This window comes from Uloborus diversus, chromosome 6 (assembly GCF_026930045.1).
Source record: "Uloborus diversus isolate 005 chromosome 6, Udiv.v.3.1, whole genome shotgun sequence".
In the NCBI taxonomy this organism is placed as follows: Eukaryota; Metazoa; Arthropoda; class Arachnida; order Araneae; family Uloboridae; genus Uloborus; species Uloborus diversus.
Window position 1 is genome coordinate 66,105,631 of NC_072736.1, and position 144,179 is coordinate 66,249,809.

General features: G+C 35.1%; 3 protein-coding genes across 4 annotated transcripts; 1 reads left to right on the plus strand and 2 right to left on the minus strand.

Moving 5' to 3' along the window:
• Window positions 1-8,993: 8,993 nt before the first annotated feature.
• Window positions 8,994-37,257, minus strand: LOC129224633 (clavesin-2-like). Its single transcript, XM_054859117.1, has 6 exons — window positions 37,132-37,257; window positions 30,796-31,016; window positions 25,549-25,785; window positions 24,303-24,499; window positions 22,111-22,221; window positions 8,994-9,304 (listed from the first exon to the last, which is right to left on the minus strand). The coding sequence occupies exons 2-6, from the start codon at window positions 30,953-30,955 to the stop codon at window positions 9,158-9,160; spliced, it is 852 nt and encodes a 283-aa protein (XP_054715092.1). The 5' UTR covers window positions 30,956-31,016; window positions 37,132-37,257; the 3' UTR covers window positions 8,994-9,157.
• Window positions 37,258-48,617: 11,360 nt separating this feature from the next.
• Window positions 48,618-65,144, plus strand: LOC129224792 (serpin B6-like). The gene is made up of 4 exons (XM_054859341.1): window positions 48,618-48,659; window positions 53,847-54,102; window positions 62,747-63,180; window positions 64,595-65,144. Exons 1-4 carry the CDS (start codon window positions 48,643-48,645, stop codon window positions 65,142-65,144), a joined length of 1,257 nt encoding a protein of 418 aa, XP_054715316.1. The 5' UTR covers window positions 48,618-48,642.
• A 3,254-nt stretch (window positions 65,145-68,398) lies between these two features.
• LOC129223941 (alpha-tocopherol transfer protein-like) lies at window positions 68,399-112,594 on the minus strand. 2 transcript variants are annotated; one of them, XM_054858324.1, is made up of 6 exons: window positions 112,456-112,594; window positions 86,572-86,714; window positions 84,874-85,116; window positions 82,688-82,884; window positions 74,787-74,897; window positions 68,399-70,598 (listed from the first exon to the last, which is right to left on the minus strand). In XM_054858324.1, exons 2-6 carry the CDS (start codon window positions 86,696-86,698, stop codon window positions 70,371-70,373), a joined length of 906 nt encoding a protein of 301 aa, XP_054714299.1. In that variant the 5' UTR covers window positions 86,699-86,714; window positions 112,456-112,594; the 3' UTR covers window positions 68,399-70,370. The 2 variants fall into 2 exon arrangements, with proteins under 2 accessions (XP_054714299.1, XP_054714300.1); XM_054858325.1 differs by lacking the exon at window positions 112,456-112,594 and adding an exon at window positions 100,286-100,332.
• Between the last annotated feature and the right edge of the window lie 31,585 nt (window positions 112,595-144,179).

Below are 144,179 nucleotides of genomic sequence, written 5' to 3' on the forward strand. Positions count from 1 at the left end.
TATACAGTCCAACCACGGATTGTATGGAATTGGCAAACGTTCAGTTAGGACGAGTCTATCTGAATGAGGGAGAAAAGTAAAAATTTGATTCCCGTGTTCTGCTCATTTGCATGAGGCTCTGCTTAATTTAGACGCTAACATACATCTACAAAAGCTGAGATCCCTGAAAGCTAATAGTAGATGCATCCATTTCCGTCTGCAAGCCGGATGTTTGCCTTTCCATATCATTCGTGGTCAGACAGTGTATATGTTAGAATCTTGGATTTTAATAACTTTGATTAATGCATTTAAGAAAATAAAATTAATGTGGACGCCTCAATGAAAAATTAAATTTAATTTTTGTTATCCATTATTTACAATTTCTATTTAAAATTTAATTTCATTTTGTCATGCGTTGCGTGCAAGCAGCCATTACATGTCGGAACTACACTCTCATGTCAACTAAAAATTTTTTGCACATTTAAGCAATGGGGTCGTTTCCAAAATTTTCGAAGAATTTTTTTCTGAAAGAACATGTTTAAAAATATAGGATCTAAGCATTTTTAAAATAATTTGTTTGAGTTTAATATTTAAAAAAAAAAATTATTTAAATCGGTGCGCTTCCATTGTTTACGCTTATGTCCGATGACGTCACAAATGATGAAATGTCATTCAGTGTTGCCATTCCCAGAGCAAAATATTTAATTCGCATCTTTACTCACGTGTATTGGCTACGATAGAGTTGATAGCAAGCGTAGAGCGCAATTTTAGTTCGCTTCTTGATTATCATAACGTGGAAACACTGTAGAAAGATGCACCAAAATGCATCATTTGTGACGTCATCAAGACCACGCCTTGTTTGAAAAATCAGACATTTTAAAAACATTAATTAAAAAGTAATTGTTGGGAAAATGAAAGTATTTTCTGAGTCCTTCTTATTTTTATTTTTATTTATTTATTTATTTTTTTGCTAATTCTATCAATTTCAATAACAAAAAGTACTACTTTTGACTGAAGGAAACAACCCCATTAAGATGTCAATTCTACCATGCGTACATGAGCACATGCATTCGCCATTTTTGAACTTTTAAAATTAAACCTAAAGGCGATAGTAATCTATTTTTTGAAATATTAGCATTTCACTAAACTTTCAAATAAAGATAATTAAAAAAAAAATACTAACATTTTTTCGAATGTCATTTCATATTTGAACGAGAACAGAAAAGTATCAACAAAATAATTGTGAACCGGTTTTGAATACCTTCTCTTATTTTGTCTTTCTGTGTAGAAACGACATTTAAAATATGGAATTTTTATTTCTAAATTTAATTCTACTATTTTATGTCTTTAAAAATACCTTTTCCGTTTTTTTTTTTTTTTTTAATTATTTTTTTTTTGTTTAGGAATTACCAAAAGTTGCCCGAGATGTTCCTTTATCTAAAACAGAAAGAGAGCTTCTGAAATTTTATCAATATTACATAAGACATCGATCTGATAGCTTATCTAAATGAGGAACTTTTTGAACAAACATGTTTTGAATAGTTAATAATATTTATACATAAAATGATCCAAAACAGAAGAGTTATTTTCCGTCCGAGAAGATTTTAACGACACACCTTGCGCTTCATATAGCAACCATTGCAGCTACACTCAGGAACATCGAAAATAGCGCCCCAAGAAGGAAACATTGAATTGAAGTGAAATTTAATATACAGAATAATACATGTGAAATATACACTTGATCCCAAAATCTAGACAATTAAACAAATGCAGGCTAAGAAATGAGATAAATACAGTGTTAATTCAATCGCGCGTTGAACGTCCTTTTGCTGCAATATAAGTCGCAATATGGTCCGGCATTGAACTAATTAATTAACTGATGTTGTCCCGAGGCAGATGGACCGACAAATTTTGAATAGCCACTTCAAAATATTGCACAGAGTAGCACGGTGGCATCTGGCGTTTCAGCTGATCCCATACATGCATAATAGTTGACAAGTCGGGGGAGCGCGCTGGCCATGGAAGAATATCAAAAGGACATAAGAAGTCTTGAGCAGCACTAGCTGTGTGTGGCCGAGCATTATCTTGCTGGAAAATTGCCCCTGAGAAACCATTTAGGAACAGTCCTACATGTGTTGCAGAACCTGGTAAGGTTCCTCGTACCACAACTAGAGTGGACCGGCTATCATAGGTTATGGCCCCCCATACCATTATACCCGCGATGCGGGCAGCGTGTCGTGTGATAGGATAGGTGGGAAGGTACCTTTCTCCTGGGCGCCTCCACAGCCGTGCGCGGTTATCATCTGACTCCAAAATGAACTGGGGTTCATCACTGTACACCACCTTTTGCCAGTCAATGACATCCCACATCTCTCTGGCTTCGCACTATAGCAGACGGAGTTGTTTACGTTTTGATGTTAAAGGGAGTACACGAAAAGGACGCTTGAACTTCAGATTAACTTTTTGTGATTTTCTTATTTTTAAAGTGTTTTAAGAGAAATAAAATATTTAAATTTGGCTAAATATCTATTTCACTTACTATTTCGTATCATTTTTAATGTGCGTGAACGTGCCCCACTCGATGTGTAAACTTGCCCCGCGTTCGGGGCTGGTTTACGCAACCGACTTGGACTCAAAAAAAAAATTTTTTTTTTTACGGTCAAAAGCACAAGCTGAGCAACAACTGAATATACAAATTTTGACTTCATTAACTGCTTAATAAAAATACGATGTCTAAAATTTCCTAGTTTTAAACAAAAATTAGAAAATTATCGAAAAAAATCCTCGTAAATGTGCCCCGGTCTACCCTATAGATGCACTTGTGATATAAAGTCACTTTTTTTTTTTTAAATTACATTCATCTTTAAATTTTTAACTCACAATCAATCTCTAATTTCTTTTTTCTCAGTGCAGTACAATATTTTCATTAGAACCTTATTATTTTCTGCTTTGTTTATCATTTTTCTCTAATCGTTGTAGTTCATTTGCAATTTTTCAATGTATGTATTAGTAATATTTTGTGTAACTTGTTTGGGATACTAAAAAATTGTTTAGATATTCCACTTCCTATCCCATGCACCTGCTGAAATCCTTCTCACTCTTTCTGACTCCATTCCCCCCCCCCCCCTAAAAATACCGTTCATCACTTTTCAGCCAATCCTTTTGTTTTCTATAACATTCCTATCAACTACCGTCTTCATTGATTTGGCTTTATTTTGAAATTGCCTGGCGACTTTCAAGTCGCTTATTTTATATTTTATATCCATAGATTTTTAATAAGGATTATTATTGTGTATTTTTTTCCCCATTTAAAAAAGTGTTGCTTTTCTCTCTCTCTCTCTCTCCCTTTCCCTCCCCCCCCCCCCCTCTCTCTCTCATCGGTAAAGTGGAATAATTTTGAAGCTCTCAAATACGTTTTGGTGAGTCTTATTTTAAATTAAGTTATACTATGCTCCGGATGAACTACCGTTATACTTGCCATTTGTTTCGTTGTATTTTGGTAGTACTGGTAGTACAGTGCTGTAGTTAGAAAAATTTAATAACTTAATTTTTTGACATGCTGAAATGAAACCTGCAATTTTTGGAATGGAAAACATATCTTACCATTCGGCAACTGAGAAACATCTTTCTTTATACATCTTAACCTGAATAAAGTTTTTTTGAGCAATCACGATTGCTTATTGTTCTCATTTGACTGTTTTGATGTCCTATCTTTTTATTTTCCCACCGCCACCCTCCACACCCTGTCACCGTCGACCGGCTCCTCATGATGCTGCTCCTATAGCGAAAGCCGTCTCCAGATTGCGTCCATATCCTACACACAGGCACATACATACGCAGCTACACACACACACACGCACGCACACACACATACACACAACTACCTACACATTCATGCCTGCACACTGACGCAAACACATATGCCTACACACACATACACATACCCCCACACACACATACACACATTCATATACACAACTACCCACACACTTATGCCAGCACACAGACAAACACACATGCCTACACACACATACACATACCCCTACACACAAACACACATACCCCCACACACAAACACACATACCCCCACACACAAACACACACGCCTACATACACACACTTGTGATTGCGAAAAACATAATTTGAATTCAAGATGTCAAAATTCATATTAATTTTTTTTTTTTCCATTTTTCATAGGCATATTTTCTTACTTTTAAGTCATCTTAATATATAAAAATCTTCTGTGCGGACATTTGTCGCCATGAGGCTTTTATACAGCTGAACTGATTTTGATCATTTTTTTTGTGTCTATTTAAGTTGTATTTCAGAAGCGCGATGGACCGAATCGGAAATTTTTTTGTTAATTAATTAATGTAAACATTGGATTGGATGGTTATGTCTCCCAAATGATTAACATTTATTTTAACCTATTGTTGAGCGAGAATTTAACTAAATATTTAACCCGTTGCCAAAGGACTATAAGAAAGCCAACTCTGCTTTTTGTGATGAAAATTTCCTATTGTGATACATGGCCCCACATGTCTGGTACTTCAATTATTGAGAATACATAAAACGTAACGTAGAGAGAGAGTGAAGCCTTCATTTCTTGAAAGCAACTTAGGACCCTGTGATATTTTTTAGATCTTTTTTGTACGGCGAAGAAAAGGAAGAAAAGTAGTTACTGTCCAACCATGGATTGTATGCAATTGCAAGCGTCCAGTTAAGACCAGTCTATCTGAATGCCACGGAAATATAAGTTCGTTGCTTGAGGCACCTGGGGCCCTGCCCCTTATCCTCTGGTGTGGTATATTGATAGTTCCCCGGTTGGGGGCATGGCTTTATTTTGGCGCAGAAGATGGTTGCGTGGATGTACGAGAAATGTGGCTTCCTCTAACGGGAGTACCATAATGGTTAGCCGAAGGCTCTTCAAAGTAAATTTCAACTAAAGTTCTTCTTTATTTAAATAAGTTTAAGTATTTTTTTTTTTCGCTTCCTACATATTTTTTTAAAGCTTTATACTTTTTTTTTCCCCGTGGAGGATTTCTAGGCTATTTGAATGAATAAAAATAAAATAAAATTAAGACAATGATAAAATGTTGATAAGAAATTTAAAAAGAAAATAGTGAAATGAAAATAGATAGGAGCATGCTCCCAGCCAGAGTTTAGCACAATAACTAGAGTCGAAACGAGGTATGAACCCGATAAGGGATTCACTCACCCCGTTTCGAAATTGAAACTAAGCTAGCAGAGCGCGAGGCCTGCGAGAATTTGCCGGATCCAATGGATCGTAATTTGGAAGGATGTTAAGTAGTGGATTGCCAACACGGGGGATGTTGTAGTGAAATCTCTTGGCGAGCTTTTTGCAAAAGTTGTGGAGCGTCGGGATGCCAACCTCTTCCACCAGCTTGTCCGTACGGACGTACCAGGGAGGTTTCGCACGCCGCTCGAACCATCACTCTCTGCAAGTTCTCAACTCTGTTAAAGTTAGAGATTGCAGAAGTCGCCCATATGGGCGCTCCATAGGTAATAATGGGTCTTAGGCAGGACTTATAAATGAGCAGTTTATTATCCGTTGATAAAACGCTTTTTTTGTGCAGGAGACAATTTAGTGGTTTTTTGGAAGTGAGGTACTTCTTGCGTACCTCTTCAGTGTGAGGTCGCCAGGTTAAATTACGGTCGAACGTTATGCCTAAATATTTCGCCCGCTGAGACCAATCAATCGGGTTGGTATAAAGATGCAGTTTAATAGGAGGGAGCTCAGTTGCTCTTGTAAAAAAGCAGGTAGCTATACTTTGTTTTCCAAGCATTTTTGTTGGCATTAACTTTGATTTTCCAAGTCCTTAGCCAGATATCTAGATGTGTTAAGTGGTTTTGAATTGCTGAAAAGGCTTGATAAAGTCCCTGAGCGGAGGCTAGTATGCAGGTGTCATCTGCATAAATGGCAAGATGCGTGTTGTCCATGTGTGGGATATCGTTTGAGAAAATTGAGTAAAGAGTTGGGCCTGAGAGGCTGCCTTGGGGGGGGGGAGGCACCCCGGCCCGTATGTGTCTAGGTGTTGAGAGAGTTTCTCTCACTCGAACGATAAAGTGCCTACTCATAAGATAGGAGCTGATAATGTTTATGAGTGCATGAGGTAACTCAAGGCGTGTAAGTTTGTAAATTAGCGCATCAATTCAAACCCTATCGAATGCCTTCGCTATGTCAAGGAAAAGCCCGATGGTTTTCTGATGATTTTTTTTAGCCTCTATGATTAGTTCTGTGACTCTAAGTAGTTGGTGGTTTGTAGAGTACTTCCTGCGGAAGCCGAACTGTTCAGCTTGTATGATGTTGTGATCCGCAAGAAAGTCAAGAAGTTTATTGAGAATGCAGAATTCAGTAATTTTGGAGAGAGCAGAGAGCAAGCTGATTGGTCGGTATTCCGACGGCTCCGTTGTTGCTCTTTCCTTTTTTGGAATAGTGATTATTATAGCAGTTTTCCACTCCTGCGGAAAGTGACCCAACTCGAGTATTTTGTTGATGAGTTGGGTAATATAGAAAATGGTACGAATTGGCAGGTTTTTAATTAGAGAGTTGGTGATTCTATCAAGGCCTGGACTTTTCTTTTTCTTACACTTTTTGACATAGCTTAGAACATCTGAGGGCTGAATCTGAAGGGTGTTGCTAACGTGTGGAGTTGTGAAGTAATTGTGTAGTGTGATGTTAACAAGTGATTCAGTTTCGTCATGTCTGGTGTTGTTAGGAGTGAACTGCTGTTCGAAATGATCGGCAAAAAGTTCTGCCTTTTCAATATCAGTCACAGCAGTTACAGTTTGGCCTCCTGGAAGGGTTTTTCCTTTAATGGGCGGAATGTGTCTATACGTCCCCCGATGCCGCTTGACGGCTTTCCAAATGGAAGTGTCGTCCGCAGTAAGGGAGGAAATATATTGAGTCCATGAGTCATTTTTGTGCCTTTTAATTGCTTGTTTAACTAGCTCCTGTGCCTTATTGAGGTCGGACTTGGAAGCAGGATCCCTGCGGAGTTGATAAGTTTTTCGTAGCTGATTTTTTGACCTAATTAAGTTTCTGATGTGGAGGGGGAGCTCCTTAGCATAGCTTTGCTTTAAAATGGGGATGGAGGTTTTGGAATGGATATTAATAATGGTATTAGTTAAATTGTGAACAGAAGAATCGAGCTCAATCCCAGTATTGATGTCCTGAAAATCAAAGTGAATGGAGTTCAGGAGTTTACGAAACCTGGGCCAATCAGGTTTCGAGGCATGTGGAAGTGCAGTATTCACTGTAACCGTGTCAAAGACAAATTTGACTGGGTTGTGATCCGAGGAGAGCTTTGCAAGCGAAGTCACCTCGCAACTGTAGGGAAACAATTTGATCATCCCAAAGTCAATAGTAGATGCGCTGGTCACAGTGATACGTGTAGGTGTGGGAGGAGCTACGATGGTAATTCCTGCCTTTTGGGCAAAGTCAAAAATAGTTCTACCAGTGGCGGTAGTTCCATTGCAGCCCCAGAAGGTATGGTGTGCGTTAAAATCTCCGCAAACTATTGTGCTGTGAGGGTATTGAAAGACTGCTTCTAGATCCCGAAGGAGCTTCGAGGCTTTTTCTTTCGCCCTCATGTGTCTGAATGTTAGGCCCTATCTGAATGAGGGGGAAAAGTATAAATTTGATGCACGTGTTTCGCTCATTTGAATAAGACTCTGCTTAATTTAGAGGCTTACACACATCTTCAAAAGCTGACATCCCCAAAAACAAATAAATGCGTCCATTTCCGCCTATAAACCGAATATTAGCATTTCCATACAATCCGTGGTTGGACAGTAATGAAACAACTGCTCAGTGGGCATTACATAAATCAAGTTGTAAGAAATGTACGTATTGTGGCACCAAGTATCTTAAAAACGTTTTCTTTTTACATATTTTTTTCAACAAAACGGTTCAAACCTTTGATAGTACGTATGTGGCAATAATAAATGCGTAATAAATGTACGTATTGTGGCACCAAGTATCTTAAAAACATTTTCTTTTTACATATTTCTTTCAACAAAACGGTTCAAACACTTGATAGTTTTTCGAAATGTTTTAACTTTTTAATTTACAAAGTTTGAATAAGACAATATCTGTCGGGTCCTCTAGTTTTAGATATTTTTCTTTCTAAGAACATTACTGATGTAATAAAACATTTTGAATGTACGTGAGCATGTTGTGCAGAGAGATTACCTGCAACTTTTTAAAATGAACAAAGTCGTTCAAATGAACGAGTTGAATGAACGGATTAAGAGAATGAACGATTTCTCTGATGAACGGATCATTAAAAAGAACGACATTGCTCACCTCTAGTATGTACGAATGTATCGTCGCCTCAGAGCAACAGTAAGATCTAATCCGAGAAATAACACTAAGATACTGTTGCTCTGAGGTGAGGACAATTATGGTGTCCTATATTTTCCATGGTTCACATTATCCACTCTGTACAGCCATTAAACAATAATAATAAACAACTACATTGAATTATGTAATACTTAAAATCCCGATTATTCGTGGACGGCTTATCCGAGATTGCTGCGCCTCAATGTGCTGATATAGGTCCATGACTGTACTAATAGACAAATCAATGCGCAGTCCGAGAATGGAAAAGAGAAGGCGCATTAATTTGTTTGCCGGTAGAGTCGTTTCACTATTCCAGTACACAGCTCCTGGTAAAGGATTGTTTTGAACTAAATTTCAATTTTCACTTTTTTTTTCTTCAACTCAAAGTTTCTGGCTTGAGTAGTGGATAAAATCTTAGTCTGTAAGGAAAACAGGCTGGTGAGAGGAAAAAACAACTTTTGACGAAAAGTACACGTATAAAAGACATTTTAGAATGTTTTCCTTAAAGATTCGATACAACAATGAATGTTATCCAATAAGAAATGTTTTTGATTATTGTAGATGTTTTAGTATCTCTTTCAGATATCTTTTGAAGGGGGTTGTGCTCCCCCCCCCCCCTTCTGTCTCTTGTATCGTTGAATGTGGCCTCCTTGTACTTTCGGAAAAATTCACCCCTTTCCTCAGAAGGCAAATTCAGATTGAGCAGAGCTAGTATCCAATAAATATTCTTTATTGCTCAAATTATTATGTGAGAAAATTTTTCTTTTGGTAATTTTCCATCTGGTTTTTTTTTTCAGTTTTTTTTTTTTTTTTCTATTGAATGCGGCGTTCTTTGTCTAGTAATTTGTCCACGAGGTCGTTGCAATCGAGGTTTGGTTGAACTCCTCCCCATTCAACTGGCAAAATGGCTGGATCGACGATTGCATGTAGCTCAGTTAGATCACTGCTTAGAAATTTGATCTAAAAATAAAACGAAGTGTTAGAGAAATATTAGTCACATCACAAGAAGCAAGGTGCAAGTTTTGAAATTGGCACCGCCACACTCACACTTGCCACAATCCACTTGAACAAATGAGGCATATTTACGCATATCGCTCACTCCTTTCAAAAACGTCATTTCTCAAAAATTGTCGATTTTGGGTTATGCCTTTTTTTTGAACTGCCATGAATGAGTAACATATACTCTGCTAAACCTGCATTTCTATAACTTAATATTTCGTTGTTAAAGAGTAAAAGCGCCGTATTTGCATTTTCAAGTATTTTTGGAATGCTGTTTTCAAGATTGTCACTTCTTGGGAATCATGAATCATCTGTGTCGTTTCGTGAAAGATGATATTATTTATTCCGAAAAATGTATTGCGCACAAAAAAAGAGCATTTTTCATTCTTATTTTTTAATTAAGAACGCACTATTTGCATTTGTGTCGGTATTGTCGGTTTCGTAACGAGAACAATGGGGTGGTTTCCTTCAGTCAAAAGTACTACTTTTAGACATTAAAATGGATAGAATGAGCAAAAACAAAAAAAAAAAAAAAAAAAACATGAATTGAAAAACCCAGAAAATACTTTCATTTTACCAAAAGTTTTTTTTAATTAATTTTTTAAAATGCCCGATTTTTCAAACAAGGTGTGATCTTTATGACGTCACAAATGATGCACTTTGCCGCATCTTCCTACCACGTTTCCACGTTATGATAATCAAGCAGCGAATTAAAATTGCGCTCTACGCTTGCTATCAACCATATCGTTGCCAATACACGTGAGTAAAGATGCGAATTAAATATTTTGCACTGTGAGTTGCAACACTGAATGACATTTCATCATTTGTGATGTCATCGGCAAGAAATGTAAACAATGAAATATCACCGATTTAAGTAATTTTTTTTAAATATTAAATTTAAACAAATGATTTTTAAAAAATGGACAGCTCCTATGTTTTTAAGTATGCTCTTTCAGAAAAAAAATGCTTTTAAAATTTTGGAAACGACCCCATTACTAACAATAATGACATATTTTGAGATGCTTTAAATAGTATCTTTGAAATTTAGTGCAAGAACGTCACAAATAAAATGCAACTTTTAAAACTTACACTCGTTTATACTTCTTCATGAAACAGAGAAGAAACACCAGATTTTGTTGAAAAAGACCTCATGCGTAAGAAAATGTTCCATCAGTGGCTTGAAATATAGTTTTACTACATGATATCTTACTTTTAATGTTTGAAATCGCTCTCTTGAAAAATCACGTCTTTTGAGATAAACGTTGTTGAAAAGACTTGACGTTGTTGAAAGGAGTGAGCAGTATAAGGTGGGTGCGCCAAATAAGATAATGTAGATTAATAAGAACAGTTTTCTATGTGGGATGGAAAAAAATTTGCTAAATCATGATTTTATCGTCATCACAAAGCTTAACTGGTGACAAAGTGTTATCAACAGGCAGGACTTGTCAAAATTGCCTGATCGTATTTTACAGTCAACTTTGCTTCTACATAATTCACTGTACTTTACTAGTATAGAAAAGTTGTTAGTTGTTCTGAAAGCCTTGTTTATGTAGTTGGCGAATTCAAAATGAAAAATGTCACTCTGTTCCATCATTTGTTCCTCTGATGTGATAATCCTCGAAAAACAGACTGTAGCCTAGTAAAACCATAATAGGCATGATTAGATCTCCGGTGTCCTTATTAAGACACTGAAGAATCGGGTGGAGGATATGATTCTGCGCTGCATATGCTACACATATTTACACGAACTGTGCGCAGAACGCGAGACCTAAAAACAGAAAATAACGACTTATAAGGGCCCCGAATGTGACGATTGATTTTTCTCCTTTCCATAGAAGTAAACATGGAATTTTCAAGAATTTTTTCAAGTTTATCAAAAACTTTTTTTATACTGACAAAGAAGAATTTTTCTTTTTTGCCTTATTTGATAGTATTTTTAGCGCTTTTTCAGAGTTGGCCTTTTTGGGGATTCGTGTTCTTAAAGAGGTCAATTCTCTAATATTTTGTTTCGCTGACAAACATACGTTAAACTTAAACTAGTGTTCGCCCAGTGGTCGAAATTCGACCATATTCATAAATGAATATTTGAGAAAACTTTTATGAATTTAACTATTTCCAACATTTTTATTTCGACTCTTACTCATGTGTTTCGTGCATTCTGGAAACATACAATTTTTATATGTACACACAATACCAAGCAGTAACAATTTATTCCAATTTTGCTTTTTGTTGATCTCAAAATAAATGTATGAAAGGGGATATTTCGGTGATGGGGTCGTTTTCGAAACTTTAAAAGTTTTTTTTCTGAAAGAGAATGCTTAAAAACATAGGTTTTTAACATTTTTTAAATAATTTTTAAAAAATAATATATTTTTTAATTCATATTTTAGTTGGTGCGCAGATTGAAACTCATTTTTTACGCTTCTGCACATGGCATCAAAAGTGGTGAAATGCCATTCACTGATGCCATTAACGCGGCCATTAGCTGATGCCGGAAATGCGGTTGACAGCAAAGTGTAAACATTTAGCACAGCAATGGAGCATCGCGCCAAAGTACATAACTTGTAACGTCATAAAGACCACGCCTTATTTCCAAATCGGAAGTTTAAAAAAAGTTAATAGGAAAAAAACTGTCGCGAAAATAAAAGTTTTTCTCGCTTCACGTTATTTCTTTGGCTTATTCGATCAATTTCAGTGGCTGAAAGTAGTACTTTTAACAGAAGAAACAACCCCATTGAGTTATTGGTGTGGTCGTCGAATTCTTGGCTTGAATAATTTTATTTTGGGTAGCATGTTGCTTTGTGCTAATTCTACGCAAATTGATATTTCCCTATTCTTTGTTTATGCAAAGGAAAAACATTTTTCGCGCTGGCATTGAAAAAAAAAATGTTACTCCTATGGATAAAAATCGCCAATAGTCAAATTTTCGAAATCTTCCCGTATGAAATGAAGCATCAAAACTTAGTTTATACGTAAAACTTCTGTGTGAACAATATTACTTATAAAACATTTACTATTATTGAATAAATTGCTTCTTCGTCATTAGAAATATGAATTTCCAAGTAACAAATGAACGAACTCTACTCGTGGCAACATATAACTGTCCATTCGAAAACACTGGACGTCGCAATAATAGTACAATTTTAAAAAAAAGGTCGTCTTTGAGATTTTTTTATGGTTAAGGATGGTGCATAACTCATGTCACACTTTTCAATATTTTCGACCCTGTCCCCCTTTGTCACAAAGTTTCACGCTTCACCATACCCCTTTTCCTTTTGTCACATGTAACGCTGTTTTTCATAAACGTTCCTATTAAAAAAAGGTTTGTTGTCACATTCTGCCCATTGTATGTCCCTCTTATCTTTTCTTTACTCTCCCTTGTCACAAACTGCTACTATTACGTGAACCCCTCCTTGAAGCGGGACTTCATTCGTGGACAGCCCTTGTTTTGAGGTAACCGTATGCAAATACATATTTCCCTACCCTTTGTTTACGTATGCAAAGAAAAGACATTTCTCGCCCTACAATTTGTGACAAAAATTTGACGCCAATAGATTAAGAGTCCTCTCCCTTGTCCCAAACTTACTATTACGTGAACCCCACCTTAAAGCGGGACTTCATTCGTGGACAGCCCCTGTTTTGTGGCAACCGTATGCAACTATATATTTCTCTACTATTTGTTTACGTATGCAAACAAAAAAAAAACTCCCTCTGCAATTGGTGCTGAAAATTTGACGCCAATAGATGAAGAGCGCCATTTCCAAATTATCGAAATCTTCCCGAATGAAATGATGCTGTAAAATTTAGATTATACGTAAAACTACTGCATGAACAATATTTCTTCTAAAAAGTTTAATATTATCGAATAAGATTGCCTTGACCTCTTCCATTAGAAATATAACATTTCAAACAGCGAGCCCTGCTTGCAACATTAAAAATTGTCCATTCAAAAACAGTGGGCATCGTAAAAAAGTGCTATTTTATTTTTTTAAAAAATCATCTTTGTGATTAGGGGTGGGTTTACGGTCTAGGGTATTACTGACTAATGCACTTTTCAAAATTTTTGATCCCTCTCCCCTTTGTCACAAAGTTTCACACTTCATCATACCCCCGTTCCCTTTGCCACATGTCATACTGTTTTTACTAAACGTTCTTATAAAAAAAAAGGGTTTGATGTCACATTTTCCCCATTGTATGTCTCTCTTGTCATTCATTTCCTCCCCTTGTCACGAACGGTTAATTCAATGAACCCAGCCTTAAAGAGTTACTTCATTCGTAGTTAGCTCCTTGCAAATAGACATTTCGGTACTCTTTTTTTTTTACGAATGAAAAAGAAAAATATTTCTTGCGCTGATTGGTGCCAAAAATTTGACACCAATGGATAAAGTTCGCCAATTTCACAATTATGGAAGTCTTCCTGTATGAAATGATACCGCAAAACTCGTTTAATACGTAAAACTTCTGCATAGACAGTATTCTTTGTAAAAGTAGGCCTGACTTTTGCCGTTAAATATAAAATTTCCAACAGTCAAATGAACGAACTCTACTCGCGGTAACATATAATTGTCCGTGCGAAAGCACTGGACGAGTGGACGTCGTAATAACGCGCCAATTTTATCAACGGTTTCACCTTGAGATCTGTTTATGGTGATAGCAAATGCAGGTATTATTGGGAGCTGTGTGTGTGTGTGTATTTTTTTTTTTTTTTTTTTTAAGAAAGTGATTTTACCGAAATTGAAAGTCCTCCCTCACTCTGTAAAATGATTTATTTAAATGTTGAAATCGAGAAAACATATTTAAAATAGAAATATTTTAAATGCCCGTAGTTACCCAAAAGGCCTCAACAATAAAATCAAATGCAAGAATTTCATTTCTTTACGCTCAAGCGAGAAATGGCAACACATAATATGTATTATCCAGAAATTACTTCACGCTAACTAGTATTCGCGTGAAAAAGTAAATAAAAATGAATTTTTGCTAACTTATAATTGCTTCGAGCGCTTTTTCTAGTCAGCTTAGTGGATTTGCGTTGTCGCACGGTAAAACCGAGTAAACCGTGTTTCAAAGTATTTTTTGCGAGCTTTCCAACCATACCAAGCTCGAAGCACTAAAATGCATTTTTCGTGTAGAAAGATGGGTGTTCAAAAATTGAAGCCAATTGAATCATAAGTGAACGAGATACAACTCCCTGAACCTTAATGTGGCCTCATTTGGCCCACCTACCTGATTTGAAGAAAATTGTTTTCTTAAAAACTGTCTTGAAAAATATTGTAACGGATTCGGTGCGGCTTCCAACTTTCTCGAAAGGATGACACAGTTCTTGATAAAAACACAGGAAATTTATTTACACTATGTACAGGAAAGATTGTCAACAACAGCTAAATTATTCATCAGCAATTAAGCAATTATCACACAACACCGTAAACTCAACGTTTACACGCGTATTTACTTCCAAATACGAAACCAACACAGCGAAATGCTTCGCTATAAACAGAGCAAATCCGCTCTCAGTTCGAAATCTGAATCGAAACTCCACTGTTTATCCATCGCTAACGGCTTATATAAACATCGAAGAATTTTCCACAACATTCTTTCTGCTTCGAGAAATGCGTAGACCGTTATCAAATTTTATCAATGAAAAGAAAAGGAAATAGGTGTCGTATAATTTAGCCATATGAAAAAAGGGTTGTATATTCATTACGGGAAACTATTTACAGGTTACGTTACTACAATAATTACTATTTACAGGATTTGTAACATTGCCCCCTTCCTAAGGACTGCACGTCCCGGGCAGTACAATCCCCAGAAAGGGTGCCAAACTTCTATCACAAGTTTACAAATATACACATTAATTAATAACTAACAGATACAGAAAACGCAATAATAACAAGAAATATTACTAAACATTAAAAGCAAAAATTATCTACAACTTTTATGTTATCAACCATGGTTGTTTACGTAATACTCATGAACTATGGCCATAGTATGGGGCTAACCGATCATAATGTACAACCCTAGGTTTTGCATTAGGTGATTTTTGGATCCTCACTACGACGTCATTTAGTCGGTTAAGGACTTTGTAGGGTCCATCCCAATGCGACTGCAATTTGGGTGACAGACCTTTCCGTCGGATGGGATTCCATAACCAAACCTTGTCGTCTTCGTTGAATTCATGTCCAGTAGACCTTGTGTCGTATCGGGTCTTCATCTTCTCCGACGCGATGTTGATTCGCTCTCGTGCGAAGTTATGATCGTCTTCCAACCGGGCCTGGAGATCCAGGATGTACTCCTCAGGCGATGAAGGCGCATCCGGAGGACGACCGAAGACGAGATCACAAGGTAGGCGAAGCTCTCGTCCGAAGAGCATCTGAGATGGGGCATATCCGGTAGTCTCGTGGACAGCACTGCGGTAGGCCAGCAGGAACAAAGGTAGCTTCTTGTCCCAATCCTGTTGATTTCTGGATACCATAAGCGAGAGATTATTCAGGATTGTACGGTTAAATCTCTCCACCATGCCGTCCGATTGTGGGTGTAGTGGTGTTGTCCTAGTTTACTCAATTCCGAAAATTTGACATAGGCCCTTAAACACAGCAGAGATGAAATTCCTCCCTTTATCGGAATGAATCTGCAAAGGTGCTCCGTATCTCGAGATCCAATGTTGGACTAGAGTCTCTGCTACGGTGGTAGCCTCTTGATCTGGAATGGGATATGCTTCCGGCCATTTGGTGAAGTAGTCGATGGAAACAAGAATGTATTTGTTCCCATCAGCAGTTCTTGGTAGAGGACCCAGGATGTCGATCCCAATTCGTTCGAAAGGAGCTCCAACGTTGTACAGATGTAGCTTCCCTCTGCTTCTTTTCTTCGGTTCTTTACGAGCAGAACAGGCGTCACAAGAATGGCACCACTTCTCCACGTCATCCTTCGCCTTGCTCCAGAAGAAGCGCTCCCGAACTTTATTGAGGGTTTTCATTACACCAAAATGTCCTCCAGTCGCACTACTATGTATTTCTTTCAGAACATCTGAAATCCTTGATCGGGGAAGTAGTAACTGCCACCTAGACGTTTTGCCGTCATCGGATTCCCATTTTCGGTGTAGCACGCCGTTCCGTAAATGGAGCGAGTTCCATAGAGCCCAGTATCTTTTCGTTGCAGGACTGAAGATGGAAACGTCCTGCCAGCTAGGTCGCCGACTGTCACTCTCCATGAACTCCAAAATTGGTTTTATGTCGGGGTCTTCAAGTTGATCTTTTCGAACTTGGTCGTCACTCCATGGATCAGATTCTGATGATATTGGAGTCACTGTCACCTGATAGGCGGTAGGGCAAGTCGTTCCATACTGTTTCTCGATTCGGGAACAATAGTGGCAGTTCTCAGGACAGGGTCTCCTTGATAAAGCGTCAGCATTCCCGTGAGATAACCCTTTTCGATGCTTGATCTCCATGTCATATTCCTGGAGCCGCTGTATCCATCTGGCTATCTGGCCTTCCGGATTTTTGAAGTTCAAAAGCCAAGTTAATGAGGCATGATCTGTCCGAAGCAGAAATTTTCGGCCGTAGAGGTAACGATGGAAGTGTTCTACAGCTTTCACTATGGCCAGTAACTCCTTTCTGGTGACGCAGTAATTTCGCTCCGACTTTGATAAGCATTTGCTCCAGTAAGCAATGACATGTTCATTGCCGTCAATTTCTTGGGATAAAATAGCTCCAATGCCCTCGTTGCTCGCATCAGTGTCCAGGATGAAGGGTTTTTCAGGCTGAGGATAGGCGGGGATAGGCGTTGATGTTAAAGCCTCCTTCAGTCGTAGAAATGCATCTTCGCATTCTTTGGACCATTCAAACTTTTGCTTGCTCTCCGTCAACTTATGCAAAGGTCGTGCAATGTTGGAAAAACCCTTCACAAACTTCCTATAGTACGTGCAGAGCCCCAGGAAACTTCGCAGCTGATGGATGTTTTCGGGACGACTCCAACTCTTGACCGCAGATACCTTCTCTGGATCGGTTTGCACACCCTCAGAAGAGATGATGTGACCAAGATAGTTCACTTCCCGGCAGAACAAATTACATTTGGACGGACTTAACTTCAGATTGGCTTCCTTAAGCTTTTGCAGCACCTTCCTAAGATTTGCCAGTTGTTCTTCGAAGCTGCGTCCCACGATGATGATATCGTCTAAGTAGACCAGACAGGATTCGTAAGAGAGTCCTCTTAACACTGTCTCCATAAGACGCTCGAACGTAGCTGGTGCATTGCAGAGGCCGAAGGGCATCACTTTAAACTGCCATAAGCCTTGTCCAGTTGTAAACGTTGTTTTTTCTCGGTCATCAGGGTGTATCTCAACCTGCCAGTAGCCGCTCTTCAAGTCCAGGGTCGAAAACCACTTGTGTCCGGAAAGAGTGTCCAAGGTGTCGTCTATCCGTGGAAGAGGGTAACTGTCTTTCTTGGTGATTTCATTCAGCCGTCGGTAATCGACACAAAATCTGGTGGAGCCATCTTTCTTTCGGACCAAGACGATGGGAGAGGCCCAAGGACTGGATAAAGGTTCGATTACATCATTCTCCTTCATCTCTTTCAGGAGGGTTTCAACCTCTTCCTTCTTAGCGAACGGCAGTCGTCTTGGATGCTGTTTAATAGGGGGGTGTTCTCCAGTGTAAATCCTATGCTCGGTAAATTCGTACGGCCAACATCCTCCGATGTAGATGAAAACAGATGCTTGAAGTCGTCCACCAATTGTTCCGCAGCAGTTCTTTGATCTTTCGATAATGGCGCACTCCCAATTAACTTCGACGTCAAGGACTCAGAAGACACAGTCTCAGGGGAATTGATTCTTCTAATGATGCAGTTTACTGGAGTACAAGTTGCCAACACTTCACCTTTTCGGATATTCCTTGGCCTTTCACTCACGTTGGCGACTCTCACAGGAATTACATCATTAGAAAGGTCCACAAGCGTAGATGCTACCAGTACTCCTTTTAGGCTATTGCTTAGGTTAGGGTATTCAATGAGTCCAAATCGAAAATTATTGCTTTCTTCAAGGGAGCCAGGTATTAATGATTCTGACCTTGAGGGAATCGATAAATCTGTTTGAGCTATTATTTGATGAGCGGATTTTACAGCACTTTCTGCAGGGAAAACAGCTATGTCTTCTCTCGTCGAGTGCAGCTCATTAGTCTTGAAGTCGAGAGTGAAGTCATATTTCTTCAAAAAGTCCAATCCGAGAATGAAGGGGTGCGTGATATTAGCGACGAATGCCTTATGATGGTAGGTGGCATTCCCAAACACTGTTTCCAAGTCCACTTTACCGTCAATCTCAATTTTGTCACCTGTCACAGTCTGGAGACTTACGTGTGGCGATGTCCACAGCAGTTTCAATCCAAATTCACGAGCCACATCTGTCCTAATGATTGTCACATTGGCTCCAGTGTCAACAATCAGTCTGCAGGGGTTCCCATTTACATGTGCGTAAATGAAAAGTCCATCACTGCCACTACTAGAAGAGGAAATCTGCAGAGCTTTAGTGGTGGTGATTTCCTTCCCTCGCGTAGCTTGGCGAGCCGGACAACTCCTTCGCAGGTGTCCTTCACTACCGCATTTCCAGCACTTCTGCTCTTGTTTCTTTTGGGCTGTTATGCTGCTCAAATGTCTTGTCAAGTCACCGAGTTGTCTCTCAAGTTCAGCGAGGTGGGACGACCTGGAATCAGACTCATCAGCTTCCTGAGTCCGGATTAGATGGCGATCCACACGGGTTGCTTCTTGGGCGGCCTCGTATCTCATCGCATACACAACGGCAGAATTCAGGTCTTTGACATCCGCCATCCGTAGAGCTTTCTGGATTTCCGGATCTCGAACCCCGTCGATGTAGTAGTTGAGTGCCAGGTTGTCTCGAACATCCGCAGGGCAGTCGTAAAAAGCAAGATGAGACAGTCTCTCGATGTCCGCCGCAAGCTCTTGCAGGGTTTCCCCAGTTTTCTGGAAACGGGACTTCAACTGGAGTCGGCTGAAATCTTTCTGGCACTTCTCACCGAAGCGAAGCTCCAACGCAGCTGTGAGGGCGGCGAAATCCAGGCGCTGGCTGTCCGGAAGGGTCTGGAGAATGTCCGCTGCGTCACCTCTCAGGGATGCTGCAAGATGACAGGCCTTGGTAGCAGAGTCCCATCCGTTCGCTTCCGCCACTTTCATGAATTGAGTTTTGTAAACCTGCCACGAAGTTTTCCCATCAAATGTGGCAAGTTTAATGGACGGTCGAGCAACCGATGTGGGAGCGCCAAACTGTACAGAGCTGCTTTCCGCGGTCGCCAATCTCCTTTCCACGTCCTTAAAGATCTCCTCTTTAAGTAGATGAAATCTTCTATCTTCTTCTTCAAATTTATTTTCTACAGCATTGAATCGGCTTTCAACGGTATCAAATTTTTCTTCAATAGCATCAACTCGATGCTCTATGTCATTAAATTTATTTTCCATCACAGTCTTTACCGAAATAAGGTCGTTTTTAATTTCTTCTTGGTTAGACGTTAAGTCCTTTTTCAGCACCGTTAAATCGCTTTTTAACTGGTCTTGATTTGCCAACATACTTGCAGTCAGATCACTTTTTAATTGTTCTTGATTAGCCGCCATATCATTTTTTATTTGTTCTTGATTAGCCGCCATATCATTTTTTAATTGTTCTTGATTTGCAGTAAAACTTGCAGTCAAATCACTTTTTAATTGGTCTTGATTAGCCGCCAATTCATTTTTAACAGAGTTGATTGCATCAAGAAGTTGTTTTAATTGTTCATCCATTGCGCGAGTAATCACCATAAAATTAAAGTCCAAATTCAAAAAAAGTCTTTATGAAAAAAATGTCCAAAGTCACACTTACTCCAAGAAAGTCCAGAAGAAGCCCCACGTTGGGCGCCAAATTGTAACGGATTCGGTGCGGCTTCCAACTTTCTCGAAAGGATGACACAGTTCTTGATAAAAACACAGGAAATTTATTTACACTATGTACAGGAAAGATTGTCAACAACTGCTAAATTATTCATCAGCAATTAAGCAATTATCACACAACACCGTAAACTCAACGTTTACACGCGTATTTACTTCCAAATACGAAACGAACACAGCGAAATGCTTCGCTATAAACAGAGCAAATCCGCTCTCAGTTCGAAATCTGAATCGAAACTCCACTGTTTATCCATCGCTAACGGCTTATATAAACATCGAAGAATTTTCCACAACATTCTTTCTGCTTCGAGAAATGCGTAGACCGTTATCAAATTTTATCAATGAAAAGAAAAGGAAATAGGGGTCGTATACTTTAGCTATATGAAAAAGGGGTTGTATATTCATTACGGGAAACTATTTACAGGTTACGTTACTACAATAATTACTATTTACAGGATTTGTAACATTATATTGCTGATGTGCAAATGATGAAATCAAACGGGGGTACAGTAAAATACGTTGGTGACATACATTATATGACCAAAAGTATTAGGACATTTTCAAAAACTCACATTTTTACGGATTTCTCGAGAAATAAGAGGCCAATTGCTCTGTAAGTTTTTTTCACATAAAAGGCATACTCCAGCTGTCATTTTCCAATAAAATTAAATCTACTATTCATTTAAAGAAACAGCAACAGATTGAGAACACAAAAATAGGCTTCTAATCATCCTACATTATAAATTGCTGGGAATCTTTATTAATAATAAAGCTGAAAGTCTCTCTGTCTGGATCTCTCTCTGCCTGGATCTCTCTCTGTCTGAATCTCTCTCTGTCTGGATCTCTCTCTGTCTGGATCTCTCTCCGTCAGGATCTCTCTCTGTCAGGTTCTCTGTCTGTCTGTCAGGATCTCTATGACGAGCATAGCTCCTAGACCGTTCAGCCGATTTTCATGAAATTTGGCACAGAATTAGTTTATAGCATATGGGTGTGCATCTCGAAGCGATTTTTTAAAAATTCGATTTTGTTCTTTTTCTATTCCAATTTTAAGGAAATTTTACCGAGCAAATTATCACAACGTGATCGAGTAAATTACCAAATTATCATAACGTGAAACCGTAACATGAGTAAATTACACAAGTAAATGAACATAGCAAATTGGCGAGAAATTCTTCATCCATTATTTGTAAATATGCAGGCGAACCAAATGACCTTTTAATTTTCAACTACGGGCAAAGCCGTGCAAGTAACATTAGTAAGCTATAAATTTCAGAAATATGTTAACAAACTATGTAGAATTTATTTATATATTTTCGCGATAGTATCTCTTATACCCACGGAGATATAAGCTTTTTTTTTTTCAAAAATACAAATTTTATATGAAGGTTTTTGGATCATAATTTGCAGAGTTTTCCGTCAAACATTACTAAACTTTCAGAATATTTGACACCATACAAGAGAAACATGATAGTAAAATTTGAAATTTAAAGTATGAAAATTTAATGAAATATAAACGTTCAAAGCAATTCATTTTTCACTGCGCATGCGCGAAAAATAAAAATTTATAACCTTCGTAATCCAAAGCGCAAGTAGATCCTGCAACTCATAATAAAATTCCAGATCAACATCTTTAAAATTTAAAAAAGTTATCAGCGATCTAATGAGCCGAATTTCAATAGATCTTGGATATGCGACGAATCGTTAGGGATCGTTCGCAACTAATCCGTTTTTATCTTGAGTCCCTCTGCCCGATAACAGGAAAATGTTGACGGTTTGCGAACGACCCCTTACGATTCATTGCTAAGAAAATACAAGTATAATGTTAAAAAATCACACAATGAAGCACGTACCCTATGGCGAAATTTCTCCTTCAGAAAATAGGAAAATATGTTGTATAAGGCGATACATGACTTATGGCAGTTGATGATGTAGACACCTTTGAAGCGTCCAGGTAGACGATCCTGTCAACAAACAAGCTAAAGAAATACATACTTGCATATTATGCAACTATTTTAATAAATTCAATGGTCTGAGTGTAAATAACGACTAACAAATTACAGTAAACGACCAACTACGCGATAGTTCGAGAATTGCCGTATTTGCGAATTTTCCCGATTTTTGCGAATTAATGTTCATTTTTTTAATAGTGAAATATGGCAACAGTGTCAAATTTTATTTATATTAATTCGAAACAAAAGCAACAAGTAACAAAAATCGTAACTGCGAAATTGAACCCTTTACAAAAACCGCGATTGTGGACCCTTTATGCGCTAAAGAGTAAAAATCGGAAGTTTTTTAATATAAAAAGTTTTATTACATTTCATTTGCCTCCTTTTTATTACGTTTATATTCAAAAATTGTGGCAAAGTGTTCCCAAAAGTAAAGATTTGACTTATACGCGGGTTTTCGATTTTCTCCCGATTTTCGTCCTAAAAGTAGAGGGGTCGACTTACACTCTAGTATGTACAGTATTTACTTTAAGAAATAAGCAATGAACTGAAAATATTTCTGAAATTGTTTACATTTTACTGGCGGGCGACAATCGCGTCACATGTCGTAGTATTCCGGTTTGCCCTCTTCCTCCGAGCTGTCGTTTTCCTCGATGAGTGGAGAGTCCCGCGAGTAGTTGAGGTGAAGATGTTGCACATGAACAATATTTTGCAGATTGATGTTTTTGATCTCGTAGCATACGGCCCCGACTGGACGAACAATTTGAAACGGTCCCTTAAAAATTGGAGAGAGTTTATGATCTCCTTGTTTCGGTCAGTCGTGTAAAACCAGATCTCCCGGCTTAAAGGAATCCGGACGACGACGGAGATCAAATTTGTGTGTATTTGCCAAATGCGTTTCGTACACATTACTTGTAGATTCGGCCCCGGCTAGGGTCAGAAGATCAAATTTATCTTCGCGTGTTGTGTCGTCAAAAAAGTTTGTGATGTGAAGTTCGCGTGGAAGACGAAGTTCATATCCACGAAGAGAGTGAAACACAGACATTTTCGTAAAACTTTGCTTTGTGGTGTTAACAGCTAGTAATGCGTTGGACAGAAATTCTTTCCATTTTTCTGGATGTTTGTCAGTCATTTTTTTCAAGATTGATAAAAGTAAAGCTCGTTCAACAATGCAATTTGCTTAAGAAGAATATGGCGGTGTCAAAGATTTTGTGGTTCCATATTTTTGCAAAATCCGTTCAGTGTGACGAACGGTCAAAAGCAGCTCTTCTGCAAAAAGTATGAACATCCATTCTGGAGTTGTAGCGCTTGACTGTGGTGCGTTTACTCACATCTGCCGTCTCTTCTTCTTCCTCCTCCTCTTCTTCTGGTACAGCCTCCTATTGTTCTTCCTCTTCCTCTCCTTCACTAGATTCTTCATCAAGATAAAAAAATGTTTGAAAATTGTCCATTTACAGCGTCAAGTAGAGATTGTTGTGTTATAGACAGTCCTGCAGATTCAGGAATAAATTTAATTTGAGGAGGAAGGATATTTGGTTTTGTAATGGGAAAAACATCTTCTGATGGCGGTTGTAATAGTTCACTGGAATTGATGAAATTAATGCTAGGTTTACATTTGTGGAAACACTCGTATACATGAAGTGCAGTTGGCGTAGAGATGCATAATTGATTCAAAATTTTTATAATGATTACTATTAACATTGATGTTGCAAGGCAACAAAACTTGTAACAATGGGTTTTATTCACATTCAATGGAGAAATTACATGAAACTTGCTGTTTTCTATCTTAACCGAAATAATTATTTTATTTTAGAATTTCAATTTTTCAGCGTTAAGTTGTACCTTAAGATTAAGCAAATCATTTAGTAAAATCCCGAAGTCTCTAAGTCATGTTGAGATATAAGCAAAAGCAGGCCTCAGATTTTTCCGTGACAATCAGACCAACTATAATAAAAGTGCTTAAAAAGAAACTGCCTTCCTTTTCGTGGGCTTATGGGCAATAGGAAATGGTAGTATCCTCGCAAAAATATATTTGCTTTACGTGATTACACCCCAGTTACGCAGTTATAGCTAAAAAAAAACAGAATACTAACTTGGACCATCTTAGTAAATGCCCGTGCGAGTTTCGGTGAACTTAGTTGTAAGAATTGTTTAAAAGATAATCCGCTTGCGTCCCAAATGCCAATCACACCATTGATCTGCGTCACAGAATTGCGAAGAACATATTCAGTCAAAGTATCTGAAACGCCTACCAGGTCGTAAACAGACAGCTCGTCGGGATTCCACAAACCTGTAAAAAAATAAAAATATCTTAACTACTCAGTCTAGGCAATACCACCGATAATACTAGCTCAAACGGAGCTGAGTCCTGAGCTGCACATAGCCGGTGCTAGCGTTATCACGGGAACTGTTTATTTACGTAACCATAATTTATATTAAGTAGACCCTCAGCTACGAAGCCTGTGATTCTCAATTTAAAAAAAGATGAGAGAAAAGTTTTTTTTTTTTTCCCCAGTAATATCAGCATTTTAATACAAAGTTCATCTGGATGAATTTTTAACCCCCCGATGTTATTAGCAGAACTTCAAACCGAAACTGAACCGACAACCGGATAAAACAGTTATTTTAGTTGGAACGAAAACCAGAACTGAACCGAAAAAAAAAAACCTTTTTTTTTCGGTTTGATATGTATTCAGTCATTTTGTTACTGCAACCACCTTTTTATGATTTTCTAATTTAACCACAACTACATAATTATCATTATTACATGTACATTGCTCCGTTTATGATGAAATTATATATTTAGTACAAAGAAGAATGTACAAAATAAAGTTATTCATTCGAAACTCAACCAAAAACCGTTATTTTTGGCGGAACGAAAACCGGAACTGAGTCGATATATCTTTAGCTGAACTGGAACCAAAAAAAAATACGGTTCGAAGCCCTGAATAATTGGTTCTTCTGTTCCATGCTGAGTAAAGATTTTTTTAAATTGTCATCGTAACTGCAGCTACATTTTGCAATACAGCAAAATCTTGGGAAAACTTTAGTTGACAGTAAACAAGTAGTTGGTGTGCTTTGAAGCACTGGAGCCAAGTCAGAACCTGCGACTTTGGGCGTAAGAGACCAGTGTCTAATCACTACACTACTCTGTCGGCTAAAAACATTATCATTGACTAATCTCTAAGGATAAATAATAAGGATTAAATCGCTCTCGTTTTCAATGATGAGTTTAAGTTTATGTAAATAATAAATATTAATCATGTATTGGAAGATTAAGTTTAATACAATATTGCATCAAAATTTGGACACTATACATAAAACAGAATCAATATATACCTATTTTGGCAGCATGGATAGCTCTCCCTTGATGATCACGGTGTGGGAGAAAGCTTATTATGTTGGTTCGCAATTCCTCCTCAAACATACTTGGTTTTGGAAAGAAACTTGGTATTTCTTCTCTGAATTTCGCATAGTTCTTAATCATCTTAACAGTTTTCTCACAATTGAATTTTCTTGTGCGAAGGAAAGCGATAATGAAATCATCATCAGTTCTATACTCATAACTGACATCACCTGTGAAAAAAAAAAGCGAATTTTTAAATTTCTCAAATGTTTTTTTAGCTTTTGAAGTTTAAATATAATATAAATTATTCCGGTTTTATAAGTTACACATTATGTTCAAATTCTAGGTTGCACATAAAAAAAAAGTTCGAGATATGGGAAATTCCCACAGCCACCTCAAGAGTTTGGGGCCCAAATAAAACTTGGTGATAAAAGAATATTTCAGTTATAGTTCCTTTTGGTGGAACGGGACATTTTTCAGTATATTTTGTTTTATAAATGCAAATAAAACAAGGTAGAATTTATTTTTGAAAGCAACAGTAAGGATTTGTCATAAGAATTCCGTAGAACATTCCGTAGAACTTACCATTTTTAAATAAAATAATTGATGAATACGCAATAAAATGCCCGTGATGGAATGGGACTTGTATGAGTCCCGTTCCATCTCGAGCATTTTATTGCATGTCGTTCAGTTCTTTTTTTCAAACTGACTAACTTTTGATGTACATAGTTCTTGTGAGAAATCCTTACTGTTGCTATCACAAATAAAATTTATAACTTGCGTTATTTGTATTTATGAAACAAAATTTTCTGACAAAACAACTCAAAATGTCCCGTTTCTTCACATAAAATGGTCCTTATAAGACTTCGAGTTATGGAGAGATGACTGCAATTTAACGGGAGCAAAATATTTTACAACTGTATTTAACTTCATTATCTTTATTTCAGTTGAAATGGGATCAACGCCCAGACATGCGAATTATCGTGCGTGCAAGTTGTTTCTACTTTACTTATTCATTGAATGAATACAAAAAATATATATATATATATATATATATATATATATATATATATATATAAACTAGTGGTTTGCGCCCCCTGTTCGCTGCCGCTCACCGACCTACGAAGATTCGCAATTTTACGTGATTCGCAAAGATTTAAATCGTCTATTAGAAAGAACCAAATTTAAAAAACGCGTTACGAGTACCGTTTTGAACATAATAAAAATCTCCCTCTCCCTCCAGTAGAAAATAGAATTCTAATAAAGAGAATTCTAGTAATTAGAACACAATTCCGCCCCCCCCCCAAAAAAAAAGAAAAAAGAACTAGATAGAAAAATGCATAACCGTGATATGTATTAACAAATAAAAAGCGCTTTGAAGAGCACCTCTTTCCCGGGCTCCAAACCAACGTGTACCAACTTGTACAACTAATAGGAATAAAATAGTTAGAAATAATATAAATTAAATAATTAGAAATAATAGAAATGCTGAAACAACTAACTTCAATATAAAAAAAAGTGGAGTGTGTCTCCATTTAGATTTTTGCGAAACTTTTCTGCATCATTGAAAAACGATAATGTCTTTTTACATAACAACTTGCCCTGTGCAGTACACACTCTTCTGTATATTAATATTATTTTTATTTGTCTTTATTTCAGATGCCCTCTATCAAGCAGTTGTCTCAGTAGGCGCAGGTACCTCAGCACGCGATGGTAGGTGGTTTCCCCTTTTCCATTTCCCGTTTCGACTTCTAAAAGAACCGAAGGAGCCTTCCAACATGTTTACAATGTGGCTGTAGGTGTCAGGTATAATTCCCGCATGGCTTTCGAGGGGCCAGAAACAGCAGGAAAACTCAGAATGGAATGCCAATCTAGTTTCACAAACTTTTACTATTTCAATAGCGCACCACCATTTTATTTTCCGCATTGCATCAATCTTCAAAAAAAAAAAAAAAAGCATAGGATTTCTTCGCCTTTTCAATTTCGCTTAAAAACTTGCACGAAGTTTCTTTTTTGGTTGACCAAAAAGTCAAAGGCTTCTTCAACTTCAAATTATTTTTATTGTCACAGTTGCAGAAAAAGAATAAAACTTATGGGACGCGAAACAACTACATTGCAAACCAAGATCATGCTTACAAGAAACGAAATTCTTCAGCCATAAACGTTTTTCATAATCATGAGTCTGACGTGAAGAAAGCAGAAAAAGAAGGCTTTTTGTAAAAGCTAAAAGAGGAATTAAGAACAAATGCAACTGTACCAATAACAAAGCTATTCAAACAGGTCAGGTTTCAAAAAATAAAATCTTTTTTTAACCTGTGTAAACCAGGTTTCTTCCGTTTAAACCGGGATTATTTGGTTTAAAATATTGCTTCTCATAATTATTAAAGACCCAGGCAACGCCGGGTATTTTTGCTAATAAGGTATAAAACTGTTTAGAATTAAATCACGCATAACATGTATTTTTTCCAGAAATTTTGAAAAAAAACGAAAATTTCGAAGGTGAAAGGTCTTTCGGCCCCTAAAAAATTATTCGAAAATTAAAACTCGTTATTTCTTTCTCTCCTATTTTTTGTTTTTCTTTTGACCTTTCTTGTGTTTTCTCTGATCCAGTGATCGACTTCACTTCCATAACAAATGTTTTCAAGTGCTTTTATTTTTGACAAAGCATCTTATTTACAAAATAACATAATTAAGTTCAGGAAATTTCAATAAGATTCTATGAATCACATATATTAGAAACTTGAAAACCATTTAATGGAAAAACATTTGGAGATTATTTCGTAATTGCTCCTCGTTTCCTAGTATGTTTGCATCACTGTACAACTGCATTGAAAAACAAAATACACTGGTGTGCAAAAATTAAGGAAGAGACGGTTTTTTCAATATAACTTTGTACAAAAGCTTTCCAAATCAACACATTTAATACCGCAAGATCCCCAATATGTAAGGACATGTGTAATGTAAGCAACACTTACTGAAAGTGAAATCAGAGGGATAAAAAGAAGCTTTATTGAAAAAGTAGCATGGAGCGCAATGCGACTGAAGGCCGAAACATCTCTGTGATGGATGTCCAGCAAGAAACATCCGGTCTTTAGTAGGGGATATGATCTCCCCCGACTGCTAGGCAGGTTTCACAGCGTCTGCCCATGCTGAGAATGAGGGTGTCCATGAATTGTTGAGGCATTGCTGCCCATTCGTCTTGCTGCGCCAATCGAAGATCCCGAATCGTTACTGGTGTTAAGGTACGAGCTGCCAAGCGTCTGCCTAGAAAATTCCATACATGCTCGATGGGATTGAGATCCGGAGATCGTTCCGGCCAATCCATAGGTTCAATATCCTCACTCTCTAAGAGCTGTTCGGCAGCTACTGTGCGATGACATGGTGCATTGTCGTCCATGAAAAGGAACTGCGTACCCATAGCGCCTCTAAAAAACGCACATATGGAAGAATCTCGTTACAATAACGGGTCCCGTTGACTGAACCTGCGTCGAAGATGTGAAGGTCTGTACGACTACCAAGCATGATGCCTCCCCAAACGAGAACATCGCGACCTCCATACCTGTCCCTTTCAATGATGTTCTAGGGATGATTGCGGCTTCCCCGCTCTCTCCAGAGGAGTATGCGATGAGAATCGCTACTCAGACTGAATCTGCTCTCATCTGTAAAGAGTACTCGTCCCCATTCATTGTCTCCCCGATTCCGGTGTTCCCGGCACCACAGAGAACGCCTTCTCCGATGAGCAGGCGTTAGAGGTACACACCGTATAGGGCGTCATGCAAACAGACCACCACCGTGCAGTCTTCTAGCCACGGTAAAACGCGATATCGGTCGTCCAATCGCCTGTGTCGTGTGTCTAGCGATTTCTCCCGCTGTCTGCCGCCTGTTTCTTCTGTCCTGTAAGACAATATACCGGTCATCTGCGGGTGTGGTTCCTCGTGGACGACCACTACTGAACCCCCGGATAGCTGTTCCTGTAGTTTGAAATTGCCTCCAAAGTCGTGAAACGATGCTGTGAGCAATTCCGAACTCTGCAGCCACACTTGTCACACTGCGGCCTTCCTCTAACTTCCCAATGATTCGACCTCGGGTAAAAGCATCTTGATGTCGTCTAACAGATTGATTATTTGCCATTTCTCGCTGAGGCAGCAACTCGGTGTGATTTTAACTGCTACACGGCGTGCAATCTCTTTGTCAGAAATACTGATCTTACACCGACAATATGCATTATACTACTCAGACACTCCCCCATTAAGTCTGTCAGCATATCTGCGCATGTGCTACCGTACATCACCTTACTTAATCTCCTGATTGGTCTTTCTGTCCGCTCTGCCTCTTCGTTCACCTGATATGCTAATTTTTCGACTTCGTCCTTAATTTTTGCACACCAGTGTATAACTGCAGTAATACAAGAAAATCTCTAGGAGACTGGGATACCATGAAATTTTTTAGTAACCGATACAGCTTCTGCTCAACTAACGTTGAAATATTACTTCGATTCGATTCGATTCGATTCAGAGTCACAACTGACTTCAACTGTATTTATGTCGAGGACTGCATACTAAGTGCCTTGCCTCCATTATTTTATATACCGATAGATGGCAGCACCATCACCGGATCGAACAGTTAGTGAGAATTTTGAACTAGTCCAGGAGCTAATAGCTACCTAGTACTAGCACCCCCAGAGGTATCGTTTCACTTGGAGGACATTGAGACCACGAGCATATTTAACGTCGCCCAGTCCCCATTAATGACGACGGTGGGTCTTCGACCAGCGCGGATCGAACCCGAGGCCCTCCGGTCCCGAGTCCAATGCCTTACCGATCAGGCTACCACGGCCCCAAAATATTACTTGAGAACTTAGAGCAGGAATTATTAAATGGAGGGAGCAAGTTCAGTCATTGACTGAGCAAGATCTTGGGCAATGTCCCCAAATCACGTGACGCATCAACGACGAATGGTCGAGACATTTTGCGTGAAATAGCGAAAGAAATCTGATTTCTTCCAATGCTTTGCTTTAATATCTATAGCGTGACTTGGTATTTTTGCTTCGTGCGAATTAAAATCTTTACTCCCTCCATTTTATCTCTTCTCAATGCTCGAGTAGCTGTATCAATAACTATAAAATTCTACAAAACACCAGTTTCCTAAAGATTTTTTTTTTTTTTTTACAGTGCGACAGAGATATTACGCGAATCAGAACATGTATTAGAATTAGAAATATTTACATTAGAAATATTTACCCTTAAGTTTTTCTTTCACTTCTTTCAGTGCTTTTTCTCTTCTAGAATCCGTTTCATTTAATTCTACTTGAGCTTTCTTGATATCTTCCGGTGTCAAGTTCTCATCGTGCAGAGGGCGATAAGATTTGCTGCCTACAGTGATAATTTTCGATGTATTCATGGTTTGTTTCAAGATCTGTTACTTATATTTTTCATGAATAGATGCAATAAATATCAATCATCTAAAAGAGAAAAAAAACATGTAAGGAAAAATCGTGCATCGGTGCAAATTTTTAATGTTGTGTACTCCTCCTTATCCCTACAGAAGCGACATAACTAAAAAAATACAATAAAATAAAAAACAGCATTGGATAAAATCAAAGTTTTACATAATATACTACTTTTACACATTTATAATGTTGTGTTTAATGGTTGGTTTTTGCAGTCTACATTAACAGTCTATATGCAGTCTACATTATGTAAACTTAAAATGCGAAACATTTTCTTTTTAATTATGAAACTTTACCGTTGCGTCACTATTAATTATTCTATTGTTTATTGGGGGAGGGGGGAGAGGAGACACCTGTTGGCTCGGGCCCAAGCCTGAAGGAGGCCCGAAATTTTTGAAATGAGGGGTGTATATGTAATGGCGTTGGGGTAAAAAATATGGAGGGAACCCGTAGAAGTTAATTGTAACGGGCTCCAAAATTTCTGAGCACGCCCCTGTTGTTTATACGGTACTATGCACCAGTTATGTAAAGCAACTTTGGAAGAGTTTTGTGCGAGAAGGGGCATTAAATTTAGATGTCAAATCAACGGTTTTTACGTTTTAATTAGTTATGTTGCTAACTTGCTGTTTTCAAAATGAACAAATTCAAAATTTGTTCTGAAAATTACGGTACATAAAGTAAGACTAGGGCATGCACGGGGGGGGGGGGAGAGAAGGGACACCTGTTGACCCAAGCCTGAAAAGGGCCCAATATTTTAAAAATTAGAGGTGAAATATAGGGGCAAACAGTATGGAGGGGGGCCCAGAAAAGTCATTTGTGACGGGCCCCAAAATTTCTGTGCACGCCCCTGAGTAAGCCCTATGTTTTATGCATGGGTGCAAGTTTGGTGATGTGTTCAAGACGGAAATATTTTGACCCCCCCCCCCCCCTCCTCACATGCGTGCTTAAGGAAAAAGTTGTGAGTATAAGTGTTGTTGTTGTAGATTTTAACAATGGCAGTTTTGGAATCTGTGTTTAATCTCAATTTTAAGACTGTCTTTTCTAACAACATGGACCCAGTTTAAATTGTAATATTTAAGCATTTGATACTGTAGTTCCAAAAATCTAAAACCCGCCAATGACGGGGGGTCTGGGGCTCTCCCCCAGAAATTTTTCTCCGAAATTGAAGCTTTAAAAATGAACGCCATCTTTCATAACGTTTATACACTTTTTGAATGCGTTTGAAGGGATTAAGTTCAAGAAATCTCCTTCGGCAATATTTCGAAATTGAAGTTCCAAAAACGCAATTTTAGACGATGCTGGATGATGTTAGGGGTAAAAACGTTCAGGGCTCCCCGCTATTTGTTTTTTGCCGATCGTAAACATTTTTATTGCAGCAATAAAATCGCTTGGGAATAAGATTTTCAATTTTGCAACATAAATCAGTTATTCAGCAACATAATAACAGTTCTCATCGGAAAGTCTACCCAAGATAGCGTGAACAAACTAAAAAAGAAGGAACGGTGGGGGAAGGGTAAGGGCGATTATGGTAACTGGCACCATTCCCTCAGTCTTCATTTATAAAAGAATTCTTTTATAATATAGCAGTTGGTAAAATAAGCAATATGAAAAAGCTTCAGGGAAGTAGATGTATTTTTTAAACGAGGAACACTATTCAATATTCATTAATTAAAAAAAAAAACAATAGCGGAACTGATTCTTTACCCCATGGAGAGCTCCCGAATCATATCCCTCAAAAGGCACTCAAATACAGCCTACAGAAGCGTTTTATATAGTTCAGCATCAAAAAATAATTGGAAGGGATCTCTCGATCCCCTTTCTCTAAGTTCACCACAAACGTCCTTAATTTGAGCTTTTAAGGCTTCAGTTTCTAAATTTTTTTTCAAGGTACAGTACCCCTTTTACCTATATACATGACTTATGAACGCCTAAAAGTTTTAATACTTTAATTTCGAAAACTTTTTGACAGAAGCTTTTGACTCCCTTCCCACTTAAGTCATCCAATGATAGCCCAAAACAAGAGTTCTTAAAACTTCAAAAACGAAAATATTTCGGGCTGGGCGGCGGAATACTCCTCTCTCCTTGTGTGAAGTAGGTGCACTAAAGGCAGTTTTAAGTTTGTTTAAGATTTATTTTTCTATTGAAAGAGCAACTCCCATTCCCACATCGCCAAAGACAACCCGAAGTTTTAAGGCTTCAATTTCGAAAATGTTTTGAGAAAGACCCCTGAGTTCCCTAACTCTTATCTCACTCAAAAATAGCCAAAATAGTATTTCAATACTTCAGCTTGGAGAAATTTTTGAGAGAGAGAGGACCCCCACCCCCGAACTCTTTCCCCTAAGTTCAGTAAATTTGATTTAAATTTGCGGTTTTCCTTTTTCATAGCCAAAGTTTTAAGAATTCAATCTCTAAAATTTATTGAGAAAGCCTTCGAATTCCCTATTTTTAAGGCCCCCAAAGATTACCTAAAGCAGAGGTCTGAATACTTCAGCTTTGAAGGGGGATGGGGACCCCGAACCCCACCCTCTGCCTCTATAACGCCTTTTACGACCCGGTAAATCCCCGCTCTGGCTCCACAAAAAACCGATTGAAAAATTCTCCATTTCCATGTAAAAAGAGGTTCTCTCATTATACCAGAGAAAGTTGTTTTTACCCAGCATCCTTAGCGGCTAGTAGACGAACTTGTTTCGCGTAATGCATTCTGGGTAAAAACACCGCTTTCACTCCAGAAGCTAGCAGGAGTAGAAAGATTCCACATAAACCCCGCAAATAACCGGAATGCGGTGAAAAGCAGGTTTTTTCCGGGGTCGAAAGTGTCCATGGAAACGGCCCTTATGTTCATTAAAGATGGTCTAAAGTTGCGCTTTTAAGACTCCAGTATCGGAATTTCGCCTAAAGAGAGGCACTCCCCCCCCCCCCCTTCTTGACATTGCCAAAGACAGCCTATAAAAGTTCAATTACAAACATTTGTCGGGAGAGGATCTCAAATACCCTTTGTCTTAAATCATTTAAGTATAGCCTCAAATAGTTATCAACACATCAGCTACAAAACATTTTCAAGTTAGAACACCGAAACCATCTCTCATAAATTCACCAAAGATTACCTAAATTAGTTTTTTTAGACTCCAGTTTCCATTTTTTTTTAAACCTCACCCTCCCCACATTACATCAATAAAGACACCCTAAACATTTTTGACCTTTTTTTTTTTTTTAGAGTTTGCAGAGGAGAAATCTGGAACCACTCCTAGCTTCAAAAATAGCTTACAATTAAGTTTTTCGACTTTTTATTCTGGGGCCCTTGAGTAGCCCCCCCCCCTCCCCTTTTAGATTCTCCAAAATATAAATGTTTTTAGACTTCAGTATCGTGGGAATTTGCGGACTTACCCTCTTTGCAAGAGCAGCGTTTTTTCGCAAACTCGTGCTGCTGTTATTTTTTTTTCGTGTCCTTTCTCCCCCCCCCCCCCCACCCATATTTCCATTCTAGCGAGTGTTAGATTGATAGTCATTGGAACGTAGTAATTCCTCAAGTCTTGGAACATTTTACCAGAAACATGTCAAAAATACAGGAACAGTTGCCAATCGGTGTTTCAAACCAGCTTGAAATTTGCCTCCGATTCTTTCCAGAATTCCCATTTTTATTGAAATTTCCAAAATACCCGACAGTTCCCGTTTTACCTGATGGTATGTGGACGCCCTTTGATCTGGCGTAAACATTTTATCCCGTCATCAATCACTCTCAACCGGTGATCCAGATTCAACTCCAAGACAATTTAAGAGCGCACATAATTTTCATTTATGCGTGTAAAATTTGCAAAAAAAAAAATAACCGCAAATGAGAAAAAAAACGAAACAATAATCTAAAATAGCAAGTGAAAAATAGAGACAAAAGGTGGTCAATTCGAAAAATTAGCGAGCAACTCCTCGGTCGGCAATGCAGTGAGTTGGAAATAACCAAGGCCTGATTACTGAATAGGCCAACTAGACCGTGGTCTAGGGCCCCCACTCCTTAGGGGCCCCCAAATGGCTATTTTTTTTAAACTAATAGCTAAAACTGTTTTCGCAAACGGGTAAAATTGTAAGGGTTGACTACACAGGGGCCCTGAAAAAGCATATAGCCTAGGACCCCCTGATATCTTAATCGGGCTCTAGAAATAACAGAGCTACTTAAAAAAAAAAGTCAAACGGCGCGAGTTTAAAAGCCACTCTTCCAAAAGCACGTTGCAAACAAAACAAGCCCATGGCGGAAAATCGAGAGAATGTTGATGTAAATTCGTAGTTATGCAAAGGTCCAGTTATTGAAGCATATTTTTGAAACACTTTTTCTTTTTTAAAGTCAAAACTGAAGGACTCATCGAATTTTTTTCCGTCACGATCTCCGTCTCGGAAATTTTGTCCAAGACGGAAATCCGTCCTGGAACGGAAGGTCTTGCACCCATGGTTTTATGATAAAACTTGCATTGAAGCATAGTTTTTTTATTTTTGGCAGTTAATTTGTACCCTCAAACAAAGGTGTAAATTTTTCACTTCTTTTTTTCATGGGACAAAATGAAAAATAAAATTTTCTTCTAATAAAAATATTTTCTATTCGATTGATGAAAATATTTTTGGTTAAATAAATGAGTAAATAAAAGAATGAATGAAAAAAAAATTAAAGGAAATGAAACAATAAATGAATACATGAATAAATAAATAAGTTAATGTATGAAAAAAAGTTAAATGAATGGATGAAATAGTGAATTCATTCGAAAATAAGTGAATGAATGAATAAATAAGGCAATTATTAAATGAATTAATGTAAATGAAATAATTAACAGATGAATATGTAGGTAATTTTATAAAATATTGAATGAGTAGATGAAACGAAGTATTTCACTTTGCCCCATCCGCAAGAACTACATGCCAACTCCAAAAACGTTTTTGTATTGTGTTTTTAAGAAAAATCTTCATTAATTACAGCTCTATAAAGACAGCACAGGGATAAATGAGCATTTGAAAAACTGACATTTCTTGTACGAAATTTAACTATCTAATCAATGATCATTAGCAATTAGTAAAAAGTAATTGTTAGTGAATTAGAAAATATTTGGTTAGAAACTTAGAGTACGACTTATGATGTACACTGGCCGAAATTGCTCCTAATTGTAAGCACTAAGCAATATCAACTGTCCCAATGACAACTTCTTGATTTAATTAGAGTTTGCTAAAAGACTAGTCTTTTCTTTAAAAGTTTAAAAATAGTTAAAAATGCAATTTTCTCCTTAATTTAAGGAGTGTATGTTCCCATTTAGCGTGTCTCATAGCTGTAGGACTTAAACTGTCGGAAATCTCAATTAAAAAGGCAACTAGAATATTTACGCAAATTTTGTAGTAAAGAAATTGAGATACTATTTAAAAATTTGATTCCAATAGAAAGAGCGGATTACCCACTTAAGTTGCAGGGCTATGGAATAGTAATCAAAATTATTGAGCTGGAGTCTGGCTCATTTTTGGGATAAAGGAGTCGAAGCAAAATAAAAAAAAAAAAGATAGTAAAAAAATAATAAATTAATTTTAAAAACATGCCGACTCCCAAAACGTTTTTATATTGACTTTTTAATTAATATCTCCATTAATTACAGCTGTATAGAGATAGCACAGGGATACATGAGTGTTTTGAAAAAATTTACATTTTTTGATGCCTACAATGACCAGAAACTCCTAACCGTTCGGAGAAAATAGCGTACAAACCTACATAAATTGCAGATGCACGTTTTCTTTTTTATGTAACTTTATCGATCAATCTAAAAAATGAATAGATCTAATATCAAGACCACGGCAAATTAAAAGCAATAAACAATTTAGATTGCGCAAAAAAAAATTTCGTTGGTTTGTAACTTACAGAAAAATGACTAGATAAATTCGCTTTAACATAATGTGCAGTAACATATTTAGTGGACAAAATATTTATCTCTAATTAGCTTCCCGAAACTGTATGTACTGAAATAAAAATATGCAAAAATAAAAAACAATAGAATAAAATTAAAATTTTAATTTGGTTACTATTTCAATAAGAACACAATATCATATAACTTAACAGTTTTTAAAAATCAAATGTAAATTTTTAAATCGAAAAAGAAATATTTCTTACCTTTAGTTTAAGTTTCATTTTTGGTAAACCGATATCTTTTTTGGGGGGGGGGGGGGGAGGGGTATGGAAACTTAGCCCAAAAAGTAAGTACTATGTAGTACTTACTTCGATGGAAGTGTTCTGAGTAATCAACCCAACTTCATGCAGCACAAATATATTTCTTTGAAGAAGCTCAAGGTAACCAACGTAGTTAAAAAAGAAAAAAAAACATTAGTAAATAACATCACAAGTGTTTGCATGCCTCAACTTTCCGTCTAATTGACTACTTAAAATAATTTTCTTTGCAATTTGATATTAGTAAGGAAAAATGAAATAATAAATTGCTTTTAAGCTCTTTTCTGCGTGTAAATTCTTCAACTAATGATTCCGATCCGTACGGTGATATTCACTACAGTTCACGACATTATTAACTCATCTTTATTATTAATCTCATTGTTTCGTACTCCGGGAAAAAACAAAGCTTCGAAAAGGTTTTAAACGCGTCTAATAACAAAAGTAACCAACGACGTTAGATAAAAAGGTTTAACGAACATTAGTAAAGTGAAATAAGACACTTTTCTGCTTTTATTTTTTGAAAAACTTTGGTGGCCTAGTGCATGGCTCTCAATCTTTTCTAGCCTATGTACTCCTTTTTGCAAATTATTAACTAGAGCTTCCCGAACATAAATTTTTGGGAGGGCAGAAATTCTGAATTTACCGAATGGAACCCCAAATTTCGTCAAATGATGATAATTTTGCCGAATAAGGAATTTTTTGGGAGGTCATAGTGGCCTACCGTGACCTCCCATCGGGGCGCCCCTGTCTGCCTTTCACAAGACTTTCATGCAATATACCGACAGTTCGGTTACCCATCCTGAGACAGCAATTTCGTCCTTGTTTTGGAGTCATCAGTCTGGAAGAGGGAATAACCCAGGAGACAGATGTCACTTCATTGAAGCCAGGGGTGCCCACCTTGGGGGGAGAGGGGTCATTGAAATTTTTATGAGGAGTTGTTTTGAGGGGTATTTTTCTCTACTTTTAAGGGGGTCCTGCTTTGGGGGGGGGATCTTTATGATATTAAGGGGGTGCATCCCTGACCTTAGGGCTCCCCTGTTGAAGCCGAGAGTGCTAATAAACTAGTATGTAAATTAAGGTAAGCGCACCAGTAGTGGCCACTTTAAGGTTTATGTTTGAAAAATAAGGATTCCAGGTCTCTCAATGGATTCAAACGTGTAGGAGGTAGAGCTCGGGTTATGTTGCAGTTAGTAGTTCAAGGAAGAGTAGGTAGAACACCATGGAAAATTGCTTTTAACTATTCAGTATGGTCGTTTGGAATGTCCATGTTTGTTTAGCTGTCTTCTAACGCTTCTCCATAACGAGGTATATAAACATTGTGCTGTATTATGAATAGAACAGTGCTCAAAAAAATATTTTTAGAGCTGTAAGATGTTTTGAAATGTGAAAGATCATGTTTGAAACATTTTCAACTCCAAATAGTTACTTTCTTGGCTGACAGTTTATCTGGCCACTACTAGTACCAAAAAAGTTGGGTAATTCAATAGTGGCCACCGAGTGGCCACAACGTAATCAGGAAATTTTTTCATAAATCAACTCGATTTTCCTTTCAATAGGTTGTAATCTCTTTACATAATAACCTGCCTCATTTCTGATATAATATTATTGTGTGACCTAGTAGTGGCCACTCGGTGGCCACTTCTAAAAAACAATATGGCCACTACTGACTCATCTACAATGGTCACTGATGGATCAAATTTGAGGTTTGGGTAAAAAAATTGATCAAATTGACGTTCTGGCATTTAAAAAAAATGGGACGATTAAGGAAGAGTAGGGCTATAATACGCTCATTGAATTTCAAATGTGATAATTAATATTATAGGCCCACAGTTTGAAAAAGCCACAAAATATGCTTCACTGTGGCGAGTGCTAGTGCGTTTACCTCTTCTATGGACAGGCCCGGACTACCCATCAGGCCATCTTAGGTCGTGGCCTAGGGGCACATATCACGGAGGAAAAAAAATTTATATAAATATAGTAATATAATTATAAAATTATAAAATTATTAAATAGCTTGTTTGCACAAAAAAAAAGAAGAAGAAGAAGAAGAAGAAAACGGACTTTGGCGCGCTAGTATATGTGGCTCCCAAAAGTGTTCGTACACTTTGAAATTTTTTAGTAAAACCAAAATAACTCAAAACTGAATTCGAATATGAAATCCAATATTTTTTCACATCATTCCTATGTCATTCTAAGTACAACCCATTGGTTTTTTTCAAAATATTGACGGATCTTCTTTTTGAAATGGGTCAGAAAACGAAGAGACAGAGAAATAACACGCCGCAAAAGTCATCGTACACTCAAATATTTTCGAATAAATTCATGATTAAAATTATCATATGCCGTTTTATTTATATTTTTGTATTGTGTTGACCCTTATAAGTCATTTGGCTTTAATTTTTTGTTTATTTATTCCTTAATATTGTGCTTATTACTGTAAAATGGCTGGTATTCGTAAAAAACCGCAAACACCATTCAAAATTTGAATTTTTTCCCCACAGTAGTGGTAAATTGGTTTGAAATGTCTCTAAATTAGTTAATTTATTTGTTTGTATAGTAAAGTGCTTGATAAAATACTTTAAAGAAAGAAATCAGACCGAAAACAAGGTAAGAAAAGGTCAACCAGCAAAGTTTACAAAACGTGACCGGAGATTTAAAGTTAAAAAAATTATGAAAATACACATTTGAGTGTTGTAAAAGTTTCTGCAGAGTTAAATGAAACATTTTACATTTAATTTTCACCTAAAATTGTTCGTCAAGTTCTCTGATTAGCTGGATTAAATGGGACCTCTTCCCGCAGAAATTTTCTTGGTCATGCGAAAAACAGAAAGCTTACGCTTTTCGTCCCAAAAATCAATGATAAATAAGCTAAAAACGTTTTAGAATCACGTCTTACTTACAGATAAAAAGTAATTTAACATTTTTGGTTAAATTGTTGTATAACTGTAAGTAGAAGAAAAAATTAGGAATTCAATCTTAAGAACTTGTTTGGATCAGTTAATCAGGACGGTGGAGGTGTTCTAGTGTGAGGGTGCATATCAGCATCAGGACTTGGTAGTTTGTAATTTTTTGATGAAATAATGAATTATGCTGTTCCTTTAAATATTTTAAAAACCAATTTTGAACTCTTAGCCAAAAATTTGGTTATTGGAAACAACTTTGTTTTTCTATCAAGATAACGCTAAGAAGCACACGGTTTTCAACGTTTGCGTCTAGTGTCTCGAAAATTGTCCTAAAGTTTAGAAAATACCCTCGCAATCTCCAGATTTTAACTTAATGTAACGTATTTAGAGATATCTGGAGACTAGATTACGAAAATTGGGCTTTAAAACGAAAATAAAGCTAGAAACAGTAAGACTCGAAGTGAGGTTGAACACTTACTCAGAAATTACGCAAAAAAAAGAAAGAAAAAGAATGAAATATATTCCCAGACGTTTAAAAGGTGTTATGAATACTGTATGATATTCTACTAATTAATAACTTAATCAAAAGTTAGATTATTCAATAATATATAGACATTTTATAAAGTGTACGAAGACTTTTGTGAGATAAAATTTCCGGCACTTTTTGGTTTTTGATTTTTAAAAAATTAAGTTTTAATGTTTTTTTAAAAAATTTCGTGTAGTTTTGTCAAAAATTGATCATAGAGCTTATAGTTAAATACCTATTCCGAAATACCGATTCTAACCAATGGATTGGGGCCTATTTCGTTGAAAGTCGTAGGTGTACGAAGACTTTTGGGAGCCACTGTAGAGAGGAGAAAAATTGAACTAGAACCGATTGCAAACTGCCTGCTGAGCAGGTAAAAAATGGAGGGGAGAGGCATAATGCTTGATCGAGGTAATCCATTTTCTGATCAAAGCAGATAATTTTCAATAACTTGGATTTAAGCAATCCTTTCTTGAAAATACAGATTTTCTAAAGGTAAAAACTTATTAGAAGTAAGTCACACACAGAGTAAAACTAGTAAAAGCCATGTTATATAAAATTTTCCGTTATAAAACTTGTTTATGAAACAATTTTTCTCTTGAAGTCTTTAATTAATGTCAGTAAGTATGTGTTTTGCAATTAATAATCTATTGATTCATATTTATTTATAACTGCCAATCGTCAGGAGCGCCCAAATTTTTGGGATGGGGAAAATTATCAGTTTACCAAATAAAACTTTAAATTTTACCGAACAAAAAATACGAGCATTGTACTACTAGTAGTTTTCTAAAATACCTGTGACTAACAATAATTTAGTAGTATTTACTAAAATTGTTTACAATAAATAATATAAATAATCAGAAAAAAATATTAAAGTAATTAATAATTACTTTACCAGACATTACCAGATATACCAGATATTTACCGCCAAAGTTTTAGGATAGGTAACAAATATTGTAACATTTCCGAATTTGTGTAATATGTAACATTTTCGGACTTTTTGCAAATTTTACCCTTGAAAATTCCCTGATTTCTGAATTGTATCGATGTCCAAAAGTCCGTAATTAATTCTTCCGACCAATTTTATTTTCTAAAATCTTCATTAACTTAAGACACAGCTGAGAATTAATGATTGTTTTTATGAGTCTCTTGAATCAACACGACTGACTTGAAATTTTCGCGTTAAATGAGATCGGCAAAATTAGACGTTTAAACCTAAATGTCCTCAACTACACAATTAGACATAGAAGGACGGTTAAAAATAATGCTAAATTCATAATTATAAATGTCCAAATGGGAAAATCACATAGAAAAGAAAAACGAACGGGTATTAAAGAATCGGATTTTGAAATGTGTGAAAAATCGGGATTGACGCGTAATAGCGTAAAAATGGCCAAGATGCGTGTTTTGATTCTTATCTGTAGAATTCGATAAATATGCATGTTCTTGGAAAACTTAGGTTCCCATTGATGTGCCTTGTTAAATTGTAGGAAACAAAATGTCCTAGAAGTACATTAAATGGTGTGCTTACCTTACTCTTTTATTATGAATGATTTTGAAATGATAGTGATTATTTAGTTTATACTTACCAAAGTATATATGTATAATACTTATATAAGTACACATACATCTTCTTTAACTTTATTTCTTTACATTAGTATCCAAAAAATAAATACAAATTTCCTACTAAAAACCTTTTTATTTTAACCTAAGTACTTATGTACTTTGAAGAAAGAAATGTACAATAAAAATGTGATTAATATTTTGGTACTTATTATAACTATCATATTGAATCAATTTTATTCATCAGTTATTTGAATTTCAAGTAAGTAATGTAACTTCTAGGGAAAGGATGTCCAATGGCCATTGGCCACTACTGACTCATGCACAGGAAATTTTAGATTTTGGAGTGGCCACTAATGGATAAAAATTTGAAGTTTGAGAAAAAAAAATGGATAAAAATTGAAAAATTGAAATTATGACATTATTAGAAAATGAGACGATTAAGGAAAAGTTGGGCGAAAATACTCTCGTTGAGTTTTAAAATTGGAATTTATATTGTAGACCAACAGTTTAAAAAAGGCACAAAATATGCTTAACTGTGACCATATGCTGACATTTTGCTGGGGCAGAAAAAAAATATTATGGACAGGTTAACATTATAGAAAGTATATGCACAATTTTCACTAACAGATGTAAAAAGGTGATTCTGTAGAAAAAGATTTGCATTTTTTTTTCAAAAAAAAATATTTATTTAAAAAGTCTAGAAAAAATTAATCAAATATTTTAAAAGATTTTTAATCAAAATATGACATTAGCAGTGCTTGTATCTCATTGTATTTTTGCAATGGGTTGTTTACTTCAGTCAAAAGTACTACTTTTAGTCACTGAAATTCGTAGAATGAGCAAAAAAAAAAAAAAAAACATGGACCAAGAAAATACTTTTATTTTCTCAACAGTTTTTTTTTAATTAATTAATTTTTTTAAATGTCCAATTTTTCAATGCGTAAGCATTCATTGCACCAGTTTTTGCATTAAACTGGCGCAATGAATGCTTACGCTAGCTATCTACCGCGTTTTCACGACATGATAATTCAGAAGCAAATTAAGTATTGCGCTAAATAAGTATTGAGGTATAAAATTGAAGAAGCAGAAAGCAACTTAACAAAGCATTGTCAAGAAGAAGTATATAACTGTTAAGTCAAGTTTGGCTGCATGGATAACTTGCATAACTATTTTATGTAACTTACTCATTGCACATCACATTGAATTAATTTTTCATTTTTCTAATGTTGTATTAGCATGATTATTACACATTTAGGCACACTTATTTGACTTTCAATTGATGGCAATTGATTTTTGGCCCTCGGAGTAACATTAAAGTTTAAATTATGCATGATCCCAGGGTTGTTCCAACATTGAACTTGGCACAAATAAAGAAAATAACACTTTATACAAAATATACTTTTTCCAGATTTTTAAAATTATAACTTTCGGCAGTACTCAAGGTCAAAGATCAATTGAAATGAACTTCAAAATGAAAATTTGTTAATTTATGCATGATTTCAGTGTTGTCCCAACATGAAACTTGGCACAAATAAAAAAATAATAGTGTATACAAAATATGTTTTTTTTTTTTTTTCGGATTTTTAAAATTATAACTTTTGGAAATAAACAAGGTCAAAAGTCAATTCAAATGACCTTCAAAAGTGAAAAATTGTTAATTTATGCATGATCCCATTGTTGTCCCAACATGAAACTTGGCACAAATAAAGAAAATAATAGTGTATATAAATTTTTTTTTTTTTCAGATTTTTAAAATTATAACTTTTGACAGTACTCAAGGTCAAAGATCAATTCAAATGACCTTCAGAATGAAAACTTGTTAAATTATGCATGATCCCAGTGTTGTCCCGACATGAAACTTGGCACAAATAAAAAAATAATAGTATATACAATTTTTTTTTTCGGATTTTTAAAATTATAACTTTTGGAAATACTCAAGGTCAAAGGTTCATTCCTGACCTTCAAAAGCTCTTAATGTAAACTTTTAAAATCTAAAGTTCAAGTTTCTAACTTTATTTGTTCCAGAGTTATGGTCAGGCAAGTATGAGCCGGTGGAGCAAAACATTAAAATTTTGACTCCTTATATCTAAAAAAACTACAACGGCTAGAGGGTCATTTTTTTTTTTTAATACCACTTAGTAAATGGGAATGAACTTGCAAAATATTGCTATAATCTGCGAGCACTCACTTTTTAAGTGTGTGAGTTGACATGGAATGACCCACCCTACTTTCCAATTTTTAATTTTTTGATACCAATTTAATTATTATTATTTTATTTTATTTTTAAACTTTTTTTAGTTTTTTGCAATATTTTCAAGACTCATTAAGCCTTCTTTCATATTTTTTTCTTCTTTGTCTGACTTTTACTGGGAAAGTAGGCTAAAAAGGGCTACCTACTGGTTATAACTACTTCAAACGATAGTTTTACACATAAAGTTATTTATAAAAATTAAAACATTGAAAATAACTGAACGTGTTAGGTGAGGAACGAAATAATTTTGGCTCTCCAAGTGCCAATTTTTACATTCGTTGGTTTAGCATGGTGTCCACAATGTTTTACGAGAAAGGGCATACCAAGGAGAAAAATTGTTAAAATTTGTCTCAGAAAGTTATTTTAGAAACGTTTCAGGTTTAACTTCAAGAACTCAGAGAACGTCAAGAACTCAGAATTGCGAAGTTTCTCATTGCGCAATCTATAATCAAACTTTACACTAGAATTATGACGGTCTTCGTATACCTTGATATACGGGGAGTCATTTTGACCCTCTGAGAAGAAATCTCCATAGTGCTCTATATAATGTTATATATTTGTAAAAAAATATTTAAAGATAAACATGTTTCCAATAAATACAGTTTATTTAAAGGAGAGATTTTAAGCACTTGTAATGAAATATTAGAACAAGTTTCAAACGCCCTTAAAAACCCAGCGCTGTTTCAGTTGCATTTCAGAAACTAGTAGATAATGCTCCCTTTTATGTAAAAAAACCATTATGAATGCTTCAAGTTCTTGCTGTGATATGTTCCAAGAGACATTTTTTAGTCTCTGCTCTGTTTCAGCATCAGTATATGTATTTGCATTTATTTGTATCTCAAAGGTGTCAAAATGACATCTGTGCACACTCCTAGGTGTTACGCAGCACGATGATTTAAGAAAACTCAAGAAAAGGTTAAGCTTTTTATGAAAAGACAGCGAAGGAGTTAGCAAAAAAAGGTTTGCTTGGGGTCAAAATTACCCCTTCCGTAATTCTAGTGTTAATTATGCTTACATTTTACTACCTCTCTAAGGGCCGTACCAATAACAAGGAATAAAACACTCACAAACTACTTTCCTAGAAAACGAAATAAAAGTTGTCCCCAATAAACAAAATGCAATTTAGGTTAGATTAAATGCTTCATTTCCAGTGGTCGTCGCGACTTTTGTAAACATATCGGCTTAGAGAAAATAACTGTTTAATTTTTACCCATTTGGATGACTGACAGTCCTTGGGACAATGTTTACACTCATGTTTTGAGATGCTGTTTTCGCATTGATTAGAAGACAAAAATAAGAGAAGAGTTCTTAATCCAAAAACTCTCTTTTTTTGCATTGAAAAAGGGGTCCCCTGTAACCCCGAAACACGTGTATGCAGTAATCTGATAATTTTGTGCGTCAAAACGTTGTTGACTGCCATTTACTTCTCCGCACAGAAGATATTTATTTATTTCTTAGATTAAAGATAGTTTGTTTTTTTTAATTAAAACTTGCAAAATTTTGCTTTTTTTGAAAATCAGATGAATTTTGTAACATTGAAAATTCTTATATAACATTAATTCAGTATAATATTAAAATAAATGAAAATTGTTAAATATGGAAATTTATACTACTGAGGAAATAATTTTGGTTAAATTAAACATTTTAAAACGAAAAAAAAATAGAGATTCTTATAAACTTGATAAACTTTCAAAAAACAAAAACAGAATATGGTTATGAGGAAAAGAAACATCTGTCAGTTGCAAAGATGTAATCAAACAATATAATAATATAGAAACTATAGTAAAATATGTAATCAAATAATCATCCAATGCAGGAGACAATAAGAAGCAGGAAAGTGCTTCTAAACATCACTGAACTTTGATTACGTTATTAACGTGTTGCATAATACAATGTGGAAAATGTTTCTCCCAATTTGCCATTGAACTATACAACTCAATTGTTCTAAACGCCGATTTCAAATCATTGTACTTTTCCTTATGAAGAACCACTTTTAAGTGATTTTTTGTGTCTCCCTTTTTGTGAGATTTTATTCTGGTACAAAAGTAAAAGGGAATATTAAAGATAATGATTATTCAACAAGGGCGCTGACACCGGGGGTGCTATGGTGTTCGAGCAGCCTAAAAAATGTTTGTGGTGGTGGTGCTTGATACTCCCACCACGAGTAAAAGAGGGAAAGAAATAAAGCGAAAATTTCTAACTTTTCTTTCAAACTTAAAATTATAAACACAGTAGAAGCAACTATTCTCGGCGTACTTAATACGGTCGGAAAAAAAGTAGTGCTAATCGATGTTATTATGCATACAAACTCTCTTAGATGAGATATCTTTGCAACGCTATGTGTAGAAGCCCCTGAAGTTTAAGTGTCTTCAATTTCTATCATGAAGTTTATTTGTGTGTTTTTTATTTTTTAAATCTATTTCATGTTTATAAGCTAGCTTTGAAAAAGGTCAAGTAATACTATTCTTTTGAAACGATTGACACCAAAATCTAATCAGCATTAGTACTTACTTGTGGTCAACATGCTAACTAATTCTGTGTGTGAAACCTTATATGTCTTCTGAAGATATAGTAGTCACGCTTCTGGAGAAAAACGTTCGAGTGCACCACCTTCTTGGCGGGGCGTGAAGAGGGATTGACACCTGATGACCCAGTCCCAAGCCTGAAGGGGCCCCAGATTTTTTAAATGAGGGGTGAAATACATGTAGGGATATAGGAGGAAACAATATGAAGCAGGGCCCATAAAAGTCATTTGTTACGGGCCCCAAAATTTCGGTGCACGCCCCTGCCTCTTGGAATGACTGGTGCCAAAAACTGATGAGCAATAGTTCACAATAGAGTTTTCATTCCTACAAATATAGACACACGGAAAATGGTCAAAATGTCTTCAGCACCCTATACATTGCACCACAGCATAGCAGCTTCCGTTCAGGTTTGACTAAATCTACGAACTAAACGTCTTGGTATGGCAGAATCAACTTATTGATACTGTTAGGCAGGCACTGAACTAACCTTACAGTGACCATCGTACCTATCACTGCTTGTGGTTTAAACTGTTGGTAGAGGACCTGAAGAATGTTCCGCTTTTTTGATCCAGAGCAGGAGTCGAACAATCCCAGATCCTGCACCCCCCAGAGGTAGTGATTTAAAATGGGAACTTGAAGGACGTCGTGACGATAGATTTAACGTGCATCGTCACTATCTGCTTACAGGGAGAATCATGGATCGAAAAGCATCAAACCCGTGACTCTCTAATTATGAGTACAACGCCTTACCGATCAGTGTACCACAGCCCAAATAGTACATTTGATTTCAGCTTGTATAAGACTTTAGAGATTTGTGTCAGACCATCGAAGAGTGACTTATACCTCAGTAGTAATAATTACGTCATATTTTTTCAAAATTTATCAACACTCAAAGCCACATAGGAAAGATTTACAGAACTAAGAAAGTGGAAATCACACACAAAGCACCAGTGGGAACCAAACTCACCATCGCTTGAAGGCTAACAGGACCACTTGATCGATGAGGCCCCACAAAGTACGTTAGATCCCAAAGTAGAATTTGCATTTATAGCAGAAAGAGAGAGAAATTACATTTGAGGGGAGATCAGGTGTTGGACCCGCCAAACTGCACCGAGTAACTCACACTCTTAAACCACCTAGGCTCCCATCCCCCCTCCTTAAAAAGTGTAAATATTCTAAAATGTTCATAAATACAATACTTTCTCTTTTTACACAGAAGAAAGTGAGAAGTAATAGTAAAATTAAGGCATCCGTGTCCGAGCGGCTAAAAGCGCTTGTTCCGACAGGAGACAACGTGTAGTAAAGGAGGTCATGGGTTCGATTCCCGCTGGTGTCCTAGGTATTATTTCCTTCTCTTAGTGATGTATGTAATTATTTCTTGTGCATTTGTCCGGAACAAAGACGCTTTGTTCGTTGTCCGCTGTTGTATGTAAAACTGGTTAGCTTCTTCACAGTTATAATAATTGCAATAAAATAAATCGATTTTTCTATTTGCTAGAAATTAAATGAAATAAAGCTTTCTGATATGAGTTGAAAAGCTCTCTGAACTTTTAAGGCAACAAACTATTACGAAGTTGCACTACGTTATTCATTAACCGTTAACTGAAAATTTAGTTTAGCTGTAACCGTATTCTTTCTTACCACATCGTTACATGCAAACATTTGTCTGGCGTTCCTCCTTTGAAAATGCTTCAAGTAATGAGGTACGTTAGTTTTTTTTTCTTACACTTTGAAATTAATTTATAGAATTTTAGAGATAATTTTTGCTCTTTATGTTAATTTGTAGTACGTTTCAGATGTAACAAAAGTCATTGTATTGCCAGCGTTCAAGAAAGAGTCACTTTGCTCACTGAACACATTTGGCGGACTATTGTAGTCAATTGAAATCAGTCATTTCTTGATATAAACGAATTAAAGTCTACTGTAGAAGTTGGGTATCATAAGTTGCAGATCACTACTATATTTTATGCGGATACTAGAATTTTGGGTTTATGCTTGAAAATTGACGATGTGATTTGTAGTTTAATTATCTTATATTACTAAAACCAGAATCGTAGGTAAGATTACTGTCTGTTTACAGAATGAAATTCATTTTGTATTAAAAAAGAACAGATTTTTTCTCGTTCAAATTTGTATTTGCGTTTTAATCGTTAGCATCAATTTTTAAATTTTCCTGAAATAGCTAACGAGTTCCCAGATCGATGCACTTACGAACTTAAGAAATGAATGCTTTTATTCTGAATAACTCATTATGTGGTATATGTTAATAAATAATAATTAACTTGAAAATCTTTCTTTTGTTACTTTATAAACCGTGGGGTGAACTCTATAACAGGAAAATTTGCAACTCATCTGTTTCAAGGAAAACTAATATTTTTTCGGGATTTTTGCAGATTGTGAAGATTTGTAGCGCTAAAACTAAACACATTGACTTGGCTAGTTGTTGCTAAATCCTTGAAATGCTGATATCGCATTCTGGCAAGAAAAGTGACCGAACTCGAATAAACAGCTCTGGAGAAAATCAAGGGTTTACGCAATAGTAGTTTTAAATGATTTAATCACAAACATTATAATACGCGCTGAAATAAGTATGATGTGATGTTTACTGGTTTGCTTGGGTTGTCTAAGCTCTAAAATACTCATTCATACTTCAAATTCGAAAATGTTTCTCCTAATTTATGAAATTTTTATGCTATGTTTACATTTCACAATGCATTGATTACATTGATCTACGCCAGCACGCACCAGTAACATATGTTAACTTTGTGCGAGCTTTGTGTGCAAGAAAAAACATTAAATTAATGATTAAATGTATTAAAATAATGGTATATTCAAAAAATTGTACGTTTTTCCAAAGGGGGGGGGAAGGGGGGGACAGGAGCCGTTTCTAGAAACAATAACTCCAATGAGTAGGGTCCTGTCGTGATTGCGAAACACATAATTTGAATTCAAAATTTCGGAATTCAAAATAATTTTCTTTTATATTTTTTTTCCTAACCTCGATTTTTTCCGGCTTGCCGAAAAGGATCAGTCAGGTGTTATTGAAAATCTGATGACCCCCGAGTTTTGCGGCATGCCAGATAATGCGGGATAATACGGTATTACTAATGTAAACATTTAACGACGAAAACACATTTATTAGATATCATTCTCTGATATGATGCCCACGATGTGAAATCTAGACGCTAATCGAACAATATGGAATTGTGAATGTTATGTTTGCTGTCCGAAATGTGCTCAGATTGTGTAAGCTTTTTAGAGCAGCATTATTTAATAATTAATTTATTACTAATGCAAAAATTTAGCGCCGAACACTCATTTTTATGAGATCTCATTCTCTGATAGCCGGGACTTTGTAAATGATCGCCAACGAATTGCTCAACTACCATGAAAGGAATAAGCGGAAGCGAGCCGCACTTAAATCTTTTAGGAGTCAAGAAATTCTCAAGTTACCGAATAAAAGTCAATTTTAACTGAATAATCAAATAAAAGCACTCAAACATGTTTACATCCAAAGAGAAGAGTCATTAGGCATCATTAAAGGGGAAAAAACTAACAGTATTGCGATACTATCTCTAACTTTTTTTCAATCGTCAGACATCATTAAAGGAATAAACAACAATATTGCGACACTATCTCTAAATATTTTGAATTGTCAGACGTCATTAAAGGGGAGAAAAACAATAACAATATTCCGATACTATCTCTCAATTTTTGAATCTTCAGACGTCATATAAGGAAAGAACTATAGTATTGCAATACTATCGCTAAATTTTTCGAATTGTTTGACAGAACGTGCTAAATGAAAGACAAATTAGATTATAGTGACTTCCCGTGGCATCCTATAATTTTTCAATCATTAGTTCTGTGTGACAAATTCAATACAGCCACAGAGCTGGGATATATGCTCTTTAAACTAGAATCGTGTGGAGAACTTGAGGATTGGAAACCCATCCTCGACAAAGTTTTTATCTCCTCTCCAAAAAGGGTTTGTACTAACGAGATGAAAAATAGCTGAACAACGTTCAAGTTTTTTTTTTAATAAACGTTTCTAGCTATGTATCGCCAATTGTAAATGTTTTACCTTTACTAATAAAAAAGCTGAAAGTCTCTCTGTCCGTCGGGATGTCTGGATGTCAGGAGGGTGTCTGGATCTCTGTGACGTGCATAGCGCCTAGATCGTTTGGCCGATTTTCATAAAATTTGGCACAAAGTTAGTTTGTAGCTTGGGGGTGTGCATCTCGAAACGATTTTTCGAAAATTCGATTTTGTTCTTTTTCTATTCCAGTTTTAAGAATATTTTCCCCGAGCAAAAGATGGACGAGTAAATTAATAAGTTATCATAACGTGGAACCGCAACATGGTGTAAGTCAATTGGCGAGAAATTCACCATACATTATTTGTGAATATACACGCGAACTAAAAGACCTTTTAATTTTCTACTACGGGCAAAGCCGTGCGGGTACCACTAGTATTTGAATAAATTAAAAAAAAAAAACTGTCGTGAATTTTGCAAGCATCGCTTTTAAAATCTAGTTTGGTCGCAAACAAAAAGGGAAGCCGTCGCGTCGCAAGACCTATCAACCGAAATTTATCTGTTTATGTCAATGTTTTTCTGTGTTATTGTATTTTTGTAAGAATAGATTAACTTTATTGCCAAAAGGAGAAATTTGTGCAATAGAACTAAAATTCATATGTAAAAGAATTTTACTTTTAAAGTCATACACCATTTGACAACAGTTTTATCTAACAGTGGGCACATATACCGTTTTATCTAACAGTAAAGGCACATATTTTTGCGAGGCTTTAATTTTCGCGATTTTCGCAAGCTCGTCGTAATCGCAAAAAATTAAGCCTCGCGAAATATTTTTTTCGCGCTAAATTTTCAACTTTCTGTTCTACTCATATAAAATAGTGAAATTTTCAGCTCTCAAAATCACCGATATTTTCATTTTCGCAAAAATTACGGCTCACAAAAATAAATGATCTTACAGTACTTTACATTCAAAGTAATTGTACTGAGACAAGCATTCGTGTCTGAAAACGCTCTTTTCAACTTCCATGTATTGATGGATAGCTTATACACAATGATCAAGAATCTACTTTTTTAATTTTTGTAACTTCATTGATCACAAAACACAATGTTATGCCACTGCTTCGTGCCATTACCTCGAAAAGTTGGACTTTTTTATTAACAGATAAGACAACAAAAGAAAGGTTTACAGCTCACAGAGAGGAAATAACACCCAGAGAACCGGCGGGAATCGAACCCGCAACCTCCGGCATATGAAGCGAAGCTTCTACCATAGAGCCAGGGAGGCGCCATTGCGCTTATTAATAACGACTTATGACAAGAAAAAAAAAATTCCAATCTCACCGTATTTAATTTTTGATGATTATCATAGATATTTTTAATTTTGTCATTTAGTGCATGGTGAAAACATTTTCATTCATTACAGTTCCACTTTTTTCTGTCAGTGGTCCTCCACAAACTATGTCACGCTTTGAGAGGAAGGGGGTTTGGGAAGTTGTGACGGTTAGCGATAAGAGGTGTAACAAGAAGTTACACCTGAGGGAGAGGAGATGGGGGGGGGGAGAAATAAGACATCACACATTTTAGTTCAAATAAAAAATATTTTTATAGCAATCAGGGGTACCACGAAATTAAATTTTTGGGAGGGTGGAAAGTCCCAATTTACCGAATGATGATAATTTTGTCGAATCGAACTCCAAATTTTGTCGAATCAAACTCCAAATTTTGTCGAATCAAACTCCAAATTTTGTCGAATCAAACTCCAAATTTTGTCGAATCAAACTCCAAATTTTGTCGAATCAAACTCCAAATTTTGATGAATGGAACTCCAGATGTCGCCGAATGATAATAACTTTTCCGAATAGAACTCCAAATTCTGCGGAATATTGATAATTTTTCCGAAACGTCGAACAAAATTTGCCGAATTAGGAAACTCTTGGGAGGTCACAAGGACCTCCCGTGATCTCCCATCGGGGCGCCCCCGATAGCAATATGTTTGTGTAATATATCGTGACCTGTGACGTGGGGAGCAAAGTGGATAAGCTGAAGTGTGATACTTAGTGACAAAAGGGGATGAGTGGGTCAAATAGGTTGTAAACGGTATCTGTAGACAATCTCAAAGCAGTCCAATGTGTAGTCAAGCAATGCAAAGCTATCCCACATAATTCAAAACTAATCTAAATGACTAACCTAACTCGGTGAAAATGCAACACTTCCTCTTACTGTTGCTGTCCAAGAGAAGCAGTGGCGCACACAAAGGGAAGGTCCAGGGGGTTCGGACCTCCCATCGCCCTTGAGTTTCTTGGACTGACTATAATCCTATTTGTGTAGTATGTCAAATAATTTCAACCAAAGATAACAATAATTTCAGATTTAATAAATGAAAAAAAAAATTATTTTATCTTTCATCCTCTGTGCAAAATCGAACTGAGTGTGAACATGTTAATGATGTTTTTGCTTCGCTGTTTTCATTTTTAACTGTGAGAAAAGTAAATACATTCATTGTCATGATTTCTGATATTTTAATTAAGTATTTGCTATTGATAAATTTATTTTATAAACTAAAGCTAAGTAATTCATCAATAAATGTTTTCTTTAATGTTTTTGTTCCGATCGATAAAATCAGAATATAAAAAACAATAAAATCAAAAGAATATCTTTGTATTCCTGTTAGAGTATGACATGAGAATAGTGGACCTTCAATCTCGGACTTTCCCTCCCTTTGGAAAATTCCTGTGTGCGCCACTGCCGAGAAGAGATGAACTCCCTCAAGATCAGGGTTCGCTCCTCTTATCAGAGCCGGACATGTACTGCAGGAGAGGAATTGTTTTGTACAAAATGTTCGCTTTTTACTTAGGGCCATGGATATGCTCGCTTCTGTTCTCGTTCTGTGTACTTTTGCTTTCGCTGAGGCAGCAGACACTTGTGGTCGCCGGCGGATCTCTCTTCCCCATGAAGATGTCAAGCAACTGGCGACAGCCAATAACTACTTGGCCTTCAACTTGTACAGAGAGTTGACTTTTGATTCCCAAGATAACGTTTTCTTCTCCCCTTTCACTATATCATCTGCATTTGGAGCGTTATACTTTGGTGCAAGAGGTAAAACTTCTCAAGTAAGTATATCAGTAAGACATGACACTTGTTATCAAAAGTTCGAACCGGGATTTTTTTTTTTCGTTCCTCTTTAACTAACAAAATATATATTGATTCAGTTTTGGTTTTCGTTCCACCAAAAAGGACGGTTTTCATTTTAGTTTCGAATGAATAGTTTTATTTTATGTACATTCCTATTTGTGATAAAAGTATAATTCCATCACAAATGTAGCAATGTACATGCAATGATGACAAGGGCTTTCATGGGGGGAGGGGCGAGAAGGGACACCTGTTGGCCCGAGCCTGAAGGGGGCCCAATTTTTTTTTAATTAGCGATGAACTATACAGGTAACAATATGAAGAGGGTCCGGAAAAGTCATTTGTGACGGGCCCCTAAATTTCTGTGCGCCCCCCTGAATGATGATAATTATATGGTTGAAGGTAAATTAGAAAATTTTGATACGTTGGTTACAGCAACGAAATGACTGAATATATGTCAGACCGAAAAAAAAACCTTTTTTTTTTTTTTGTTTAATTCAGTTCCGATTTTTCATCCGATCAAAATAACAATTTTTCCTGCTTTCGGTTCAGTTCCGGTTCGAATCCCTGTTGTTGATGCACTTTAGTTCCTTTCAATTCGATTTAATTTTTCTTTGATGTGTTCAAAGTTCCAACTATACATACGAAGAGTATTGAATTTATTTATTTTAAAATATATTACAGTAGAATTTCTCTAGCCCGAACTAATTGGGGCGGATTTCGGATTATCAAGTTGTTCGAGTTATAGAACACATTATGTTTTTAACATGTCCTGCGCACAGCAATAGCTTAAACGTGATTAAAATAGATCATAAGTAGTGTACAACTGTAAAGGGTTTCTCAGGGAAAAGTATTGTTTATTTAATTAATAATCAGCATTGATTCTAAATATTACAGTAGAAAAAAATTAGTCTTAAAATTTGGAAAGTCACTCATGTTCTTTTGAACCAGCGATGGAAGGCGTGTTTTGACTGCTAAGGCCTGAGGCGGTTAGTTGAATCAAATTTTTGAAAAAGTTGCCTGCCAACTTGTTGACTGCCGTTTTTCGTTGCGTTCACAAGAGGCAACTTAGTTGAATCAACTTTCTTTCTACTAAGACGAATTTACTAGAGCAGCTGCTCTAGAACGCTGTTAAAATAGAACCGAGATGACTCAACTAATTTACTCGTGTGTAAAGCGAACGATTAGCAATGTCCCGATAAGTTGAATCAACTAAAAAATTGAAGAAGCTGATCCCGTCGTGAAGCAGTTGCAATTTTTAGACTCTTCACTCAACATCACTGAGCATTAAAAGGCAAAATTAGCGGACACCACAACTGCACGGGGTGAAAACATGAACAAAATAGCAAATAAAAGATCATTTCAACTACCGTGTGGGGTGAAAACCAAAACAAATCCTCTAAGCTGGTAGAGTTACCATTTATTAAGACAAAAAAACTTATTTTGCAACGAAATTGCGTAGAATTGTTTTCAAGACATTAAAAAATTTATAAAGATTTTTTCGCATCCTTTCTTAACAAAGCATTGGTCCATTGTCTTTTGCAATGTTCATCTCCGGGGTTCAAACATGTGTGACGTTGGAATGAAGCACGATCAGACAAGAGCCGACGCATCCACCATTTTGGAGCAAACTTGATCCAGTGCTTCGTAGCGATAGCATTGCTGCTGATGTTTACATTTCTTTAGCATGTGTTAAATTGAGTCAAATGGGTGGTTCTTCGGCTGTTAATTGTGCAAACAGCTCCAAAAAAGGATTTTAGCTCTTCAGATTTCCAGCAGATGCAGAAAGAAAAAAGAATTGGATAAATAATAGCCCGCGAAGTGACTGGCAGCCTGGAAACGACGCCAACTGTTTCCAAAATTTCGCCAATGTTTACCTTCGCTCTCCGACTCTCTCGTTCCCTATTTGGCGAATACAGTCAACCCTCGTTTATCACGATTAATTCGTTCCAGACTTTACCGCGATAACTGAATTTCCGCGATGTAGGATTCTGTACATATTTTTCTACTTAGAGTGTATAAAACTTACTTACGGCAATTTAAATTGGTTAATATCATAGTTAGAGCCACCTAGACATAAACAGCACCCTTAGCCACTATTACATTTGTATTACTTAATATATTGCACAAAACATGAGAAAATTAGATATGTTAGACGTAATAGATATCACATTGTTAATTATTGAGAAATAAACTACACACACACGCAGTTCATGCACACTACTACTCGTCTATGAAAAAACCTCAACATGTTCGATGATGAATCAATTGCCCATTAGTGACCGTAGGAGCCCCCGTTCTTCCTCTACATTTACGTATATAATTTAAAAAGCTAGTGCATTGTTGAACACCATTTACAGATGTATTTATCCCCTAATGATTTATGCTTTCCAGTTAGTGCTTAACGGTTAAAATGAGATAGCGATTCCCTACACTTTCTTCTGCGATTTTATACCTCCACGTACAACTAACACCTCAGACCTTACTTAAAAGCTTACCTTACTTAAAAGACATATACTCCTTGTTATTCTTTTGTAGAAAAAAGCTGAAACGAGAGCATAAAAAAAGGCTAATTACTATATTTGAAAAAAAAAAAACAAGAAAAAACCGCGATGTAATGAAGCCGCGAAAATCGAAGCGCGAAGTAACGAGGGACGACTGTAATTGCGAATAAAGGTAGCTTTCCTTGTTGCACGCTTGCTCCAAAATGGCGGATGCGTCGGCAGCTCCAGTTGTAGTGGTTCTAGGTCAGATAAACGTTTTACTTTAATACAGCGAAATAAAAAGAGAATGTTTAGTGGACTTGTAGTTACGTTCCTGCTATCTTTAGTTAAGATTATGTGAAGTTGTGCTTGAGATAATGTTGATAATATCGTTAAATTTTATAACCATGCGCAAAATTACATAATTCTATTGTTTATCTTTATAGCTTTGAGGAAAAACTCCTGGATATGATCTTAATCTGCAAAAAAAATTACTCTTACTTTTTAAGGACTCTATTTAAATCATTTAAAAAGCTTATTTCTCCCCCCCCCCCCGCCTCTTTCTCTCTCTCCCTCTCTCTGTGGTATGTTTTATTTATCTCTTTTTTTCCAAATCGATACTGATTCGAGAAAATGGTCATGAAAAATGAATGAATCAATCAATAAAATGGTAATGATTTAAAGGACAGTGAACGTACTCGTAACTTTCTATCTTTGGTGTGCCACTATCGCAACCTGAATTTACCTTCTTGGAGGGGTTATAACTGTACTTTCATGTTTCATAAAATACCGTATTAGGATTGACAACGTGTTTCAACCACCAAAGGATCTGTGAGGATGACTCGAAAACTCTCCTCACTGCAGGGCCAGATTATTGAATAGAGCAGCTAGAGGTAGGACCCTGCTTTTTAGAGGCCTCTAAATGGCTAAAATGCTGTTAGCTAATTTCAAAAATTGTAAGATTTGACTGCAAGGGCCACTCAAAAAAGTGCTTGATCTAGGGCCTCTGTGTGTTTTAATCGGTCCCTGCCTCGCTGCGCCACTAGTGTGTATGTACACTGGTGTGGTTAGTATAAATTTAATGAATACCCCCCCCCCCCCTCCCATAAGAATTTTTTTTCAACCAGCAGTTTAAGATGATTGACTTTTTTTTTTTTTTTTCAAGAAATATTAAAATCTTACTCATGTTTAAAATGTTTGCAGTATGTCTCATTTTTTTTTTATATACCACTTAACTAGTGATTATCAAAAAATAATGGTTTAAATTAATGCTTTCCTTGAAAACAATTAGACTAAACCTTTTTTTTTCTTTTTTTTTTACGTATTTTGCACGCAGACATTTATTCCTCAGGCTGCGTGCTTGCACCTCATAGTTAAAATCTAATTTGACTTCTAATTCAGTTTTATGAAGCTATGATTTCGAATTCAAAAATTTTAAACGAAGTTTTCTTATTAAGTCAAATTAATAAGAAGCTAAATGATGAGACTAAGGTATTTAAAGCAATAGGGGAAGCTGCTGTACCCACGGACGGTTGTACGGGCGTTGGTCAGGAAATTCCGGGTATCGTCGAGAGAGATCCTAATTGGGGTTCAACGTGTGTGTCACAGCCCTCTCCAGTACCCCAGGAAGTTTCAACGCCATCAAACGAACATTTAAGATTCCATCACATTTTTTTCGATTTTAGTAGGATCTAAGTAAAAGAAAAACATGAGCAATTTCTTTTCTTTCGTCCGCCGTGGATTGTATTAATCATTTTTGTTTTAGGTATCATGATTTCCTATATTTTGAAGGTATTGTTTCTGATTTTTAATGTTGTAAAACTATGGTCCTGTCGATGTGACTGGCTTGCAAAACCAAAATGGCGTACCTTTGTACCCAAGGACATATAACCATATGTACCCACGGACGGCAATTTTTAGTCTCCTTGGGTCACACGTGAGCAGTGGCGTATATGTATGTTTTTATTTCGGAGGGGGCCCATATAACCAAGATTAGCTCCTCTCCCCCACTATTTTTTGTAATTTCAATTTTTTTTGGGGAGGAAGGAGGATTAACAGCGCCCTGAGCTTCTCTTTTTTTCAAGGTGGGGCAAGGAATTCATATTGTCACACAATGCACAACCAAAAAAACAAAACTTTCAGGAGGGTACTCTTTAAAAAAAATTATCGCTTCTGATGGGGGAGAGAGGGGGGTCCAGGGGCGTTCCCCCGGAAAGTTTTTTAAATTGTAGTCCAAAAAAACGCCATTATAGGCTATATTTGTTGATGTTTGGGTAATGAAAGGAATGGGGCTGCCCCAAACGATTTTTTTTTAAATAGAGCTAAATCGATTACCCCTCCACTCATTTTTCGAAATTGAATTTCTAAAAGCGCAGTTTCAGACTAACTTCGATGATGTTACGAGCAGAGCGGTCCAGGGGCTCTCCCCAAGAACTATTTCGAAATTGAATTCCTAAGAAAACGAAGTTTTAAAGAGATATTCATTGATACTAGGTGGAGGGATTTAAACGCTCTCCACGAAATCGTAGTTTTTTCATTTTCAGATTTCATACGGGAGCAGTCGGGCGTTCGTTCGTAATTGTTTCGCAATTGACGTCTTAAAAACGCGATTGTGAACCATAGTTGGTAACGTTAGGGATTCTGCCATTTTTCAAAATTGAAGCCCCATAAAAGCAATCTTAAACGATTTTCCACGCTTTTAAAAGGCAAGTCCCATGAAAGTTTTTCAGCATTGAATCCCTGAAAACAAGGTTTGAGAAGATCTTTCATGGTTTTGCTGTTGGATGGGGGGGCTTGAGAAGTGTTGCATTATGAAGACTTTCTTATTTTTAGACCGACTAGGAAGAAAAAAATGGAGCGGAAGGGAAGATGAAAGAAATATGAGATATTGGGCGTAATTACCTGATCAATAGTTAGCAACCTTTGAAAATTTTTATTTTAAGATTCTTTTCAAAAGGAATTCAGATTTTTTTCCCAACATTAGGTAATCTTTGGAAAAGAAAAGTTCAAGAATCCTCCCCTAAAAGGTAAAATGCAATTTCGGGTTATCTTTGGAGATGTTTAGAGGAAATAAGGAGCGGTTATAGATCTTCCTCCGAAATTTTTCAAAATTGAAATCTTAAAGACCCACCTTCAGACTTTCTTTGGTATTAACCTCAGTGAAAGGATGTTGGTTCAGGGACCCTCCTCCAGAAACGTTTTGAAATTAATGTCCGAAACACGCATAAAGAAATGCGTTTTTAGGACATCAATTTCCATTATTACTCCAACCGAACAACTAAAACTTATTTTAAATTTCTTGAAGGAGATGAGAGTTACGGAGCGAAGACACTTTTTAGATTGACGATGATTGATCGATGAAAAAAAAGGGGGGGGGGGAGTGAAAGAAAGAGAGGGGAACTTAACTTACTAAGCAATACTCTGCATCTGTTAAAATTTGTAACTTAAAGATTTCTGTTTGGAAGAACTGAACTTTGCTTTTTGCTAAAATAACTGCCCTTTCTTAAGACACAATTTTTGGGTAAGAGATACTGATCCCCTGATCCCTTCTGAACACCATTGTCTGATGCTCTCTAACGCGGAGTTTCCAAACGTAAACGATTCGCGGCACTTTTTGAAGAATTAGAATTTTCCCCCGGCATCCTGGTCTAGTTTTATGTATTCTTACCATAAAGATTCGCGGCACCCCTTACCTCTTCCTGCGGCACCCAGTTCGGAAATCCCTGATCTAACGTATTATAATTATTGTTATCACTATCATTATTTAATTTTATTTATTTATTTATTTTTTGTAGCTAGAAGTTTGGAAATTTTGTTAGCAAACTAAAACCAAATAGTAACTACCTTCATTTAATTTTTTTTTTCCAGATTTTGGAAGGGTCCCGAGTCCCCTCAGCCCCTCCCTTATATACGCCCTTGCACGTGAATCTTCTTACAATGTGAAGTACCTCAAAATGGTGCCTTTTCATCAACGTCCGAAATTTGCTTTCGACAATGATAAGGAATTTGAAGTAGGGCTTGAAGATATAGTGTTAATCCCTACCTGTTGTATGATCTTCGGACCATCAATCCCCCCTGTTTCAATTTGAAGTCGACTTTTCTAGATTTTAGTTGGTTTAATCTAAATTGAGTTTTTTTGTAATGGGTTAATTTTGGTCAAAGGTTTCAATTTGCATAAAAATTTAGGTTATTACGTAGGTACATAGAGAGCCATAATATCATGAATCTAGTTTTTTTTAAACATATTAATTATTCATAACATCATTAACTCTCTTAAGAGTAATAACTTTTTTAAAGACGTCACTGATGCTAAAAAATAAAGAAATTTTTTTTTTAAAAAAAAGGGAAAAAACCTTCGATTAATTTTCAAAGTTTAATTTCTGCGAAATATTTTATGTAATGTTATTTTCAATGGATGTTTGAAGTATTTCAATATAAAATGGCTTATGAAAATGTATTGCGTATGATTGAGTTCCTCAAACCTATTTATATCCACATTTTTTTTTTTTTGTATGTCCACGGGTACAAAGGCACCTGTCTGCGGGGTGAACGGGGTGTTGTTCCCACGGGCAAAAAAGATGATTTTTAAGAAAAATTTTTTTGAAGTTGAAAGCTTTGAGATTTTCACCTGACGAAAATTGCCAAATTAGATAAGTTGTAGATTATGCCAGAAAATTTTTGCGATCGATTATCCATTCCCAGAGACCAGCAAAAATATAAAAGTAAATTTTGTCCATGGGTACAGCAGTTTCCCCTAATAATTGATTCGTAGAGCCTTTCGAATGACTAAAAATCTTGAAAATGGTTCTGCTCCAACAAAAAAAAAATTTTTTTACTTGAATTTAAGCTTGCAGATTTTTATCTGTGCTTCTCCATAGTTAAAAATATTACGAATTTCCTAGGAGAAAATAGAAGGTTATTGGTCACTATCTTTTGCATTTTTCTGTCGCTCAAATTAACCTCCACTCTTCCTCTTTAAGTCAAAAAATTAATTTGATTTTCAACTGCCTTGTTAGTGTCCTCGGGAAGCATTCTTCTCGCAATCAACACTTTATCAACTTGGGGGCTATCTATAAATGATGTCCCCTTTTTTTTATCCTATTTGACCCCCCCCCCTTTTGTCCCAAAGTGTCGCACTACACCCTCCCCTCCTATTGTCATTATGTCACGCATTACATAAGCATATTGGAAGAAAAATGCGTGGTGTCATATTTCTTGTTAAACCCTCTCTCTCGTTGTCAAGCTGTCACAACTTCATGACCCCCCTCCCCTCCTCCTCAATACGTGACATCATTTGTAGATGACCCCTTATTCAGAGGATGAAATTGCCTACTTTGGACAGTTTAAAATAAATTTCGGCAGTACACTTCCCACCCAGTTTTAAAAAGGTTTGCTTACTCTATCATAACTCGGAGATAGTTTGTAATTTATAAATGCATTGCTTTTTATCTTCAATTATTTATTAATGTTCTTCATTCTTTAACGTACCCTAAACTTTAGAAAAAGATTGATACATTAATCATTGCACAGAAATAGTTTGTAATTCATTAATACATTATTTTTACTTCCATTATCTACCAATGATGTTCATTCTTTAACGTACAATTTTAGAATAGATTGATAAACTAATCATAACACGGAGATAGTTCCTAGTTCAATACTGTATGCTTGTATCTTCAACTTTTTTTATGTTCTTCAATCTGTAACGTACCCACAATTTTAGAAAAAATTAAACATAACATCACGAAAATTTAATTTATTAATGTATTGTTTTTTCTTTAACTATGTATTTCTTAATGTTTTTCTTTCTTTAACGTACCCAAAGTTTTAGAAAGAATTGATAAACTAATCATAACAGACACGGATATTCTAGTTTATTAATGTGTTATTTTATCCTCGAATTTCTTAATGTCTTTAACTACCTTAAGTTTTAGAAAGGATTGGTAAATTAATCATAACATGGAGATAGTTTAATTTATCAATGCATTGCTTTATCTTTATTATTTGTGTACTAAATTATTTAATGTACCCACAATTTTAGAAAAGATCGGTAAATTAATCATAACACGGAGATAGTCTGTAGTTCATTAATGTATTGTTTTACCTTCAATTATTTATTAATGCTCTTCATTCTTTAACCTAGGAGCTCAAAGAGATTTTGGGTTATCAAGAAGCTAACTTCATGGACGAATCGGTTCACATTTCCTTTTTCTATTACTTGTCTGAAATTTTACCGAAATTTAATTCTCCCGAAAATATCCTAAGTACTGCGTGTGCTCTTTTGGTGAACAAAAATATTGTTCTCATTCCAGAATATAAATTTGATGTTCAAAAGCTGTATGAAGCTTTGGTTCAAGCCGTTGATTTTAAGCAACCTTCAACCATGCAAGAAATCAACACGTGGGTAAAACAGAGAACTCACGGCAAAATAGACTGTCTTATGGATTCTGCTGATGAGACAACTGCTTTTGTACTGCTGACTGCTGCCTATTTCAAAGGGGCATGGCGGATGAAGTTTGATTCCAAAAATACCATATTGAAGCCATTTTACAACGGTGGTATGGAATGTAGAAAGAAGTAAGTATACGAATTTTAAAATATTTTGAAGTTTGAGAAGGAATTGTAGTGGTAAAGGATTGAAAATTTCCATTGTTCCTCATATAATTAAGGGCAGGAGGACATGCGCCCTATGGATTATAAGAAAGCATTTTGCAAAATTAAAAGAATATTTTGAAAGTGGATACCGCTTGAAAAGAATCTGACAAACTATATACAGGGTTGAAACAAGTTGGGCACTTTAGAAAGCTCTAGAAGTTGCCTTATTGGGTCAAATGCGATCAAATTTGAACTAAATATATATGATGGGCTTCTCATTTATTGAACAAAACATTTTAGTCCCCCCTCCCCCAAAAAAAAAACAACTATAGGTGGTGCTTTAGACAGAAAAACATTTATTGCGCCTTAACTGTTAAATAATCATTTTAAAAAATCAACATTAACGATGTTCAGTATGGCTGCAAATCCCGTTCAACAACGTTCTCCAATCGGAGAATCAAATTCTCTACCTCTAACCAGAGACCTCCTGAAATTGTTTAGAGCCACGTTAAGTCGAAATCTGGCTCTGGATGCTGTAATACTTGTTTTCATTTTTTTACTTTTTTTTTTGACATTTCTTTTGTAAATTGCAAATGTAAATGCAACTTAGATAAGATCAAATTCTTAGACTGCCTTACACACTTACAGCGTAAACCCTTTTTCTTGCTCCTAACGAATGCATGACATGTAAACAATAATTTAGATGCAGAGGCAGGAAGTGAGAAGATTAAGCTACACGTAATTCCTCTGCAATGAATATGTTTACAATGCTTATTTGAACTTGAGACCACCTAAATGCACTTCGAATTTGGAAAACTATTCAAACTGCAGTCAGTGGTTGCTCCCATAGAGTATACTCTCAAACATTTTTTAGAATTATAGTGTATATCCTCAAGCTTCAAAAATTTTCATTTATAATTCAGATTCTATCATCGCATTTTAAAATTTTCCTAAAGCGAAAAAAAAAAAAAAAATGTTGACCACATTTTCCTGCAAGTAACCTCTTTTCTTTATATTTCTTAACACTTAATAAATCACCTTTTGAACGCCTTATAATCGCGTGCACATATTGGTGCATGATGGATTACTAGGAGTAAAATTGATCAGAAAAATTGATGGGAACATCACTGACAGCAATATTTGTAACAATAAAAAAAAAAAGTAGTAGTCAACTCTCAATAGCTCGATGTCCCAAATCTTAGAATATGTAGGAACTTCGAGTTATGGGAAGATTCTACAGTTTTCTCAAGAATTTGGGACTCAATGAAAACTTTGAGGTAAGATAATATTTGAGTTAAAACATATAGCTTCGAGTTATCGGGAGTTGACTGTAATTTGCTTGAAGATACGAGTACTTGATCGTTATGGCTGAAAGATTTTTTTTCTCCCTCGATAGAGATGTCCCGACGATGCACCTTTCTACCACTGTTCGCTATGTAGACTCCTTCGAAAAAGATTTCCAAGCGATCGAACTCCCCTACAAAGGCAAGCACGTCAGCATGCTGATCCTTCTTCCAGGCAGCCTTTCTGCCATGGGTGAGATGGAGGACAACCTTTCACCACAGAACTTCACCACCATCCGCCGTACCATGTACTTCACCAAGGTCAACATATCCCTGCCCAAGTTCAAGGTGTCCTACTCTCAGGAGCTGTCCGAAAACATGAAGGCTCTTGGTGCCAAAGACATTTTCAAGCCTTCAGCAGATTTTTCGGGCATGGTTCTGACGAATAGTTCAGCGTACTTGAGTGAGGTCTTGCACAAAGCTTTCATAGACGTCAATGAAGAAGGGACAGAAGCTGCGTCTTTGACCTCAATCATTACCACGAGGATGATGCCCGGGGCAGAAGATGTGCCTGAATTTATCGTCGATCGGCCGTTTATGTTTGCCATTATTGATCACAAAAGTAGCATGGTTTTATTTCTGGGCAGAGTGAACAGTTTGTGAAAATAAATTTATTTTAAATCACTGTCTTCTGCTGCTTTTGCTACAATTACTAAATGCCAATTTGAATTTAAGGTTGTACAGTTTTAAAAACACACAATTAATTTCAATTAGTTCATATCCCTTTTTCCTCAAGTTCCTTAAAATAAAAATAATAACTATTTCATGGAAGCATGCGCTAAGTTGAAATATTTCATCACTTTCCACTTGTCTAATTAGAGTTATGAAGTCACAGCCGTGGTCGATAAGCGGAATCAGACTGATTTTGAGGTACAGCAGTCAGTCGAAGACGTTAAAATTCTAGAAGTCTGAGTCTCTCATGTTTCCTACGCCTCCGAAGCTTGAACTTGTTGTGACAATGGATGATGAGCAAAAATGATGCTGCTTAAATATCAAAATGTCATTTAAAATGAAGAATCAAAATGGTTGAAATAGTAATAAAACTAATTAACACTGCACATAAAGGAAAAATATCAAGAAAATACTATAAATAGCTGTATTAATGCAACAGTGGAGCCAGGGGCGGCATTTCAGTATTTCGTTTGGGGGGTCGAGCTTCTTGAACATGAATTTCCTCAGTACGGTATAAAATACATATTGGTTAACAGGAAGTGATAATAAAATGGTAATGTTAAGAATAACTAGGTTTGTTAAGAACTATTAAAAATTTTGCAACCGAAGCTTTAAATTTATTTTGTAATAACTTATTTCAGAAAATATGTCGGTACTAGTTTTAGTACAGTTATTTTTAGTAGTTTTAATCTGATATTTTTGGAATAGAATGTTTTATTATAACAGGAAGAGCAGAAAATTTTGTAATTATACTTAATATCCAGTATTTTGCTTTATTGCCAGTACGCTAAAGATAGAGGTGTTGCTTGCCTCATTGCGCTTCAAAAGTAATTCTCTATCCTCCTGAGACACAAAAGTCATCTTTCTAATGACTGACCTGATTGAAATAGTCAAAAAAACAATGGAAGCAAGAAAGTTATGTTAAAAAAACATATTTCCTTCAGATTCCGTTCTTTAAAATAGCCAAGAAAGCTTTTTTAATTGAGCAAAGTGCTTTTTTTTTGCGCGTCATTAAAAAGTATAGTCGCAATTCACAAAACAATTCCTTTTCCCTCATTCTATAAATTTTACTTATAAGTGCAATATTTTCTTTTTCACTTTCCATAACCGACAAACTGAATTGATCATTTTTATTCAAAATATTGATTTAATATTTTGACTACAACTTCATGTGGGTTTTGTCACCTTTTCTATATTGGCATATAGTAAAAACTGTAATGGAAAGTTTTGTCAAAGCAAAACTTTCCAAACTTTTGTTCAAGTATGCATTAGTGCAAAAATTACTAATAATTTCAATTGTCAATCATTAAGATTATCGAATTGAAATTTTTATGATAGTAGATCGTAGCATTGTTCAAAAAACCCTCCGTAGTATAAATAAAGTAAACAAAAATTCAAACAGAGTCATACTTATTGAAGTGACACCAAATTTTCTATCATAGAAAAGGTCGCTTTCCAGTAATTCTTCCAGGGGGCTTTTATAGATTTACTCTTGAATACCATCGTGTGTCACTCCGAGATTGTCGAGTAAAGAGCCTCAAGATATATTTGTTGATATGAAAGTATTTTTGGTTGGGGGAAGTTTTTCAAAAAAACATACCTTTTCAAAATGTTCCTATAAAAGCATATATTACATCGAGTTGCTAAAATGTGTTTCTAGTACAAGAAATCAATGAACACTTAATAGCCAAACATAAAGCTATAATATGAGCATAAGAATTTATGCAAAACGACATGGAGTTTACGCGTAAAAATTGCGCAGTCTCAACACTGTGTGGGCATCTCATACAAGATGCACCATCATAACATAAGAGTATACAATTTTGAAATATTTAACCTACATGTGAAGGGATTACTTCTTTAGTTGAGGCAAACAATTATCTTCCATCAGTTTTTTCTGTACTGAAAATGCAGGCAAATGATTTTCTAAGTTATCTAAATTGAACTGTCATTTTTCTTATTCTTTGTGAAAAATTTGAGGGTGCAACCGCCCTCTCTTGCCCCTCCTTATTTGCTGCCCCTGAGTGGAGTCCTTTTATTAGTGCTGAAAATGCTAATCAGACACAAGAAAATTGTTAGTAACTTGTTGCGTGTAAAGCATTTTTTGCACTGGTGAAGAAGCTCCACTGTGGCCTCGAAACAACTAGTAATCTCTTGACAATTTTTGCTTTTATGTTCCTTAACATCATGTCGATTACTTATGAATGTGAGAGAATCTGACACCTTGAATCGAAAACTCAATAAATAGGTTACCTTACCGAATCACTAAATTGTTCTGAATGCACACGGATTTGGCAATGTCACCGATGTTGATAACGGCGTGCGATTGGCCGTAATGGGATTCCTGTACTTCATGGTTTACTTTGTTGCCTTTACCCTTGGTTTTAAATCTTATTGCTAGTTCCAATTCGGTCAATATATTGTAAATTGTGTTTTTTTTTAGAGGTATAGAACTTTAAGTTCGCAACACTGTTTGATATGTGTGCCATTTTGACAGCTGTCACTTGTTTTGTGTTTAGTTTGGTTTACCATTTCATCATGAATAGACAACAAGGCGGTGCAACATGCCACACAGCGCGTGTCACAATTGATTTATTGAAATTAACGTTCGGAGAACGATTAATTTCGCGTAATGCACCCGTGAACTGGCCTGCAAGATCATGCGATTTAACACCGCTGGACTACCTTTTGTGGGGCTATGTGAAGTCTCTGGTCTACACCGATACGCCACAGACGATTGACGCCTTGGAAGAGAACGTTGGCCACCTTATCACTGACATACGGCCTCCATTGCTGCAAAAAGTGAGAAAATTGGACTTTCCGATTGGACTTTCTCCGAGCCAGCCGAGGTGGCCATATGCCAGAAATCATATTTAGATAAAAATGGCAAAGAATCATCTTTCGAATAAAGCAACATTCATGGCAATTAACAACATGTATCTCTTTTATTTGAACTTACAGTTCTCTACTTCTTAAAAAAACATCCTTTACTAGTCAGGGCTGCAATGATCCCCTCCCTTACTAATCGAAAAAATAATTCTCAGTAGAAAAACATTTTATTTTTCATTTTGTCCCATGGAAAAAAGTGAAAGTTTCCTGCCTATTTTGGAGGTTCAAACTTACTGCCAAAAGTAAAAAATTCTTCAATGCGAGTTTTATTATAAAACGTATTGTGCTTTCTTTATGTACTGTAATTTTCAGAATCAATTTGTTTATTTTGAAAAAAAAAAGTAAGCTATCTTAACTATTTCACTTTGTTCCACATTCCCCTACTGACAATTGCTGTTTACTGCTACAAAAAATCCTTATATTTACTAAAAATTTTAAGCAAGAATTTTACAAAACTATTTCTATTAAAGACGATATTTCCAAAAATCTTGGTCTTTGAAATTTTTATTAAGCATCACATTAAGAATATAAAATTTTCTGAAGTAACTAAAAAATTTTCGTAAAAAAAAGGTTTGAATTATGCACAATGAAATGAATAAATAGTAGACAGTAGTCATTGACGATGAAGCTAATACAACCAACATCTTGCTATTACATTTGGCTATCGTCGTACAGCTAATATTCAATAGCAGTATATGAAATATCAGTTTTGTGGTAACTCAATATAGCAATAATTTCAACGAAATTCGTCTTTTTTTTAACAGGAGACATATGGTACATTTTAATTCTGCTACAGAATATGGCTGCCACTTCAGAAATAGGTCCAACACGCAGCTATTAACCTTCCCAATACAAATAAAGAATTAGCAATGATAACAGTAATGAAAAAAATGATCCCTTTACTTTTGGCATAGTATCAAGTTAAGGGATTTGGTGGAAAATTATTATGAAGACATACAAAAACGTTTTTATGAAGCTATTCGCAACTCCAGAGCTCGAATACGCTACCTTGCGGTTATTAACAATACTGCCGATAAAGGTAAAACATTTCATTCCACGTGTTTTCTTTGGGGTAAATTAAGGCTTCAGACAGTTTATGGTGTAATGTAATTTTAGAAGAATAGAAAAGATAGCTTCCCATAAATACGATGAAAAATTACTGTCATTCGTTAAGCGTCAAAGCAAGTTATAAGTTACGGTATGCGTTTGTTTTACCTTTTTCATCCGCCATTAGACAGTGGCTGCAGCGCCCTCTATAAATTTTGGGGTTGTGAACACAAAAACGTTTTATATTTATCATCAGCGTCTGATTCTGCAGCTACTACGCGCATTGCAGAATCAAATTTTGATTGGGTTATTCGTAAAATTCATGAAAATTTACCAGGTAATCAAAATGGTTACAAAAATCATCCTGGAGTTATTTCCTTGATATTAAGTTACCAGGGCACGTGATACACGCTACAAACCTCTTAAGACTTCACATATTAAGTGCTGTAATCTGTGGATATGTTCGAATACATCAACTGGCTAACCGGTTGGTTGATTTTATCACGTCAGCGGTTGGTGTCCCTGGAAAGTTTTCATATACAATCAGCTTACCGATAGCTCTACTTAGCTAGCGTTCGACGAACCTCACCGGTCGACCGGTGAGCAACCGATTGCTAACCGCAGCGTTCTTGCGAGCTACGGGTTAACAGGTTGCTTCCGATGTCGTTCTATGAGCCTCACCGGTTGATCTACCTGTCAACCGCAATTTAAGCTGGTTGATTGGTTGAGGGAACCACGTGACATTTTTGACCAATTAAGTAATTTTCACCAGCGTGTTATTCGTCTGCGCCATGTCTGCGCAAGTAACCGGTGATCAACCGAAAGCGTTCGATGAAGCATTGGTTCGTGAACAATCGGATCGTAACCGCTGACGTCATTGCTGTCACGTTATTAACCAACCGGTTAATCACGTGACAGCAATGACGTGCTCATCAAACGTAAGATAGAACGCGCCTGGTTAGTCACCGGTTAACCGGTTGCTCTATTCGAGCATACCATGTGTGTTCCGTACTAAACAGCAATATGTTAAGTATTCTTTCTCTTCACTTTGTTCTGCAAGACAATGTTCTTCGCTTATTCGTTACTCTAAGCACTTGGTTCTTTTTGTTTCTTCTTCACTCTTTTACAGTTAGCACTTTTCTCCGATCAACGGATTTGCTTTAAAAAGTTTGAACGTTCAGACCTTGATCGTTCGATTTCAAAGTTCAATCAAAAAGTTGATCAAAAAAATAAACCAAGTGCCCTTGAACTTTTTTTCCGTATAAACTGCGCTTTTTTCTCCTGAAATCCGTATTTGTTGATCTTTTCGAAATGCGATTCCCGGTTCAGAAGTTGACAGCGGAATTCTTTGTTGTCCATTGAGCCCAGTGTTCCTCCTAATTCTTGTGGTAAGACATCAGGCGGAACGAGCTTGTGCAATGACTTCAGATCACTTCCATGAAAATGTATCTGCAAATTCAGTAAGTAAGTTTAACATGACAAACTTTTTACACGTAAAAGATATACAAAAATCTAAATTCAAATAGGTGGCCTAACTGTAATGGTATCTTAGTGTAAACGGAAGTTAATCAGATGGGTGACAAAATAATATGAACATCTATGAAAAAGGTATGGTCTATTTCAAAGAAACTGAACGCGCGTGTCACTTTGTATTCACGTCTGCCTCTTAATGGTTAAAAATGATAAGGTATAGGCTGTCTAGCATCAGTCATAGGTGTCACATGCGCTTATCATACACTATATGACCAAAAGTATTAGGACAATTCCAAAAATTCACATTGTTTTTTACTTATTTCGTAAATTTACAGCTTATTTCCAGCTATTGACAATGAAGTATGATCAAAAACCTTTTTTTTTTTTTGGTTTTTTTGTTTTCTCAATTTGTTGCGGGTCCCCTAGATGAATAGTAGACTTAATTTTTATTGGAAAATGACAGCTGGAGTATACCTTGTATGAGAAAACAATTACAGAGCAATTGCTCTTACTTCTCGAGAAATCCGTAAAAATGTAAATTTTTGAAAAAATCCCAATACTTTTGGTCATTGTATAATGTTCGTTTAGAAAAACTCAATAATGACTGACCTGTCAGAGTTTGAAAAAATCATGATGTTTGGAATGCATTGAGATGACTGCGTGGTGTCGGAAGCAGCGAATTATTTGTGGCATGCAAATGGTATCGAGTCAGTGCATACAAGAGAATGTACGAAATATGGTAATGAAAATGTTTCGTCTGCAAAGTACAACAGTGGAGAGAAAACGAAATTTTCTCAGAGGGATAAAAGCGAGTTGACTCTCATAGTGGTCCGGAAACGCGAGAAGTCTTTTCCTCAGATAAGGTCAGTAATAAATAATCATCTGCAGAATCCCATTTCAGCAAGAATTATCCATGTGACAAAGGGGAGGGGGGCAAGGTAAACTATGATACTTTGTGACAAAAGCGGGGAGGGGGACAAAATGTTGAAACTTGACATTATTTGTGGAGAGCCCTCAAATATATTTATTTGAGATTCGTCAAGTAATATGTCCAATACATTAATGGAATGTGAGGTAAAGGCAAATAGCAGGGTAGAGTGTAAACGGTAAAATATTTTACATGTCCAATACATATAAGGGAATGTGATGTAAAAGGAAATTAGCAGAGTAGAGTGTAAACGGTAACATATTTTACATGTCCAATACATATTAAGGAAGGTGAAGTAAAGGGAAATAGCAGGGTAGAGTGCAAAAGGTAAAATATTTTAGAGTTTGAAGTGCCACCTATCAAGCAATACGTTAACTATATTATTAAACATGCAGTTGATTTCACTTAAAAAATAGATATACCTCCAAAAATTAAGATACATAGAAAAAAAAAAGTCGTTTCCAAAGATCATACTGTTGATATCAAAGATCATACGTCCTGACAAAAGTCAAGGACTTTTCGGACACATAGTATTTCAATACAAGTTATACTAAAAAGCACATTGCTCTTTCGCTATACACTGTAATTTTCAAAACGAATTTCCAATTTGTTCATTTTTAGAAAAACTCAAGTTCTCTTAAGTATTGCACTTTGCCCAACATTCGGTAACTCAGCAAGGTGGCCGAACCACAGGGGAAACATTTCTTTGCTGAGAGGACATTGCATTGTTTATTTATTAAGCATTAATAATATGCTTCAAATTATTAATGCTTTTCCCAAGTTTTCAATTTTTATGAGAGTATAATGAATGCTTACAATGTTCCCAAGTGAAAATTGAATCACGTATCGGAAAGAAATCATACAATAGGTTAATAGGTATTGAAAGTACTTTAAGGAAGGAAACTGACAAATTTACAATTTTTAAACTTTTATTTACTGTCAATATTGCTCCTCTTTAAAAGTAAGTTATTGAAGTGATTTTTTTTAATGAACTCCTATATTCTACTTTAATGTAATGAAAAAATTACGTTCAAATAAAAAAAACATTGTGAAAAAAATTAAATGAGATTCAACAAAGCATTATGGAGTGGACTGGAAAAGACACTGAGGACTTGATAGTTAAAATAAGAAATTTATTCATTATCGAATGCAGTTAGGCAGTTGAATATATATTTCAATAATTCTATAATTACATTGAAGGGCAAAGATATTTCATATAATAGTTAACGTATAGATATCATTTTTTCAAGTGTTTTACATTTTACAAGGAGTCTTGAAATAGACTGATACTGATTTCAAAAATGTATAACAGGAAAAAGGGTAATGATAAAAAACAAATTCTAGCAGATTATTCATGCAGTGAGATGAAATCCCCCTCCTCCCAAAGGTTTCAAATTTTAGTTCCAAAATTTTTCAATGGATGGCGCTGCGGATAGTAGGCCTATAAGTCAAAAAAGAAAGATTGAAATTCACCGATTTTTCCTAAGATTGCGACATGTGGTTGTAGCCGGCGGTAGACATTTTGAAAATATTGTTGTGTAATTTTGCTTATTAAAAACATTTTTTGAAAACTATGTTGTAATTTTCTATCTTTCTTTGTTTTACGGTCTTACGATCTGCAGCGCCATCTATTGGAAAATTATTGAACTAAAATTTGGAACTCTGGGGGCAAAACTTACGGCCCACCACATGATTTTTCTGCAAGGATTATTTTTTTATCATTAACCGTTTTCCTATTATAAATTTTTGAAAACAGTCAGTCTATTTCAGTACACCCTGCGCATACGTACTATTATAACATTACGATTACGATGATAAGCATATTTACATGTTCAGTGGCGCACACAAGGGAGGGGTCCGGACCACTCCTATAGGTTTTGCATTTATTTTCCCCCAATTGAATGCTATTCTATGTATTTTTTACGTAAAATAATTTCAAACAAAGGTAACAATAATTTCAATTCTAATAAGTGAAAAAAAAAAATTCTCATGTTAGAAGATTTTTTTAAAATATTGAACACCTTTCCGTAACGAATTGCAAATAAGAAGCAGACTGTTGAATTTTAATGAATACAAAACTGTAATAACCATATTTTTAGTTTTGCAGAGGAACAGATTAAAATGAGATTCTATGAACTTCTATAACCATGTGGTACTTCTAAAACGATGAATTTGGTTTGTTGTTTCCTCTTTTGAATTATGAGAAAAGTAAATGCATCATTTCTTTTTCTTTTGCTTTTTGGTAATTTAAGCAAGTACGTGTTATTAATATTTTTCTTTAAATAATACTAATTATTTATTTAATAGTTTTTTTTTACTGCTTTTCGTTCTCGAAACTCCACAAAATCTAGTTAATATGTTTGACGGCGCATTGGGGTATGATATAAGAGTGGGACTTTCGAATTTGGACCGTCCTCTTGCAAAATTCCTGTGTGCGCCACCGTACGTGTTCAATATTGTGACTTAAGTATGCAGTAATATATGCATTGAAATACTGGCCCAATCAACAAAAATTTAGTCTCGAAAAAGCTTACTTAATTTTTGACTTATTTGAAAAAGTAAACATTTTGTTTTTTAACATCTTGGAGAAAATATAACTTAAGCGTTTACTTTACAAGTAGAGTAGGATTTAAGTAACGGATAGTTCGATACCTTAAGATTTCTAGTATAAATTTCAACAGTTACAAGACGTGCTATACTCTATCTGATTTACCCCATACCCTGAGTTAAAATGGTCATAAATAGAGAAAAGAAAGTGGTATAAAACTACTTAGATCAATTTCTTACTAAAATTCAATGTACCGCGTTCTTTATAAATGTAACGTAAAATAACAACAAAAAAAGTTAAAAGTGTTTAAACAATTTGCCTTATTTGTAATCCATCTATATATTGAGAAACCTGAATTTGATGACCATTTTACCCCACCAGACATTTTTTATTCAAGTTTTATACAATCAAAGCGTTTTTATTTTTTCATGTCTTGGAACAGGTTATAGGGGTTTGACTCATACTTATTTTACAAATAAATTCAAATGACAGGCGATCAGCTGGTAACCAATGCCTGCTGGCATCATAAATAACTAAAAACCACACGGTTTTTGTAGTTGTCTCCCCTAGAGTGCAGTTTTATTTCTTTTCATTCGTAGGAAGATAAAACGTATCCATTTCAGTACTAAATAGTATGCGTAACATACAGGTGTGTGCGCTGTACAATATAATTGAAAGGTATACTCACTCGTTTCTTGAGCTTTTCAGATAGGAGAGTTTTGGCAATATTGAAAATGTAGTTGAAGTAGAAAGGCTCGTTGACCATGTGGTAGGCTTTGATCCGGCAAGGTACGCAATCCTGGAGGAACAAATTAACGTGTAGTTTATTTTCTGTGAAAAATGAATGTTTAAACGTAATATTTACAGACAGCGTTTAAAAATAATTTTTGGTTTAGTTATATATATATATATATATATATATATATATATATATTTATTTATTTATTTATTTATTTATTTATTTATTTATTTAATTATTTATTTGGGTATAGTTAGTTGAGCTCCTCTTATTTTGATCAAAGCAAATTTCATAATGAATAGGGCAGGCTTGAATAGTTAACATTTCTGATTTTGCTAAAATTTTTAGAATATGTTCTTCACATAAAATTATTGGATGTGTGATTTTTCATTTTCCATCAAAAAGAAAAATCTTAAAAGTTTTGGGAGGTTTTCAAAAAATCAATTTTTTTTGAACATCTTTGACTACCTTTGACCTTGACCAAGCGCAGATTCAGAAGAAGGGCAATGAGATGATCGCCTTTCCCTTGCATCGAGAAAGAGGAACTTTCCCTGGGAGATTTTTCTACATTGAAGTTCAAAAAAAGCAATTTTAGAAGATATCTGATGATGTTAGGTTAAAGAGGGTTCGGTGATTCTCCTCCAATTATTGTTCGGAATTGAAGTTTTAAAAACTCAATTGTAGGTCATCTCTTATTGCGCTACGAATAAACAGGGTTCGAAACATTCTGCTGGAGATTTTTCGAAATTGAAGTTCTGAAAACGCAATTTTAGACATTCTTTAGTGATGCTGCAAGAGGGGAGGTTTCCCAGATTTCTTTATTTGCTAATTTAAAAACTATACAATTCAAAAATCAAATCAAAGTTTTCTAATTTTTACTTTCTTCTATATCAAATATATAGAAAAAGTATTGGATTCGTGCAAATTTTCGAATTTTGACGGATTCGAACGTTTTGAGGTGTGCTGAGTCCATTTCGACTATTTTTGGAAAATATCTGTCTGTGTGTGTGTATGTGTGTGTGTGTGTCACGTCTGTGTGTGACCAGTTTTTTGTGGCCGCTCTACAGCAAAAACTACCGCATGAAATCGAACGAAATTTGGTACACATATGTGCCCCTATGTGAACTTGTGCCCATTGGTTTTTGGCGCGAATTCCTCCAAGGGGGTGGAGCAATGGGACGTTTTTTTGAGTTACGCGTGCTTGCTATTCCACAGGAAGTAACTGGCGGAATCAAACAAAATTTGGTCCATATGTTGCCATTAACAGGAACAGGTGCTGATTCAATTTTGGTGTCAATAGCTCAAACGGGGATTGAGCTATAGAATGTTTTTTGTCGTCAATTGTGACTGCTGTATCTCAAGAAATAATGAACGGAATGAAAGAAATATTTATCAGCAAGTAGCCCTTAGTGGATATAAGAGCTTTTATTTTGGTATCAACAGCTAAAAAGGGGGTAGCGCAATCGCCCATTCTTTTTTTCCATCGTGAGTGCCCTATCTCAAGAAGTAATGCTACCTTCTGGTTGAAATTAAGGAATATATGTGAATCCACATGTAAACAGGCTTTGGTTCAATTTTGACGCCAATCGCTCCAAGAGGTGTTTTTTTTTTTTTTTTTTTTTGCGAATAAAAATAGTTTTATTAATGCAACAATAAAAAAGATAAATCGTAATAGATTGTCGTCTGCGTATTTCTCGTGATTTTAATTGTATGGAAATGATCGGAAATATTATCTCAATGTTTTAAAATTTTTAACTGTTTTAACTTATGTTTGTTAACAAATAAAATATTTGTAATTAATTCAAGCAAGGCTTTTAAAATAACTTTCAATTTTCGCTCTTTACTTTGCTTTTGCAATAATTCAGACGTTGTGATGGTCGTCAAGTTTTTACATGTGTAATTTTGCTTTTGTTGGGAATATTGCTTCCTCGTCAAGCATGGGGAGGAAAAAAAAAAAAGAAAAATATAGAAGAAAGTTTCGTGATGGCCACAACATACTAGTTATTTAAGACTTTGGCAATGTAATAACTGTAAGTTTTTTTGTTTTTCGTTCATTGCATTTTTGACTTAATACAGTATTTTAGTGGCTTTTTTGTTCCACTCCAACACATCGTACTTTTTAGCGTTTTGCTTTAGAATTCTCACAAGCTGTCGTACTACGCCTTTACTTTTGGGAAACTTTTGCTAATGTTGTCTTTTGGCCGCCCCCACCCCAATTCTTTTTTCTGAAAATTTGTCAAATTTGCCGTCCTAGCAGTACGTTACCGCCCCTAACCCAGGCCTACGGCCCCCAGAACTGCGTGCACTATACCAGACAGCCTGGTTATCACATCCAAAGACTGCAATTTCTCTCATTCTTGTTAAAAGTCCCCAGTCTGGAATAGTGAGTAACCGAGTTGAACGCGGATGTTATCGCATTGAAGCTGAGAGCGCCAACAAACTGGTAGATTCCCAAGCTTCGCCTTCAATTTATTAGTTGAAAGCCACCATGCTGGATAAATGCACTCGCTGGTGAGATAAATTTACTTTATCTACCAGTTTGTTGGCGCTCTCAGCTTCAGTGAGATGACATCAGCCTCCAGCTCGGTTATTCGCAATTCCAGACTGACGAGTTCTAACAAGAACGAAACTGCAGTCTCTGGTTGTGATTACCTGTCTGTCTGGTATATTGCATGTATTTCTGTCCCTAGTTTTCGAGATTGAAAAACATTAATCTATATTGGTTACCAAATTAATGTCCCCCTCCCCCCCCCCCCCCCCCTCCAAAAAAAAAAAAAACAATTGCGAAATTTAAAATGGTTACTGTTACCACACTGATAATCTCCCTTTGAATGTAACTTATGTCCTGTTAAATATTCTGCTAGTTAGAATTTCTGGAATTCCTCGCTTTGCATGTTGGAAAATATCGTCGTTATAGGGAAATATCGTTATATCATTAACCCAATATCGTTTCCACAGCTAATCATTTTAATTGCTCAAAAAGTTGTTATGTTTTCAACCAATTATTTGATGATTTTTAAGCAATTGGCGAAGGATGTTGATAAAATTTGCAATCAAGACTTCTAGTATCACAAAATCATCCAGGTTTATGGGAAAATGGACTTGTTTTGTTCCGGAAAAACATTTTGTTTTTATTTTCCACAAAAAAAAAGGGGGAGAAAGAATTCGATGATGGAAATTGATGACTCCATTTCAAAGGAAGAACTCAAAAATTCTATATTTAATAAGCTCAAGGTTAGGTATGATAAATCGTTTCCTCCTTTGCTATTTGACCTTCATATTGTCTTTGATTTATCGAATTAAGAAATAAAATAAAGCGCAATTCCATATTTCCTCGTTTATTTATTTGTAAGAACGTAGTTTTCGAACAGAGATGTGTGAAAGCAGTGTTGCCAGATTGGGGGAAATTTCCCCATTATGGGGAAATCTGGTGCTCTCCGGGGAAATTTTGGGGAAATGGGTTTTGAGCGGAATTCTTTGTGGAAAATTTTTTTCCTTGGGGAAAACCCGGGGAAAAAATATTTTTTTCGTATTTAAATTCGCGTCTTGACATCTGGTAGTTACATTGTTTGTATCAAACAGCGTTGGTTTAGCTTTGCTCAACTTTATAGAATTCGCATTTCGCATTATGTGGAATATTATGCTACGGAATTCACATTAATAGTTCTGCGTGAGTAACTAGTTGATACGTGAAACAGGCAAAAAAAAGTGTGATGAAGAATGTTCTTAGATAAATATATACAAAAATCATAGTTTAAATGTACATACAGAAGCAGAGTAAGTAAATGCGAGTAGAAAAAAAATTTTTGGTTATTTCTTATCAATCGATCAGGCGCTTGTATTTATGACTAGTGGCACCCACACGGCTTTGCTCGTAGTAGAAAATTAAAAAGGTATTTTGGTTCCACTCTATATATTTACAAACAATGCATGATGAATTTCTCGCCAATTGGTTTGCCCACGTCACGATTCCGCATTATGATAACTTGGTAATTTAGTCGTCCATTTTATGATAATTTTGCTCGGGAAAATGTTCTTAAAATTAGAATAGAAAAAGAACAAAATCGAATTTTCGAAAAATCGCTTAAAGATGCACACCCCCGTGCTACAAACTAATTCTTTGCCGAATTTCATGAAAATCGGTCGAACGGTCTAGGTGCTATGCGCGTCTCAGAGATCCTGACAGAGAGAGAGAGAGATCCGGACAGAGACTTTCAGCTTCCTTATTCGTAAAAATATAAAAAAGATAAAAAAAATAAAGAAGACAAAAAAAAAAAAAGCGAAAATGGGTAGAAAAAAAAAGTTGGGGAATTTTAAAAGAAAATTTGGCTATTTGGGGGAAAAAATGTTTTTTCAAGAGACAAAAATATCAGAGGAAGTCGACTCATTTTATGAAAATATTAGTGGAAAAATAATTTTTGAATTTAGGGAATTTTGATAGAAAACATCGCTTTTTGGGGAAAAGTTGGTAGGGAATTGGGGAAATCCGGATTTGACCATCTGGCAACACTGTGTGAAAGCGGCGAAAGGGTTTCTTCCTAAAAGTTCTTTACCCGTTCTTGCAGCAAACAAAATAAGTTATTTTTCAATTTTGACGGACATTTTTATTCTTAATTTTTATTAAAAGCTGTTTCTAAACAAGTTTCGAACCGCATAAAAAGTTGATTTTACTGTCAATGTTAAAATTAAAAAGATAGCTAAAAACCATAAAAACTCCTGGTTTTTTATTGGAAACTAGACATCTTCACAAAAGAAAGTGAATTCACTGATCGAGTAACGATCCTGACGTCACTTGCAATGAAACTCGCGCCATGCCATGATAATCTACTATATATTAAAATCTGTTCGCGTCCGTTTGTCTCTCTGTCTGAAGATCGATCTTCTCGAGAACCGCTGCGAATCGAGAGTCAAACGAGATACCGATCAATTCGAAATTTTCCAAAGAAAACAATAGGACCAATCTCGTAATTGTGCGACTTTAATTAGCGGAGATATTAATTAAAACGTTAATTAACATAACGTTATTCAGGAATTTTTATTTCTTTCCTGTTGCCATTTTGCATATGCGTGAGCAAGTAAAATTCTAATAATTGTTTTAAAAGAGATTTTTTTGGCTGCTGTCCAAATCTTAAAACAACGTTTTCATCTAGAATTTCATTTTAAATTAGTATAAAATTGGTTTGCCTATTCGGACGTAGTCTTTATTTTATCGTCTGTCCTTTTTTTATTTTTTACATTCAACGTTCTTAACTCTTTTCAGCATATGAAAGTTGTTTCTTTAGCTATGTTTATCGATTGTAGTGTAAGTTTATCATTCACCGGCCTCATATTTTGGTACACTTAGGATGTGCGACTAATTATGTTTATTTTGTTGGACTTTTTCCCGTCACATGGATGAGTTTTCGAGTTGTAACAAGTCTCTTTTTCTTTCCTGTTTCTATTTTTAAAATACAGTTTATATCGTTAAAAGAGCATGTTAAATTAAGATTGTTTGGATTTCTATGTGAAACAGAGTTGAACAAAAAAGATTGTTTTTAAGGATTTTAACCAAAGCTAAATTGGAATCTGATGACTTGGTATTAAATTAATGCTTATTAGTAGTTATTTAGTCTTGGTGCTTTAGTTTCACATAATCAGCCAAAAAGTATGTGTCATTCTATGTAAAAAGCTGATTGTGATTGTACATAAATAGTTCAGATATAGTCTATCAGATGTAATTCATTTTAACGTGAGCACAGATTATAGTTGATAATGCATATATTTTCATCTTTTGTGCTAATTGAAAATACTCATAACTTGTATCATTGATAACTATGATTAACGTTAAAGGGATTTTTGCTAAAAATATGCTCTACTGGTGCTTTGCAAACCTTGCATTACGCGTATTTATTTACTCCTTGGCGCTTTAGAAACTGATGTCAGAGTAATACAAAAACATCAATTAGACATCTCTTTTATTTTTAAGTAGCCCGTGCAACGCCGGGCACGCAGCTAGTTTGATATTATTTTTTGTTAATGTTTGATATGCAGGGAAATGCTTTATTTTGACAAGATTGAATTGGATCCGGTAACTTAACTGTTGAACTGGCAAGACTGTCCTTTTAGGAGAATGAAGAAACGAAAAAGTGGTCAACAATGAACGCAATCTACTTGAGTTCAGCTTTAATCCACTGGAGTTAGGGTTAAAATTTCAACAATCAAAATGTCATCGAACAGACAATTGCTTCGTTCGAATGCAGAAGCAATTTTTACCCGTCATATCTTGACGGGCGATTTTCTAGTTATAGAATAAACACTGTTGTCTCCGAGCTTCTGGAAGCTGGATCAATGTAGGTATTTTAACCGAAGACTTTTCAAGCAGCGTGTTTTAAGGCAATGGCCCTGGAACAATGGGTGTAATATCATGAAGTCTTGGTTTGATTTTTGAGGGTTCCCGCTCTCGAATTGTGCTCCGAATTATTTGAGGGGGTACGCGATTGCCCTTGGCGGAGAAGGACAACTACGAATCTGCAGACACTGTTTAAACACGTTTTAAGCACTTTTTGAACACTGATAATTGTTTTCTGTTTTAGAAAATTTTGAAGCATACTTGATGCAACAGTTTTCAAAACACTTCTGAGAACACAAATCTGGTTTAGAACACTTCGTAGCATGCATTTTGGAACATTGTTAAAAAATTTATGGAACACTCCTATTTTTCAAATTGTGTTACATATTTTACGATCTTTTACTGTTAATTTTACAGCAATCTCGCGTGGAAGACGTCAGCCATTGGACAGTTCTTCTACCAGGGATTTTGCCGTCCTTAAAAATGGCTTCCGCGACGCCAATCGATCGCAATTCATTGCAACAAAATTTCTAGTACAGTAAAACCTGTGAAGTTGGCCACCCTTGTTAAGTTGACTACCTGTTACCTGTCTAATTTGACCGCTTTTTTCAGGCACGAAATCAGCCCTTATCATACCTTATCATATAAATCAACCTTTGTAAGTTGACCACCTGTTTAAGTTGACCACTAAAGTAGTGCACCGCAAGTGGTCAACTTACACAGGTTTCACTGTAATATCTTGAGAGATTTTATTTACTAATAGTTGAGGAAAACTGTTGAAATTTTAGTTGCGCGGAAGAACGCAATGAATTTACCAGCGTGCCTAAAATGAGTTCCCAATTGGTTTTCAAGTGTGTTTCCGACGTTTGAATTCAACAAATATCCTGCATCAGAAGATTCAGAGCACATTTCAATACACTTGATTTTAAACGGGGCACATTCGGAACACATTTTATTTCACACTCAAGCAACTGGATAACTGGAACACTTTTCCTGAACTCAATATTCCAAACATGTTTCCAATGTGTACTTTGAATTTACGATGTTAGGGTCCGATACTTTCAAAGACGGGTATAAGGGAGGGGCGATCGCCCTCTCCTTGAGTCGAGATGCAGGAACCTTTCTTCAGGTATATTTTCGATATTAAAGTTTCAAATTAGAAGTTTTGAAAACGCAATCGTAGCCCATCTCTTTTTACTTTGAGATAGGGAACACAACTTTCTGTAAGATTTTTTTTTTTTAATTTAAGTTCCAAAACCTCAATTTTACACAATTTTAGATGATATTTGACATTAGAGACAGGTTCAAGGGCTCCCTCTGGATATTTTTCGAAAGAAACATAAGTGTAGGACACCTTTGATTACGATGGGGTTCATTTCACCCTTTCGAAAAGCTTTAAAAATTGAAGTTTCAAAGAGTAAAATACAATCGCTCCCTCCTTGAACATTTTCTGGATCCGTCCTTAGATACTTTTACACAGTGATTTGCTTTCATTGTGGTACTGATTTTGTTTAATACTCACCTGTACACATCGAATGATTCGGTAAAGCAGTGCCGGGGATGCGAATTGCTTCATGAGCTTGAATGAGAACTTTTCGAAATCGACGATGAGCACGGCACCACACACTTGAGTAGCCTCCACTTCAAGGCAGAGTTCTGCACACACTAAAACGGCGGCGATTAAATCATTAGGAGAAGCTTTCTCCACGTTGAAGTATCCTAGAAAAAAAAATAAAAGTTAGTTTTTTTTTAAACTGTAACTTATCAGATGGCATAGTTATAAAACATGTTACATGTATGCGCGGGCCATGGTGGCCTGATCGGTAAGACTTACGGCCAGAGGGTCTCGGGTTCGAGCCTCGCTGGTCGAAGAGCCACCGTCGCGTTGTCAATAATGGTGACTGGGCGACGTTAAGTATGCTCGTGATCATAATGTCCTCCAAGTGAAACGATACCTCTGGGGGTGCCAGACCAGAAAGTTATTTGGCTCCTGACCTGGTTCTAAATTCTCGAACTGTCCATAGATGGCACCACCATCTACTGTGTTGTCTTCTGAAGGCAAGGCGCCTGGCACGCAATCCTTCATAGTTTGAGGGTCAGAGGTCCCTTTGATAGTTGATAGTTATATACGCAGAAGGGGCGTAGCTACACGCTACAGATATTTCCTCCACATAAGACCTCAACTTACTTAGCAATAATTACAAGAAATACCTACAGTAAACTCCAAATTATCCGCGGAATAGGGTGGCACAGTAACCGCGGATAAGCGAATTCGTGGATAATTCGCAAATTAGATAAAAACTATACTAGTGGACGCAAATAGTGCTTTAAAAGATCAAGAACACTCGCTTACTATCAAGAACATCCGCATTAGCTATAGTTAAAAATCTAAAGCGATGGCATTGTGTGCAAAAGCTAGAAAAGGATCGCTCATTATTGCAAACGAATTACACATACGTGAGCAAATTGTGCAAGCAGATGAACAACAGCAGATCAATCTAACATGCAAAGGGGAGGGGAGGGGAAAGGCAATTTTCAAGAATGGTCCGGTCACTCGTTAACGCACTTAAGTAGTGTAGATCTTTCAATCAATAAATAATGAAGGTGTAGAGCAAGAAGTAGTGTTGATTTAAAAATCAGGTTTCAACTAGTCAGGTTTCGGTGACCTTAAAAGGTTCAATGTCATTAGAAGGGAGGGGGAAGAAAGCAATAGAGGAATGTTTAAAAATGAATTTTGGACTAATTGAGTTAAAATGTGTACATTTATTTGCATTCAGTAAACCATCACCGATATTTATTTATTTATTAATATTTTGACAGGTGATAGGTCGCGGATAAATTGGGAATTTACCGTACTTAAAATCATAGCCCGCACATTAGGAAGGCAGGGAAGTTCTAGAAATTTCGTTGTAATTTTTGAGCTTTTAAAACGTACCGGCTCTCACTGCATAGTAAGTGAGAGCATGATTTAATGCCTAATAATTAAAGTAATTCTTAATGTTTTATATACGTTTGCAGAAAGAAAGAACGAAATATTAGTAATAAAGTGAGTGCACACATATTTATACTTATGTGAAACTCTACAAGCTATTCTGCGTAGAGTGTACAGAAGGCCTGTTCAATGGAAAGAATTCCTTTTTCAGAGCAAAATGATTTTCCCATCGCATTGCTTACTGAAAAAAAAAAGGTTCAGTTTTGAAAGTTCTTGGAATTTTACCGTACGGTTTGATGAACATCAATTATGGCTAGTTAATGTTAACTCTTTTGACAGGCTACGGAAAATTTGCTTACTTTTGATGTCGTGTCCTGGCCGTAGACCATATAATAGCAAGTTTACGTTACTAAAATTAAAAGAAATAATGAGTGGTTATTAAGGGCTTAAGTGTTCTTATCAATCTTGAGAGAAAATCTGAGTTGCTATATGTTAAAATGTTGTTCTCTTTGTACCAAACTATAAATTGTAAGTACCAATCTGCGTTGCTATGTGTTAAATTTTGTTCTCTTTGTATCACACTATCAATTTCAAGTACCAATCTATGTCGGTATGTGTAAACATGTTGTTCTACTTGTACCACACTACCAATTTCAATCATCGAAGTACACAAAAAAGAAAAAGAAAGAAAAGAGGCTCAAAATAACACTGATTAAAGATTAAAGCACAGCAAGGGGTTTTGATGGAATAGAAATAAGATAATATGGAAGGTTCACCAGCTCTTAGTAGTCCTACAACAGCTCCTGAAGGATCTCTCCGCGGAAGCACGAATAGATTGTTCATTTCCATCACCTTCTGGACTTCGGATGGCTTGAAGTCTGTCAGCATGCCCGAGTACCTGACTTTGAATGTGTAGTAGTTGCGTAGGGCGTTGAATGCTCTCTGAGGGTTAAATTTCCTAGCCCTGAGGAACCTTATCAAAAAAGCGTCATCGAGACGAGGACGAAAATCAGATTCACCTGCAAAAGAAAAGTTGCAGGTTTTAATCGCAATAATAACAGTAATAATAATAATAATAATAATAATAGTAATAATAATAATAATAATAACAATAATTACATCAATTACAACAATTATAATAGTTATAATAATATAATAATAATAACTATAATAATATAATAATAATAATGTAATAATAATAATGTAATAATAATAGTAAAAATAATTATAATAATAATAATAATAATAAAACATTAATAATAAAAATAATAATTATAATAATAAGAAGAAGAAGAATAACATGAATTACAACAATTATAATACTAATAACAACAACAACACTAGTAATAAATATAATGATTAGAGGATAATATATGATCTAGCGGAACATCAGTGCTCGTTTCTCTCGCAGTACATCGTTTCTCTTCAAAATTCCAAAATATTTATTACAACACAATTTAGAAAGATTTTGAACAATGTCAAAAGTTTGGTCAGATTCCGTACGTCACCAAAAATCTCTTTGAATACTCTCATGACAAAGCTCTATCGAAAATACTTTTCAGCGATGAGAAAACGAAGTAGTTCGAAAACTGTCTGCGAAAGGTACTTAGGAGTGACATAGCCTTGGCACATAGAACATATTGGAAAAACATAACATGACGTAGTCATGTGCCCATGTTCATCAATCAACTAGCAAGAATAAATGACTCTTCAGCAGGGTCAACGAACGCCACAGCAGTGTAAAAGCAGGCTATATCGCTAGATTCAATAAGTTACCGCCCTATAGCCAGGGCTAAGGTAGAAATACATGAAATACACCGCCAGCTCAGGCATTTCCAGCAGAGGACTGCAGTTTCGTGCTTATTAGTACTCATCAGCCCGGCATAGGAGTGACTGAGCTGGAGGTGGAAAACCTCTTAAGGAAAGAAGTGGAAGACCTTCCTTAAGAGGTTTTCCACCTCCAGTTCAGTCACTCCTATGCTGGGCTGATGAGTACTAATAAGCAGAAACTGCAGTCCTCGACTGGAAATGACTGAGCTGGCGGTGTATTTCATGTATATCGCTAGATGTTATTTTCATGCTTTATGCACTTAATTTGTTGTAATATTCTATAAATTTGGTGAGCGTTCCATCAATTTTTGTTCAAAATTAACTCAGTTTTTTAAAGTTTTGTAAGTTGTTTTCCCTGATTGGCAAGCAGCTGATTTCCGCCCTCCCAAAAGTTTTAAGTTCGGGGCGCCCCTGTCTACGTCTACTCCACAGTTTCTAATATTCACAGAATTTCGATCAGACCGAATAATTGTATAGCAAAACAACAACCAGCAGTTTTGATGATTCTATGACAATCAAAGCTTGGCATGGATTCAAAGGTTTTTTCCTTCTTCACGAGGAAAACGAGATGCAAAATTAACTGAAGTACGACTGGGATTTCCCCAGAATCCCGATTTAAGGAATAATTAAAATGTAAAACGTACTGTGGACGAGCCTCCTTAAGTCTTTCAGTGCTTGAAGTCTGGTTTCTATTGTTTCTCCCAGTTCTTCTTCTGCTTTTCGAACCATCTCTGGCGTCAAGCCATCCATCCATGCAGGCAGCAGAGTCATTATGGACACCTTAGCACTAAAGATCAAAGATAACCATAAGTAAACAATTCACGTTAAAGAAAAACAGAAACTTGAACAGGAAAAAGATTGCTGACTTTCTTTTCCGCGTAATATTCTGGATAATCTTTTAGAACACAGAAAGCTTATGACAATGTGATTTCAATGTCACGATTATTTAAGAATGCTTGAGAAGGCAATTTTAATTTAGATTTTAAAACGGTGAAATGCATTTGGGCCATTCTACGGAAATGCAGGTGCGTTGTCCTGCACGTAACAGCTTCATATTTCATTTCAAAACGTGTAATACACAAAAAAAATTCTCTAATAATTCACAGTAAAATGTATAATTTCTTTTTTGGCAAAAAATATATTTTTTAATTAAATTTTGATGTATTAGCTTTGAAATAAAATATAAACGAGTTGGACAAAGTGTCCGATTTTCTGTAGAATGACTTGCTATATCATCATTATTATTATTATTTTGAAACTAACACTAAAAAATAATCATGCGAAAAGCAAAGTATATGTTTAACAAATACGGGCATGCACACATATCATATAGGCATAGTATCTAACGAGAAGAAACATTAGGCATTATTAAAAAATAGATAAGTAAAATTTTAAAAATAATCTGAATTTGCAATATTGTCTCCAAATTTGCCAAATCGTCAGCAAAATGTCCCGGATAAGGATACATTTTAGAAGATCACAGTGACCTCCCATCGGGGCGCCCCTGGAAAAATGAATGATTCGGTCTGACTCCTCAGCCCCAAAATCAGTCCTACTCTGACTCCGCAAGCACTGGTAGAATGGGGTCGTTTCCAAAATTTTAGAAGGTTTTTTTTTCCCCGAAAGAGCATGCTTAAAAACATAGAATCTGACTATTTTTTTTAATAATTTCTTTTAGTTTAATATTTTTAAAAAATTACTTAAATCGGTGCTCTTTCATCGTTTAACGTTTGTGCCGATGACATCACAAATGATGAAATGCCACTCAATTGTTGCCATTCACTGTCCAGAATATTTAATTCGCATCTTTACTCACGTGTATTGGCAACGATATGGTTGATAGCAAGCGTAGAGCGCAATTGTAATTCGCTTCTTGATTATCATAGCGCGGAAATGCGGTAGGAAGGTGCGTCATAGTGCATCATTTGTGACATCATAAAGAACACGCCTTGTTTGAAGAATCGGACATTTTAAAATGTTAATTAAAAAATAACTGTTGGGAAAATAAAAGTATTTTCTGAGTCCATGTTTTTTTTTTTTTTTTTGCTTATTCTATCAATTTCAGTGACAAAAAGAACTTTGTCACTGAAGACAAGAAAGACTTTTGACTGAAGGAAACAACCCCATTGTGAACTTTGAGGAGAAATGACTGACTCCGACTCTCGGAATTTGAAACATTCAACTCCCAACTCCAACCGTCCGTCGTCGCTCCAACTCAGGCTACTTTACCCCACAATCAGTCCGACTTTCACTCCACAACTCCAATGCCCTGCGTCTCAGCGTGTTCTTCAAAGAATTCCTGACCGCAACTTTATCAGAAACAGTGGCTTTAGCAAACAGGTAATACTACTGTTAGACACGACAATAAATGTTCACCATTTTGTCCATTCATACATTTTATTCTACTTAATATTTCTTATTAAAACATCTTAAAACATTTCAAAACTTAGCTGTTCTAACAAAACATGTCAACTTTTTCCACTCAATAGAAAAACGGATATAGTAATATACTAATTGAAATAAACATGTGTGGCTTTACTTAACTGCATCGAATACCTATGCACTGAGTAGGGTAATGTGTGGCAAAGTGAAAAAGTTATGATTGAGCTCTTTCAAAACGAACAAATAAAAAATTTGTTTTGAAAATTACAGTACCTAAAGAAAGAACATTGTATTTTATGATAGAACTTCCATTGAAACATTACTTTTTATTTTTACCAGCAAATTTGAGCCTTTACAAAAAAAAAAAGGTGAAAATTTTTCATTTTTATTTTTCATGGGGCAAAGTGAAAAATAAAATATTTTTCTAAATGGAATATTTTCTATTCGAATAGAAAAAGTATTTTTGACCAAGTGGGTCAGTAAATAAAAGGTTGAACTATTGAATGAAAAGATAATGAAACAATAAACGAATAATTGAATAAATTAGTTAATTAATAAATATTAAGAAAAATATACGAGAGAGAAAAAGAGTGAATAAATAAGAAAATAAGCAAATGAATGAATAAAAAAGTGAATTACTCTTGAAGGAATGTAAATGAATTAATTAATAAAAGAATACGTAAGTAATTGCGAAAATGATGGAGTCAGTAAAGGAAGTAAAATATTTTATTTTTTGCCCTATCCACTTTGCCCCGCATGTACTAGAATAATTGTAAAAAATAAACAAATTTCAAATAAGCATAATATTAACTAAATAAATACTGCACCGAATATTAGAAAGTGTCAATTAATATTTAAAATGTTGAAAACATGAACTTTTCGTATTATAATAGCAAAAAATAATTTTTGACATACAACAAAATATTACAATACGAGTATCAATTTTTGAAAATTGCCTGTATCATCATATGCTTTAATCTTCCGTGGTATTTTTTCCCTGATTTTAATAGACTCCATTTGCTGCTTCATAGTTTAAATATTGCCAGATAGGTAGAGCTAGAGCCCCTACACATACCAGGCCGAACTGTCCGCCATTTTTGATCAAAAGTCGGAGAACTATTACCACACTAGATGTGTTTTCGCTTCCTTTCAGCTTCATTTTATGTTAGCGTAATGCATTCGTTTTTGTCCCAAATTGACATTAGAACAATTAGTGTCATATTTTGAAGAAATAAACAAACCAACAAAACATTAAGAAATCGAAAACATTTCAATTGGTGAAATATTACATATATTATTATTATTCGGTTATTTGTAAGATTAATTAACTTGCTAATTAATTATGAAACTAGTATTACTTTACACTATTAATGCTCTTAGTAGTATTAGTGTAACTATTTATTTTTATGTGCTAATACTGTATACTTGAATTTCCAATAAAGTGAATTAGTCCCATTTTTGGCAGCATTACATTTTTGGATCTTAGCAATTAATTTATCAACTGATTTAAAAATGTAACTGTTGTATAAAAAAAACCAAGCCAAAAAGCATATTTTTTCAAACTAAATTACTTCATAGCAATAAAAATAGTACCGAGAATTTACATAACAATGTTTACTGCTTTCGCACTGTCGAGTTTTAGCTTCGTATTTCCAGCAAATCGTCAATAAAATTGCTTTTTTATCTTGGGTTATTAATTTTCAAATTTAAAGAAACAAAATCCTTTCTGTGAACTATTAGCACAGTACACTGCGGCACATTCACTTATTTTTACGATCTTAACATTATTTCTTGCATCTTTTAATAATTCACCCTATGGCAATGGCTCAAGAACAGACGGTCACTTTGATCCAAAATGGCGGATGCGTCGGCTCCCTAGTTATAGGGGATTTAGGTGGAGCTAAACCTGAGTAAATATTTGGCCATTTCACTTTGTTCCGCTATTTCACTTTGCCCCACATTCCCCTACTCACTTTTGGATAATGAACATCGGACTGTTGGAGATACCTTCTTTCTCTGCGAAGAAAGATTACCATGATTTCATACGCCACCGATAATGTTGCTGCCTACGGTATTGTATCTGTTGCGGAAATTATATAAACTCAACAAACATAATAACAAGAACGAAGACGACAACAAGCATGCAGAGACAGCATTTCTCGTCAACTCATACTGACAGAGGTAAAATCATCATTAGAAAAACGTCTTGAGTTACTTCCAGAGCATGAGAAGTAGGCTGTGACATTTTCTTAGCCCTCAACACTTGGGACAATGCAGTTTACACTGCTCGGTGGACCAAGTTACTAATGATTTTGTTCCGTAGCTGGGCTATGATTTTGATGTTTGATATGTGCATATGATACATTTGTATATAGAAATGCATATGCGTTCATATCTTGAAAAATTTCTTTGTTTTCGCAAATTCGATTTTTGCAGATTTCTCTTAAGTTATTTCGTAATCTGAACTATTCAGTAAATTTTGATAATTTGAACCTTTGTCAGTACCTTTGAAAATTATTTCTTTTTTGTGAAATTTAAGATACCGTCATCACGTGCGGGACATAAGACTGTTTTCAATGGAATGGCCATATTTTTACTTCCTTTTACAAAAAAGTAAGTATTGTATTCGCAAAAAAAATTTCACTCAAAATTCGGCCTTAATTTCCATTTTGCTCACCCCCGAATTAATGTTGAGTTTTTTTTTTTTTTTTTAAACCCGAACACACGCAGATAAGTTCCTAAGAACGTATAAACACTCTAAATATCCATTTTGACATTCCCCGAGTTAATTACAACGACTTTTCTCGTGACGTCCGTATGTACGTATGTATGTATGTGCGTATGTAGGGATGTGCGGATGTATGTCGCATAACTCAAGAACGGTATGTCCTTGAGTTATGCGACAAATAGATGTCCTAGATGTTGATTCATGTCCTAGAAAGTTGAAATTTGGTACATAGACTCCTAGTGGGGTCTAGTTGTGCACCCCCCCCCACCCCGTTTTGATTGCATTCGGGTGTTTCTAAATTGCTAAAGGGGTCTTTTGCCCCTTTTTGGGAGGAAATCATTGTTTATTTCGATGTATGCTCAAGTGATGGGATAATTTGGCGGACACTTGGCGATATATCGCCAGTCTTTTAATCTCCAAGATTTGTCGCCTATTGGGCGACAAATTTGGCTTTCTTTTTTTTTTCTTTTTTTAACATCTGGTTTTAATTTGGCCACTGGTGGTGATATTTAGAGAGTAAACTATTGAATCACATTAAAATTGTCAATAATGGGAAAATGACATTAAAATTGGAGTAAGAGGAAATCATGCGATGCACAACATCAGCTCGTTTTTATACGGTTTAAAATATTACTAGTGTTCGCTCAGTGGTCGAAATTCGACCATATTCATAAATGAATATTTGAGAAAACTTGTATGAATTTAACTGCTTCTAATATTTTTATTTCTACTCTTACTCATGTTAACTGCATATCTGAAAAAATACTATTTTTATACGGACACACAATACCACAGTAATAGTTTATTTTAATTTTGCTATTTATCTGTTAATCTCAAAATAAATGGATGAAAAGGGATATTTCGGTAATGGAGTCGTTTCCGAAATTTTCAAAGTATTTTTTACTGAAAGGGGATGCTTAAAAACAAAGGTTTTAACCATTTTTTAAATAATTTGAAAAAAATAAATATTTTTTAATAAATATTTTAATTGGTGTGCAGATTGAAATTAATTTTTTGGCATCAAAAGGGATAAAATGCCACTCATTGATGACATTAGCGCACAGCGCAAATTATCATAACCCGAAAACGCAGTTGAGAGCAATCCGTAAATATTTAGCGTGGCAATGGAATCGCACGCCAAAGTACATCACTTATAACGTCATAAGACCACGCCTTATTTCAAAAATCGGACATTCAAAAATGTTTTTAAAAAAACAACTGTTGAGAAAATAAAAAAAATTTTCTGGCTCAACATTTTTTTTCTTATTCTATTGCAAAGGAAAAACATTTTTCGCGCTGCCATTAGAAAGAAAAAAAATTGACGCCAATGGATAAAAATCACCAATTATAAAATTTTCGAAATCTTCCCGTATGAAATGAAGCATCAAAACTCGGTTTAGGCGTAAAACTTCTGTGTGAACAATGTTACTTATAAAACGTCTACTATTATTGAGTAAGTTGCGTCATTAGAAATATAAATTTCCAAGTATCAGATGAATGAACTCTACTCGTGGCAACATATAACTGTCCATTCGAAAACACTGGACGTCGCAATAATAGTAATTTTTAAAAAAGGTCGACTTTGTGATTTGTTTATGGTTAAGGGCGGTGAATAACTGAAGTCACACTCTTCAACATTTTCGACCCTCTCCCCCCCCCTTTGCCACAAAGAGTCGCACTTCACCATACCCCCTCTTCCCTTTGTCACGCTGTTTTTCATAAACGTTCCTATTAAAAAAAATGCTTGTTGTCACATTCTCCCCACTGTATGCCCCTCTTGTCATGTCTCTCCTCTCCCTTGTCACAAAGTGTTACTATTTTGTGAACCCCACCTTAAAGCGGGACTTCATTCGTGGACAGCCCCAGTTTTGTGGTACCCGTATGTGGTAACCGAATATCTATTTCCCTACTCTTTGTTTACGTATGCAAAGAAAAAAACATTTCTCGCGCTGCAATTGGCGCCAAAAATTTGATGCCAATTACCCAACTATCGAAATCTTCCCGAATGAAATGATCCTGCAAAACTCGGACTATACGTAAAACTTCTGCACGAAGAATGCTTCTTTTAATAGGTTTAATATTATTGAGTAAGTTGCCTTGACCTCTGCTGTTAGAATTATTGAATTCCAAACAGTCAAATGAACGAATCCTACTTGCTACATTAAAAATTGTCCATTGAAAAACACTGGACGTCGCAATAATAGTGTATTTTTTTTAAAAATCGTGTTTGTGATTTGTTTACGGTTTAGAGGAAAACTGACAAATGCACTTTTCAAAATTTTTGATCTCTCCCCACTTTGTCGCAAAGTTTCACTCTTCACCATAGCCTCTCTTCCCTTTGCCACATGCTTTTGCCACACCATTGCTTTTTCCCACTGTTTTTCATAAACGTTCTTATCAAAAAAAAAAGCTTGATGTCCCATTCTCCCCATTGTATATTCCTCTGGTCATTTATTTCCTCCGCCTTGTCACGAACGGTTACAATTTAATGAACCCCACCTTAAAATGGGACTTTATTCGTAGTCAGTTCTTTGCAAATAGACATTTCTGTACTCGTTTTTTACGAATGCGAAAGAAAAATATTTCTCGTTTTGGCATTGGTGCCAAACTGGATAAAGTTCGCTAATTTCACAATTATGGAAGTCGTTCTGAATGAAATGATGCCGTAAAACTCCCTTAATACGTAAAACTTCTGTACAAACAATATTTTTTGTAAAAGCGGTTGTCACGGCAACATATAATTGCTCCATGCGAAAGCACTGGACGTCGTAATAATACGCCAATTTTATCAAGTTTCATCTTGAGATCTGTTTGTGGTGATAGCAAATGCAGGTATTAGTGAGAGCTGGAACTGAAAGTCGTCCCTCACTCCGTAAAATAATTTATTTAAATATTAAAATCGCAAAAACATAATCAAAATGAAAATACTTTAAATGCCTGTAGTTACCCAAAAAGCCTCAATAATAAAAACAAATGAAAGTATTTCATTTCTTTATGCTCAAGCGAGAATTGACAACACCACAATATTATCCAGCAATTTCTTCACGCTATGTCGCGTGAAAAAGCAAATAAAAGAAATTTTCACTAACTTTTAATTGCGTCTAGCGCTGATTCTAGTCAACATAGCAGGTTTCAATTTTCACGCGGTAAACCGGGTAAAACGTGTTTTAAAGCATTTTTCGCGAGCTTTCCAACCATACCGTGTTCGAAGCATTAAAATGCATTTTTCGTATAGAAAAAGCGGTAAAAAAATGGATTAAAATTTAATGTTTTACGCATCCAACAATGAATTTCAACAATGGAAAAGAGATAAATTTAAAATTTTTGAGTTTCGCTAACTAAAAAACGTTTATAGCATTTTTTCTAATGAATTTAGGTTATTGGACCTTGTGCGCCCTGAAAATTTTTTCGTTAGAAGTGTTTTTTAAAGACCTTTCCAACCATATCAAATTCGAAAAAAAATTGACCATTCGTTCGCGTAGAAAGAGCCATTTAGGACGAAAATGCGTTTTTTATTAATATCTCCGTTAATTAGCGTCCGATTTCAAAATTTTTTATTGATGACACTAAAACTCGGCAATAGCTACCGAACAAAAAAAGAATGAAGGAAATCGGTTCACAAACAGAGGAGAAATCGGTACCGAAAGAAAACGGCTTGCCTATTAATATGTAAAGATTTCTCAAAAAATGAGATTTGTTTCTTTTACGTCGGAACTTTATTTCTCAAAATCTATTATTTGTTTCGTCATTGATATATTAATAGAGCAAAAAATTAATAAATGCACAAAGCAAACTAAAAGAAGTTGGCTTTGGATATCCCTCATGCGATGCATGCAAATAAATGGAAATTCAAGCAACAAAGTTATTTCATAAAAATAATACCGTGACAGGAGTGTCTTTGTATTAAATGAAAGAATTTTAAAAAATTGCTCCTGTTTAGTTAAAATATTAAGATCTAAAAAGAATGTTGGTGAAATTATCGAGTCGGACTGTCCCGCAAGTGACGATCGAATGGCCTTCTAGCGATCCGAAAAGCTTAAATTAAGTAATTTCATATGCATTTTAACTTGTTTTTTGTTTTTCTAAGCAAAATTGGATAGGCGATTTCCTTAATCATGGGGCCCACGGGGGGGATTGGGGAGAGGGTGTTCCTGGTGCTGACTGTGCCATTGAAGTTCTTAGGGGGTAAACTTTGGTGAGTTTGAACTCATTTTTTTGGGGGGGGGGGAGGGGGCCATTTCTTGGATGAAGGGGTATCCCGAAGTAACTTGAGGGGGTGCTCCATTGTTTGTGGGGGATGGGCTCCCCTGCCTTAATCAATGCCAATCTACTAAGCTAGTTTGCTTTATAGTACTAAACTTGCTGCGAATGAACATTTACTTGCATTTAAGATTTATATTGCTTTAACAAACTAAGAGAACACTTTTTCACATTTTAAATATGGATACCCTAATAAATAACAAACCCTTTGATAATTATACTAAATGCATGGCTAACTATCAACAAACAAAAGGTATGATACTGACTGATTATCATCAATTATTGCAGTAATTTAAAAAATGCTATTGTTTTTAAATAGTTAAGTACGTTCCAAAACGATGGAAACTTCCTTGTTTTTTCTGATTTTAAATCGTGACATTAAATAGTCACGTTCTTTGGCAGAATAGAGCAAATACATGTTGGGTAAGAACATTTATGAAGAATTGCGACCAGACTGACAAACGCATTTGCAGACGTTCACATCACATCTTTGTCACACACACACACACACACACACACACACACATCAACAGAAATAATATAAAACCTAAAAAATAATCCCAAATGGAAAAAAAAAACGTAATTTTGCAGGAACTTGAACGAACTTAAATTTCATTAAACGAGGGGTGTCCCTCCCTACTAAGAGTAATGGCGTCCCCCCCCCCCCACAAATGCTACAAAATACTCCTTTAAAATGAGAGTCCCCTCATCACTAGAGAAAAATACACTTTAAAACACCTCCTCTACCGCAAAAAATTTCAATGCCATTGAAATTTCGAACTGAGTGCCCATGAGGAGTGCCCCTCTCATGGACACCCCTGTCTAAAATAATAAAAGATAAAGTCAGGCTCACATAAGACACATTACCACTACTTTGCAAGAGAGCGTAAAAACGGTTGGCTGATGCATACAAAAGTTGACCTCAGACAAACGCGCTCCTATAACACTGATAAATAATTGTGACTTTTTTTTTTTTACTTTGTCATGACTCGATGCGAAATACGATTCTATGAACGTACAAAGCGGTAACGACTTGAAAATCGCCATTTTTAGACTTAAGTTAGTCTGGTAATGAGGTACAGAAATATTTGCCTCGATTAACCTTCAAATTATTTCAAATATTATACCTTTTTAACATTTTAAACTAATTCTTGAAAGAAAAACTCCTTTTATGTTAAAAAGAAACTATTTGCTAATATCAAATTGATATTAGATTCTTTCTCTTGTTCAACTGTTAGGAGATAATGTTTCAATCAATTCTAAACGTTGATGAACTTTTCTACTAGGAACATTTTAAACTGAAGTAAGTTTTTTCTAACATTCGAGGCGTAAGCGAAACGAACTGAAGATTGAAATACAAAAATTGTTTCTCCCGATACAAAATTTTGAATCTGAATAGGTAAAAATAAATAAATGAGTAAACAAATAATGTACATTTCTCAACAACATTGACCATAACAGCTTAAGTATTTATTTTACAGTAGTGATCTTTAAACTTTAGTTGACTTAACGAACCAACAAGGTTCTTTTTTACTAACCCCAACAACAAGCTTAGAAAAATGTACAAAGAATTCTTAACTAATGTTCAAAGTTGATCATTGTGCTAAGGGCTATCAATTATCTAAGTAATGTGCAGGTTAACTAAGGTGATTCGTTAAAGTGTCGAAAATTGATTCATTACTCAAATTACCTTGAATACGGGATACTTTGAAATTATTTTCATCTTTTCCCAAAAATTTTGTTACTATTAATTTTTCTAAACTGTGGTAAACGTTTTTACGCGTCTAGAGTACTCTTAATTTAATTTTTGAATAGTTATCAATGTTTCAAAGTGTTATTACTTGGTTTAGTTGTTTTTGATTTGACAATGTTAGCCTTATGACGTTTGGGTTTCTTTGGCCCAAGGTGATTTTCCCTATTAAAAATCATTGTATAACTAAAAGAGCCAAATAAAGATTTCTGTTTGGACGAAAATATAGCTATCTGAAAGAAAAATACATTTTATATGAAATTAGGGTCACATACGTTTTAAGGAAAGTCAAAAAAATATAAAATCTGTGTATAGGCGTAGTTGTCTCTCAATTTCGCCAACGTAAAACAGTCATCTTTCCTTTAGCTTTGGAGGTTAAAAGTTTTTATTAAGAGAAAACCATTTGCAAAACAAAGCATCTTTAATTGTCGATCTCTTCCAAAACTTGCTGATGCTTTCCATGCACTCAACAACACCTTATTCTTCTTTCATTGGAAACTTGAGCCCATTCCGTTCTACAACTACAAAAATTTCCTAAATTTTCCAATGAATTTCCCAAACTTTGTGATAAATAGATGTAACTGGGTCTATTTCTTCTGGATCTCCTACTGGATCCCCTGACCATCGATTACATGGAAAGGTTAATATCCGGTTTATAGGCGGAAATGGACGTATCTATTAGTTTATAGGGATGTTAGTTGTTTTTTTTTTTTTCAGATGTGCACTTTTGCCTCTCTATTATATAGCCTCAGTTTCGTAAAAATGAAAATTTGCTCACAGCAACATTTTTTAAATCTAAAGTATATTCGATTTATATTCTCACAGCAAAAATTAATTGATTTATTTATTCACAACACAGTTTTGAGCTTACCATTTTGCTTTTACGTTCCTGAACAAAATGAAAACTTTTTTTCTTTTTGTTCTTTCTATAGTAACTATTTTTGTTTCCCCTTATTTTATTTTTGAGAATGCAATAAATGAATAAGGCACTAGTGACATAATAAAAAGCGCGAACATCCTAATCCCATCGTTATTTTCCCTTCTCCGCTGCTAGATTCATTCACATGGAATCGTCTTTAGCTGGCAGATTGCCAAATTACATACAATCCGTGGTCAAACAGTACAACTTCCAGTTCCTCTTCATCTTCTGTAGAGAAAACAATGTAACTGTGGTCAGATAATTTGAGGCTGTAATCACTCTTTTTATCCGTTGATGAGAGTTTCGAGTTTTTCTTGGAGTTTTCCAGTTTAGAATTTTATTTTTAGCTCTGCTTTTCTATTCCAAATGCCTCTGACAGATTTTTTCAAGTTTTTATGCTGGGCCAAAGTTGGTCGTAGGTTAGGAGATGAGAATGGAATTGTCATTCAGAAATTAAAAAAAAAAAAAACTCAAACGTAAATGAGAAGTTGAATGACAACTTTTACATGAAGAAATGAATAATGTTTATTCTCATATATTTATATAATAGCCGAAATCACTGATCGAGTATCGCTCTGACGTCACTAACAATGAAGCTCACGTCATGGCATGCATGACGGCATTATTTCATTGTTGAAACTAACAATGAAGCTCACGTCATGGCATGCATGACGGCATTATTTCATTGTTGAAACTAACAATGAAGCTCACGTCATGGCATGCATGACGGCATTATTTCATTGTTGAAGCAACAAATATTCAGTAAGTTTTTTTAATTTGATAGTATTTTTTGGCAATCTTTGACATGCAGGAAAAAGGAAATGCTTTACTTTTACTGATAAGACTAATTTTAGGAAAATGAAGAAACGGAAAAAGTGTCGGTCAACAATTAACGCTATTTACTATAGTTTAGGGTTTTTCGCTGGAGTTAGGGTTAAGATTTCCACTATAAAAATATCCCCCAAACAGTCAATTGCTTCGTTCAAATCTAGAAGCAATTTTCACCCGTCATACCTTGACGGATGATTTTCTAGTAAATAGGTAATTAACAAACTCTTAGCAGATGTAAAACTGTATCTACATAAAAAAAGTTGAAGTGGTTATAAAGACATGTATTAGCACAAAGTGAACAAAATTACGAGAAATGATTCCAGTGGAGAGCTATCTAACTGCCTGGTATAAATACATCACAACATGCTTGATGCTCCTCCCAAGCGGAATCTGTTAAAATTAATTTAAAAACTGCTTCTTGAAGGTTAGCGAAGAACGCTGCACTTTTTTCTTAGTTTGGGCCAAAGAAGGACCCCAAAAACTCTGCTAATATCTTCGATGTTCTGTACATTACTTACTAAGCATTCTTTAAAACGAAAATACGATCTATGCTGGACAGCGCGGAGTTTTTATGTGCGTATTTCAACATAATGCTATTCATTCTTCGATATGTAATGAATTGAACTAATACAGTTTAACAACCAACAAATTAATTAATAAAATCATTTGAAACACAAAAACAACGAATCAAGCGGCTTAAAATATTATTACTTAAGTAAGTTAAAGAAATGTTGCTTACTCCACTTCCGATATCTAATGAATGTAGTCAGTTCATTCAAACAATCCACAAAATAGTTAATAAAATCCATCATCAATCAATTTAAACAAAACACTAATACGAAGAATCGAATGGGTTAAATTGTTATTACTATTAAGTAAATTAACATAGAAGTATGCATTTATTTTTCAAAAAATCAAGTCAATCATTACAAACAAATAACAAATTAATTGTTAAGAGATACAAACAATTGAACGTTAACGACATTGAACCAATAGTCACTTTTTAAGCGAAAAAGAAAGGTTTTGACCATAAAAAACAGTTCTTTAGGGAAAAAAAATGAGTTTTAAAGCAAAAATTTCTTTTCAGTAACATCATGAACATGCAAATGAAATATGGTGAAAATTTCAAAGTAATATGTAAAGTAGTTTTCTATAAAAAGGAATATGAATTTTTAAATTTGACTTTTGAGAAAATCGCATTCGAAAGTAAAATTGCACGTACATTTAAACACATTTCTGCTTCATCAGTATTTAAATTGAGTTACTTTTAATCTGCATAGAAATATGAATGCGGTGTCGCTTAAAAGCTCTTGATTTGAATATTTTGAATATAAAACTGAAAAAATATTTAAACCTTAAAACTTAAAACTTTAAAAAAAATTGAAGTTTTAGGGCACCAACCCTCCTTAAATTTATCTGTCATTCTTTCAAAAGTGCAGTCCTTTTTGGTAATTTCAGGACGAGAAATATAAATTAAGTAACGCTTACCTGAGTACGACACTTTAATGTATTAGATCCAATGCGTACTGCGCCTTCATTTCTATTTTCTGAGTCTACAACTTTTAAAAAACGTTGAGTTGATTAAAGAAAGTACATACTTCATTTTTTTCCAGAAAAAACCTTCATTGTTTTTCTGTAATTACTCTTTGTTACATATGCAGCTTATAAGAATGGGTCTTATCCTTTGAATCACCGGTAATTCTATTGTTTCCTGCGGAATCATGTGCTTGTCATTTTTCAAACTTAGAAACAAAATTGCTTTTTATTCGATGTCAGAAGTGATAATAACAAGGTCCGATTTCTAACAGGGCCACGTGTGTAAGGGAAAGTTTTTTTGGAGGAAGCCGTTGAGCAAGGATAATTCGAAACGAACTTGACAGCAAAATTATTGTCTTGCTCTGATGCAGGATGGCAAACCTTTTACCAACGCGTATTTAAAAAAAAATGCCTCAAAATGTTAGAAATTAATACTGAGTGTCACTTAAGGGGTTTTCCACAAATGGTGTCTCGTTTTAAGGGGGAGGGGTGTTCGTGAAATTGTGACAGTTTGTGGCAGGAGGGAGGGAGAGAGCAACAAGAAGTGTGACATGACGCATTTTTTTTTTGTAAGAATATGTTTATGAAATATGTTGTTGACGTGTGACAAAGAGGCGGAGGGGGTGTGACAGTTTGCGAAACAGAACTAGAAAGGGTCAATATTTTTTAAACATAGTGTGACATGAGCCAAACTGCTGAGGGAGTTCAAAAATTTAAAAAAAAAAGTGCAACATGATTTATAGCCAGCATTAAGATTTGAAAAAAGATAGAGAGAGAGAAGAAAAGAAAACGAGCTGATGTGTGCATCACATGACTTCCTTTTACTCCAATTTAATGTCATTTCCCCATTATTCGCTATTTTAATGTGATTCAATATTTATTCTCTAAATATCACCAACAATGGCCAAATTGAAACCAAAAAAAAAAAAAAAAACTCCGCCAAATTTGTCGCCAAGTTGGCGACAAAACTTGGCGACCAAAAGACTGGCGATATATCGCCAAGTGTCCGACAAATTATAACGCCACTTGAGTTTACATCGAAATTAACAATGATTTCCCCCCCAAAAGGTGCAAAAGACCCCCTTAGGAACATCCGAAAGCAACCAAAAGGGGAGGTGCACAACTAGACCCCACTACGAGTCTATGTACCAAATTTCAACTTTCTAGGACATACCATTTTTGAGTTATGCGAGATACATACGCACATACGCACATACGCACATACGCACATACACACATACGCACATACATACAGACGTCACGAGAAAAGTCGTTGTAATTACCTCGGTGATGGTCAAAATGGATATTTCGCGTGTCTATACATTCTTAGGCACTTTTCCGCATGTGGTCGAATCGAAAAAAAAACTCAACATTCATTTGGGGGTGAGCAAAATGAAAATTAAGGGCGATTTTTGAGTGAAAATTTTTTCGCGAATACAATACTTCCTTTTTTGTAAAAGGAAGTAAAAAGGAGGAAGACCTTCGAATATTCAAAAAACTGCATGTTATATAGTTTAAAACAATAACAAATTTAACTTTGATGACTCATTTAAAATTATCAATGCAGTCGAACACGCTTATAGCTAGCCCTGTTTTAACGAGAACTGGGATTTAGCGAGGAAATAAAGAAGATCATATACAATATCATGTACATACATCAACATAAATGAACTTATAAAGAACTAAACTTGATCTCAATACAAAATTTCCAGACTACTAATTTTCAGCATTTAAGATTGATAAGAAATAAAAATACTTGACGTTATACGCTGTAAATAATCTTTATGATAAGTGATGTACAGGTGGATATCGACCATAAAACCTTTATCTTTTTTACCGCATAATCACCATTTCTTTTTTTATGGAATGCCTCGTATTACCTAGTCTAGGAAATCGCAAGTTATAATATGCCAAATGCACATTTCTTGAACATTTCCATTCCATTCCATTTGTAGAAACAAGAGTAGGGTCCTATCGCAATTCGTGACTGCAAAAAACATAATTTAAATTCAAGACGTCAAAATTCGAGAAAATGCTGAATGCTGGATTTTTTTTTTAATTTTAAAAGTGATTGGAGGAAATTGCGTTATAATATACACATTTTAATTCAAATTTAAATATGGCATTTATGGCATTATGTTTCAAGATGTTCACTAGCGCCAAGTTATGGTTTTTTTTAGAGGAAGAGGGAGCGATAGGCTTTAAACAGCAACATTTCAAAAATATTTTGAAGTACAAGAATGTTTTTTAAACATAACACATAACAAGCAGAGCGTTATGAACAGGCATTCCTATAAGGATTTATATCCATTTGATACCTAATTTTGTCTATAACTGTTAGCGCAAAGTTAATTTTTTTTTTTTTTTTTAAACTAAAATAGTTTTTGAAAGCTCTATTTCATGTTATTTTCATAGTTTTGGAACGCATGTAATGACATTTAAAAAGTATGTTTTTTTTTTTTAATAAATGAATAAACCGTCGGACACCTTAATTCAATGAATCCATAAAGCAAAACCAACTTCACCTTCTCAGAAACTGTTGTTCCTCAAAAAAAAAAAGAAAAAAATGTTTTTATGAGTGTTAAATGGAGAAAAAATATTCTTACTAGCAAATACTCTAGTATTATACAAAACGTATAATCACTACAAAAGAGCTCCATTGTATTTGCTTGATGTTAGTATTTTTCATAAGTGCGATTAAGTTTCTGAAACTCATTAGTTACGAAGCATTCTCACCTTTTCCTTTTTTTTCACGGTGTTTTACGCTGTCATGTTGCAAGGGTGCAATTTCAATTTTCAACGAAGAAATAGAACAAAGCAAATGCTTTGGATTTTTATGCGACAACCTGTAATTTAAAACACTTCTATTTGGCGTTTTAGAGTTCTGACTGCAAGCATAGTCTGAAAGAGAACTTTCAAACTTAAATGAAGAAAGAAATCTTTTTTACTTAGTAAGTACACAATTTAGACGCAATTTATGCTCTTTAAACTATTTTGGCTTGGCGTGACTTGAAAGTCACGTTTCTGAGTTTTGAAACATCATTTTTGCCATCTTAAATCATGACATTTGCGGCCGCCAGGTCACTGTAAGCTTCCAAAAATTTCCGTATTTGGCAATTTTGTCTGACGATTCGAAACAATTATCATCATTCGGCAAAATTTGGAGTTCTATTCGGTAAAATTATCATCATTTCGCGAAATTTGAAATTCAATTCGGCAAAATTATCATCATTCGAAAAAAATTTAAGAACTATTTCTAAACTATTTTCTATATATCCACTGACTCCTCCTTGCATTTTTTAAAAAACTGACTACCAATAAATTTGATTACATGTATTAAGGCTTACTAATAAGAAAATAACTGTCATTATGACAACCAGCTAGCTTGATTGTTTATCGAACTTTCTGTAACAGCTACCTGCGCCATCTCCTAGTTCGTCTATTTTCTAACTTTATTTATAACTGATAGCAACTGTTAGCAAACAGTTTTGTTGCCTATTCACTTTCAAAGAAAAATAATAATATATTTTTTCCCTCGGATCTCAGTTATAAAATAGCAAAATAGTAAGATTGCGCTTGAGCTAGTCGGGAAGCTTCTGAAGGTGCTTGGTAAATTCAAATAAGTGTTGGCACGAAAGCGCAAATCCAAAAGATCCGATAAAATATAAATGTTTTTTTTAAATCTAAAGACTTCATCTACAAAATCTTGGTTATCAGTGAAAAGTACAAAATAAAATAAGTAACTTCCAGCGCATATCCTCAGAGTATTTTGCATCTAATGGCATAAAACTGCGTAGAAAGAGAGTAGACCTAAAAATCTCAAACCTGAAAACATAATAACAGCTCTTTAAACGTATGAGGAAAAAACGCATCAATGAGTAGCGTCAAGGAATTTCATACAAAGAATACCAAGAAAAAGACTACCATAAAAGCAGCACATAAAATATCTTATTACCAGCCGTAAGATTTAAATATCACACTTCTTTGTCGTTTACTTCAAGAATTTCTAACTCATAGATAACCGCTAGGGTGACTGCTTGGGACCATTTACGTGTTTTGAAAAAAATTTCTGGTCATGAGTTTAGAACAATGCTTGTTAGAAAATGATTTGTGAGCACTTGGTATCTTTTACGCCTTTGTTCAACAACAGTTTCTATTACTTGCAAAACATAAGTAAATTGCTTTAAGTATCCTTTAAGGCACAGTGAATATTAATTTGTTTATATTAAATTTTTATCATTTCATGTGGTGAAGAAAATGATAAATTAAGATGCTTGATCAAACTATCATTTTCACTTGAAGATGATAATCGTTTTAAAAGGTGTTTTTTTTAGAGGTATAGAACTTTAGGTTCAAATAAAAAACCGTTAAATGATATAAATTGCCATGAATTTGGCTTTATTCGAAAGGTGATTCTTTACCATTTTTATTTAAATGTGATTTCTGGTATATGGCCACTTCGGCTGACTTAGAGAACTTCTAATCGGGAAGTCCAATTTTCTATCACTTTTTGCAGCATTGGGGACCGTATGTGAGTGATATGTGGCGAATGTTCTTGTCCAAGACGTCAATCGTCTGTGGCTTATCGGCGTAGACCTGAGACTTCACACTGCCCCACAAAAAATAGTCCAGCGTAGTTAAATCGCATGATCTCGCAGGCCAATTCACGGGTCCATTAAGCGAAATTATTCGTTCACCGAAAGTTCCTTTCAATAAATCAATTGTGACACGAGCTGTGTGGCGTGTTGCACCGTCCTGTTGTCTACTTATGATGAAATGGCAAACCAAACTAAACACAAAACAAGTGACAACTATCAAAATGGCTCACAGATCAAACAGTGTGAACTTAAAGTTCTATACCTCTAATTGCTAGTAAGACGATACTACGATCCAGAAGTTTGACGATATAGTTTTCTTTTAATATTCGTAATTATTATTTTCAGGATAATTCTAAGTTGTTATTACTAATTAAGAGGGGTGATAGTACTTATTTAGGTGACTAATAATTACATAGGAACATAGGGTCGCGTTCCACTCTGAGCGGCAGAAAACAAAAATAGAAACGAATATAGGACCCGCGCTTATTAAAATCACAGCTGCTCTCAGGATATTGTATTTTATTAAGCAGCTGATTTTATAAACCGGCATACCCACGCTTCAAAAAGAAAGAAAAAAAACTTTTCAAATTTAAATTCTCTAAAAAAGAAACGAATCACAATATTTAAATTTTATTTCAAGTGTTTCAAAATACAGTTTGAGGGAGGGGCGCCGCTTATTACAAGGGCCGCCGCTTATTAAAATCACAACTGCTTTCAGGTTATTGTATTTTATTAAGCAGCTGATTTTATAAACCAGCATACCCACGCTTAAAAAATATAGAAAAAAAAGCTTTTCGAATTTAAATTCTTTAAAAAAGGAACGAATCTCAATATTTAAATTTTATTTCAAGTGTTTCAAAATACAGTTGACATATTAAATAAACATGAGGTAATTTTTTTTATAGTCATAAGGGTTTTAAAGTATTTGTGTATTGTTGTTTGATTAAAGCTACAAGCGGACACAAAGTTTCATTATTCTTTTTTTTTAATAATTTATCTCGAAGCCTGAAACTTTGTGTGCTTGTATTTACATGTAAAACAGCAGTACATATTACACATAAAATAATTAAAAAAATGGTGCGGAAAAAAATGAATACTTTTTCAGAAATGTAAAAAAAAATTTCAACGAAAAATCCAAAAGTTTCAAATTGCTCTATGCACCCGAATTTGTTTTCAAACTTTGAATTTTCACTTGTTTTTCAATCACTAGGCAAAATTTGATTGAAGTACGCATTACATGTAATGTTTTATGAGACTGTTAATAAAAAATGGCTGAAAATGAGAATTTATGTGAAATTTTCAGCAAATATGGTAATTTTAACAACGAAAGAGTTAAATTTCTAACTTTACATTACCGTCATTACCGAAATTCATGCATACAACTAGAAATTATCCGCATGTGTTTTCAAAGTTTCATTATGATCCGATAAATATTGTGGTGCATGGAACATTTTAAGTTTATGCTTTTATGTAAATAGTGACAGCAGTGTATACATGCTGCAAAATGTAAACTGAGAGCGTGATCACGGACGGATGCGCAAAACAACAAAACTAACCCCTTTATCATTAAATAATGCATAATGAAAAAAAATATTGCTGCCCTGAAAGCAGTAGCTGATATACATTCTATAACAAAAAAAAAACCAACGCACCAAGAAGGAGTTCTCCGATTGAGACGAAATTTGGTGGATAGGAAGATAATGTACAGAATAGTAAATGATTAAAATCTCAGAGCAATTGAATAATTTACGTCAGAGTTACGGTAACAAGTTCAGGTGTTGACCCGCTTCTAGCATGGATACAAGCAGAAGCATGGCGTGGGATTGATCGATAAAGCTTCCCGACGGTGTCCTGTGGTATTTCCTGCCAAATTCACTCCAGTTGTCGAATGAGGTCACCAACATTCCGTGCCAGATGCAAATCGCCTTCCCATCATATCCCAGACATGCTCGATGGGAGAGATCTGGCGATCTGGCAGGATAAGGAAGTGTTTGACAAGCTTGTAGACAGTTCATAACAACACGTGCCGTATGTGGTCTGGCATTCTCCTGTTGAAAAACCAGCCGAGGGTACTGCAAAAGGAACGGTAGCAAAACAGGTCTTAGGATGTCGTCAACATATTGCTGTACAGTAAGCGTACCTCTAATTGCGACGAAAGGGGTCCGGCTATAAAAGGAAATGGCACCTCAGACCATAATGCCTTGTTGAAGGCCGGTGTGGCGTGCAATAGGGAAGTTGCAACCTATTAAATATTCATATTTTGGCTATTGGATATTGTTAATTGACCCACAAAACTAAAAAATTCACCATTGCCGAATTTTGAAACACCATGATTGATTTTTAATAAATTTTTAAAAATCCACGCGCAAAAGTGCGCTCTTCTGAAACGTCACCAGCCTACGTCACAGGGCAGCCTTCCGCCGAAGATGCCTTGTTTTCGCTAGGGATATCTTGAGCGCTGATAGTTTTATTTTTTAGAAATTCAATAATCTTTTTGAACACACTATGGAGGCCAGATTTGTTAAAGCACAATCTAAATAATCTTCCTCAAGTAACATCAATGATGATATTTGAATATTTCCGAGAGGGATGAGAGGTTTAATGTTCCAGAAACGCGAGGAGTTAAATGCGAAGAGATAAGCCTTTTACGTTTCGTCTTCGAAGTCGAATGCACGTCCTTCGGCTTCTCCCCTATCGGAAGAACGCATGACGTCACTTCCTATGCCATTCGACGTCACAAGCGCTTGAACTTTAAAAATTAATTTAAAAAAAACTACTTATCGTATCGCAAAAATTTTTTCACCTATGATGGTCATACATGATACTCTATCATATAAAAATAAAATTGAAAAATCGAAAACTTCCCTATAGTGAAAGCAGGATCCCCCCTCTGTGCCCTGAGTGCCTCCAAACACGTCTTTGATGATCGTCATGACACAGTTGGAAGCGTGATTCGTCGCTAAAGACTATACGTCCCCAGTCGACACTATCCCAACCTGATCGAGCCATGCACTACTGTAACCTGGCTGGGCAGTGTGTAGGCGTCAGTGGCAGGTGGCGTAATGGTGGGCGCGAGCGTAGATTTTGCTGTCTCAACCGTCTGTAAATGGTCATGATGGACACTGGTGTTGGGTTGAATGTCTAATGGTTGATCGAGATGAAAAAGGCACAGTGTCAGCTGATCAGACAATCACTCTGTCGTCACGATCTGTTGTGGCCCTAGGTCTACAGCTACCATCCTGACGCTGAACTCTGCCATTTTCCACACATCCTTGCTAGCATCTTCGAATCACCGCATCGCTTCGACTCAAATGACGAGCGATTCTCCGATTTGCCCAACCAGCCTCTTTCAATCCAATGATACGACTTTTTTCAAACTCTGACAGTTGCTTGTAATGAGCACGAACCCTGCGGCGAGGCATTTTTTAAGTAGTTGAAAGGTAATCTGAATCGCAATTAAACCGAAATTTTTAACAACCGTTGAAGAACTGCTCCTTATATGCATCTGCTATATGCGCAGTTCCGATGCGCTGGATATCAAATTATTCATTCATTGGACACCAAATTTTAATTATTTGCATATCTGGTCAAAACACTCATGTATACGAAATTTCAAAGCAATCAGATGATTGCTTCTTGGAGCGTCGATTTTTTTGTTATAGAGTGTAATATAAAACGAGCTGATGTGTGTATCACATGACTTCCTTTTACTCCAACTTAATGTCATTTTCTCATTATTGGCAGTTTTAATGTGGTTCAATAGTTAACTCTCTAAATATCACCAACAGCGGGCAAATTAAAACCAGATTCAAAGAAAAAAAAAAGCCAAATTTGTCGCTAAGTTGGTGACAAAATTTGGCGACAAAAAGACTGGCGATATATCGCCAAGTGTCCGCCAAATTATAACATGACTTGAGTTTACATTGAAATTTAAAATGTTTTCCCCCAAAAAAGGGGCAAAAGACCCCCTTTGGAGCATCCGAATGCGACCAAAAAAGGAGGTGCACAACTAGACCCCACTAGGAGTCTAAGTACCAAATTTCAACTTTCTAGGAAATTCCGTTCTTGAGTTATGCGACACACATACACACATACGTACGTACATACAGACGTCACGAGAAAACTCGTTGTAATTAACACGGGGATCGTCAAAATGGATATTTCGAGTGTCTGTACGTTCCTAGGCATATATCCACGTGTGGTCGGGTTGAAAAATAAACTCAACATTCATTCGGGGGTGAGTAAAATGGAAATTAAGGTCGATTTTTGAGTGAAATTTTTTTCGCGAATACAATACTTCCTTTTTTGTAAAAGGAAGTAAAAAAGGCTAAAAATGTTTTTCGATTTTCTGCTCAATTTTCAGCATTTTTAGTGTCTACTGTAGCCTTTACAGAATTTAGAATTGAAGATTCAACACTGTTTGCAATTTATAAAAGTTTTTTTCAGCTTTCAACGTTAATTTCCTCTTTGCTATAAAAGTAAACTACACCGTGTGACATCAAGCGCTTTTCTGCTGTAAATTACAGAGGGCAAATTTGACACTACGATTTCCTCATCTTCCGAGATCGATTCCTCTACTTCTTTGTGCGACATAACTCGGAATTTTAACATGTTTGTAGCAATTTTTAATTCATGCTTCCCAAATGCTTGATTTTATAAAACGACAAAAATTTTATTAAAGGATGGTTATAGCATGTTTTGATATTGCAATGACTCGATTCTTCCGGATTTGATTTTAAGAAGCGGCTGATTTTAAAATATAGTGGTTTTATAAATGCCGGTTACTGTACTGCGAGGTGAAGCAATACAAGTAGGGATTGCAATACCGGTATACCGGAACACTGAATATCGGTATTTCGTAATACCGGTATTCGCTGAGGAAAATACCAGTACTTTCGGAATTAGCTGAAAATAATAAATAGTTTTAATTCAAAAATTTTCAATTTAACTTATTAAATATCTACTTATATTTTAAATGTACATTTATTTTCTCATGATACAGAACCGAAATCAATCTATTGATGTAAAAATTTAGCTTCAAAAGCATGAACTAACAGAATATCATAAAACAAAAATATTTTGTGCACCATGTCTTCATTTTTTCCATTTCCCTGATCACTTATTTTCCCTTTTTGGAAAAGTTAATTTCGAGTGTAATTTAAATGCCCCCCCCCCCCCTTGTCCGATGAACAATTTATTCAAATCATCAATTGCAGGATGCTTCATATTTTTTTTTTCCTTAAATATTTTTCTCAACTGTACTAAATTTTGACAAAAACTGTTTCTTGTTAGCATTAGAAATGGCAATTTGTTGGCACCAGTATTGGTTTGTGGTGCCGTCTCGCTATTTGGCTTCATACTTGGCAAAAAATATTTAGAAATTATATATTTCCTTGAAAATTTGCAAAGAGGAAGAGCATAAAGAGATGTTCCATGAATTCAAAGATATTTTCAGATATTTACATTATTATAATTGCAAAGAATTTTGAAAGAAAGCTAAAACGAATAAGAGAAACCAACAAGATCTAATTTAGTCAAGTTTATTGTAAATTTCAAACCAAATGGCTAATAAAAAGTAAACACAAAAACCCTCCTGTTCAAGAGAAAATGATGTTAATATTGGAAAAGTATCGTCTCTCAGAAAAGAAATTTCAACCAGCTTTAAATTAAAAAAAAATAATAGGAATACACACAATAAGAAAGATACACACACCACATATACATACTCACACACAAAAGGGTTTATCCAAAGATGACATGGAATAGACCCTTTTTTTTTTTTTTTTTTTGAAGAAAAAATACTTTTAGGCAATAAAATTAGAGGAGGTGTATTACGCATTGTTAACAGTACCACCGACCTGCGTGAATTCAGAAAGAGTAATTTCAACTGCAGGAAAGTTGAGCATTAAAATGAGTTCCAGGCTGAGAGACAATTCAATAGATGCATTATGTTTTTTCTAGTATTGATTTTTTATTATGACATGTGTTCCTTCATTTTATATTTGTTCACAATACGTTTTCATAATAATACAATTTTTGTACAAAATTTATGAAGAATGGCAACGAAACAATATATTTTCAAGCATTTTTTGAGAAATTTAAAGTACTTGTATTCCGGTATCACGTTTTAAAAATACCGAATACCGGTATTAAATTTTTGGTCCGGTATTACAATCCCTAAATACAAGTAATTACCCCTGACGTCATTTTGCACCTGCCTACGTTGCTGTGCATGCATTGAGAAAGTGAAAAACCCAAAATTACAAGTTTTTATTATTATCATTGTTATTATTATTGTTATTAATTTATTTATTTATTTATTTATTTTTTGAGTCTTTGATTTTCAAAAAAGGAGAAACGGTACAAATTTTACAAAACTTTGACGTTTCAGCTAATTGTAAAACAAAAATCTTTATTGCATAGTGTTTCATTTTATTTCATTATCTTCCGATTTCTTTTTCTAACAAATGATATACAACATGGCAATTAACGTCAAAAATTTCTTCTCAAAAAATTTTTTTGAGCAATTCAGATTTCAAAACCTCAAAAATATCCCATCCGATTTTTTCATTAAACTACATATTCTTTTGACTTCAATTATCTATTTTTATGCCGGAAATCACCACTCTATCAATGGTGTAACTAAGCAAACGATTAAAAAAAATCCTAAAACTTTATGCAAATTTTTGTTTGCATAATACTGCAAACTATTCCTCATGCTTTGGAATCACATCGGGCCAGCCGAGAACCGAGACAGTCCTAGTCCTTAGTCGCTGTGGTTGCCTGGAACTCCTCCTCCCGTAAAACTTAGGGTCTGGTGGGGTAAAGTGGTCATAAAATCGTAGGTTTTCAACTTAGGTAAATAATAAATGCAACAAATTCTTTAAACACTTCAACTCTTTTTGTTGTTATTTTACATTGCATTATTAAAGAACACGGTACATTGAATTTTAGGAAGAAATTATTGATTTTAGTAGTTTAATAGAACTTTCTTTTCCCTATGTTTTTATGACCACTTTACCCCATGGGGTGGGGGATGAGCTTATGGATGAAAAGACATCCTACAAAAAGTGTTTGATCTGACAAAATCCGATAAATGTGTTTGGCCAAAAAGTTGAGACACTATTTTAAGTATGATTAGTGATCTGTTCCACCCAAAACAAAATTTTTAATAAAATAACTTAATACATTAAGTTTTCAAATCCAGGGAGGGTTACAATTGACCCCCCCCCCCCAGCCCGAATCCCATTAAACGACGAGCTTGGTTAAATATTTAATAACTACGAATATAATATCACAGAATGAAAAATACAAAAAAAAAAAAAAAAAAAATGCTTCAGGCAACAGATCTTGACTTGATTGACAATGGTATAAATTAAAGATTCAAGTTAAATGCTGGGAAACTAGCTCACAATTACAATAGAAATCGAGTAAACAAATCATCAAAAAGTATTTCACAATGAAAGCCAAAACACATCCGCGTTTTACAAAAAAAAAAAAAAAAAATCATCAATTCTTTCTTACCTGTGTCTAGATTAGTTTTCAACTTTGAAGTAAAAGATCCGCGTGAATTCTCAAGAGAGGCCGATTCTCTCGATTGTCCTTGAAAATCCAGCGCTCTGATCCTTCATTTAGAGACCCTTCGGCGGAGAACTGGTTCTTGCGAGATGATAACCAAGATTAATAATTATTCAACTTTCCCCTTCTCCTGGGAGCAGAAGTACGGTTTTCGAGTTTCGCAAACGACCCCACAAATCTTTCGGAACGACAGTGGGAAAGGAAGAAAAAAATGGTAGCAGAACGCAGTCGTAGATGTCATGGGGTGACGAAGGGTATAGCAGTTGGAATGTAGAGGTTTTTATGATGAGTTAAGTTTCGGTTTCCAACTTCGCTGACGTTTCAACTGTTTGCATAAGCACATGTGCATGAATAATCAAAGGTAATTCCACATTGGAGCATTACGCAATAATCTCAAAGCACAAAGTGCTTCACATGTTATTAGTAGGGGCGCCCCGAACTCAAATTTTTCGGAGGGCTGAAAATCTCAATTTGCCGAATAAAAATCCAACTTTCGCCGAATGATGATAACTTTGCCGAGAATAACACCAAATTTCGCCGAATGATAACAATTTTGACGAATAGCAGGGGTGCCCAGCTAGGGGGGTCATGGCGCAGGCTGCGCCATTGAAATCTTTAGGGGGAGTTTTGAGGGGTATTTTTCTCATTTTTGGGGGAGGTCTTGCTTTGGGACGGGAGGGGGTCTTTGCGATCTTTAGGGGGAGTGCACCCTGACTCTTGGGGGGGGGGGAGGATACCACTGCGAATAGAACTCCAAATTTTTGCCGAATAGAACTCCAAATTTTGTTGAATGGAACTCCAAATTTCGCCGAATGATGATGATTTTGCAGAATTGTCAGACGCAAATTTGCCGAATAAGGAAGTTTTTAGGAGGTCACGGTGACCTCCCATCGCCGCGCCCCTGATGATTAGGATCTGATTTCTTCCAAATACAAAGAGGAAACCCTAGAGTCTGTCGAGATGGTTTTCATGTTAAAAATAGCCTGAGTTTTGTCAAATGTGTAAAGATTCATATTAAAGAGAAAATAAGAGCATTAGTTGATCACTCTAGAACTCTCGCGCAAATTAAACCCTACACATGTGATGTTTTTTGAAAGTATTCCCAAACCATTTTTTACGGCATCGTTTCTTAATTACTCTTAAGACACAGAACGCCAAAAAATTTCCAATGAGGTTTTATTTATTTATTTGTTTTGCTATTATTTTTATTTACTTTTTATTACTATTTTATTATTATTTATTTATTCATTTATTTCAAACTGTATTGGGTACTAAGGGGGCAAAGCCCCCTGCTCGCGGTCACAAATTTCATTTCAACGAAATATCCGTTCAAACGAAATAAATTTTTAGTCCGGATTTAACTTCCATTACATTGTTTGAATTCCATTTCAACGAAATTTCCTTACAACGAACAAAATTAGCCGTCCCTTGAAGTTCGTTGTAATAGGGTTTCTCTGTATTATCAAGCTATAATATCCGTAATTCCATTCAAGCATCTCTATCTTGTTAGTGCAGAGCTTTCAAGCTTTTCTTATTATTTTTCACATCAACAGGTTAGCTGTTACTAAATTTTATTCAGCGCACAACTTCTCCACTTTTGCATAAAAGTAACCTGTTAGTAATGAAACACGAGTTAATGGTGTCTCAATATAGGGAAAAAGCACCAGTAGTCAGCCGTTTAAGAGATCGATTGTTGATTTTTGTCAACTTATAAATTTCAGTGATCAATACAACAGCAAAAACATTGTAAACTTTAGGCTATACCTTTCTGATAATGATTCACTAACTTGTATCAGAAATAAAAACATGATTATTCTAAAAACCAAGCTGTATTAGTAAAATAAGTATTTATTTAACTTAACCAAGCTGTTGTTAATACGAAAAAATGCTCCAGTAGTCGGCCATAGAAATCCAGTGGTCGGCCATGTATGAGCCTAGTAGTCGGCAGTTTTCATTATTTTTATGGGGTATGAATTAATTTAAACAAAATTTAATGCGAAACTTACAGTACAGCATTGTATTTACAGATCGATATAATTGACACTTGACTGGTTCATTTTCATTCGAAACTTTAACACACGGAACATTAAATCAAAATTATAGTTTTGGAGCTAATTTCACTTCAAAAAGCAATGCAAGTAAAAATCTGTTCAAAAAGCATTAAGATTTTAGATGCAAACAAAGTTGCATCTAAAATTAAGTTTTGTCATGGAAAAACAAAGATACTTTGTCGTGAATGAACTGGAATAAAATGAATTATGTAAGCAGGTCCATATTTTCATAGTTTTTTTTTGGGGGGGGGGAGGGGTGGCAGGGTATGAATCCAATGCGTCTTTTATGAAAAAGCATCAAAATACAAGCAAAAATGCATTGTATTGAAAATCCAGGGAGATCAATTGCCCCCTCCTGGTTGCCCAAATGACGGGCCTGTGTGTAGGTAAATTGAAATAGAAAAATGGGGGTTTTATGAAGATAATCTTATAGATTTTAACAAGAACATTAGTAAACAATAAATGAACTAAAATGGAGTATGCAGTTACCTAATGCAACTTTGAAACCATGTAGGGGAACTATGGAGGTTTGACCCATAGGGAGACTTGACCCATGAGTTTCTTTAAGCCCAATGATTTGTTTCTTAATAAAGTAACTGAAATATTGTTTAGATCTTAACTGATAAAATTTTGAATTTAAGCTTCTGCTTTTCTGCTGATGTGCAATAAGATAAATTTAAAAAAAAAACTGTATCACTTCACCTAAGGAGAGTGAACATTTGTTCATTCACTTCAAGTATCATTATTAAAGCAAAAAACACGATCAAACCTACGTTTTCGATTTCCATATCTCTGAGTCTTCTTACATTCATGCGGGGGGTCGTGTCTCCCTAGGTGTTGGGTCAAGTCTCCCTAGCTCTAGGGCACTTGACCCATTAGCAGGCGTGATGAATATAATTTTTTTTGCACCATTTCTACTTAGAATTATGCTATTATTTTTAACCAAAATAATGCGTAAAATGGCAAACTATTTATGTATATTTTGTATTTCGTTCTAACTATTCTACAAAAAAACATGGAATATAAAAAACCAAAAATTAGATATCAAGTCTCTCTAGTTTCCCCTAATTTTGAAACAAATTCAACATAATTTTAAACAAGAAATAAATTTCGAAGAAAACCCAAGAAATGAAAAATTTAATTAGAAGCTGTAATAAAAAGTGGCACTAACAGTTGGAATAATTAAACCGAAATAGAAAAAAGGATTCTTGAACTTTTTGTGAAATAAGTAGTTTAGCATAATGAGCAAAAGAAGAAAGAATAACCACAGGTTTAACACTCATTGAAATAATTTGAGCTAACGTAACTATTGAAGTATTACATCTTAATTCCTTACAATTGGAATGTTTATTAATATCAGTTGAAATCAAATCATTTGTTTTGTCAATCTCATCAATGTGAGGTGACTTGATAAGAAAACCTATAAATTACCATTGACTATTAGAACTTATATTACAAACGTAACGACGTACGGACTGAATTCATAAAACCTAATTTCGAGCATTCTTAGTTAAAATCAACATTAGCAGCCACAAAATGACGAAATGAAATTACTCTTCTTTGTCGAAAAACAAAAATAAGGCACAAATTTTAACCATTTTCTTTAGCAAAAGTAATGTTAAAAGGCAATTTGTTCTCAACACAGCTAAACTGTCGCTGTGTTTAAATACTTTATTCGAATTCCTATTTGATAAACATTACAAAATCCATATTAATAACGTTGCAGCCTTCTAGGTATATCAAACATACAGCATATAGAACCAGGGGTCGGCCTGCCATGACCGTCTATTAGAAATGCAAAAGAATTCTGCACCCTATGGTCGGCCACCCCTTTAAAAATAATTGAGTCCAAGAATGAGCTTATTTTTCCATTGAAACATAATGTTATCACTCTATTAAAACAAATTTAAAAATGAATTTACAGTAGAATGAGAAAAGAAGGGTAGGATTATTTAAAGAAGATGTTTCTACTTACCGGCCTCCACAACGAAGGGGCCCCTACAGTAAAATTTTTACAAAATATCCTAACTTCCACGGGTCGAAAATATCGGATATATACGTATACATCAAAATATTCGGATATATATCAAAACATCCGATATTTTCGAAAATATGATGATCTTTTCGAACCCTGATTAGGGACCTCCACTCCTTCGTTGCCCGGGGACCTCCACATTTCCAAATCCGGCCCTGCAGGCACATTTTTTAAAATAAAATAACTCATTACTACTTAAGAAAAAGTACCCATAACTTAAGTGAGATTGGATGATAAGTAAGGATAGGTAAATGAGTGAGGGAATGCGTTTACATCGATTTTGAGTCATACATATACTATTTATAAGCAGTTTTATGTCCTTGTGACCGACTACTGGTGCACTTACTCCATTAGGCAGCTCGTTCGAAGGGACAAGGGAGGCAACTGCCCCCTCACTTATCACTTTCAAAAATAAAGAGGATTTGCCGCCCTTGCCCCATCACTTTCCAGAGTTAAAAATAAATGTGAGATTGAAAAAAAATATTTATATAGGGTGGATTGATTTATTTTACGAAAGTAAGAACTAAAAATTACAAATAAATGAACTTTTCTCCTCTTATTTCAGAACAATGGAACTTTAAAATGAAAGAAGAAAGTCTACGGTGTCCAGTCCATCCGTCCTGATTTTTGAGGCTATATTCCACATTTTTAGAAGCTATTAAATCAGTAATATTAAAAGCCAGTAATAGGGCCCAATTTTACAAAAAAAAAAAACTTTAGGCGTCACGCCCCATAAACCATACACTTCGTTTGAAACCCCCCCCCCCTTTTTTTTTTTTGGTGTATCAGCCACCTGAACAGTTTAGAAATAATACGGATGCGTAGTTCGATGGGGTCAATTTACGATGAGATAGTTGAGGAGTTGACTTTCAAAACAGATTATATCCACTTTTGGAGAAAAAAAAATTCTTATTTTTCGTTTATAGAATATTTAGTATACAAGTAAGTCCTAGCGACCCATGAATTTCGTTCTTCTCGATGTGGTTTATATCTACTGTTGAGAAATGCGTAAACATTAGTTTGACCACCTAAACGGTGTATATATATCCCCTTATTTCTCGCCAGGTCTTTTACAGCGAAAAAGGAACTTATCCCTTATCTGCTGGTATCCACTCATTCACTTTCATATCAAAATGGCACATATCCAAATTTGAATTTGACACTTCTCATTTAAAAGTAGTTCACAAATAAAATAGCGGAGCGAGGCACTGGCTATCAGTTAGGCAAGCGTGACCTCAAATTGTGATTACTAAATTAATATTAAATAATTGATATTGCTATTAAATTGTGATTAATTAATGATTAAATTGTGATTAATTGTGATCTATTAATACCTAAAACGTTGTTATTTGAATCGGCTTGGGTGGTTTCATTGTTCATACTTGATTGGATCGAAGGTCCTTTTTTTTTCTTTTTTTTTTGAAATGTTCAATGAAAAGAATAAAGTAAGTAAGAAGGAATAAAGTAGAGTTTAAAAAAATTATATTAAAACTGTTGAATATTTGTTTCAATTTTAAAGTTTATTTCTAAAGAAAAAGGGTTGTAGTTGTTTTTTGCAAAAGTAATGATATCAGTTGTTTTACACCAAAAAAGAATGTATCCAAGATAAAATTGGCAATTTAGGACTGATAAAATTGTGGGAAAATTCCTAGACTTAATCCTATAGTCACTTTTTATTCTACCAAAACATTGTGAAAAATTCGAAATTTTAAGTTAGTATTTGTGCGTAAAACGTTTTTTTCGTTTTGCCAAAAAACTATAAAACTGGATACTGGATATAATTTGTTTTGAAAGTCAACTCCTCAGTTTGCCAAACTCGTGTAGTCCGAACTGGTACTACTTCCCAGGAGATCAGAGGGAGATTAGCGAATTCCACTATTGTTAACCTCGCACAAGGGGGTGATGGGTTGGGGAGTTGGGGCATTCATTGGTCGGGGTGCCAGGGGGGTTTAGAACTCTTCCTTTGTGTCAGTAGTAGATTCTGAAACAAGACAGCTGGCGAGATCTGGCGACTTCCATGTAAATCGTTCAGGGTTGCTTTCCATTTATTAGGAGGTGACCGTATTTCTTACTTCACAAACATATTTTTCAAAATGGCAGCACAAGCTTCGCAATTTACGTTCACTAGATCGCAACGTGGAAAAGATCTTTTAATTTACAAAGATTACCTTTTCCATCACCACTATCAGTCCAGATCGAAAGACGACAAAACCGTTTGGTTGTGCTGCAATAGACGTACACGTAAATGTGCAGCGAAAGTTCTGATCTGCAATGATCAGATTACCGAAGTTAGTGGCCACAGCCACAGCCCACAGAAAAAGAAAGTGAATCAATTACGTTTTTTACGAGAGGCTGAAGAAATTGTAATATCGAATAAAACAATGCCAGTGCCCAGCATCTACAAGTGAGTTGAACTTCTATTTTATAGTTATTTAAATTTTACAAAAATTATTTTTCTAAACTTCTCAATGCTTCGCTTCATATTTAAAAAGAAAATGCTGTTAGCATTTCTCGTTTTATTTAATTTATTCAGATTTTCTCTATATATTAAAAAAAAAGAAAGTAACGTCAAAGAAATTGAAATTCTGTTTGTAGCGGACCTCCTTCCAAAAGACCCCCTATAGCACATGCAGCCTTGAACTTTTGTGCAAAATTACTTTTTGAGCCCGGGGAATTAGCAGCTGAAATTTTATTTTTTTAATTTCGAATTAGTTTTTTTTTAACTTTTTGAGATAAAATTTCAAATAAATTGTCAATTATAGGAGTGAAAGATTTCCCACACCCCTTAATATTTTATGCTGTTCGAAAGAGATTGTTGTACATCAGATTGAGCTTGCTGCAATTTTATCAATTATTTAGAACAGCACGTATGAGGGTTTCTAATTTAACGAAAGTTCATTAGTTTATTCTGTTTATATTTTATGTCATTTACTTATTTAGTTTTTGTGTGTGTGTGTGTTATTGGCGTAGCGCAGAACTTTTCTAATAAAATAATAATAACAATAAAATCAAATAAATAAATATGTAAATAAAAAATATTTAAAAATAAATATATAAAATAAAAAAGGGAAGGAGGGTTGAGAAAAATGGGGGGAGGAGGGGGATATTGCGCCATTGAACTTAAACTGAGCCCGGAGCTAATGAGGAAAATGTAATTCTAGAGACCACGAATTTGAAACTGACTTTCAGGAGTCATTTAGCTCCTGACACTTGTGCAAAATACAAGTTAGTTCGGAATCCGAGAAAAGACCGATTTTTTTTTTCTTTTTTTGAAATCTTGATGGTTATGCATACATTTCTATCACGTTCTTTATCTCTTTGGGTGAGAGCACGGCAGACAGCTGGTTAAGAGCACTTTACTAAAATTCTTTTTTCTACGAGAGGGAGAGGGGGATTTTCATTTTGTTCGAAACGGAACTCATGAAGCATTTTTTTAAATCTAATTCGTTCTTACAAACAATTTAAATCTTTGCGAGCCAAATAAAATGGCGAAACAATCCTCGGCGATTGGTGAGCGTCAACGAGCAGGGGTCGGAGCCCCTTAGTATTCAAAATAAATGTAACAGTAATCCTCTTTTGCACTTCAAAATCCAAAAACAAAAATGCCCTGCTTAGTTACAGAACTTTCCACTTTCTGCAACACCTCATCCCCCGCACCCCCCTCCCCCGCATCGTCTTTGAAAAAATATTGTATTTATATGTAAGTGGTCGTGGTTTTTGCTGTATTTTGGAAAAAATTACATTGTGAATATATTCTTTGCCCCTCCCCCCCCCCCCCCCCCGGAAAATTTCGAAGTCTGCATCTGTGCTAAAGTAGTAAAAAAAAATATTTGTTCAATATCATTTTGGGTATAGCGTAGATCTTAAAGTGAAAGTAAAAGTTCCTAGCTTTATTAAAAAGATCAAATGAATAAATACTCTTTCTTCTTCCCCGATGGGAGGTCACTGTGACCTCCCAAAAATTTTCGTTATTCGGCAAATTTTCTTTGACGATCCGACAAAATTTAGAGTTTTGTTCTCCAAAATTATCATTATTCGGCTTCGGCAAAATTTGGAGTTCCATTCGGCAAACTTATCATTCGGCAAAATTTGGAATTGCATTCGACAGATGGAGAACTTCCGCCCACCCAAAAATTTAAGTTCGGACTGCCCCTGTGTGTGGACCTCACAGTCAAAAGAATGGGTGCGTGTACTCCAACTATGCTCGTCAGAAGCAATACCTCTGAAATAAATATACAGTAAAATCCCGTTACAACAAACTTTAAGGAACCTCAAATTTTGTTCGCTGTAACGGGAATTTCGGGGAATGGAATTCAATCAATCTAAATTCAGTAGCAATGGGGACTAAAAATTTACTTCGTTGAAATGGAAATTTCGTTGTATTGGTACTCGTTGTAGCTTTTTAGACATTTTCCAACGTATATAAAAGTATAGTGGTAAAAGTATAGTAAACATAGAGAATTGGCCTATTTTCCGTATAGATACGTCACTCAATCTTCGTATAGCTTGACCACGAAAAGAAGGGTGTTTTCCCATTTGGTCCAAATTTCAGATGGGGGTCGCATCCTCCCAATGCACAACTGAGAGGGGGGGGGCTGGAGGTTGAGGGAGGGTCTAAGGTGCTCGATTATTGCAAGGTTGTTTTCAGAGAAAATTTCTGGACGTAAACAGTTTGGCGCTCTAACTTGGCGCGATTTTGAAACACCATTCGGGGTTTGGGGTTACCGTTGAAATATTTCCACGTGGTGCGCTGTGCGAGGCGAAATTTCAAAGTTGCGAAATGGCCGAATTTATAAACAGCAGCCGTGGCAAAAAAATCTTAAAATACGAGAATTATTTGTATTACAAACACACAACTTTCAAAGAGAGGGAGTATTGGCAATGCGTAAAGAAAATAACCTGCAAAGCAAGAGTCATTTTGAAAAATAATCAGATTTGTGCGTTAAAAAAAAGCCATAATCACGATCCAGAAACGAAGCGGATAGAAAAAAACACTTTCCTGGACAAGGTGAAGAAACAAATTGCTGAGAATGCCACAGTTCCAGTAAAAAGAATCTACAAGTAAGACTTTTATTAATTATTATTTTCACCTTTATTTATGTGGAAAACACTTTCATATGCGCCCATATGGAAAATTTTAATGGGGGAGGGGGTCAGATATTTTCCCCACGGAAACCAATTTTATTTCAGAATAGAGTTTCAAATCTGACATTTTTAATAACTTATTCATTCAACGGCTGAAGAAGAAATTCTTTATATTTTTTCCGAAAAAATAGTATTGCAAGCAAGAAAGTACTCCTTTCTAAAGGGGGCTTAAGCCCCCAGATATGAGCGCCCATGTACTGTATTCTCATTATTATTCATTATTTTTAAGTAAAAAAATAATTGCAAAATAGGATTTTAGTCGGAATATTTTACTTACGAGACTGGTAAATTAACTGGTTTAAACCCATTATCATACAAATAACTGGCAGTATTAATTAATTTCACTCACTTTTATAACGCTTATAATGATTTAAAATGTTCAAAATTTACAATATTTTCTCTTGTGTTATTCCATTTCAACTGAAACTAATACTTTTTTTTTTAATTTAAAGCAATACCTTTGTATGTGACATAATTTTTAAAGAATTTTAAAAAGAGTTTCTGGATTGAATAGCTGTTTTTGGGAGATATGCATACTTATGTAAATTTTGGCTGTAGTTTTCTAAATCCAAAAAGTTTCTATTGGGATTTTTTTCGAAAACTACATGTCTTTAAAAAAAAAAAAAATTACTCCTTTCTATGGGGTAAGTGGGTCACCCAGGTTTTTTAAAAAATATTTTTCGTTTTTAAAAAAATATAATCGTTAAAAAAAGTTAAAGCATTGTTTCTGAAAATAACGCTGAACATGTGTCCATTAAAATTTCTAAGATAAATTAAGTCAAAACATTTAAATCTTTGTTTCAAAACTTTTCTACAAAGTTTTAAAAACATACTGTTATAAAATGGGGTTCCACTTACCCCAATCAACCCTACATTTGATTAAATTACGAAGATTGATTGAGAATGTTATTTCAGTTTTAGGTTATGTCATAAGTATTGTTCCTCAAAATGACAGATTCTTCTGTATTAGTGATTGCAATACCGGATGCCGGTATTTGCAGCTATTTTGCAATTTCGTAATGCCGGTATTTGTTGAGGTAGAGTACCAGTATTTTCGGAATTAGCTGAAACTAATGAATAGTTTTTAATTAAAAAGTTTTCAATATGACTAATTACATATCAACTGTTATTTTAAATATCAGTTTCCTTTTCAATGAGACACAGTACCAAAAACAATCTATTGAAGTAAAAATTTGGCTTCAAAAGCACGAACTTATAGAACATTTATAGACCTTGAAGCAAAAACATCATTTGTAATATGGTTTGTTATTATCTTAGAATAGATAGGATTAGAGACACCATGCCTCTTACTATTCGGTGCTTTGTGGCAGATTCTACCTATTACAAATGATTTTTTGCTTCAAGGTCATCCGCCTTCTTTTCCTGGTCAAGCTTCAATTCTTTTTCATTTTATTCATTGTCGCCAGGTTTCGTGAAAGTTTTCGTTTGCCGTCATCATTTTTTTTTCTTTCTTTTTTTGCCCCCCCCCCCCCCCCCGAACTGATATTCACTGTTACAGAAACAGCTCGACGCTGAGACGTACGTCGCAGATTCTAGAGAAAAATAATGTAAATAGTAATTATTGTAGTAACGTAACCTGTAAATAGTTTCCCGTAATGAATATACAACCCCTTTTCATATGGCTAAAGTATACAACCCCCTATTCTTTTTTTCTTATTTCATTCACTGATTTTATCAATGGAAGTGTGGTTGTAGAACGTTGTAGCATTTTCTGGAATCTTTGAGAGCTCTCTTTTCGGTGTTATATAAACGGTTAGCGATGGATAAACAGTTGAGTTTCGATTGAGGATTTCGAACTGAGAGTGTGTATTTGCTCTGTTTATAGCGAGGCATTTCGCTGTGTTGTTTTCGTATTTGGAAGTAAATACGTGTGTAAACGTTGAGTTTACGGTGTTGTGTGATAATTGCTTAATTGCTGATGAATAATTTAGCAGTTGTTGAAGATCTTTCCTGTACATAGTGTGAATAAATTTCCTGTGTTTTTATCAAGAACTGTGTCTTCATTTCAAGAAAGTGGAAGTCGCACCGAATCCGTTACAATATCCTTGGGTTACATATCTTTTTTCGCACTGTCCTTAAATTCCAATAATACTCGAAAAGCAAACAAAAGTGATAAGGGTAAGTTCAAATTTTCTTCTAGGTATATTCAAATATTCTTTCCTTTTTATATGATGTAATAATTAAAAATATATATATATATAGTTACATTGTGACAAAATAAATTAAAAATTATTTAATGGGTGAGTTCAATTTATTTTATCCCGTCGAGAGAAGCATGTAAACTCTCAATCCCCCCTCCCCCAAAGATTTGCAACTGCATGTAAATCGTGATTTAAATACTTTTAAAGCTTAAATTTTGTGTTTATATACATAATTTTACAAAAAAAAAAAAACGCAATTACTTATTAAAAAATAAGCAAAGTTAAAATTATTTAAGAGCGTCATTTTTGCCAGGTTTTTTCCTCGCAATTCTCAAGCGAAGGAAAAAAATGCTTTCCAGACAGCTATTTTGGACAGTCGATCTGTGGAGAAGAAACACGCCCACAAGTGGGGTGCTGACCGTTTCCCCGAAAAGGCCATAAATCACTTGCGTAGAGGCGAATCTCGTACCTTCGTAAAGGGGGATGGAAATTTTTAGTTTGTGAATTGGAATAGGCTCACCATTTATTTGATTACTGTTGTTCAATTAAAGCTATCGAAAATATTTTAACATCTTTAGAAAGCTGAGATTATACGCTATGCTTCTATTTTTTTTAAAAATCCGAATACTCCTCCTGGTTCGTCAAAAATTCACCTTTTCTCAAAGTTCAACTTCAAGTTTGTATAAAAAAATTTTGAACTATTTTAATGAAAAACCGCAAAAATAGAGGCACTCTATAGTCGTCAAAGATTAAGTCAAAAAAAGAAAAGTTTGAAAATCTCAATTTCCCAATGAGCTATCGTAAGAATGAGAAGACATTCTGCCCCGTAGGTTAACATAGGGATGGGAAAACCGGGAATCTGTCTGATGCGGCCTCTTAAAGAAAAATAGTCTTGAATCTCAGCCAGCGAAGATTTGTACCGCAAGTTCTGGGCTATAATCCACAGGTAGCATGTGCGTGCATTTTTTAAGTTAAGTATCGTATTTTTATGAATTTCTCGGTGACGATTAATCTAATGTTAATGTCTTGCACATTATTTTTGGGATTTTCAATTCGCTTAGCAGACTGCTGAAATTTCTGCTGCTGGGCCGAAAACCGGGGAAAATATGGTATACGATTATGTAACTTCAAATTAAACTTTTGTTTTTCATTAATTTGAACATCAATATTAAAACTAGTAGTAAAAAATGTGACTGTCAGATATAAAATGAAATCGGTTATTCACTTACACATGCTATTTTTGTCAAAAACCTTCTTAACACCAAAAACGCCACCCTAAGTATTTTTAAAGCCCCCCCCCAGCCCCCACCCGGAGTTAAATTTTTCGCGGAGGGGGATTTTCAATTTTTCGAATGAAACTCCGAATTATATAGGATGATAAAACATGAATATATAATAACATCGAAATATTTTTTAAAGCAAAAATGGCAGTTTTGAAATGATGTGTACAAATTTCCTAAAACGTCAGACAAAATTTACTGAATAAGGACATTTTTTGAAGGTCAGTGATTCCTCCCCCACCCCTGCAAGAACAGATAGAAGGGAGGGGCGATGGGGGCGATCGTCCCTCCCTTGAGGAATCCGGCACCGGCAATTTTCCCGAATTGGAGTCCTGTTTTAAGCGAACTACGGTGAAAGGGTTTCTATAATTCCCCAGAAATATTACGAAATTGAAGTGTTAAAATTCAAGTGTTAAGTAGTTCTTTTAACGGAAAAACCGGGGGTCTTCTGGGATGAATCTCTATACTTTAGTTGTTTTGGATGAAATGCGGTGGCAGTGCTCCCCCCCCCCCCCCCAAGCATGAAAAAAACAGATATGCTGTAAGAAGTAAGTTAAAAAATCAATCGCCCCCTCCTTGAAAAATTTCTCGATCCGTCCTTGCCGCCCCCCCCCCCCCGTAACCTCCTATCGGAGTGCCTCTGAAACAAGTCTTTCAATAATCCATAACGTACAAACAAAAAAATAGTGTTGCAAGCATTTACTTATAAGACTTTGCAACTTCTTATCATTGATACTATGCATGTCTTTTCCAGGCAGCAAATAGCAAAAGAAGCGATGTTCCCGGAAGCTGCAGAAATGCTACCATCATACTCGTCAGTAAAAACCTCTTTGTATAGGACAAGGAGCACAACTAAGAGTCCAATATCAAGTCATGTAAATGCTTCAGCGATAGATGGTGTGTATAACGCAAGGAATACAATCAAGCCACCAATACCAAGTCATGTAAATGCTTCGGCAGTGTATAATGCAAGAAGTACAACCAAGCCGCCAATACCAAGTCATGTAAATGGTTTAGTAATAGATGGTGTGTATAATGCAAGGAACACAACCAAGCCAACAATACCAAGTCATGTAAATGATTCAGTAATAGATGGTGTGGATAACGCAAGGAATACAACCAAACCAGCAGTACCAAGTCATGTAAATGATTCGGCAATAAATGGTGTGTATAATGCAAGAAATACAACAAAGCCACCAATACTAAGTCAAGTAAATGATTTAGTAATAGATGGTGTGTATAACGCAAAGAACACAACCAAGCCGCCAATACCGAGTCATGTTAATGATTCGGCAATAGATGGTGTGTATAACGCAAGGAATGCAACCAAGCCACCAGTACCAAATCATGTAAATGATTCAGCAATAGATGGTGTGTATAATGCAAGGAATACAACCAAGCCACCAATACCAAGTCATGTAAATGATTTAGTAATAGATGGTGTGGATAACATAAGGAATACAACCAAGCCAGCAGTACCAAGTTATGTAAATGATTCAGCAATAGATGGTGTGTATAATGCAAGGAATACAACAAAGCCACCAATACCAAGTCAAGTAAATGATTTAGTAATAGATGGTGTCTATTACGCAAGGAATACAACCATGCCACCAATACCAAGTCATGTAAATGATTTAGTAATAGATGGTGAATCCCAAAAGACTGCAGATGGCGGGGACTTTTTACTGATCAATGATGAGTCAAACACTGAAAGAATAATGGTAAAATATACCTCTTTTTTTCTTACAATATATTCTATTAAAATCTATGTGTCTGTGCGTGCGTGTCGTAAACCCTGGACTAACAATATCTATCGGGTCAATACTCGTAGCATTGGATACAGGACATCCAGGGAAAGCCATTCCGCCCTGTCTCACTCCTTTAAACCTTACAAAACCGGAGGTATGAATTTGAATTGCTGGAAATACTATCAGAGTATTCAATTGTCTCCCGCCGCATTAGTCAATGGTGGGTTGGCGAGCGAAGCGAGCAGGGATAGGAGTTAGACAAAGATGGGGAGTCCCTACTGCAATCTTTTTAAATTGGAAGTTTCAAAAGACGTCACTTTGAGAGAAGGGGCAGAAAAGCGGCTCTCCTCTGGAATTTTTTTAAAAAATATGTCCTAAAAATGTAGTTTTAAGGTTATTCTTGGTGATATTAGAGAAGTACGTGGTTATCAATGCCAGTGCCAGATTAAGGCAAGGGAAGATGGGGCTAGTGTCAAGGGCACCAAATTAGTAGCTATTTTTTAAAAGTGATTAACTTTGTATTGCACTATAGCAGAGACGTACCTAGCATGGGTGACATCCAGGGACCCGGGCGGTAATTTATGGTGTAATCCCCCTCCCCCGCTCCCTCCGCCCCTACATGAAAACGTGAACTTCAATTTTCAAACAGGGTGCTCTTCACTGAGAGTCTGAAAGATTCGGATCTAATGTTAACCTACGGGGGAAAGTTGGAGCTTGTTTTACAAATTCCTGTGAAGTTTTCGGATCCGGTTTTTTTTCTGAGTATTTTTCAAGACCATGTCTGTTTCTTTTAGTTTTTACTTTTTTGATGTGTCCATTCTCCGATTTTTTAAAATTCGAGAAAAAATGAATTTCTTCGAAAACGAGGTACTGTTGGACATTTCGCTCTGTAAAACATCTGCAACTCGTGCTATCGAAATTTTAAGAACGCCCTGACACGCAAAATATTTCCAGCTCTCTTTTGAGATCTTGTTTGAAATAATGCGACCATTTTTTAAACAAATATCATGTTCTAACTATTGAAAAAAATTTCAAAATACGTTCACTTTTTGCATTCGCCCCGCCCTATATTAGAAACCTCCTCCTTTTGAGGGGTAAGTGCTAATGGGGTGTAAGATTTATTACCCTCTCATTAGTTCCCCTCAATGACCTCCGCTGGACGTCCTTTCTTCTTTCCTCTTTTCCTAAGGCTTTCGTGAAGAATCAAGTGCTTTTGAAAGTGAATCTATGTAAATGCGTGCTATTAGCTGTTAAATTCGCAACATCTGCTTTTTTTCAAATTTGTGGTTTGAAAAGAAATAGATTTGAAAGGAATATTTCTGAGTCAAATTGTTTATTTACAATATAATGAACATTGTTACAATGCTGTCGAATGCGAAAAGTTGACATTTTTCCCTTCCAGTAGAAAAATATTTTTATATATAGATTAAATCGTATTCCAGATACTGGGTATTTTGCATCGTTTTACATGTGTTTTATGTTACTACAAATGGTACACACATAAAGTGCTTTCCACAGCTCAATAAACATTTTTGAAAATTATTTATGTCTTTAAGAGCCAGACTCGTCAAATTTCTTTAGAAGGTTTGGGAGGTGGAAAATTCAATTGCGGAAAACATTCCGTACACCAACATACTCATTAAATACATAGAAAATCATGAAAAATATATTAGCAATTTAATATGATTCAGTTAATGTAAAAAACACACCGTGGTAGAATTACTAAGCATTGTATGTATTAGTTTTAATGACGTTTTCAGCCTTATGTTGCCGACAAAGCTAACTAAAATGTGAACAATATAGAATGGGGGTTACAAGTTTTCACTGTTTTCTATTTTCATTCTCAGAAGCTAGATCAGCATTTTAATACAATGTAGAAAAAATTAATTACAGGCATAAAGGTTTTCAGGTCACATAAGCACCACCCCCCTCCCTTAAAAAAAACATCATTAAAGATCGTCTTAAATTTCGTTTTTATGGCTTTAATTTCAAAAAATTTCGGGAAGGGAGTTTGTGAAAAGTCCTTCTTTGACCATAAAAAAAAAAAAAAAAAAAAAAAAAAGTCGTCTAAAATTGCATTTTTGGATTTCAAAAACCTGCATGTCCCCAACGTTATTAAAGATGGCCTACAATCATGTTTATAACACTTTAAAAATTTTGCCTCCCCCCCAACATCACACTAAGACTGCGTTTTCAGAGTATTTCGAAAAATTCCAGGGAAAGCTTCCGAACTCCCCGTTTCCTAACAGAATTGAAGAACCTGAAATTGTGTTTTTGGCGTTTCAAGTTCAAAAATTTGCTGGTGGAAGATCACAGGACCTCTTACTTACTTCCAAATACTACTCAGAGATCGTCTAAAAGTGCATTTTGAAAATTTTTATTTTCGAGAAAATTAAAAGGCATAGCCCCCAAACAGAGTGCTTGGGAAAATAGGGAGTATTTCTGAGTAAATAGTATGCTTACGATAAAGATCATGTTAATTAAATATAGAAATGGTTCCCTCTCCTAAACAAGAAGCTAAATCCTTTCTCTTGCTGTATTTACATATTACTAGGAGTCAATAGAATAGAAAATGTGGGATCTCAAAAAAGATTTTTGTTCTATACGAATGAAAATTACTTGATAATCATTGGATTAGAACATTCATTTTATTCTGTGACTGAAGACAGGATACGATAATTTTTCGGCACAGAAGTGCGTAACACAGAACTTAAAAAGAAAAAGTTTGTCTTGTTTTTTTTTTTAATTGTGAACCCTTACTTGTACCTATAATTGCTTTCCTAAATGTAAGCTGTTCATTTTCATTTTTGTTTCAACTTTATGTATTTCCTGCAAATCTGTTTCTTGCCCTTTTTTTTATTTTTTATTATTGATTCATTAAATGCAAGATGCAGGAAAACGAGGCAGAGCGATAAAAACTTTAAAATCTGGCAGAGCGAGGCGTTGAGATTTTTTTTTCATCTAAGTATTTCGAGATTTTTTTTTTTTTTTTCAGGCAGATATACATGTAGGTAATATTTTCGTGCCTCCTGAGAAAAAGTACAACCCTTAATATTTATTATGACAACTAACGAGGATCAGACACTCACAAGACTTATTAGAAAATTTTAATAAAAACTCAATGTGTTGAAGTAGAAGCACTATATACACTATATGACCAAAAGCATTGGGACACTTTCAAAAATTCACATGTTTAGGGATTTCTCGAGAAATAATAGACCAATTGCTCTATAATTTGTTTCGCATAAAATGTATACTCTAGTTGTCATTTTCCAATAAAAATTAAGTCTGCTATTCATTTAGGGGACCGACAACAAATTGAGTAAAAAAGTTTTTTGATGATTTTTCATTGCAAATTGCTGGGAATAAGCTATAATTTTCAGAAATGAGTTAAAAATCTATCAAAAACTTATTTTTATATTTTTGTGAAAGTATCTCTTATACCCATGGAAATATAAGCATTTCTTTCAAAAATGCAAAATTTTTTTGAAGGTTTTCGCCTTATGTTACGCAGAGTATTTCGTCAAACGTTACTAAACTTTTAAAATATTTGACAGCATTTTAGAGAAACATAATAATAAAATTTGAAGTTAAAATATTGAAAATTTGTTGAAATATGAACAGTTAAAGCTATTAATTTTTCACTGCGTAGACACGAAAGATAGCAATTTATAACGTTCATAATTCAAAGCTCAGATACATCCTACAATCCATGAAAAAAATTCCACCGCAATTTCTTTAAATTTTAAAAAGTTATCAGCAATCTAATGAGCCGAATTTCTATAATTCTAGGATGGCGACGAATGGTAAGGAATTGTTAGCAAACTGGCAACACTTTCCTGCCATCGTTATAGAGTGATTCATGATAAGAACAGATTATTTGTTGCTGGTCCCCTAAATGAATAGCAGACTTAATTGTTATTGGATTTGACGTCTGGAGTATACTTTTCATGAGAAAAAAATTACAGAGCAGAGAGCAATTGGTCTTTTATTTTTTGAGAAATCCGTAAAATTGTGAATTTTTGAAAGTGTCCCAATACTTTTGGTCATATAGTGCATGTAATACCTCATGTATTTTGCCGAATTTAGTAACTGGGAATCTGAGACTCTAAAAGTGCTAGGTTTAGTTTTATTGCAAAATTTCAACGTAAGATAGTTTACAAACATTGAGAGTGGGGGAAGGAGTGATTTTTGCCTTTGAGCTTGGAGCAGGGTGAGCACCCTTGCATACAAAGATCAGAGAAAAATCTTTAATTTTTCAAATTCAGGAAATCCTTATCCGTAGCCGTCCGCGACTTTGCCGTTGTTATGCTCAATTTGAAAGAACTTTCACCATAACAACCCCTTGAGAAATGCTATCGTAGCCTTCTCATCTGCATATAGTACTTAGATAAATAAATAAATATTTTTTCAAAAAGAAAAGGATTCAAAGATAAAGATTAGGGGAATTTTCTGGTCACCAGTGGTGATAAAAGGCATTTATAGTAGCCACATTTCTTTCTAGTCGCCACTACATTTGTAAAACAGGTAACTAACCAACAAAGTAGTATTTAATTTAGCACTAAAATATAAATATTATCAGTACAAATAAAGGTTAATGTAACTAATTAGTGGCATTAATGTTTATTGTACAATCAAGTATTAACTATGCAAAGAGGATCTAGTTTCGTTTTTAAGAATGTTTTCTGCTAACTCGGATGGGGTTGAGGAGAGTGGCAAACAGGCAGAGGAAGTGAAAGAATTTCGCCAACCGATAACTAGTTAGTCCCCACTTTTATTCGGCACTCGATTTTTCAAATTTATTAAGTAGGATCATCCATTTTTAAAGAATATTTTTTGGTTAGAATTTGGAGTTCATTTCGTTAAAATTCAGTGTGGTCATGCAGGCTATCTTTTTTTTCCTTCCTTTTTTGATATTATCAATTTTCAATAACGAACATTTTTCTAAAAATAAAACGAATTTATAAATTTATTTATTGCAAATATTCATTCATTCGTTAATTTTTCCTAGATGAGATCAGGAACCGTATTAATGGGGAAAAAAATCTTCGTTTCAAAAATTAATTTTAGTGCGAATGCAAATAAATTACTATCACAAGGGGGATTGCAAAATGCCGCGCCTTTTACACTGAGTTATTTTTCTTTTACCTATATAGTCAAGACTCAAGAGGGAAAGAACTAGAATTTCCTTGGAAGGGTCTGTAAAAAGCTGCGGTTTCATTTCGCCGTCAGCTATTACCTCCTTCGACTACTTTGCACAGCAGGGGAGCGTCCGGTCTGTCCCCCTGCAAAATGTGACAGGTCACATGATCCACACTTTCATCGGCCACCGCTCGTTCTATTGGTTGTTGAAGTGTCAATCACTTCACTGATGAACATTGCTTTCGTTTAAAGAAAAAGCCCATTTTCAAGCGAGATCGTTTTTCTTTCCCACTGAAGAGCAGCCTTAGTGGGCTAACGCAAAAAAAAAAAAAAAGACAAATGAAAACTATGAACACTTTATTTTTTCTTGTCCTATAGACCCAAATGTGCAGGCAGGGCCGCGCCAAGCGTGATCGGCGCCGTCGTGAAAATGTCTTTTGAGCGCCTTTATGCAGTGGTGTTCAAGCAAAATATAGTTATCTCCTGGGATCAGGTTTTGTAGACTAATGTAATATGAAAAAAAATATGTTTGGCATTTAATTTATTAAAAGAAAAACAATCTGTAAATATTCAATTTTGGAACACAGTGTACGTTTTTACTTCATATCTCGAAGTTATTTCGAGTATGGGCGGGTGTAAGGGAGGGGTGGTTGAAACTGACTTATGGAGTCTGACTTTTTCTCTCGGAAGCCTTGCATTGAGCTGCCGTTAAAAACGAGATTGCCAGTTTCAGTTAAAGCGTTTCACTCCAATAATTAAAAGAAATCTTTCAATGTGATCAAAATAATTATTGTTTGTTAGTACGCAGCTTGAATTTCTAATATTTGACACACCGTCCAGAATGCAAGATGTCTATTTCTGGACTTCATATTGATCAATATTTAGTTTGTTTCTGAAGAAAATGTTTCAAAATGTAGAAACCCACTTTACCGAGATAGTGGATTTTTTCAAGTATGCCTGCCTGAAAAAAACGGAATGAATTTTTCAGGCTGGTCCCGGTTTGACGAACCCCGTCTTTGATATTCTAATGCGTTTTTGGAAAATGAAAATATTTTAAATATCAAAGTTAACACCGCTCTAAATTTCTCTCTAATTGATAAATAATTATTCAAAGTACATGACAACGGAGTACTAAATAGGTTTCTAAATTGAAGTAGAGGATAGTCCCCCATAAAATCTGAAACTAAAATCTCATTTCGGTAAAATCAAAAATTCTAAAATACGGAAGCATTACAAAAGGCATTAAACTTAAGACCCAAGTCTTTCCAAATTTTTTTTTTCTTTTTAATTTAATGCACAAATAATTGAAGAGATAAAAGGGGGAGGAGAGTCGAGTAATTATGGTCAACTCGTCACTTTTCAGAACTAAAACATTAACCTAAAATTATTATTATTGTCTACAATGAATATAGTATGCGTACATCTAAGTAATACATCTAATAAATATGGAAATGTGCTTACCGTATTTTTTTTTTTTTAATGTATGATAATATGAAGCAGTAGGATAACAACGAATTGAAAATCACAAAAAGACTATGACTGCACAAATTATAGTACAAGAGATTCACCCCAAGAACCAAAATGGGGCATAGCAAATTCCTTGCGCCTCGTATGCTCAACCTTGTGTACTATAGACATGCCGAAATAGCATTCAGAGCTCCCCATTAAGAAGCAAAATGCTAATGTATGCATTAGTGTAAGTCACTCGTTTTCAGTATAAAAGATAGCGCTTTTGAATAGCATGTTTAGATACAACAATTCAATATTTTTTCCTTTAGGTTTTCAGCAAGACGGATTAATTGTTTCAATGAGCAGTATCTTATGGTGGCGGTGCAGTATAATTTCACCGCTACCATAAGATGTAATGAAGAATTCCATATACTTTTTCGATTAGAGTTTATTTTCCCTTCATTTGAAGTATTTTTGGTCGATAGAGCTCGGCAACATTCGCGGCGGTCCCGGCTCGGCGCCTTTTTAGCTGTGGCGCCGTCGTGCTTCGCGCGACCTTGCACATATAGAGACGGCGTGGTCCTCTGTGCAGGTCATCGTGAGGTAAAAAAAGTAAGGGGGGATGGAAGTAATAGATGGTCCCTTAATTATTTCAAACATAAAGAAAGACCCCCCCCCCCTCCCGTGGTGACGTCACTTAATATAGAAATATTTTAATACTAGCTCTGAAAAGGAAAAAAAACTCCTTATAAATTTTTTATCTCTTTCACAAATCGTAATTCCAGTCCAAACGTAAGGGGCCATTCATTAATTACGTAAGGGTCCTGAGGGGGAGGGGGTTACAAAAATCTTTATATACATTTACTATGGGGGGAGGGATGGGTCAAACCCATTCTTCCGTGATATTTTCCAAGTCGATATTTTATATTAAAAATCGCGCGGTCGAGTGGTTTGGAAGAGATCATATTTCAATTGCTTCTGGAAGGTAAAAAGCGAATTAGGATGAGCTGTTTTTTACTTGTTTTACAAAGAAAGAATAGTTTAAAATATAATTAAAGAATCGCACTATTCATGGCATATTAATTTTTAATTAGTATGGCATCATATATTTAAAAAATAAAAATCTTTGATTTTCGTCAAACTAGGAGTTTTAATGCTATTAATCCTTTTCTGCCACTTTATTTTTTTGAAAAACTGAATGGAATCTTACGAAAGAATAGGGGGGAAGGGATTTGAAAAATCTTACGTACCGTTACATGGGGATTTTGGGTGTCAAAAATTGCCAAAATCATCCTTACGTAATTAATGAATGGCCCCTAACATTATTACATTTTTAAATTATATGAGAGACACATTTAATACATAAAAAGTAGTCAAAAACTTTGTACTGCATAGTGAATAAAATATGACAACGTATATAAAGTACAAATTCAGAATGAAAAAAGGTTAAAAAACCAGCAAACAGCTGTTTCGGCACTCTAAAATACAAGTGCCATCATCAGTGCAATTAAAAACGAAGACAGGTTCAACCCGACTAAAACACAGTCGAGGCGAACAATGGAATGAGAGACGAGTTTTAAAAGATATGAGAGCAGTACCGGAAACGATGACGTCAAGGTTACGTCAGAACTACAGAGGACTTTTGCACTCAGGAGAAAACGTCACGGACAAAAAATAAATCAAATAACAGACTTCCAAACATTAGGAAAAGGGGGAGTGCTAGACAAATCATTGACGATTAAATTAGCATTTTTCCATATGTAATATGACTCCCAAAAATCTAAATCATGAATGGACGAACACTCGTGAATAACTTTGGCGGAAGAAAAAATAAAATTATGACCGCAAGACCAACAATGTTGAGCAATAGAGGAGCGTTTGAGATCCTGTTTTTTGACGTAATATTCGTGTTCTTTTATCCGGAATTTGAGAGATCCTCGAGTCTGCCCAATGTATGTCAATTTTCACTGGCAGGAAACACTATAAATGCCCCATTTGTCAAGGTTCTGAACAGGGTGTTTAAGCTGTGAAAATTTTAATTTATTAACAGGAGAAAAAGTGACGGAAAAATGAAACTTTTTTAAGATTTTGGCAATTTGTAGACTGATTTTAGGAAAAAAGGGTAAGACAACGGAACTCGAATAGTTCACAGGAGCAAGTGTTTGATTTTTGTTAGTTGAGCTACATAGCTTCTTATAAATGGTATCAATAATATCTGATGTGAATCCCCGATCAACCGCAATACTTCGTAGGTAATTCAGTTCTGATGAAAGTAAATTGGAATTTGAACAAATGGCTAAAGCACGGTAAATAAAAGATCTAAAAGCAGCCAATTTTTGTTTAGGAGGATGAACGGATAACTTGTGTGTGTGGGGGGGGGGGGGAGAGAAACAGCAAAGGGTTTACGGAAAACAGTAGTTGTAAACATATTGTTATGACGAGTGATGGACACATCAAGAAAAGAAAGATGATTATCAGATTCCAATTCAACAGTAAATTTAATATGTGAGTCAATAGTATTTAGGATGGATAAAAGGTTATCAAGGTCTTTTATTGATATTTTATGATAAAGGTTTTTGTAGATATTTTAAAATGATTTTTGCGAGCATTTTTTAATGTAGTTTTTTTTTTTTTTTTTAATTTTCCTTTCTCACATTGTTGGATTTATGCCAAAATATTGATTAAAATTGGAGGAAACTAACAATTAAAAGAGTTAATTAATTAATGTGATTATAGAATATTGCATTGTCATCGGGTTTGAGGTCGCGTGCCAAATTTCAAAAGAATCCGATCGCAGGAAGTGGGCGAAATTTGAGTTGCAAGATTCCGTTACAAGATACATACATACATACATACAGGTGAAGCTAATAAAAGCGTGTTAATAATAAAAGGTGGATGGCCTATGTTTTCAAAGAAAATCAATGCTTTAAAAAGATCGTTAATGACAGTTAAGGATCGGTTAAGGACAAGGGCACATTTCTAAGAAGTCCAGGGGCCCCGGGACCCTCCCAAAATTAGAAAAATTATAGATAATAAGTAATTATTACAGGGAATTTTCTTAACTAGGTGCACCAAGCACTGTTATCCCATGTTAATTCCATTACCCGAGCAATGCCGGGTACGGGAATGCTAGTATAGTATAAAAGGGGGAGAGGGGCAATTTCCTGTAACGAGAGAGAGAGAAAACCCCTCCCCCTCCTCTTCCTTTGACCCCGACGCCTATTCTTCCGAACGTGCTAATTCTGTAATTTTAGCTATTTTAAAAGTAATTAAAATAATCTCTGAACAAAAGTATTTTTACTGAACATTTTTTATAAATATTTACATTCTTTACCGCGTTACCTCAGAATATATTTGTGCGTTTTGTAAAACGTGCAAAGAGAGAATTTATTTGTTTATTTCTTTATTTGTAGAGCTTAGGTGTGCAAAGGGGGCGCATTTTTTTACTTTAACTTGGAGCGGTTCCAAAGCTAAATCCGGTCCTGGAGAATGCAACCTTTTACCGAAATTATGGCTGAAACAAATATTTTTGTAATTATATATAAAACTTCTAAAACTTATTCTATTACCCAGGGACACCCGAAACTTTAACTTCTGGGAGGGCGGAAATTCTCAGTTTTTGAATCGAACACGAAATTTAGCCGAATGGAACTCCAAAATTTGCGGAATAGAACTCCAAATTTCGCGAAATAATGATAATTTGGCGAATAGAACCATTGAAAAGAAATAAAATGGAGGGAGTGAAGACTTTCATTCATGAAACCAAGACCCCAAGTCATTTGATAGATTTTTACAGCAAAGCATTGGAAAGAATCGGGTTTCTTTCGCTTGTTTCACGCAAAACGTGCCAATCATTGGTCCTTGTTGAGTCACGTGACATGGGGTCTTTGGGTCCGCTTTTGCATTGATTGGACACATGCTCCCTTCATTTTAATTCCTCCTCTAAGAATAGAACTCCAACTTTTGCGAATGATGATATTTTTTGCCAAATCGTCAGAGAAAATTTGCTGAAGAAGGAAAATTTTGAGAGGTCACAGTGACCTTAAACCGGAGTGTCCCTGCTTTTTTCTCCCTGCAGACGAGAGCAAAATTCGCAATCACATCTCCTTTCCTTTCCCATTTCACCTTCAGCGTGAGAGCGACGGAAGGAGGAATAAACGGAAGACATGCGCATGCGCTGCTGCATGCCTTTCAGGAGTTCAGCGACCCAAATTTTGATGACGCATGCAGCAGCGCACGTACTTCTTTCCTTGGATTTTCGTTCAACATTCAATGCGCTTTCTCCATACAGAGCAGCTCAATATGTCCACCTCGATGTCTTCAGAGGACACTTTGCATTTTATTGCGGATTACAGAAAATTACCAGTGTTGTGGGACCCCAACAATGAATCATATATGAATAAAATCGTAAGGGCTGACTGTTTAAATACGCTGGGAGACAAATATCAAATGACTTCGCAACAGGTTAAAAATAAAATTAAAAGTTTGCGGTCGTACTTTTCCAAGGAGCACACTAAGGTGAGCAAGAAAAAATCAGGCTCAGAAAGTGTGTATAATTCACAGTGGTTTGCGTATAAGTCCTTGCTGTTTATAAAAGATTCGATAACACCTAACGAAGCTGAAGACATTGGAATATCTTCAGTGGAGGAAGAAGCGCAAGAGGCATCTTTCAAAGAAAATTATTTAGTAAGTTATTTTAAAAACTTTCAAAAAAATATTTCTTTCTTTGAAGTGCAGTATTCTATATTCACATCCTCAAAAGGAATTTTTAAAGCAGATTCTTTTGCTCATTTATTTATTTTACTAGGGGGCTCCGTCCCGCCCTCTGCTGCTCACCAACCCCCGAAGATTGCTACGCAATGTTATTTGGTCATGAAGTTTTAAAGCGCCTGTTAAGAAGAATCTGATTAATACACGTTACGATTTGAACAAAATAAAAATCACGTTTCCATTACAAAATAGAGTTTCAGGAAAAAGCTCATTAAACTTAGAAAAATTTTAAAATCCCACTCCAACCCGAAGAAAAAAAAAAAAACTTGATAAAAATACGTGTAACAAAATTATTTATGAAGAATAGCATCAAAGAGTATCCCTTCCATAGGGACCAAACTAACTTGTACCAAATTTCACAGCTTAAGGGTCTCCTGAGCATAGCAAAACGGCCGTTTTGTACGTTTGAAAAGTCGCTTTTAAAATTTGTGGTCTAGTAGTATTTTGTTCTCAAGCTCTGGACTTGAATTGAGTTGAGCCTAGGACTTTCGCTAAATTAGAAACCCTTATATCTGCCGTTCTAATTAATTGAGAAAATTGGAACAAGCTCAATCTAATGCAAAAAAAAGAGAAAGTTCTATGGAATGACATAGGGTATTAAGGGGTGTGGGAATTTTTTTATTCCTTCAATAGGTAAAATTTCTAAAATTTTATCTTAAAAAAATAATTACTATTCGAAATTAAGAAAAAAAAAACGGGTGTTAACCTCCGGGGCTCGAAGTATTTTTTTACAAAATTTTCAAAGCTGCATGTACTATGCATGCCCTAGGGCGGTAGATTTTGGGGGCGGCAAATTTCATGATGGGAAAATGTAAGAAGGAAAAAAAAAGATAAACGCAAATTTATTAATTAGCTTTTTCTTGTATGCAACTCAGATTGCAGCAGCACAGGAAAGTGTGCTCAATGATTATATTAAGACGAGGGGGCGGCACTTTTTAACATTGTCTAGGGCGGCAAGAGCCGGTCCTGACCAAGAGCGCCAATATAGGGGGCAAGGGGGGCTCAAGCCCCCCCCCCTCCTTTGAAATGAGAAATTCCTTGCTTTTAGTGCTTTTTTCTTTGCAAAAATGTATAAAAATTTCTTTTTCAGCCATTAATGAATAAGTTATTAAAAATGTCAACTTTTAATGTGTCTAATCTGTACTGAAATCAGTTTCTACGGGGAAAATATTTTGCTAAACCATAAAGAAAATTTTTGAGCCCCCCCCCCCTTAAAATTTTGCATATGGGATCCCTTTGTGTCCTGCTGGTCTCTAGAAGCAGACCCGCCACAGACTCAATTTTACAACTTCTTTGATGTTACTTTTTTTTATTTTTTGAGATAATTAGTTAGCACTAATAATTATTGTTATTAAAATTTCCTATTGACGATTTTAAAATTCTTTATTTGAAAATAATAAATGACGAATGATATGAGACACTTCATTTCAAATGAAAAATAACATCTTATTTGTGAATTTGGGACAGTATTTTTAAATTTAAATGTGAACCATAGCCGATTGAACAAAACTGAAAGATCCTTGTTTGGAGGCAGAATCGAGTAAGCTCCGTCTGCACTATTTAAAAGGCATCTATTTTAAATTCTGAAGCATCTAGAATTTTCATTAAACGAAAACAATGGAAAAACATGTTAAGTTTTTGTTCTAACTAAAAAACTAAAATCTAAATAGTAGAAATAAAATATCTTTTCGCCCACACCGTTGTTAACTACAACTTGTAACAAATTCGGTGAATGCGCCAAATAAGGCCATGTAGACCAATAGGTCAACCCCCACTTTTCAATATAGCATAGTAAAAATTAGCTGGATCGTGATTTTATCGTCATCAAAAAGTCTAACTGATGATGATGATAAAAGAAATTTATCAACAAAAGTGTAGCAACAGTTATTACAAAAGTGTCTTGTTAAAATTGCCTGATCTTATTTTAAAGTAAATTTTACTTCTTCATGGTTCACTGCAGTTTACTTAAAGAAGTAGTTAATTGTTCTAGAAAACCTGACTTATATAGTTGACAGATTCAAAAAGGAAAATGTCGCTTTGTACTGTCATTTTTTCCTGTGATATAATGATCCTTGAAGAATAGACAGTAGTCGAATAAGACCATGATTGGCATTATTAGGTCTTCAGTGTCCTTACCGAAGGATGGGGTGGAAAATATGATCCTGAGCTGTGTGTAATATGCTGTATTACAGTGGCTCCCAAAAAAGTGTTCGTACATCTACGACTTTTAATGAAATTGGACCCTATCCATTGGTTAGAATTAGTGATGTGGATCGGGTAAATACCCAGCGGGTAGGTAAATATTTTTTGGGTATTAACCCGGGTATTTACCCAAGGCCTGGGTAAATACCCAAAAACTGGGTATATTACAAAAAAATGCAAAGAGTGAATGGGAATTTTGTTTTTAAATCTAAATATGAAATAATTGGTAAAACTGATACATATGTATTACACATTTATAATATTTTTTATTGAAAGACATGATGAAATTATGAAAGAAACATATCGTGAACCAAAGAATCTTTCTTTTCAATGTCATAATTTGAGAAGTATAAGGCATTTCAATGATGAACTTCAGTATTTCAAAATCACAATCTAGGTTAGTCATATCAAAAATGAAAAAAAAAGGAAGCATGAGGGATGTTTGGAAGAATAAACTGAGAAGTTATTAAGACACACTATGATGTTATTTTTTTGTTTTATTGCTATTTAAGCGATAACGTGGCAAATACAGAAACAGTTTTCAAATTAATAAGCAAAAAAAAATCAAAATATTGTTTTCTGTTGTCTTGCTCATTTGTATATGCTTCCCGGTACTTCATGATGAAAATTTATTCAAACTATTTTTAATACACGCAATTAGTGATGTAGGGTGGGAAGATAAATATTTTTTTGGGTATTTATCCAAAGGCAGGGTAAATCCCCTAGTAACTGCGCATTTTGAAAAAAAAATTTAGGCGGTATCGAAAGGTGATGATTTTCTTTTTGAAACAAACTTTTAAAAACATTTGAGACAGTATCAAAATTCCTTCCTGCTGCAAGTGCAGCTATCTTTTAACTTTTCTTTCCCATTAGCAGTTCTTTATCATTTTGAAACAAACCTCAGCAGTTTCTTTCCTTTAGAATTAATTTTAAAAAATTTTAAGCATCTTCAAACACATTTTACTGAAAAAGGATTGATCAAATATTTTTATGCTAACATTTATGCTGTGCTGCATTTATTTTTAGTATTAAATAGTTTTGTTCTTTAAATTAAAACATTGTAAAACAGCTGTAAAGTCTCTTTTTTTTCTCACTCAATACATATGCTTGAAATACAATAAAAAGAGAAAGTCAAAATATCAAAATGAAATAAGCGAACTAAGGACTGATCACGTTCAGCCACTTAGTTCGCAAGGTCCATTCTTCAGAACATCTTTGGTTTGTTTCTTTCTATTTTTGAATTTTAAATGTTTCTGTATATTATGTGTGTGTATGTACATATATGAGATGCAGAATACGCCTGAACACTTGAACTAGGTTTGGAGGAAATTTCTGCAAAAGATATAGGTAAATAAATAGTAATAATAAATTGAGCGACATTTCGTCACATTTTGATGTCATGCAGAGACATATTACTGGGATGTAAAAGACTAGGACCTTAAAAAATTGATGTTTGCTTTTATTTGTAACCAGTTAAGCTTTTTACTTTCTGTAAAATGGCTTTTTATATCTGAAACTTGGCTATCAACATTGATTAGGCATATCCAACACATTTAATGTGAATATCGTATTAGATTGCTAAGTTGTTTCACACAGTAATTCTTTAAATATGTGATCAAAATACATTTTTTGGACAAAAATTTATTGTTTTGTATATGGTTGGTTATATACATACATAGTGGAATACATAAAGAAAAGTATTTCAGTTGAATATAAATTTTTGAAATAAATACCCGGGTAAATACCCATTGTGGGTATTTACCCGGGTATATACCCTGGGTATTTACCCCTAAAAATAAATACCCGGGCATTTTACATCACTAGTTAGAATTAATATTCTGGAATAGGTATTTAATTATAAGATCTATGATTAATTTTCAACAAAACTACATGATTTTTTTTATAAATATTAAACTTAATTTTTAAAAAATCAAAAACCAAAAGGTTCTGGAAATTTTATCTCACAAAAGTCTTTGTACACTTTAAAAAATTTCTATATATTATTGAATAACCTAACTTTCTATTACGTTACTATTTAGTAGAATATCATGCAGTATCAAAAAACACCTTTTAAACGTCTGGAAATAGTTTTCATTCTTTTTTCTTTCCTTTTTTTTCGTAATTTCTGAGTAAGTGTTCAATCACACTTCGAGTCTTACTTCTTGTTTTTGAAAATAGTTTCTTGCTCTATTTTCGTTTCAAAGCCGTATTTTCGTAATCTAGCCTTCTAATATCTCTAAATATGTTACATTAAGTTCAAATCTGGAGATTGAAGGGGTATTTTCTAAACTTTAGGACAATTTTTGAGGCACTAGACGCAAAGGTTGAAGTTTGTCTGTTTCTTATCGTTATCTAAATAACAAAGTTGTTTCCGATAACCAAATTTTTTGCAAAGAGTTAAAAATTGTTTTTTAAAATGTTTAAATGAACAGCATGATTTATTATTTCATCAAAAAATTCCAAACTGCCAAGTCCTGATGCTGATATGCACCCTCACACAAGAACACCTACACCATCCTGATTAACTAGTCAAACTAAGTTCTTAAGATTAAGTTCCTCATTTTTTCTTCTGTTTAAAGTTATACTACAATTTAACCAAAAATGTTGAATTCATTTTTATCTAAGTAAGACAAAGACGTAATTCCAAAACGTTTTGAGCTTATTTATCATTGATTTTACTACGAAAAGCATAAGCTTTCTGTTTTTCGCACGGCCAAGAAAATTTCTGTGGGAAGAGGTCCCATTTAATCCAGCTAATCACAGAACTTGGAGCACAATTTTAAGTGAAAATTAAATGTAAAAGTTTTCATTTTACTCTGCAAAAACTTTTTCAGCACTCAAATGTGTATTTTTCACTGTACATCTCTGATCACGCTTTGTCAACTTTACTGGTTAACAGCAAAGTTGACAAAGCGTGGTTCCAGCCGTGACAAAGGTTGAACCTTTTCTTACCTTGTTTTCGGTCCGATTCTTTTTTTTTAAGCATGTTATCTAGCACTTCAATATAGAATGGAATAAATTTAGTAATTAAGAGACATTTCAAATCAATTTACCGCTACTGTGAAGGAAAAAAAATTTAAATTTTGAATTGTCTTTGATTTTTTACGAATACCAGCCACTTTAAAGTAATGAGCGCAATATTAAGGATTAAATAAACAAAAAATTAAAGCCAAATGACTTTTAAGGGTCAACACAATGCAAAAATAATAATAAAAAAAACGACATATGATAATTTTAATCATGAATTTATTCGAAAATATTTGAGTGTACGATGACTTTTGTGGCGCATTATTTCTCTGTCTCTTCGTTTTTTGACACATTTCAAAAAGAAGATCCGTCAATATTTTGAAAAAACTACAGGGTTTTATTTAGAATGACATAGGAATGATGTGAAAAAATATTGGACTTCATATTCGAATTCACTTTCGCGTTATTTTGGTTTTACTAAAAAATTTCAAAGTGTACGAACACTTTTGGGAGCCACTGTATGTATGCAGTTCTTTTATCTACCGGCAGGAGACTTGCCGAAATTGCCTGATCGTATTTTGCAGTAAATTTTGCTTCTTCGTGATTAATTGTAGTTCACTAGTACAAAAAGTTGTTAGTTGTTCTGGAATGCCTAATTTATGTAGTTGACGAATGAAGCAGGAAAATGTCTATTGTCAATTTTTCCTGTGATTTGAAAA

Excerpts from the sequence above, each read along its gene's own strand:
- LOC129223941 (XM_054858324.1), bottom strand. The coding sequence starts at position 86,698 with ATGACTCTGCTGCCTGCATGGATGGATGGCTTGACGCCAGAGATGGTT. Across the intron at positions 85,117-86,571 it reads CTTAAGGAGGCTCGTCCACA|GTGAATCTGATTTTCGTCCT; the intron begins GTACGTTTTACA and ends TTTCTTTTGCAG. Across the intron at positions 74,898-82,687 it reads GAATCATTCGATGTGTACAG|GATTGCGTACCTTGCCGGAT; the intron begins GTGAGTATTAAA and ends TTGTTCCTCCAG.
- LOC129224792 (XM_054859341.1), top strand. Across the intron at positions 54,103-62,746 it reads CAAGAGGTAAAACTTCTCAA|GAGCTCAAAGAGATTTTGGG; the intron begins GTAAGTATATCA and ends TCTTTAACCTAG. Across the intron at positions 63,181-64,594 it reads GGTATGGAATGTAGAAAGAA|AGATGTCCCGACGATGCACC; the intron begins GTAAGTATACGA and ends CTCCCTCGATAG.
- LOC129224633 (XM_054859117.1), bottom strand. The coding sequence starts at position 30,955 with ATGAATACATCGAAAATTATCACTGTAGGCAGCAAATCTTATCGCCCT. Across the intron at positions 24,500-25,548 it reads TATCCATGCTGCCAAAATAG|GTTTGTGGAATCCCGACGAG; the intron begins GTATATATTGAT and ends ATTTTTTTACAG. Across the intron at positions 22,222-24,302 it reads CATTTACTAAGATGGTCCAA|GATCGTCTACCTGGACGCTT; the intron begins GTTAGTATTCTG and ends GTTTGTTGACAG.